This window comes from Schistosoma haematobium, chromosome 1 (genome assembly GCF_000699445.3).
Source record: "Schistosoma haematobium chromosome 1, whole genome shotgun sequence".
Classification (NCBI taxonomy): domain Eukaryota; kingdom Metazoa; phylum Platyhelminthes; class Trematoda; order Strigeidida; family Schistosomatidae; genus Schistosoma; species Schistosoma haematobium.
Genome location: NC_067196.1, coordinates 40,197,855 through 40,342,033, shown reverse-complemented (window position 1 = coordinate 40,342,033; position 144,179 = coordinate 40,197,855). Strand labels below are relative to the sequence as shown.

Here is a 144,179-nt window from a genome sequence, read left to right as displayed (position 1 = left end):
ATGTAAGTAGAAGCAATCAAGCGTTAACCTAATTGTGAATATTATATAACTTGTTTGTATTTAGCCATAAAAAGTTATATCCATTAGAGGTACCATTGTTTTGTACTGAAGTGACATAATTATTTAACGTATCAGAGAAAAATTATGTGAGTAACAATTGACGTTTAGTGTTGTCCAGCGGCTTTCTGAACGTCTGCAGTAATAGTGTATAACACCACATCAAGTAGGAACAAAATCTTCATGAGTAAAACGATCGGTGTTTCTTTTGAGCATGGTGACACAACCATGTTTTTTATTTGATACTGATTTGTGACGTGTCTGTTATAGGGTTCACAAATGAGTTATTATATACTCTTCACTCCGTCTCGGTAATACAGTTGTTGTGTTACTTAGGAAGTTATGAATGAATGTCACTACTTGTAAAAGACTTATAGGCACTTCATGGAAATCCCTTAGCGCATTATCAAATTCAATCCAGCTTCCGAATCTCTTGTTCAGCATAATACGTTGGAACGCGTCGCTTACTTCCACTGAAATTTCACTTGAGCATGAAGCACTAGAGACAACACGCAATAGTTATTAAAAAAAGGTTATTCCTTGAAAAAATTAACTGAAGGAAGAACAACAAATATTTAGGACTTACCCTTCAGTTGACATTTCGTCTTAACTCACAAAAACTATGCGTATCTATAACCTTTTACGTTATTTTATCTTTCTTACGTTGTTTTCCGGACCTTATCAACAAATTATATATAGCTGTTGACTTTCACTACAGCACTTAGGACCACAGATCAAGTTTTGAAGGAACAACAGAGCTAAAGTGTGCACTACAAAACAGAAAATACTCAATTAATGCTCTTAGCAGTTATTTAGTGTTTATTATGCATCAAAAGATGACTTATATATGGAAAAATTTAATACTCATAGGACCCAACACACACACGGCAATTGAAATACGGAATGCCCGCTTCCAGTCAGCGCGTTCAAGGCCGTTGAAACGAAACGGCGGACAGATTTGAAAGGGATTACCGTTTTTACCTGGCACGGACTGGCGGGTAAGCCAGGGATTTTCGCGCACACGTTACATATTGTCGTGGATTTTTGTGTCGTTATTTATCAGCTATTAACAGGCTTTTTTCCATCACACATCAATTTCTGTATTGCTAGTGCTTGTAACATAGTTTTTATTCCAATTTATTGGCAGTTTGACGTATTTCTTGCTCACCACGTAAGTAAATCTGAAGTTAGCTTAATATAGTTATTTGTAACAATACAAACTCAAGCAAGTAAAGTTCACCGTGTTTCTAGTCAAAAAATACATCACAGATTGAGTTTTCACGAAAATGAGCCGTAAAATCTTTTACATATGCTTCACCTCCTTGATTGCGGTGACGGTGAACATGGATGTCGGTAGTTGTTTATAAAATGTAAGTAGAAGCAATCAAGCGTTAACCTAATTGTGAATATTATATAACTTGTTTGTATTTAGCCATAAAAAGTTATATCCATTAGAGGTACCATTGTTTTGTACTGAAGTGACATAATTATTTAACGTATCAGAGAAAAATTATGTGAGTAACAATTGACGTTTAGTGTTGTCCAGCGGCTTTCTGAACGTCTGCAGTAATAGTGTATAACACCACATCAAGTAGGAACAAAATCTTCATGAGTAAAACGATCGGTGTTTCTTTTGAGCATGGTGACACAACCATGTTTTTTATTTGATACTGATTTGTGACGTGTCTGTTATAGGGTTCACAAATGAGTTATTATATACTCTTCACTCCGTCTCGGTAATACAGTTGTTGTGTTACTTAGGAAGTTATGAATGAATGTCACTACTTGTAAAAGACTTATAGGCACTTCATGGAAATCCCTTAGCGCATTATCAAATTCAATCCAGCTTCCGAATCTCTTGTTCAGCATAATACGTTGGAACGCGTCGCTTACTTCCACTGAAATTTCACTTGAGCATGAAGCACTAGAGACAACACGCAATAGTTATTAAAAAAAGGTTATTCCTTGAAAAAAATTAACTGAAGGAAGAACAACAAATATTTAGGACTTACCCTTCAGTTGACATTTCGTCTTAACTCACAAAAACTATGCGTATCTATAACCTTTTACGTTATTTTATCTTTCTTACGTTGTTTTCCGGACCTTATCAACAAATTATATATAGCTGTTGACTTTCACTACAGCACTTAGGACCACAGATCAAGTTTTGAAGGAACAACAGAGCTAAAGTGTGCACTACAAAACAGAAAATACTCAATTAATGCTCTTAGCAGTTATTTAGTGTTTATTATGCATCAAAAGATGACTTATATATGGAAAAATTTAATACTCATAGGACCCAACACACACACGGCAATTGAAATACGGAATGCCCGCTTCCAGTCAGCGCGTTCAAGGCCGTTGAAACGAAACGGCGGACAGATTTGAAAGGGATTACCGTTTTTACCTGGCACGGACTGGCGGGTAAGCCAGGGATTTTCGCGCACACGTTACATATTGTCGTGGATTTTTGTGTCGTTATTTATCAGCTATTAACAGGCTTTTTCCATCACACATCAATTTCTGTATTGCTAGTGCTTGTAACATAGTTTTTATTCCAATTTATTGGCAGTTTGACGTATTTCTTGCTCACCACGTAAGTAAATCTGAAGTTAGCTTAATATAGTTATTTGTAACAATACAAACTCAAGCAAGTAAAGTTCACCGTGTTTCTAGTCAAAAAATACATCACAGATTGAGTTTTCACGAAAATGAGCCGTAAAATCTTTTACATATGCTTCACCTCCTTGATTGCGGTGACGGTGAACATGGATGTCGGTAGTTGTTTATAAAATGTAAGTAGAAGCAATCAAGCGTTAACCTAATTGTGAATATTATATAACTTGTTTGTATTTAGCCATAAAAAGTTATATCCATTAGAGGTACCATTGTTTTGTACTGAAGTGACATAATTATTTAACGTATCAGAGAAAAATTATGTGAGTAACAATTGACGTTTAGTGTTGTCCAGCGGCTTTCTGAACGTCTGCAGTAATAGTGTATAACACCACATCAAGTAGGAACAAAATCTTCATGAGTAAAACGATCGGTGTTTCTTTTGAGCATGGTGACACAACCATGTTTTTTATTTGATACTGATTTGTGACGTGTCTGTTATAGGGTTCACAAATGAGTTATTATATACTCTTCACTCCGTCTCGGTAATACAGTTGTTGTGTTACTTAGGAAGTTATGAATGAATGTCACTACTTGTAAAAGACTTATAGGCACTTCATGGAAATCCCTTAGCGCATTATCAAATTCAATCCAGCTTCCGAATCTCTTGTTCAGCATAATACGTTGGAACGCGTCGCTTACTTCCACTGAAATTTCACTTGAGCATGAAGCACTAGAGACAACACGCAATAGTTATTAAAAAAAGGTTATTCCTTGAAAAAAATTAACTGAAGGAAGAACAACAAATATTTAGGACTTACCCTTCAGTTGACATTTCGTCTTAACTCACAAAAACTATGCGTATCTATAACCTTTTACGTTATTTTATCTTTCTTACGTTGTTTTCCGGACCTTATCAACAAATTATATATAGCTGTTGACTTTCACTACAGCACTTAGGACCACAGATCAAGTTTTGAAGGAACAACAGAGCTAAAGTGTGCACTACAAAACAGAAAATACTCAATTAATGCTCTTAGCAGTTATTTAGTGTTTATTATGCATCAAAAGATGACTTATATATGGAAAAATTTAATACTCATAGGACCCAACACACACACGGCAATTGAAATACGGAATGCCCGCTTCCAGTCAGCGCGTTCAAGGCCGTTGAAACGAAACGGCGGACAGATTTGAAAGGGATTACCGTTTTTACCTGGCACGGACTGGCGGGTAAGCCAGGGATTTTCGCGCACACGTTACATATTGTCGTGGATTTTTGTGTCGTTATTTATCAGCTATTAACAGGCTTTTTCCATCACACATCAATTTCTGTATTGCTAGTGCTTGTAACATAGTTTTTATTCCAATTTATTGGCAGTTTGACGTATTTCTTGCTCACCACGTAAGTAAATCTGAAGTTAGCTTAATATAGTTATTTGTAACAATACAAACTCAAGCAAGTAAAGTTCACCGTGTTTCTAGTCAAAAAATACATCACAGATTGAGTTTTCACGAAAATGAGCCGTAAAATCTTTTACATATGCTTCACCTCCTTGATTGCGGTGACGGTGAACATGGATGTCGGTAGTTGTTTATAAAATGTAAGTAGAAGCAATCAAGCGTTAACCTAATTGTGAATATTATATAACTTGTTTGTATTTAGCCATAAAAAGTTATATCCATTAGAGGTACCATTGTTTTGTACTGAAGTGACATAATTATTTAACGTATCAGAGAAAAATTATGTGAGTAACAATTGACGTTTAGTGTTGTCCAGCGGCTTTCTGAACGTCTGCAGTAATAGTGTATAACACCACATCAAGTAGGAACAAAATCTTCATGAGTAAAACGATCGGTGTTTCTTTTGAGCATGGTGACACAACCATGTTTTTTATTTGATACTGATTTGTGACGTGTCTGTTATAGGGTTCACAAATGAGTTATTATATACTCTTCACTCCGTCTCGGTAATACAGTTGTTGTGTTACTTAGGAAGTTATGAATGAATGTCACTACTTGTAAAAGACTTATAGGCACTTCATGGAAATCCCTTAGCGCATTATCAAATTCAATCCAGCTTCCGAATCTCTTGTTCAGCATAATACGTTGGAACGCGTCGCTTACTTCCACTGAAATTTCACTTGAGCATGAAGCACTAGAGACAACACGCAATAGTTATTAAAAAAGGTTATTCCTTGAAAAAATTAACTGAAGGAAGAACAACAAATATTTAGGACTTACCCTTCAGTTGACATTTCGTCTTAACTCACAAAAACTATGCGTATCTATAACCTTTTACGTTATTTTATCTTTCTTACGTTGTTTTCCGGACCTTATCAACAAATTATATATAGCTGTTGACTTTCACTACAGCACTTAGGACCACAGATCAAGTTTTGAAGGAACAACAGAGCTAAAGTGTGCACTACAAAACAGAAAATACTCAATTAATGCTCTTAGCAGTTATTTAGTGTTTATTATGCATCAAAAGATGACTTATATATGGAAAAATTTAATACTCATAGGACCCAACACACACACGGCAATTGAAATACGGAATGCCCGCTTCCAGTCAGCGCGTTCAAGGCCGTTGAAACGAAACGGCGGACAGATTTGAAAGGGATTACCGTTTTTACCTGGCACGGACTGGCGGGTAAGCCAGGGATTTTCGCGCACACGTTACATATTGTCGTGGATTTTTTGTGTCGTTATTTATCAGCTATTAACAGGCTTTTTTCCATCACACATCAATTTCTGTATTGCTAGTGCTTGTAACATAGTTTTTATTCCAATTTATTGGCAGTTTGACGTATTTCTTGCTCACCACGTAAGTAAATCTGAAGTTAGCTTAATATAGTTATTTGTAACAATACAAACTCAAGCAAGTAAAGTTCACCGTGTTTCTAGTCAAAAAATACATCACAGATTGAGTTTTCACGAAAATGAGCCGTAAAATCTTTTACATATGCTTCACCTCCTTGATTGCGGTGACGGTGAACATGGATGTCGGTAGTTGTTTATAAAATGTAAGTAGAAGCAATCAAGCGTTAACCTAATTGTGAATATTATATAACTTGTTTGTATTTAGCCATAAAAAGTTATATCCATTAGAGGTACCATTGTTTTGTACTGAAGTGACATAATTATTTAACGTATCAGAGAAAAATTATGTGAGTAACAATTGACGTTTAGTGTTGTCCAGCGGCTTTCTGAACGTCTGCAGTAATAGTGTATAACACCACATCAAGTAGGAACAAAATCTTCATGAGTAAAACGATCGGTGTTTCTTTTGAGCATGGTGACACAACCATGTTTTTTATTTGATACTGATTTGTGACGTGTCTGTTATAGGGTTCACAAATGAGTTATTATATACTCTTCACTCCGTCTCGGTAATACAGTTGTTGTGTTACTTAGGAAGTTATGAATGAATGTCACTACTTGTAAAAGACTTATAGGCACTTCATGGAAATCCCTTAGCGCATTATCAAATTCAATCCAGCTTCCGAATCTCTTGTTCAGCATAATACGTTGGAACGCGTCGCTTACTTCCACTGAAATTTCACTTGAGCATGAAGCACTAGAGACAACACGCAATAGTTATTAAAAAAGGTTATTCCTTGAAAAAATTAACTGAAGGAAGAACAACAAATATTTAGGACTTACCCTTCAGTTGACATTTCGTCTTAACTCACAAAAACTATGCGTATCTATAACCTTTTACGTTATTTTATCTTTCTTACGTTGTTTTCCGGACCTTATCAACAAATTATATATAGCTGTTGACTTTCACTACAGCACTTAGGACCACAGATCAAGTTTTGAAGGAACAACAGAGCTAAAGTGTGCACTACAAAACAGAAAATACTCAATTAATGCTCTTAGCAGTTATTTAGTGTTTATTATGCATCAAAAGATGACTTATATATGGAAAAATTTAATACTCATAGGACCCAACACACACACGGCAATTGAAATACGGAATGCCCGCTTCCAGTCAGCGCGTTCAAGGCCGTTGAAACGAAACGGCGGACAGATTTGAAAGGGATTACCGTTTTTACCTGGCACGGACTGGCGGGTAAGCCAGGGATTTTCGCGCACACGTTACATATTGTCGTGGATTTTTGTGTCGTTATTTATCAGCTATTAACAGGCTTTTTCCATCACACATCAATTTCTGTATTGCTAGTGCTTGTAACATAGTTTTTATTCCAATTTATTGGCAGTTTGACGTATTTCTTGCTCACCACGTAAGTAAATCTGAAGTTAGCTTAATATAGTTATTTGTAACAATACAAACTCAAGCAAGTAAAGTTCACCGTGTTTCTAGTCAAAAAATACATCACAGATTGAGTTTTCACGAAAATGAGCCGTAAAATCTTTTACATATGCTTCACCTCCTTGATTGCGGTGACGGTGAACATGGATGTCGGTAGTTGTTTATAAAATGTAAGTAGAAGCAATCAAGCGTTAACCTAATTGTGAATATTATATAACTTGTTTGTATTTAGCCATAAAAAGTTATATCCATTAGAGGTACCATTGTTTTGTACTGAAGTGACATAATTATTTAACGTATCAGAGAAAAATTATGTGAGTAACAATTGACGTTTAGTGTTGTCCAGCGGCTTTCTGAACGTCTGCAGTAATAGTGTATAACACCACATCAAGTAGGAACAAAATCTTCATGAGTAAAACGATCGGTGTTTCTTTTGAGCATGGTGACACAACCATGTTTTTTATTTGATACTGATTTGTGACGTGTCTGTTATAGGGTTCACAAATGAGTTATTATATACTCTTCACTCCGTCTCGGTAATACAGTTGTTGTGTTACTTAGGAAGTTATGAATGAATGTCACTACTTGTAAAAGACTTATAGGCACTTCATGGAAATCCCTTAGCGCATTATCAAATTCAATCCAGCTTCCGAATCTCTTGTTCAGCATAATACGTTGGAACGCGTCGCTTACTTCCACTGAAATTTCACTTGAGCATGAAGCACTAGAGACAACACGCAATAGTTATTAAAAAAGGTTATTCCTTGAAAAAATTAACTGAAGGAAGAACAACAAATATTTAGGACTTACCCTTCAGTTGACATTTCGTCTTAACTCACAAAAACTATGCGTATCTATAACCTTTTACGTTATTTTATCTTTCTTACGTTGTTTTCCGGACCTTATCAACAAATTATATATAGCTGTTGACTTTCACTACAGCACTTAGGACCACAGATCAAGTTTTGAAGGAACAACAGAGCTAAAGTGTGCACTACAAAACAGAAAATACTCAATTAATGCTCTTAGCAGTTATTTAGTGTTTATTATGCATCAAAAGATGACTTATATATGGAAAAATTTAATACTCATAGGACCCAACACACACACGGCAATTGAAATACGGAATGCCCGCTTCCAGTCAGCGCGTTCAAGGCCGTTGAAACGAAACGGCGGACAGATTTGAAAGGGATTACCGTTTTTACCTGGCACGGACTGGCGGGTAAGCCAGGGATTTTCGCGCACACGTTACATATTGTCGTGGATTTTTGTGTCGTTATTTATCAGCTATTAACAGGCTTTTTTCCATCACACATCAATTTCTGTATTGCTAGTGCTTGTAACATAGTTTTTATTCCAATTTATTGGCAGTTTGACGTATTTCTTGCTCACCACGTAAGTAAATCTGAAGTTAGCTTAATATAGTTATTTGTAACAATACAAACTCAAGCAAGTAAAGTTCACCGTGTTTCTAGTCAAAAAATACATCACAGATTGAGTTTTCACGAAAATGAGCCGTAAAATCTTTTACATATGCTTCACCTCCTTGATTGCGGTGACGGTGAACATGGATGTCGGTAGTTGTTTATAAAATGTAAGTAGAAGCAATCAAGCGTTAACCTAATTGTGAATATTATATAACTTGTTTGTATTTAGCCATAAAAAGTTATATCCATTAGAGGTACCATTGTTTTGTACTGAAGTGACATAATTATTTAACGTATCAGAGAAAAATTATGTGAGTAACAATTGACGTTTAGTGTTGTCCAGCGGCTTTCTGAACGTCTGCAGTAATAGTGTATAACACCACATCAAGTAGGAACAAAATCTTCATGAGTAAAACGATCGGTGTTTCTTTTGAGCATGGTGACACAACCATGTTTTTATTTGATACTGATTTGTGACGTGTCTGTTATAGGGTTCACAAATGAGTTATTATATACTCTTCACTCCGTCTCGGTAATACAGTTGTTGTGTTACTTAGGAAGTTATGAATGAATGTCACTACTTGTAAAAGACTTATAGGCACTTCATGGAAATCCCTTAGCGCATTATCAAATTCAATCCAGCTTCCGAATCTCTTGTTCAGCATAATACGTTGGAACGCGTCGCTTACTTCCACTGAAATTTCACTTGAGCATGAAGCACTAGAGACAACACGCAATAGTTATTAAAAAAGGTTATTCCTTGAAAAAATTAACTGAAGGAAGAACAACAAATATTTAGGACTTACCCTTCAGTTGACATTTCGTCTTAACTCACAAAAACTATGCGTATCTATAACCTTTTACGTTATTTTATCTTTCTTACGTTGTTTTCCGGACCTTATCAACAAATTATATATAGCTGTTGACTTTCACTACAGCACTTAGGACCACAGATCAAGTTTTGAAGGAACAACAGAGCTAAAGTGTGCACTACAAAACAGAAAATACTCAATTAATGCTCTTAGCAGTTATTTAGTGTTTATTATGCATCAAAAGATGACTTATATATGGAAAAATTTAATACTCATAGGACCCAACACACACACGGCAATTGAAATACGGAATGCCCGCTTCCAGTCAGCGCGTTCAAGGCCGTTGAAACGAAACGGCGGACAGATTTGAAAGGGATTACCGTTTTTACCTGGCACGGACTGGCGGGTAAGCCAGGGATTTTCGCGCACACGTTACATATTGTCGTGGATTTTTGTGTCGTTATTTATCAGCTATTAACAGGCTTTTTCCATCACACATCAATTTCTGTATTGCTAGTGCTTGTAACATAGTTTTTATTCCAATTTATTGGCAGTTTGACGTATTTCTTGCTCACCACGTAAGTAAATCTGAAGTTAGCTTAATATAGTTATTTGTAACAATACAAACTCAAGCAAGTAAAGTTCACCGTGTTTCTAGTCAAAAAATACATCACAGATTGAGTTTTCACGAAAATGAGCCGTAAAATCTTTTACATATGCTTCACCTCCTTGATTGCGGTGACGGTGAACATGGATGTCGGTAGTTGTTTATAAAATGTAAGTAGAAGCAATCAAGCGTTAACCTAATTGTGAATATTATATAACTTGTTTGTATTTAGCCATAAAAAGTTATATCCATTAGAGGTACCATTGTTTTGTACTGAAGTGACATAATTATTTAACGTATCAGAGAAAAATTATGTGAGTAACAATTGACGTTTAGTGTTGTCCAGCGGCTTTCTGAACGTCTGCAGTAATAGTGTATAACACCACATCAAGTAGGAACAAAATCTTCATGAGTAAAACGATCGGTGTTTCTTTTGAGCATGGTGACACAACCATGTTTTTTATTTGATACTGATTTGTGACGTGTCTGTTATAGGGTTCACAAATGAGTTATTATATACTCTTCACTCCGTCTCGGTAATACAGTTGTTGTGTTACTTAGGAAGTTATGAATGAATGTCACTACTTGTAAAAGACTTATAGGCACTTCATGGAAATCCCTTAGCGCATTATCAAATTCAATCCAGCTTCCGAATCTCTTGTTCAGCATAATACGTTGGAACGCGTCGCTTACTTCCACTGAAATTTCACTTGAGCATGAAGCACTAGAGACAACACGCAATAGTTATTAAAAAAGGTTATTCCTTGAAAAAATTAACTGAAGGAAGAACAACAAATATTTAGGACTTACCCTTCAGTTGACATTTCGTCTTAACTCACAAAAACTATGCGTATCTATAACCTTTTACGTTATTTTATCTTTCTTACGTTGTTTTCCGGACCTTATCAACAAATTATATATAGCTGTTGACTTTCACTACAGCACTTAGGACCACAGATCAAGTTTTGAAGGAACAACAGAGCTAAAGTGTGCACTACAAAACAGAAAATACTCAATTAATGCTCTTAGCAGTTATTTAGTGTTTATTATGCATCAAAAGATGACTTATATATGGAAAAATTTAATACTCATAGGACCCAACACACACGGCAATTGAAATACGGAATGCCCGCTTCCAGTCAGCGCGTTCAAGGCCGTTGAAACGAAACGGCGGACAGATTTGAAAGGGATTACCGTTTTTACCTGGCACGGACTGGCGGGTAAGCCAGGGATTTTCGCGCACACGTTACATATTGTCGTGGATTTTTGTGTCGTTATTTATCAGCTATTAACAGGCTTCTTTCCATCACACATCAATTTCTGTATTGCTAGTGCTTGTAACATAGTTTTTATTCCAATTTATTGGCAGTTTGACGTATTTCTTGCTCACCACGTAAGTAAATCTGAAGTTAGCTTAATATAGTTATTTGTAACAATACAAACTCAAGCAAGTAAAGTTCACCGTGTTTCTAGTCAAAAAATACATCACAGATTGAGTTTTCACGAAAATGAGCCGTAAAATCTTTTACATATGCTTCACCTCCTTGATTGCGGTGACGGTGAACATGGATGTCGGTAGTTGTTTATAAAATGTAAGTAGAAGCAATCAAGCGTTAACCTAATTGTGAATATTATATAACTTGTTTGTATTTAGCCATAAAAAGTTATATCCATTAGAGGTACCATTGTTTTGTACTGAAGTGACATAATTATTTAACGTATCAGAGAAAAATTATGTGAGTAACAATTGACGTTTAGTGTTGTCCAGCGGCTTTCTGAACGTCTGCAGTAATAGTGTATAACACCACATCAAGTAGGAACAAAATCTTCATGAGTAAAACGATCGGTGTTTCTTTTGAGCATGGTGACACAACCATGTTTTTATTTGATACTGATTTGTGACGTGTCTGTTATAGGGTTCACAAATGAGTTATTATATACTCTTCACTCCGTCTCGGTAATACAGTTGTTGTGTTACTTAGGAAGTTATGAATGAATGTCACTACTTGTAAAAGACTTATAGGCACTTCATGGAAATCCCTTAGCGCATTATCAAATTCAATCCAGCTTCCGAATCTCTTGTTCAGCATAATACGTTGGAACGCGTCGCTTACTTCCACTGAAATTTCACTTGAGCATGAAGCACTAGAGACAACACGCAATAGTTATTAAAAAAAGGTTATTCCTTGAAAAAAATTAACTGAAGGAAGAACAACAAATATTTAGGACTTACCCTTCAGTTGACATTTCGTCTTAACTCACAAAAACTATGCGTATCTATAACCTTTTACGTTATTTTATCTTTCTTACGTTGTTTTCCGGACCTTATCAACAAATTATATATAGCTGTTGACTTTCACTACAGCACTTAGGACCACAGATCAAGTTTTGAAGGAACAACAGAGCTAAAGTGTGCACTACAAAACAGAAAATACTCAATTAATGCTCTTAGCAGTTATTTAGTGTTTATTATGCATCAAAAGATGACTTATATATGGAAAAATTTAATACTCATAGGACCCAACACACACACGGCAATTGAAATACGGAATGCCCGCTTCCAGTCAGCGCGTTCAAGGCCGTTGAAACGAAACGGCGGACAGATTTGAAAGGGATTACCGTTTTTACCTGGCACGGACTGGCGGGTAAGCCAGGGATTTTCGCGCACACGTTACATATTGTCGTGGATTTTTGTGTCGTTATTTATCAGCTATTAACAGGCTTTTTCCATCACACATCAATTTCTGTATTGCTAGTGCTTGTAACATAGTTTTTATTCCAATTTATTGGCAGTTTGACGTATTTCTTGCTCACCACGTAAGTAAATCTGAAGTTAGCTTAATATAGTTATTTGTAACAATACAAACTCAAGCAAGTAAAGTTCACCGTGTTTCTAGTCAAAAAATACATCACAGATTGAGTTTTCACGAAAATGAGCCGTAAAATCTTTTACATATGCTTCACCTCCTTGATTGCGGTGACGGTGAACATGGATGTCGGTAGTTGTTTATAAAATGTAAGTAGAAGCAATCAAGCGTTAACCTAATTGTGAATATTATATAACTTGTTTGTATTTAGCCATAAAAAGTTATATCCATTAGAGGTACCATTGTTTTGTACTGAAGTGACATAATTATTTAACGTATCAGAGAAAAATTATGTGAGTAACAATTGACGTTTAGTGTTGTCCAGCGGCTTTCTGAACGTCTGCAGTAATAGTGTATAACACCACATCAAGTAGGAACAAAATCTTCATGAGTAAAACGATCGGTGTTTCTTTTGAGCATGGTGACACAACCATGTTTTTTATTTGATACTGATTTGTGACGTGTCTGTTATAGGGTTCACAAATGAGTTATTATATACTCTTCACTCCGTCTCGGTAATACAGTTGTTGTGTTACTTAGGAAGTTATGAATGAATGTCACTACTTGTAAAAGACTTATAGGCACTTCATGGAAATCCCTTAGCGCATTATCAAATTCAATCCAGCTTCCGAATCTCTTGTTCAGCATAATACGTTGGAACGCGTCGCTTACTTCCACTGAAATTTCACTTGAGCATGAAGCACTAGAGACAACACGCAATAGTTATTAAAAAAGGTTATTCCTTGAAAAAATTAACTGAAGGAAGAACAACAAATATTTAGGACTTACCCTTCAGTTGACATTTCGTCTTAACTCACAAAAACTATGCGTATCTATAACCTTTTACGTTATTTTATCTTTCTTACGTTGTTTTCCGGACCTTATCAACAAATTATATATAGCTGTTGACTTTCACTACAGCACTTAGGACCACAGATCAAGTTTTGAAGGAACAACAGAGCTAAAGTGTGCACTACAAAACAGAAAATACTCAATTAATGCTCTTAGCAGTTATTTAGTGTTTATTATGCATCAAAAGATGACTTATATATGGAAAAATTTAATACTCATAGGACCCAACACACACACGGCAATTGAAATACGGAATGCCCGCTTCCAGTCAGCGCGTTCAAGGCCGTTGAAACGAAACGGCGGACAGATTTGAAAGGGATTACCGTTTTTACCTGGCACGGACTGGCGGGTAAGCCAGGGATTTTCGCGCACACGTTACATATTGTCGTGGATTTTTGTGTCGTTATTTATCAGCTATTAACAGGCTTTTTCCATCACACATCAATTTCTGTATTGCTAGTGCTTGTAACATAGTTTTTATTCCAATTTATTGGCAGTTTGACGTATTTCTTGCTCACCACGTAAGTAAATCTGAAGTTAGCTTAATATAGTTATTTGTAACAATACAAACTCAAGCAAGTAAAGTTCACCGTGTTTCTAGTCAAAAAATACATCACAGATTGAGTTTTCACGAAAATGAGCCGTAAAATCTTTTACATATGCTTCACCTCCTTGATTGCGGTGACGGTGAACATGGATGTCGGTAGTTGTTTATAAAATGTAAGTAGAAGCAATCAAGCGTTAACCTAATTGTGAATATTATATAACTTGTTTGTATTTAGCCATAAAAAGTTATATCCATTAGAGGTACCATTGTTTTGTACTGAAGTGACATAATTATTTAACGTATCAGAGAAAAATTATGTGAGTAACAATTGACGTTTAGTGTTGTCCAGCGGCTTTCTGAACGTCTGCAGTAATAGTGTATAACACCACATCAAGTAGGAACAAAATCTTCATGAGTAAAACGATCGGTGTTTCTTTTGAGCATGGTGACACAACCATGTTTTTTATTTGATACTGATTTGTGACGTGTCTGTTATAGGGTTCACAAATGAGTTATTATATACTCTTCACTCCGTCTCGGTAATACAGTTGTTGTGTTACTTAGGAAGTTATGAATGAATGTCACTACTTGTAAAAGACTTATAGGCACTTCATGGAAATCCCTTAGCGCATTATCAAATTCAATCCAGCTTCCGAATCTCTTGTTCAGCATAATACGTTGGAACGCGTCGCTTACTTCCACTGAAATTTCACTTGAGCATGAAGCACTAGAGACAACACGCAATAGTTATTAAAAAAGGTTATTCCTTGAAAAAATTAACTGAAGGAAGAACAACAAATATTTAGGACTTACCCTTCAGTTGACATTTCGTCTTAACTCACAAAAACTATGCGTATCTATAACCTTTTACGTTATTTTATCTTTCTTACGTTGTTTTCCGGACCTTATCAACAAATTATATATAGCTGTTGACTTTCACTACAGCACTTAGGACCACAGATCAAGTTTTGAAGGAACAACAGAGCTAAAGTGTGCACTACAAAACAGAAAATACTCAATTAATGCTCTTAGCAGTTATTTAGTGTTTATTATGCATCAAAAGATGACTTATATATGGAAAAATTTAATACTCATAGGACCCAACACACACACGGCAATTGAAATACGGAATGCCCGCTTCCAGTCAGCGCGTTCAAGGCCGTTGAAACGAAACGGCGGACAGATTTGAAAGGGATTACCGTTTTTACCTGGCACGGACTGGCGGGTAAGCCAGGGATTTTCGCGCACACGTTACATATTGTCGTGGATTTTTGTGTCGTTATTTATCAGCTATTAACAGGCTTTTTCCATCACACATCAATTTCTGTATTGCTAGTGCTTGTAACATAGTTTTTATTCCAATTTATTGGCAGTTTGACGTATTTCTTGCTCACCACGTAAGTAAATCTGAAGTTAGCTTAATATAGTTATTTGTAACAATACAAACTCAAGCAAGTAAAGTTCACCGTGTTTCTAGTCAAAAAATACATCACAGATTGAGTTTTCACGAAAATGAGCCGTAAAATCTTTTACATATGCTTCACCTCCTTGATTGCGGTGACGGTGAACATGGATGTCGGTAGTTGTTTATAAAATGTAAGTAGAAGCAATCAAGCGTTAACCTAATTGTGAATATTATATAACTTGTTTGTATTTAGCCATAAAAAGTTATATCCATTAGAGGTACCATTGTTTTGTACTGAAGTGACATAATTATTTAACGTATCAGAGAAAAATTATGTGAGTAACAATTGACGTTTAGTGTTGTCCAGCGGCTTTCTGAACGTCTGCAGTAATAGTGTATAACACCACATCAAGTAGGAACAAAATCTTCATGAGTAAAACGATCGGTGTTTCTTTTGAGCATGGTGACACAACCATGTTTTTTATTTGATACTGATTTGTGACGTGTCTGTTATAGGGTTCACAAATGAGTTATTATATACTCTTCACTCCGTCTCGGTAATACAGTTGTTGTGTTACTTAGGAAGTTATGAATGAATGTCACTACTTGTAAAAGACTTATAGGCACTTCATGGAAATCCCTTAGCGCATTATCAAATTCAATCCAGCTTCCGAATCTCTTGTTCAGCATAATACGTTGGAACGCGTCGCTTACTTCCACTGAAATTTCACTTGAGCATGAAGCACTAGAGACAACACGCAATAGTTATTAAAAAAGGTTATTCCTTGAAAAAATTAACTGAAGGAAGAACAACAAATATTTAGGACTTACCCTTCAGTTGACATTTCGTCTTAACTCACAAAAACTATGCGTATCTATAACCTTTTACGTTATTTTATCTTTCTTACGTTGTTTTCCGGACCTTATCAACAAATTATATATAGCTGTTGACTTTCACTACAGCACTTAGGACCACAGATCAAGTTTTGAAGGAACAACAGAGCTAAAGTGTGCACTACAAAACAGAAAATACTCAATTAATGCTCTTAGCAGTTATTTAGTGTTTATTATGCATCAAAAGATGACTTATATATGGAAAAATTTAATACTCATAGGACCCAACACACACACGGCAATTGAAATACGGAATGCCCGCTTCCAGTCAGCGCGTTCAAGGCCGTTGAAACGAAACGGCGGACAGATTTGAAAGGGATTACCGTTTTTACCTGGCACGGACTGGCGGGTAAGCCAGGGATTTTCGCGCACACGTTACATATTGTCGTGGATTTTTGTGTCGTTATTTATCAGCTATTAACAGGCTTTTTCCATCACACATCAATTTCTGTATTGCTAGTGCTTGTAACATAGTTTTTATTCCAATTTATTGGCAGTTTGACGTATTTCTTGCTCACCACGTAAGTAAATCTGAAGTTAGCTTAATATAGTTATTTGTAACAATACAAACTCAAGCAAGTAAAGTTCACCGTGTTTCTAGTCAAAAAATACATCACAGATTGAGTTTTCACGAAAATGAGCCGTAAAATCTTTTACATATGCTTCACCTCCTTGATTGCGGTGACGGTGAACATGGATGTCGGTAGTTGTTTATAAAATGTAAGTAGAAGCAATCAAGCGTTAACCTAATTGTGAATATTATATAACTTGTTTGTATTTAGCCATAAAAAGTTATATCCATTAGAGGTACCATTGTTTTGTACTGAAGTGACATAATTATTTAACGTATCAGAGAAAAATTATGTGAGTAACAATTGACGTTTAGTGTTGTCCAGCGGCTTTCTGAACGTCTGCAGTAATAGTGTATAACACCACATCAAGTAGGAACAAAATCTTCATGAGTAAAACGATCGGTGTTTCTTTTGAGCATGGTGACACAACCATGTTTTTATTTGATACTGATTTGTGACGTGTCTGTTATAGGGTTCACAAATGAGTTATTATATACTCTTCACTCCGTCTCGGTAATACAGTTGTTGTGTTACTTAGGAAGTTATGAATGAATGTCACTACTTGTAAAAGACTTATAGGCACTTCATGGAAATCCCTTAGCGCATTATCAAATTCAATCCAGCTTCCGAATCTCTTGTTCAGCATAATACGTTGGAACGCGTCGCTTACTTCCACTGAAATTTCACTTGAGCATGAAGCACTAGAGACAACACGCAATAGTTATTAAAAAAAGGTTATTCCTTGAAAAAAATTAACTGAAGGAAGAACAACAAATATTTAGGACTTACCCTTCAGTTGACATTTCGTCTTAACTCACAAAAACTATGCGTATCTATAACCTTTTACGTTATTTTATCTTTCTTACGTTGTTTTCCGGACCTTATCAACAAATTATATATAGCTGTTGACTTTCACTACAGCACTTAGGACCACAGATCAAGTTTTGAAGGAACAACAGAGCTAAAGTGTGCACTACAAAACAGAAAATACTCAATTAATGCTCTTAGCAGTTATTTAGTGTTTATTATGCATCAAAAGATGACTTATATATGGAAAAATTTAATACTCATAGGACCCAACACACACACGGCAATTGAAATACGGAATGCCCGCTTCCAGTCAGCGCGTTCAAGGCCGTTGAAACGAAACGGCGGACAGATTTGAAAGGGATTACCGTTTTTACCTGGCACGGACTGGCGGGTAAGCCAGGGATTTTCGCGCACACGTTACATATTGTCGTGGATTTTTGTGTCGTTATTTATCAGCTATTAACAGGCTTTTTCCATCACACATCAATTTCTGTATTGCTAGTGCTTGTAACATAGTTTTTATTCCAATTTATTGGCAGTTTGACGTATTTCTTGCTCACCACGTAAGTAAATCTGAAGTTAGCTTAATATAGTTATTTGTAACAATACAAACTCAAGCAAGTAAAGTTCACCGTGTTTCTAGTCAAAAAATACATCACAGATTGAGTTTTCACGAAAATGAGCCGTAAAATCTTTTACATATGCTTCACCTCCTTGATTGCGGTGACGGTGAACATGGATGTCGGTAGTTGTTTATAAAATGTAAGTAGAAGCAATCAAGCGTTAACCTAATTGTGAATATTATATAACTTGTTTGTATTTAGCCATAAAAAGTTATATCCATTAGAGGTACCATTGTTTTGTACTGAAGTGACATAATTATTTAACGTATCAGAGAAAAATTATGTGAGTAACAATTGACGTTTAGTGTTGTCCAGCGGCTTTCTGAACGTCTGCAGTAATAGTGTATAACACCACATCAAGTAGGAACAAAATCTTCATGAGTAAAACGATCGGTGTTTCTTTTGAGCATGGTGACACAACCATGTTTTTTATTTGATACTGATTTGTGACGTGTCTGTTATAGGGTTCACAAATGAGTTATTATATACTCTTCACTCCGTCTCGGTAATACAGTTGTTGTGTTACTTAGGAAGTTATGAATGAATGTCACTACTTGTAAAAGACTTATAGGCACTTCATGGAAATCCCTTAGCGCATTATCAAATTCAATCCAGCTTCCGAATCTCTTGTTCAGCATAATACGTTGGAACGCGTCGCTTACTTCCACTGAAATTTCACTTGAGCATGAAGCACTAGAGACAACACGCAATAGTTATTAAAAAAAGGTTATTCCTTGAAAAAAATTAACTGAAGGAAGAACAACAAATATTTAGGACTTACCCTTCAGTTGACATTTCGTCTTAACTCACAAAAACTATGCGTATCTATAACCTTTTACGTTATTTTATCTTTCTTACGTTGTTTTCCGGACCTTATCAACAAATTATATATAGCTGTTGACTTTCACTACAGCACTTAGGACCACAGATCAAGTTTTGAAGGAACAACAGAGCTAAAGTGTGCACTACAAAACAGAAAATACTCAATTAATGCTCTTAGCAGTTATTTAGTGTTTATTATGCATCAAAAGATGACTTATATATGGAAAAATTTAATACTCATAGGACTCAACACACACACGGCAATTGAAATACGGAATGCCCGCTTCCAGTCAGCGCGTTCAAGGCCGTTGAAACGAAACGGCGGACAGATTTGAAAGGGATTACCGTTTTTACCTGGCACGGACTGGCGGGTAAGCCAGGGATTTTCGCGCACACGTTACATATTGTCGTGGATTTTTGTGTCGTTATTTATCAGCTATTAACAGGCTTTTTCCATCACACATCAATTTCTGTATTGCTAGTGCTTGTAACATAGTTTTTATTCCAATTTATTGGCAGTTTGACGTATTTCTTGCTCACCACGTAAGTAAATCTGAAGTTAGCTTAATATAGTTATTTGTAACAATACAAACTCAAGCAAGTAAAGTTCACCGTGTTTCTAGTCAAAAATACATCACAGATTGAGTTTTCACGAAAATGAGCCGTAAAATCTTTTACATATGCTTCACCTCCTTGATTGCGGTGACGGTGAACATGGATGTCGGTAGTTGTTTATAAAATGTAAGTAGAAGCAATCAAGCGTTAACCTAATTGTGAATATTATATAACTTGTTTGTATTTAGCCATAAAAAGTTATATCCATTAGAGGTACCATTGTTTTGTACTGAAGTGACATAATTATTTAACGTATCAGAGAAAAATTATGTGAGTAACAATTGACGTTTAGTGTTGTCCAGCGGCTTTCTGAACGTCTGCAGTAATAGTGTATAACACCACATCAAGTAGGAACAAAATCTTCATGAGTAAAACGATCGGTGTTTCTTTTGAGCATGGTGACACAACCATGTTTTTTATTTGATACTGATTTGTGACGTGTCTGTTATAGGGTTCACAAATGAGTTATTATATACTCTTCACTCCGTCTCGGTAATACAGTTGTTGTGTTACTTAGGAAGTTATGAATGAATGTCACTACTTGTAAAAGACTTATAGGCACTTCATGGAAATCCCTTAGCGCATTATCAAATTCAATCCAGCTTCCGAATCTCTTGTTCAGCATAATACGTTGGAACGCGTCGCTTACTTCCACTGAAATTTCACTTGAGCATGAAGCACTAGAGACAACACGCAATAGTTATTAAAAAAGGTTATTCCTTGAAAAAATTAACTGAAGGAAGAACAACAAATATTTAGGACTTACCCTTCAGTTGACATTTCGTCTTAACTCACAAAAACTATGCGTATCTATAACCTTTTACGTTATTTTATCTTTCTTACGTTGTTTTCCGGACCTTATCAACAAATTATATATAGCTGTTGACTTTCACTACAGCACTTAGGACCACAGATCAAGTTTTGAAGGAACAACAGAGCTAAAGTGTGCACTACAAAACAGAAAATACTCAATTAATGCTCTTAGCAGTTATTTAGTGTTTATTATGCATCAAAAGATGACTTATATATGGAAAAATTTAATACTCATAGGACCCAACACACACACGGCAATTGAAATACGGAATGCCCGCTTCCAGTCAGCGCGTTCAAGGCCGTTGAAACGAAACGGCGGACAGATTTGAAAGGGATTACCGTTTTTACCTGGCACGGACTGGCGGGTAAGCCAGGGATTTTCGCGCACACGTTACATATTGTCGTGGATTTTTTGTGTCGTTATTTATCAGCTATTAACAGGCTTTTTTCCATCACACATCAATTTCTGTATTGCTAGTGCTTGTAACATAGTTTTTATTCCAATTTATTGGCAGTTTGACGTATTTCTTGCTCACCACGTAAGTAAATCTGAAGTTAGCTTAATATAGTTATTTGTAACAATACAAACTCAAGCAAGTAAAGTTCACCGTGTTTCTAGTCAAAAAATACATCACAGATTGAGTTTTCACGAAAATGAGCCGTAAAATCTTTTACATATGCTTCACCTCCTTGATTGCGGTGACGGTGAACATGGATGTCGGTAGTTGTTTATAAAATGTAAGTAGAAGCAATCAAGCGTTAACCTAATTGTGAATATTATATAACTTGTTTGTATTTAGCCATAAAAAGTTATATCCATTAGAGGTACCATTGTTTTGTACTGAAGTGACATAATTATTTAACGTATCAGAGAAAAATTATGTGAGTAACAATTGACGTTTAGTGTTGTCCAGCGGCTTTCTGAACGTCTGCAGTAATAGTGTATAACACCACATCAAGTAGGAACAAAATCTTCATGAGTAAAACGATCGGTGTTTCTTTTGAGCATGGTGACACAACCATGTTTTTTATTTGATACTGATTTGTGACGTGTCTGTTATAGGGTTCACAAATGAGTTATTATATACTCTTCACTCCGTCTCGGTAATACAGTTGTTGTGTTACTTAGGAAGTTATGAATGAATGTCACTACTTGTAAAAGACTTATAGGCACTTCATGGAAATCCCTTAGCGCATTATCAAATTCAATCCAGCTTCCGAATCTCTTGTTCAGCATAATACGTTGGAACGCGTCGCTTACTTCCACTGAAATTTCACTTGAGCATGAAGCACTAGAGACAACACGCAATAGTTATTAAAAAAGGTTATTCCTTGAAAAAATTAACTGAAGGAAGAACAACAAATATTTAGGACTTACCCTTCAGTTGACATTTCGTCTTAACTCACAAAAACTATGCGTATCTATAACCTTTTACGTTATTTTATCTTTCTTACGTTGTTTTCCGGACCTTATCAACAAATTATATATAGCTGTTGACTTTCACTACAGCACTTAGGACCACAGATCAAGTTTTGAAGGAACAACAGAGCTAAAGTGTGCACTACAAAACAGAAAATACTCAATTAATGCTCTTAGCAGTTATTTAGTGTTTATTATGCATCAAAAGATGACTTATATATGGAAAAATTTAATACTCATAGGACCCAACACACACACGGCAATTGAAATACGGAATGCCCGCTTCCAGTCAGCGCGTTCAAGGCCGTTGAAACGAAACGGCGGACAGATTTGAAAGGGATTACCGTTTTTACCTGGCACGGACTGGCGGGTAAGCCAGGGATTTTCGCGCACACGTTACATATTGTCGTGGATTTTTGTGTCGTTATTTATCAGCTATTAACAGGCTTCTTTCCATCACACATCAATTTCTGTATTGCTAGTGCTTGTAACATAGTTTTTATTCCAATTTATTGGCAGTTTGACGTATTTCTTGCTCACCACGTAAGTAAATCTGAAGTTAGCTTAATATAGTTATTTGTAACAATACAAACTCAAGCAAGTAAAGTTCACCGTGTTTCTAGTCAAAAAATACATCACAGATTGAGTTTTCACGAAAATGAGCCGTAAAATCTTTCACATATGCTTCACCTCCTTGATTGCGGTGACGGTGAACATGGATGTCGGTAGTTGTTTATAAAATGTAAGTAGAAGCAATCAAGCGTTAACCTAATTGTGAATATTATATAACTTGTTTGTATTTAGCCATAAAAAGTTATATCCATTAGAGGTACCATTGTTTTGTACTGAAGTGACATAATTATTTAACGTATCAGAGAAAAATTATGTGAGTAACAATTGACGTTTAGTGTTGTCCAGCGGCTTTCTGAACGTCTGCAGTAATAGTGTATAACACCACATCAAGTAGGAACAAAATCTTCATGAGTAAAACGATCGGTGTTTCTTTTGAGCATGGTGACACAACCATGTTTTTTATTTGATACTGATTTGTGACGTGTCTGTTATAGGGTTCACAAATGAGTTATTATATACTCTTCACTCCGTCTCGGTAATACAGTTGTTGTGTTACTTAGGAAGTTATGAATGAATGTCACTACTTGTAAAAGACTTATAGGCACTTCATGGAAATCCCTTAGCGCATTATCAAATTCAATCCGGCTTCCGAATCTACGAATGCTCTTAGCAGTTATTTAGTGTTTATTATGCATCAAAAGATGACTTATATATGGAAAAATTTAATACTCATAGGACCCAACACACACACGGCAATTGAAATACGGAATGCCCGCTTCCAGTCAGCGCGTTCAAGGCCGTTGAAACGAAACGGCGGACAGATTTGAAAGTGATTACCGTTTATACCCTGCCTTTTTACCTTGCCCTCGCCGCTCATCTTTGCAATAAATCTGAAATCGCTTCGCTCTTAAGGTTTTTATTTCATAGATATTTATATAATTTGCTATTTTTTTCATTTTGCGCTTGTAAAAATTAGAAATGTATTTTTTGTCTCAACGTAATATGTGGTCATACATTGTATATCCTGTCTGGAAGCAATGTCAAAGCTGTTTGCATATTTCTCTTCCAACCATCCCGTTTTTAATTGGACGGTTTTTATGACATAGTTACAAATTTCTGAAACTTAACTTTCGAGTTCCCAAGCGATATTTGTGCTTTAGAGAACTTCTTGCGGGATGACGTTTGATATCCTGTCGTAGACGTTTAACTTCACACTAAAAGTGCGTAACGAATTCGCCATATATTGTCGTTCTTTGGAATTTTGTTTATGGTTTTTATTATTGTCGGTATACTTCCGTCCTTTATTTTACGGCGTTTTGGTCGGCTGTGTGGTTTCCACAATGCAGTATTTACTATTATTTCATTTTGTTCGCTCTTGTTTATATTCGCATAACCTTTTGAATGCAACAGATGCAAATGTGACTGCAACTAGTTGTATGTCTGATCCTGTCTAGGTCTGTCTTGTTGTCTATCTTTAGTCATCCCTTGTGCTTGCTAAGATTTTCCGTCTTTAGGTAAATAATAATCATTAATTCGTGTTCATCAAGGGAAACGTGTGAATTCTGTTGTGTTACCTTTCGTACTGCTTGTTACATCTAAAGGTCGATGTTTTCTGTTTAACCACATTCTAAACAGCTTCCATGAACAGTGAATAATAAACACACACCATGCTGTAACTCGTCTGATTATATTTGGTAATTTACATAAATATCTAAATAGTTTTATGTTTAAGTCATTAGGTTTAAACCCGTCCTTACGATAGTAGGTCGTTTGACCTGTGTTAATCCGTGGAAGCTGTTCTCCTGCATAGATCCAGCTTCCACATGGTGTTCTCTGATAGAGCTGGTACCTGGTTATTGAGATAGGGGGTTCCTGTTACTGACTATTCAATGAGATAAACGCAATCCGTTTCTGAATCTATTCGATGACGGCTTTTAAACCATATTGTGATGACTTCTGAGATGATTAGCCATAGGAAGAGCAAAACACTAGAATGTTAATATAAGCTCACTTCGCGTTTTACTGTCAGTATTGTTAGTGCGTCCATGACTTCTAGTACCTTGGTTACAAGTGTTTAGCTTCTAGCTTGTAAGAAATCGTGTGGAAGCCAACTCATAGTGTAACATCAGTTCATGTAGTCAGTGATTGTTGGTTTGAGCTATGTGGTTAGGTGCAAAATATTTAGTTGGGGTCCGTGTGGTGATCATGTTCATACACTCATACGTACCTTTTCATCCCTTCCGGAACAATATTCTCAGCATTCAGTTATTCTCATCACTACTAAGCATTCCAGTTATCTTGTTTCCTATTATGTCAATTTCATCTCGCCGTTCTGATGTGCGATGGGCATTTAAGCTAACTCACATTTGTACCAATCTCTCTGTGTCACTAAACCTTTTCTCAAATGTTTACGCTTTTTAGAGAAATTTAAAACTCATATTTCAAGGAAATGTTCATTAGAACCGCTATTATGTGATTTTACTAAAACAGCTCTCTGTAATGGATATGAAATGCTCTAGGTAGTACGCTCGATGCTGATTTATTGTTCCATAGACATGAACAAATGCTAAATATTATAAGTGGAGAAAACGTAAATATTGAAGAACTTAAAAGATTGTCTATTGACGGTTGTCCCGATTCTAATGGGATCCGTTCTAGAGTTTGGAAGGTAAGGTATTCCTCTACATTTTTCAGTTCCTTTTAAATTATCTTCCTTATAATGTCGAAAAACGGCAAGAACGGATCACTTTTAACAGAAGGCAATATGAAGGTTATGTAAAGGAATTTGTATTTGAGTCTTGTGTGGCAGATGCTATGCCTGCTGATCATGTAAGTATATTCATTTAGTATTATTGTTACTTCTCTAGCCACTGAATTTAGAACCAGATGGAAATTGGATCGCGTTTTTTCGCGATAATGAAATTTTACTCCAGATTAATAAAGACTGTCAGAGACTGTGTCCAGATTTTGATTTCTTTCGTCGTCCCACAGAGTATTCTTGTCTATCATTATTTGGAAAGGAAGTACCTGTTGGGGTGTTACGGAGAAGAGGGGAAACCTCTGCACTTCAGGTAAATAGTCCTAAAAATTCTCCTTGGTATTTTTTGAGCAAATGTTTTGCTTACAAATCTCATGCTTTGGGTTACCAACTTTGCATTATATTTCGCTGATTCTCGTTGGACATCTCAGAAACGGAGTATTATTTCGTGTAGGGATGCTAAGACGTGATTTATTTCAAGGGTTTCCCTGGAATCGTTTCCGTATAAGACAAAGTATAATTGCAACAACGCACATTTTAAGCACCAGCAATTTACTCAACGGCATATATCGTAAAAGAGGTTTTGTAGTGGTTATAATATTTTATTTTTTAATATTATAGCTGACTGACTAAATATTTTAATACAAAGACGCCAAGACAAGTTTTACAAATGTTCCATCTATATAGCTTTTGAATATCGGAAGGTGAAATTGTCTTCCTAAAATGTAGTTACACAGATTGGCTAGTTATTGAACAGTTAAAAGGGAGCTATTGAAGTGAAACTAACATTGAGAAGATTCATTGGCAAGTATATATCGCATTGTCAGTATAGGGTTATGGAGATTGTTAAGTTTCATTGAGATCATGAACCGATCAACGTTAGACACTTGTGCCAGTAGGCTAATTTTTTTCATAGCTTGATTGATTGAACGTTTCCTGTTAGTTACTAAACACCACTTTTTTGTTGTATTTTATTCAAAGATAGTTCATGTTACAGTTAACATCAGCTGAACAACCGTTATCAGAAGCCATTAAGTAACTGTCATTGTCACATTCTACCCTAATACAGAGTTATGATTGTTAAAACTACTAAAGATGGGCTATCTATAGTTTTTAGTAAATGCACGTTCTTAGTTTCAACCCAACTACAGTAATCAATGCATTAAAACTCAACTAGTTAGTAATCTAACTCAACTTCTTAGCTGCAGATATGAATGTTTGTCATCTGAGAATTCATTCAACAATTGAAAGGTCTTATACCTCTCAGTTTTTGATAGTTGGTTAATGTAGACTTCTGGTGAAAGATGTATTTTATAATTGTTTCTACGGATTGCTTTTGATTTAAGTATATGTTATTGTTATCATAACATGTTTTAAGTGTTCAATTTTACTTGTTTTCTTTCTAGTCCCGTTCATTGAATAAAAATCTTGCCGGTGTTACAAATATAATTCATCTACCTACCTACGCTCCTTTCCAACCAAGCCATCGATTATCTTCTGGTTTAGTAACACAATCACAAAGAAGTAAGATAAACCGTAAAAGCGATTGGAATTCGACCTCACCGCATCAGGAACCACATTGGGAAGTGATTGAAAGAATTCTATATGTATATTATAAAACTCATGTGTCTCAGGGTTATGTTCAAGGAATGAATGAAATTATTGCACCGATATACTATGTTTTCGCCACTGACCCCGATGAATCCTGGAGAAGCAAGTTTATTCTGTGTATTTATATATTTGCTGAAGATTTTTGTTGGAAGTTAGGGGCAGGAAACGTGGTAGCGAGGGCGAATCGGTTGATGATGTAGTAAATCTCCATCGACTAAAGTAGTCGAGGTGTCTGGTACGAATTACCAAGCATTGTCTACCTCGACGTGTGATGTTGAATGATATAGAATTAGGCTGTGACAAAGCTAAGTTTAGTCAGTCCAAAACTTCGTATCGATCGTTAAGTCATCAACAGTGAGACTGAATCATGTTTGTGGGTGCAAGATACCTGGTCGATGTCGATTAGATTATCGTGTCCAATCGTTGCAGATGTGATATAACATGGCTCAGAATGACTGTCATTTGTGCAGATGCATCCATTCTCTGTCTTCTCTCAGATTTTGAGTCTCTCAATTGACTACATTCTTTTGTTTCAGTAACCTATATTTTCTCCTCAAATCATATATTGTATGCCTAATATTTTGTTACTACTTCTGATAATGTTAGTATTTGTACTACTGTTGTGTTTGTCATAACAGTTTCATCTCCATGATGATGTGGTGCGTCAATTTCAGTCGATGTACATGTTGTCAACCTGTAAAGTCATTCAGATATCTTTTGTGTACTTATTTGTGGCAGTGGGTTTATTAATTATTTCGAGAGTAATCTTCATCAAAATATTAAAATAATATATTAGTGCATCTGGTCATTTTGCGTGTATTGGATTATCAGTCATATGAACAGTTGGAATATAATTTGTCTCAAGTCGTAAACACCCTAGTTATTGAAAAAAGATTTGTATAAAAAAGATCTCTAAATGTATTTAGGACCGAAATTTTTTTGATCTTTCAACTTGTCTTGTAACAAAGCAATGAAGACTTAATTATCTAAATCACACTTTTATTTTAGATTTAATTTATTCACTAGGAAGCTTTGGGGGATAATACCTTCTGCTCGTGATTAGTTTGTAGTCATCTGAGGAGTAAAGATACGTCTCTACTGACATTTTTGTAAATTATAAACTAGTCTGTCGAAAAATACATTGATAATTTATACTCCTGATTTTCGCAATTTCTATTCTTGATGTATCGAAATCCTGTTTAATTTTATTACCTCAACTCTTTTCACACAGAATATGCAGAAATGGATACATTTTATTGCTTCAATAACCTTATGACTGAAATTCATCCTAATTTTCTACGAAAGTTAGATGGTAGTCGTGAAGCTGGTCTAGGTGAGCATTTACGGTTTTCGATTCATTTCTCCTTCATAAAAGCACCCGATTCAATGCGTTTTTTATTTAAAAAGAATAACTGGTATTTTAGCCAATATTTCCTCTCATCATACATTAATAATATAATCTTATAGGTCAGTCACATATCTGCACTGAATAAATATGTACTGTATGAAATTACATGGGGTTTAGTCACTGTATATCAAAATAATTAGTTACGTAGTTTACCTCAAAAGAGTAGGTCAGATGAAATAGATAACCATTAAACTAATTTAACACAAAATCTCTATATCATTTTATATACCATTTAGTTGAGTTACACATTTATCATACACGTAGTAAACTACCAATATGTTACTCGAGTTATTCTCGGTTCATGAGTATGTTACAGCTAAAATCATATCAGAATTATGATAGCTTTTTACTTCGAAGAAAATTCTGTAAGAGTAATGCCCCTTATTAAGTTAAAACACTGGTTTATTGGAAAACACATGTCGAGTAAGATGGTTGGTTGAAGTTTCGCTATTTACCCATGTCTATTAATGCTTTGTTGTAGGATAACTGATAATACACAAGGTAATACCCGTTGCATTTAGTTATCGGTTCAAATAACAACGCTGTACAGTGACATGTGAAAAAGGATTCGACATGATTATTAACAAAGGAGTATTATATCGAAATGAGTAGAAAACCAGGTAAAGTACGTGAAAAGAATCGGTATGTATGGTATTTTCAGTCTTAATTTTCAAGATTTAGCCACAGATCAAAAGAAGGTTGCGTCTACTTTATTGCTGATAGTTTTTAATTACATTCCACTTGATACCAACTGTAGATTTCATCACAGATCTTTATGCATGCCTCATTACAACAGATAGAAGTTATGTGATGGTTGTAATGAATTGTTGATACCAAACGATACCTTATACAACAGTAATGCGTATCTAACGATAATAACAAAAACAACGTATTGTCAGATAGGTTATGTAGTAATTTATCGGATTTTTACATATTATTTCATTATGTTTTCTATTCCTCAGTATGGGTGGTAATAATATATTGTTACTTTTTAAATTCTAAAACTTAATTTGTTTTGTTGTTTACTTGCTCAATTTTTATCAGGTGGGCAAATGAAAATTTTATCGGACTTATTATCTAAATTCGACAATAATCTATGTAAACACTTTAAAAAAATAGAACTTGTTCCGGAACATTTTGCATTTCGTTGGTTAAGCTTGTTGCTGGCACGAGAATTCATGCTTCCAGGTTTGTAATTCTGTTGTGTTATTGTTAGTAATATCGTCAATTTTCTTATACAAAGCACTTGAAACTCATGAGTTCGACGTCTTATAAAGTTTTATAAATAGCTTCACCCACTTAAAGGATTTTAGGTTCGCCGAAGATTGACACTGTGATGAAAGTATATTCAATTAAGGCATTAAATATCTTATATTCACAACTGCTAATGATATAACGGAGAGGGTTATATTGCTATAGTTGGAACGCATTTGTGCCTGTTAAATACATGAATAGATAGAAAATATGATTGTTAACACCCAGAACCCTAAATCTCAATAAACCACATAATATCTGAAAACAAAAACCTGACCGTTGACTGCAAAGAATTGATATTCAGGTAAAATATCCTACTTTCTACATATTTCCAAGGAATATAAAATTACAATGAATAAGCTGAGATGATAGTTGTTTGTATGCTTATGGAGATCTGATGTGAGAAAATTCACTGATTATATATCACCCCCAATTAGGTACTTTTGATGAAATCAGATAATTTAATAGATGATATGAATCAAACATGTCACATCATACATAAAATGAAGGTAAGTAAAAAAAACATTTGTGTTATTATGTTAACCAAACTGATTGTTTACCGTATTTTCAGATAAACCAACTGACTAGAACAAGTGAAAGTAATCGTTGTTCTCCACAAAAATAAGAGATGGATTAAATGAAGGAAAATGTAAGAGGGAGTTTTGGTTTACTTGTTAATTATTAGTCAACATGGGACAGCTGATTGTATACCATCTCTCCACATAATATTGTTTGGATTTACTCATCTATGTAGGGCTTCAGCTGTTAATCTTATTTTGTATGAAGTAAATCTTCTTGGAGGAATCTTGTGTCATTGGGATAAATCGTATGCCCAGAGTCTATTGAATGTAATGCTATCGCTGAATTGTTTTCTAGTTTTCTCATGTCTTCTTAGGATTCGGGAATGTGCTTCAGAGAAATTTTATGTTCCTTCACTCTCACATTAAGCTGCCGTTATTTCTCACCTACATGTATATCACATTCACTACCTTAGATCTTATATACACAGTTTTTATCGTTCCTCCTTTGGTGTTGATTTTTTGGTTCTTATTAATTCAGAGTTTAGAGTATTGGTTGTTCGGAAAAATACCCTTATATTATGATGATTTAGAATCCTTCTGAAATTCCTTTGGTACATGAGATCACTACTACGTTAACACATCCTTTTGGTTTGTCTTTTGTCTTTTAGATTTTCTTCCTCACTTATTCTTTTTATAAAGTCTCTAGGATAATTATTCAATATCAAAGTGAATATAACTAAATTCATTTCAGTTCAATCGTTAAGATTTTCATAAATATGACTTTTCTCTCTTAATGTCTTATATTACATTAAATCATTGCTCAACTACTGTGAAACCACCCGTTCAAATTTAGACGAACATTTTTATAGATCAAAGTAACTGTTTTGTTTTTTAAATATACAGTCGTTTCTTTCTCGTGTGGTCAGAATAATATTGATTACATTGTTATATTACGAACCCAGCTAAAAGTTACAAAATTTTCAATCTTGTTTACTTATTGTCGTTTGAGTTTCTATCTAATTATAATTAATTTAGATTTTCTTTAAAACTAGTAAGCAAATGTCTGATACATTCAACAAATATGTTATGTATATTGTTTAACACCCTTATGTGTATATTGTTAACTGTACTTCCAGTTGAATATTATTTACATTATTTAACATTTTTCATGTATATTTTGCTTTCAAACATAACTGTTAAAATACTTTACAAGTTAGTGTCCATTTTAAGTAAGGAACTTTACTTGCTCCTTTTTAATTCTTATTACATTGGAGTAGTGTACTGTATACGGATATGCGATTGATAATCTAAACAACATTGGAAAATGTGATGTAAATTACAACCACTAAAAAAAAATCAATTTATTAACCCGTTCAGTGCACTCAATTAAATGGATATAAACAAAACAGAACTACTGTTCAAAAAATTATTATTTTTGTAGTAAAAATGGTTAATACAATGGTTAATAATACAATAGTTAATACAATTAAACATAATTAAAATGTATTGAAAAGCCTAGAAAATTGTAAGGTATCTAAGTTTTGTCTGGATTATTTACCAGATAATAAAATTGAAATCTTACTGTTACATCGAATTTTTATTTTAACCAGAGACATCACTTTTAATTTCAATCAATGAAAATTTTAAAAAGAAATGTCTTGTACAATTTACAAACCAATAAGTTGTTTATTCAAAGGTGTGTTACCGTTACATTTAGTTTATACTGGCATGAAAAAAAATAAGAGAATTTAGAACTACATTCTTAGAAATTATATTATTGTACATATTTAAGCGAAACTTATTATGTAAACTCTTCATCTCTTATAATGGTGCAACTGTATTTATGAGAATATTTTCATCTCACTAATTTATACTGTGTGCATTTTCATCATTAAAAGAAATGACACAGAAATCGACCATAACTACGTAATTTAATGATTTGTTGTTTGTGTTGTTAACTTTTGATTTATTTTATGCTCGAGAAAATTCAATCGTATACAAAGTATTGATCAGAAATGAATGAATGAATGAATGAATGAATGGAATTGTTTAAACTAATGTTCATTCATTTTCAGTTTTGTTATATTCATATATAAAACTGAAACTCATATTTGAACGTATATATACCATTTAAAGAAAAAGGCGAATTACTTTTTATTAAATAGTATATTATGTTAACACGTTTTATATCGTCAACTCTCTCGAATACTAGTGAAACTGTTAAAAAGAAGGTGAACAACACTTAATTACATTTTTAAGTTCAGTTTCTAGCGTATTTCAACTGGGAGGTTGGAGTTGGTTAACACGAATACCATTTTGCATGTATTTAAACCATAAGTTCGTTATTCATTATATTTTGCTCATAAGTGAAGATACAAGTTATTAGATGTAAGTGTAGATAACCTAACTGAAGATATTTTATTCCCATGTTCATCCACTAACTGAAATGATAGTTCACATTCATACATCTTTTATATAGAATAAATGAAGTGTGGCCACTATTAGAATCTGGGACTCATGTTCTGTCGTATTTGAGACACGTCGTCTGGATATACATGCATCCCAGAGTTGATTTCCATTCCTGGACTCGAACCCAATACTGTTGGCTCCAGTCTCCAACGCGTTACCCACTTGATTATTGAGTCTAGAGAGCTGTTCGCTTGCGTACCTGGTTTCACTCCTAGTCACATTTCATCTACTCTACATAAACGTCATAAAAACTACATCGAGGTAATCCGTCCACGATGCACATATGTCAATCAAGACTGATCGAAATTTCAGTCAGTATCGAGATGATCCAAGCCAGTACAAATTATGAGTCAGTTGAAGCTAGACCACCATTGAAAACCTGGAAGCACTGGACGGCCGTTTCGTCCTGGTACGAGACTCCTCAGCAGTGCGCGTCCACGATCCCGCACCACGCGGGGCTCGAACCCAGGACTTACTGGCTTCGCGCGCGAGCACTTAACGATTAGGCCACTGAGCCGGTATCCAGTGGTGTTAATGTCTAACTTCAACCAATCCACGAAGTTGCGCCACCATATACCATTGTCTTCAGTGAGCTGATATCTCACAACAGACCTGGTTGTACTCCACTGGTAACGGCTTCCCACTAGAACTCCAGGAGTATCTCTTGAAGTCAGTCACTAGTGAGCAGATGATTATTATCAGAAGGGGTTTGTGGAGATTTTTAGAAGGAGTCCCCTACTAGGACGAAACGGCCGTCCAGTGCTTCCAGGTTTTCAATGGTGGTCTAGCTTCAACTGACTCATGATTTCAATCTGTGAAAATTTCTAAAAATCTCCACAAACCCCTTCTGACAGTACAAATTAATTTAAAATTCACGCATCTTCTTGATATCTGATACAAATAAATAATGTTTTTTGAAGTGATGTTTTGTTTTAGTGTTTTCTATCTAGCACATTCTGATCACCCTACTTATTGTTCATAATTAACACCAATTTTGGTCTTTTCATAGATATGAAATTGGTTTCAATTACATTTCAGTATTCTACTCGTATTTATCTATTGTGTTACAGATGTACTCCTATTATGGGATACACTTTTCTCAGATCCACACAGGTTCAACTTACTTCCATATGTTTGCTGTTCAATGTTAATGTAAGCTATTTCTATCTATAATTTTGTTGAGTTATTTTTCACTTTAGTAAATAATGTTCATTTCAAATTGTTAATAGTATTTGGTTGACAAATATATCTTCAATTTGACCTATTTACTTAGAATTTAGTTTATTCAGATTACAATCTAATAGAATTGTATTAAACTTCATAGTAATGCATACCTCATTAATATACGTAGAGTAATAGATCTTTGTTAACCAAAATATTTAGTTCATTGTATGAACTTCTTACTAGTTACAGTTCATATAAAAATTGTTCTGAGTCATTTCAGTGGCTGTTGTTGACTAATTCTAAAAATTATCTAGAAAAATTGCATTTTAGTAATTTACTATCTTACATAATTTATATTTGTTGATTAATCCGTTTTAATAGTATTTTATTCTTTTCAACCAACAATTACTTGATAAAGCAGTTGGTCAACGTTATTGTGATATATTTGTTTCCTTGAAGTTAAACCGTTTTGTTCAGATATTTTGAGTATATTATTCAGAATTTTTTAGTTTATGTTATATATCTTTGGAATATGACGGTTTATCAAACATGAAACTTCATCTTTTAATTGACATTGTGTCTATACAACTGAGTAAATATAAAATTTCATAGGATTTTAATGGACTGATGGGTGGAGGCTTTGATGACAACATAATTAGTTTACACACTTATAAAGATTAAATAGTTTTTACTGCATTAATCAGACATTAACTATTAACCAATGTTATGTTTTACGGTGCCCAGAGTACTAAGAATTAGATAACATGGCATATGTTTCTATTTATTTCTTCAGGAAGTTAGTAGCAACATCAATAGATCAGTTACATAGACGACTCCAGTACTAGGCGATGCTTCCTTGAATCCTCGGATCAACCGTTAATTATTTAAAGGGTAGACAAAAGTTTTGGTGATGATTATTAAAACGTAGACTAAAGCTTACCACCAATAGCTTCCAATAACACAACATTAAATATTCTGTCAGTAAATACGCTATCGATTGTCAACTAAGAATCGATACGTTTATCAATAAATGAGTGATTTCATGTTTTATTAATTAATTAAAAGTGAACATTTAATTACCAAACTGGTTAGCTTGAGTATAACTTTGTTTTCCCGTGCTTACTACTCTCAAGGGGTCGATTCATATGTATTATCATCTTTAAATGATTTAGTTTCACAATCTAATTGTTCTATAGTTTTAACGAGTTTTCTTATTTCTTCTTCCAAATCGACGGCTTCTTGTTTGTTTGTTACGTCAGATATTGCAGATTTCTATAACAATTACCTTCATTAGAGCTTCATTGGTTTTCATCTCATTTAAAAATGCTTCTGGTCACTATTATTCCCATTTGTACTTTTAAAAAAAAATTACATTTAAATCATTTTTGATATGAACTTATTTTTTTGATTATAGTCAAATCATTAATCAGATACAAATTCATATAAATGACTTCAATTTATACCGTAAGTATGAAAGGTAGTAATACTATCCGACTGACCGTGCTGAAGCAGATATATTAGGGTTTGAATCTGAGTCCTACTGGTTAAAAGTCGAATGCTGTTACCACTAAGCCACAGCTTCATAACAATTCAACCCTTTGTATAAATTTGATGTTAACGCTAATTCACATCACGGTTAAGTTGTTATTTTTATTTCTTTATAAAATGAAATGAATATCTTTAAGTTAAAGCAATGTAAAATAAATAGTGATCAGTGTACTGATAGAGTCAAAATTAATGGTTATATGAGGACAAAATAATGAAATGGTTGATTTTTCTTAGAAACTTTAGTATCCATCTCGTAGATTTTCAATTTTCTCTACGTTGTTATTTATAATTATTGTTTTTATTGTTTTCATTTCGCCAATTTTTTCTTTTGATTACAAGTGGTATTCGTGATCAACTATTGAAAGCAGATTTTCCTACGGCTGTTCAACTTGTTCAAGTAAATAATTTTTATAATAAATAAAAATTGATTCTTCACATGAATTTTTCTATGATGATTTTCTTGTAGGATTAAAATAAAAGGAGAAATTAACTTTATATGCGTATGTTGTATAGTTTAACAATACTGACTATATATATATAGTTTACTTGTGAATTACTTCTCTGTGCTAGAAAACAACTTTATTTCAGATATCTTGAAAGTGTTTTTGATATTAATAAGTAGCATAATTTAATAAGCGGTTTTTTTTTATTCGATTTAACAAAATCGTAATATCAGAATGGGTTTTGTGGAGATTTTTAGAAATTTCACTGGTTGAAATCACTAGTCAATTGAAGCGGGATCGTGGATGCGCACTGCTGAGGAGTCCCATACCAGGACGAAACGGCCGTCCAGCGCTTCCAGGTTTTCCATGGTGGTCTAGCTTCAATTAACTCATGATTTCAAGCAGTTAAAAACGTAATAGTAAATAAATGTATGATTAGAGAACTTGAAAAATTACTTGTTAAATTAGTTACTTGATAACTGGAGTAATAAACGAATTTATGAGTCTTTTTAGTTAACTAAAACTTTGTATTTTAGGTTCTCAGATGCTATTATCGACTGATAATTAACAAGCTGTTCAAACTTATAAACTTATGTGTTTTAACTGTTTATTAGTTGTGTAATTAATTATCGTAATATCAAATGTTAAATGGTAACCTATAAGGCTACGACAAAGTAGCTGTCCATTACTTCCTGGTTTTCATTAGTTGTGTAATTAAGATCAGTATGAAATTCGAAAACTCTATAAACTCTGTATGGTAAGTGATGCTTATTTAAAAAAATCAAGAATAATTTATCTAAAAACGTTGGAAGTCTTTTTTTAAATTGTTAGCTGGTTTTAAACATCAGTTATCGTTTAGTTATCTAAGTTATCCAAGAAAGTGAATTGTTACTGTTAGAATAACATTTCTGAAGGGATAATTGATTATCAGATTAGTTCGAACTGTTCATTAAATTGCCTATGTTGTTCTTTCAACTCACGTATGGTATTGTTCAAAAACTTTGCTTTGTTCATCATTTGTTAAAGGAATCTAAATCATTTTTCCAGGTTTAAAGTAACTCACTCTAGTTATATTTCTCATCATCTAATGTCTGTTTCTATTTCAATTAATATCAGGATTTAACTAGAGTTAGAATGGAAGATCAGTATTTTTTAAAAGTTAATTAGTTGCTGAGGCACTATCTCAAAATCTTAGGTTCAGTACCTAATGAAGTTGTTGATTCGCACGAGAGATAAATAGTCGTATACTATGACCAAATAGCTGTCCGGTAATGTTTTCTGGTTTACAATTCTGATCTAACTGAAGTTAGTAGATTGTCCTTACTCATTCATTACCATATGAATTAAGTATGCATTTATCCGTCTTTTGAAGCTTTTTCACTTATTTCAGAGGACATTTTCAATAGTTAAACTATTGGGTTTTCAGTTTTTCGGCTGTTAAATTAGGCCAATAATTATTGAATTATATGTGTTTAAAAAGAATGATAAACTATTATTGAACATATATAACCTAAATGTTAATTCATATTTAAGTTTACTTTGAGAGTATTTTAAACGAAAAATCATTTAAATATTTTCATTTAATGCTTTTTTTTGTATCATTTACACTAAGAATTATCCATCAAATGTCGATGTAATGCATATTCTTTTGAAAGCCAGAACGTTTTATACAGATCACCGGATTTAAATCCTTCTCTTTCTAACTGTCAAATGATTTTTGTTATTACCACCTATTCTGAACAAGGAATAAAAGTGTAAATGTGCATTTTTTAAAAAAAATGTGTGTACATGTGCGCATATGTTCATACCTACCTATTCACGAGTTTTCCCCCTCTCTCTCTCTCCCGTTTATTAATTTCAAATATTTCTTTATTCCTAATAAACATCAGTTATTTGGTGATTTATTACATAACAACTTTTCGATAATTTTTATAATGAAAATTACTGTTATTGTTATAATTTATTTCATATCAAATTTGTAATATGATTTATAATTAAATGACTTACATTTTTTTTGTCTCTTTCCTCCCCTTCATATTATTTCTTAATAAAGTGTTAATATGATTGATTTGTATTAATGACTTTCTTGTATTCTATTCGGTTACTGTATCTTCATGATAATGTACTCATGATTTTTTCTCTGTATTTCTATCTGATTATTAAACTTTAGATGATTGTTTGAATATTGCGACAGATTGTTCAAGACAGTTATTATTTTTCTTTCTGATTTTCTATTTTCACAATGAATATTGTTATTATTTTTTGATTTGAAAACAATGAATTAAATCCTCATTTTGTAACAATATTGTTTAAATATATATGTGTGGTTTCAAAGAGAATGATTTATATTATATATTTATGCGAAGTGTTTATTTGTTTTATCAAATATTATTTGTACACTTAGCCCCCAAATGCCCTGGTACGGCTGAGAGTGGGGAGAGTTCACTCTCCCTCTGGAAATGCTCTCACATGGCCACACGTATATAGCATCTTCCAGGGAAATCCTACTCACTGCCTTCTCGTGGCGGGGGTGTTGTTTACGGAATTGAGAAGACGAAAAGCGAATGTCCGGCGCTTTGACCGGGTTCGTGGACGCGGAGGATCTACCTAGGGGAGTTGGAAAACCCTGATCCCAAATTAATGGTGCACATGGGCCCCAGTATCCTAAGGGAGAGAATGGCGTATGAACCAATTATTGGTTACCGGCTACCATGGGATTGCATCTCCTTAAGTTGCTCCACTGCCTTGTAGATTAGACCTTTAGGTCAAAGGCTCCGGTGTGGCCCCTAAAGAGAATAATCTGCTTTAGTTTGGGCACCCGAGCAGTAACACAGCCCTCATACAAATAAAGTGATTTGTGTGGCGCATGTGTATTCGGTGCCCCTTTGTACCAATATCTATGTGTTCAGTTAAGATACTCTTTGAACTTTAATTAAACACTGTGAATAAGGAATGATTTAGTGATTGAATCATTAAACATTCGACTATTGAATCTTAGTCGAAATACTTTTATCCGAATAGCTGCGTAGTTTCATTAACACTAAAATGGAAAAGTTTGACTGAAAATCGAGTACACTTATACTCGGAAATTAATTTCAATTGTTTTCTCTAGCTGTCAATTTGGACATGGTACTGGGAATCAAAGGGTTACAAGTTTTTATTAATTTTAAGTACTGTTAAATATTTCACATAGTATAAATATTGAGGTTTTCAAATGTTCCTCATTAATTAAACTTTAGTCTTGGAATATTCCACTATTCTACTCTAGGAATGCAATGTAGTAAATCTTCTGTAAAGTTTTCTCCTACTTTAAGTAGTATGAAAAGTACTGCAAAATTTATGTGCTGCATCTATGGCTTGCATCCAACGAAGAGCCATGAATCTAGGACTCAGTACGATACCCAGAATTTACAATGCTTTTTGACCACCTTCTATTCATCTGAAATAGGAAACCAATGAATCTTCATCATATACACTGATTTACAGTTTCCTGACTATGAAATAAAAATTTACTCTTGATCAGCATAGGGCTGATTGAGCGAATATTTACTTATATTCTCTACTCAAACCTTTCCATCTTAAGATATTTGTTTGACGTGACCTTGAAACTCAGTCGTCACACATTTCCACAGTTTTTAGTATACGTGTTGTACCAGCTACATTCTTTACTAACTGTATAGGGTGGTTGACTAAATTGATTTACTATCAATTCAGTCAAATCTCATAACGTTAGTCATTTATCTAACGTTATTAAACGAAATTGTCCATTCTATTACGCTGGTCGTTAAATTTAGAAACTCTAAATTGTTACCATCACAGCGTGGTTTTTATCACTGTGAACGTTATTTAATGTTGTTTATCAGACTGTCATTTTAAAGTAATCAATGTATAACGAAGTTGTTAGTAGACCAACGAACATGTTCAAGTGGAATACAAGCCAACTTTGGATTTCGTGTGCAGTAAGAAAATATTTTAATCCCACTTGTTACGCTGACTTTGAAACTTGGTTTGTATTTGTTTAGTCAAGATATCACTTGGGATATTTGATATTGCAGATCACACTACATCATGTAAATTGTTAGGGGAGTTATTCAGTTTACAACTTCGGTTTAAAGTTCTGATAGTTAATTTATACAATTTTTTGTTAAATTGTAGTTAGAGCAAAACGTTTCTAACGAATACCGATAATTGTTTACAACTGGTTATTTTTATGGAATTGAGTAAATCAAGAAATGCGAGATAAAACTATATTTTGTTTCAGTCATCTTTCGTGCTTCACTCATAAGTATAATCTGTAGTAGCGATGTCTCGTAGTTTGAATGAAGGTTTATGAAAAGTCAAATATGAAAATAATGCACTTTTTACAACGTATCGCCGGTATAGTCGAAAACTAATAATCACAGGGTGGAAATATGAAACTTAGGACACTTATTGAGAGGTTGGATGTATCGAGCCTCATTCATTTCCCCCTTAGTCTTTTCTGTCATTCGGTCTGAAGAATAATTATCAATCCAGTGTACTATTTTTATATTCTTCGGGAGTAAATTATATTTTACAACGGACCACTCGACAGGAATTTCCTCACCTGAGTACTTGTGTTTGAGAGAGGGATTATTTGTCATCGTAATCGGTTACGTCGTTATGTTCGCTTAAGTTGTATGCAATTACATTCGTTATAGCTATTGCTGTAGAAATAAAATTCTTTCATAAAAGGTCAATTTATAATTAGGGGATTACCTCATGAAATTGGGGAACGTAGACAATACAGTTTCGTGAAAATACAAGTATAATTCAGTCCAATCAAAATTTGGGTTGCATTTGATTAATGTGCAAGGAAAATCCTTATTCATCCCGAAAATATTAAATATTAGTTAAGTGGTTGATGACGTCACAGTTTAATATCCTGTTTCTGTCTTTCTAAATTATTCAGTATAAAAAGCAGGTAATATATTTAACTGTCTCTTGTGTATCGTGGAATATTACTTGTGATAAATTCACGATATTTACTTATAGGAATGGGAACTTTCATTGGTTGAGATATTCGGGACAAGTGGTTAGCTTGAGAACTAGTTTGAAGAATAGTAAACATGTTCATACTATATCTTTGCATTTTTATATAATTTTACTTACTACTGATGTAAAGGATTTAAGGAGCCACAGATCTCTTAATCTTAGTGTAAGTTTAGAGAATTTGCAGACTATGGTTCCAAATAAGTTATATTCGCACAGCAACTTTAATTCATTTTCTCCATGTAACCCCCCCCCCATTCATCATATCCTGTACCTTTCACTACCCTTCTTATCAATTTCTTTTGAATTATCATTTCTGTTCTCTACTAATTTTTGTAATATTCTCACTGCTATTCCTTTGTTTTTCTTTTTGTTAACTTTCTCTAGTTGTGAAATATGATAGTGATAGCATACAGTGAGGTATATTTGTACGAGCAAAATTTTTATTCACAATTTAAGGTGTATCAGTTTGAAAATTAATCAATAAATTACGTAAGGACATCTGTTAGACTTTATTCTTGCTCTAGTTTTGTTTAAATATTTTAAAGGTCTAATAAAAGTAAAACACTTTCATGGGTGTGGTACATTAAATGGGTCTATGTTATAAGGTCATTAGAGTAAAAAGAATTACAAAGGGAAATAATGTTATAGGTTTTGGAACTTCGAATTAGATATTTCTTTGATAATATCTTGATATATTGCCTAGTGATAGAATTCTTTCAGTTTCAGTAAGGATGAACTAAAATTAACTGGAGCATACTTAGTCGGATTATGTAAATAGAATATGAATTGTACCAGAAATAATTTATTCACACAGTAATCAAAACTTTAAACAGATAACTTAATTCCATGTGTATAGATTAACAGCTTTCTGTGACTGGAAATTAATTAGGAATGGCCGAAATGATTCTATCAGCTAGTCACAACTCAGGAATTTTCATGACGTTCCTAAATTTATGGCTAACATTAAACCGATTGTGAATATTATTGTACCCATTAATTTAAATTTTGATGGTATGACCATAAATATTAGGGAAACATTGATTAATTTAATGTTATTGAAATATGTGCTCAATTTGTCCATAGACATACTTTTTCTCCATTAAAATTATTATTTAATTGGTTGTAAATAATTTCCATGTGAGATCTGATTAGTTGAATTCCATGGGAATCAGTCACATTTGATTGGATGTTGATTTATATGAAATTTATGATTTGAAAATTTTCTGTGACTTGATGGCAAATCTAAGGGAATTACGTCTGTTACCGTTCACAGAGGAGCATAGACCGCCCACCAGCATTCTCCATCCAACTCTATTCTGGGCAATCTTTTCCAGTTGCTATTCATCCTTTTCATGTCTGCTTCCTGGAATATTATAGTCTAACTATGTACTTCATTTAGCCGCTTTGACATAGTATTTTCATTCATCATTTATTTCTACAAACGTTAACGTTTAACTACTAAGATTCCTTACGGATTAAAATTCAAAAAGTTAATATTAGTAGAGTTATAAAGTCATTTGGGCTATATTTATAGACCGTTCTCTTCCTTCCTATGAAGGTTGTAGTTAGTAAGTTCACAATTAACTTTATTTACTCTAATGTTAAGTAAAGTATGTCAATGACACTGTAAACATTAAATAAAAATATCTAACTCATTAGGAGATATTTATGGGCGCATACAGTGTTATCGTCATGAATGTACAAACGAATGGGAAGTTTTATGCGTATTTTCAAGAATACAATAGCTATCTTCATGTCCATCAATAATTTGGCGGCAGAACCTTCTGTTTAAACCACTGTATGAAATTTTTAAATAAATCTTTCAAGTGTTTCGAACGAAATCAGTGCTAAACGTCCACGAACCTAACTGGAAAAAGATGATAACTTCAAAGCCGTTACTATTTTGTACATTTTATCATAATATGTATTGTTTATTAACATTGAACTTAGATTGTACATCATCCAAATGACATTAAAAAACCATTCATTAAATTTCATATTGGAAGTTAAGTGTAATGTTAAAAAATCTCATGGTAATGTACCCTTTATAGATCATTGTAACACCCATTTTTCCGTAGCAATAATGATAACTATCAGTTAAATAGTACGTAAGCATAATTTTGTGTTAAATTCTAATCTTAAAACTACTGAGTAATGTAAACAAATTTAATTGTTTAATATGAATATCAAATTCCGAATGAACAGCTAGTTATTTAACATTAACCAGTGACCTGAATTTTCAAGAGTAAACTTGGATTTAGGAGGATATAAACATTTCACCGAAAATTATCTTTTCCAGTAAGAAATAATAAATTAAGCAATGAATGCGAGTGGAAAACATCTGTAATAATATAGAATTAGTGTCTATGTCTCCTTTTAAAAAAATCAGTTCTATGGTATTAAATATAACTAGAACCGACGTGTAATGCTTAAATATTCTATCCTTTATTACTACATAATTCAGTATACAGTATTTTTAAGCGAAATGGAATATTTGTAGTCAACGTTTTGTTATAGTCTAATAACAGCTAATGTACTAGATCATAACACGGAAATAATGGTAAATCAGATATAACTTAGTTTAAATCATTCTCGTTTATTAATAACTGTAATAATAATAATAACAATAATAATATGAATTCTTGTTATCACCTACCAACTAAACAACCGCACATGGATTAATATTGTGTTAAATTGTCTATGAAGATCGTAAAATACACCTTATTGAAACATTGCGATACACATTTGTTAATTCTTAAAGGTATAAACCATTTGGTTCCTTTTATTATTCCTTGACGACTTATTAAACGGGTTTACTAAATCTCCAACAATCTAATTTCTTTTTAACTACTGCGGACTGTACGCCACCTTTACTCTATTTGCACAAAGAACACAGTAAATTAAATACGGAAGGTGAATAATATATTTTTGCAATAACAGATATTACAATAGGAAATATTTAATCTGATGCGATTAGTAAAGATGTCTGAAAATCAGGATTCGATTGACCCGCATGCATCTCTGAAAAATATTCGGTACACTGACTTCACATAAATTACATAAAAAACGAATAGTTAGCACTGATATAGAAATCTACCGTTCTAGATTCATAAGATATTTTGATATTGTTCTGCTGATGGACGCAAGTATCTTCCCCTAAATTGTTATTCATTTCGCTTTGTTCTTAAGAATTTCTTAAATTAATGTCCTCGAGTCACAATTCTGGCAAAGCTCCTTCTAACTGTTGCTCGTTTGAAGAAATTTTGGAACTGACTTATCACTGCGGAAGAGGACTGAGGGATTCGAACCCCGGTTCCGTTGGCTTCCGCATCAATGAACTATTTTGATAAGTCAATACATTGCATTCGTCATTGTGGTGCATGTTTCCACAAATTATAGTCTGGTGTTCATCTTTCTTTTTGGAAAGTATAAACGCTGGATAATTGCATTTTGATGAAGAACCGGGTCAATCAGCCTTATAAATTGCTTACACTTACCTCTTTCTTTAGGGATGATTGGGATTTCTCCTGGCATCATTACTACCAATTCTACAGCACACAAGCTTAAAGCACGGTTTCCGATTCCGATGGAACTGGGAATCTCGTATGACAAAATGTTACCTGCTTGAATTCGTTTACTGTATTCTTGAATGCTTCAACAGAAGGAAACGGCTCTAGAAACATCATGCCCGGAAATAAACTGCCTGTGAATATAACCACGTTCAAACTAGAATCTGAAGTATATATAGCGAGCTCACTGTTATCAAAATGCTTGTCATCTCAGCACTTTTTATTTTCTATATAATTAAGTGGTAAACCAATAATAACCAGTAAGATACTCTTTGAAACTATCAATACTATTGTACGACAGGTTTGGGGAATGCAAGCGGAAAGATAGGAAAAAATTCCCTACTGCATAGGTGGGTGAGAATACATAATTTAAATCAAAGTCGGTCTAATGTTATTTTATATTCATTGGATATAATTTGAACATCTAATTCACATTTTATTTCCAATGCTAAATAAACACATGATATCACATTACCGAAAATTGACTTCGATGGCTTTTTATTATTCGACATTAAGTTTTTGTGATTAAAGAAATTCGGGACATTTATTACTTGGGATGTTATTCATGTGGCTTTTTGTTTTTTTTGGGTACTTTGACATTTACTGTTATGAACCCATAACTCTATATATCAGCTGATTTGCTATCGCTTACTGTAGATATATTGTTATCCTGGTGTCTGTCATTGTAGGAAACACACTGAGTATTGGTTTAAACTGACACTAAACAACGTAGACACACATGAGTTAGATTACTCTTTAATTTCAGTATATCTTTTATTCTTATCATGTTACAACACTTTTGAATAATAAGAACAATATTTCTTCAATCGATGATTGTAAGTATTTGTTCATAAAATTGATTTTCTCTTTGAAATAATTCACGGTAATAATCAATGTATTGATAGTGCATATTTCGACCTACCTGTAATAATGGTACTTTCTGTTTATCTATAAAAATAATCTATATCAACAGATTGATGTAAGAAGTAGGCTTGTACAACTTTCATGCACATGTAATTTCAGTAATAATTTATGACCATCATAATACATTAACATACATTGTAGTAAGTAGAAATATCGCTAACAGGAAGCATGATAAACTATGAGATTGTCTGGTATTTGTAACTATATTTCTAGCAACATTTTGCAGTCATATACGTTGATCTATGAATACGTTGCAGGTTTATTTTCCTAAATTTATCATTTATTCCATCCACCTATAAGATGTATCTTACTCCAGTAAACATGTAAATTAATATTTATTCTGTTGTCATTATATCGTGTTATAAGTTGTAAAATACAAATATCTTGACAGAAATACTGTCTTAACTTTTAATGTTACATCGAATAACAAAAGAAACCTAACACAACATTGAACAATAAATAAAGAGAACTCTACTAAGAAAGTTTTCTTATCGATGATATCGTTTACTGAAGTTGTACAATCCAATTTATAGTGATTTAACAGATACAAGAGGGTATTAAGAAAATAGACTGTAACGGAATATTAATATGTTCAGAATTCTAAAGTATCACAAGACGTTTTTAAGAAAAGATGGATAGTGGCTAGCAGTGGAATCCAAAATGCACGTTTCGTCCTATATATGCCTACATGAAACTGATCAATTGCAGTCCTCAATAACAATTGGAAGATACAAATAAAACAATACCAAGTGAATATCACAAGAAGGTTACTTAACTACTTAAAAGTTAACAAAATGTTCTAAGATGAAAGCAGAAGTAGAAGAGACAATTATATGCTTGAAGAATATGAATAAGGCGAGGAAGGAGTAAAAAAACATATCAAGGTAATAATGGTATTAAGTACAGAGCATATGCGGTTCATGATTGTGTTACTTATGGAATAAGTGTGTAGCATTTACTTGGAAATTACTGAAACCAAGAAACCTTCAGTAAGTATTGAAGTAACTTATAGTATCAATCCCTGCAATCTGAGTGTTTTATCTACCTTAATAAATTGACAAATTGTCTTCGTGAATAATATTTTGTATTTTTGGTTATTCACCAATCAAAGACAAATAAAAAATGTCTTTTAATTTTCATAAATGAGCGAGTAGGCTGTCAAACAGTTCGATCTGTGTTTTTATGCAGCTATGAATATTACTTTCAAAAATATAATATAACTACACTACTAAGATTTGATCATAGGTATATTTGAGTTATTTCTCATATATTTTGGATTATTAAGTAAGAAAAAATGATATACGATCTCGGAGTAATGTGTAATGTGAGCATATAAATAGTTGTAAATTTGTATGTTTCTAGGCTATTAGAATATGTATTACACATGTATGACCATAGTTTTAATAAGCTGTTTAGAAGGTAAAATAAAGCAGATTGTAATTTCAACAGTTGAGATCATGAGTCAATTGGAGCTAGACCACCATGGAAAACCTGGTAGTACTGGACGGCCATTTCGTCCTATTGTGAGACTCCTCAGCAGTGCTGAGGATCTCAACTGTTGAAATTACTACAATCCCCACAAAACCCCTTCTGATACTAAAGCAGATTGTATAAAGTAAAGACAAGATATTTCACTTATTTTTTCAAGTAATATTCTATTTATGACACGATAGACTTATTTATTACAATCTATGGTTTCTGTAATCTAGCAGATTTTAGATTTATTACTTTGTTTAAGAAAGTTAAACAAATAGACATTTCACATTAAAGATCTTGCTCTTTGTCCGCGTAAATCTTAATTGTGATAAATAATAATAATAATACGTATTATACTTCTATCATTACGCAAATTTTTGAAATGTTCTTAATCTAATTATTTGTGCATAGATTTCAAACTGTTACAAATCGTTTTGTGAGAAAAGATGGATAGTGGTTAGCAATGGAATCCAGGAAGAAACGCGCGTTCTAAATTCCATTAATAGCCACTATCCATCTTTGCTTAAAATGCTTGTGAATTAAGGTTATATCGAGGTAATCCGCACAGGAAGCACATATGCAAACATGAGACTGATCAATTGCAGTCCTAAATAACAATGGGAAGATACAAGTAAAACAACACCAAGTGAATGTTGTAAATTTTTTTTTATTTTCTTTTTCTGTATTCATAAATATCAAATTAATTCTCACATATTCGTTTACTTGTGTATGTGATTTTGTAAATTTGAAGAAAATATAGATTATAACACAACCATTTCACAAATGAATTTCGTGATGGAATATAACTTTACATGTTTCTCGAAGCTAGCATTGTATTAGTAATAAGACTAAGAATGAATTAAATTAGTTTCCTTTAGAATCAATTCACAAAGCCGTAAGAACGAATAACCAGTTAGTTGTATACACCATAGAATCTGGAACAAATATACATCAACTGAAATTGACGCACCACATCATCATGGAGATGAAACTGTTATGACAAACACAACAGTAGTACAAATACTAACATTATCAGAAGTAGTAACAAAATATTAGACATACAATATATGATTTGAGGAGAAAATATAGGTTACTGAAACAAAAGAATGTAGTCAATTGAGAGACTCAAAATCTGAGAGAAGACAGAGAATGGATGCATCTGCACAAATGACAGTCATTCTGAGCCATGTTATATCACATCTGCAACGATTGGACACGATAATCTAATCGACATCGACCAGGTATCTTACACCCACAAACATGATTCAGTCTCACTGTTGATGACTTAACGATCGATACGAAGTTTTGGACTGACTAAACTTAGCTTTGTCACAGCCTAATTCTATATCATTCAACATCACACGTCGAGGTAGACAATGCTTGGTAATTCGTACCAGACACCTCGACTACTTTAGTCGATGGAGATTTACTACATCATCAACCGATTCGCCCTCGCTACCACGTTTCCTGCCCCTAACTTCCAACAAAAATCTTCAGCAAATATATAAATACACAGAATAAACTTGCTTCTCCAGGATTCATCGGGGTCAGTGGCGAAAACATAGTATATCGGTGCAATAATTTCATTCCTTATCAAAATATCTAGTAGTTTGACATTTTGAAGAGTCGAGATTCTCCATGAACCTCAATTATTGATTCATCTGAATTTCAGTCAGTGAGAGGATATTTAGAGAACAAAAAGCAACGGGGTATATTTTTATCTCTCTGTGTTTTTACTGCCCAGTTTATTCGGACAGTGCACGAGCGACTATGTACCAAAGTCCCGTTCATTAATGCCTGTTCCACTACCAAATCTATCATTATATTAACACCAGCGAGGCTGAGAAAAGAATCAATCAAGGTTTTACATACACAGAATGCAGATAATGCTTATTCTCTATATTGAAGGAGGTCAACTGAATGACCAAACGTCGATACTGGTTACATGTTTTGAAGACACAATGTATATTGAAATCTCAAAATCTTAGAGTCATAGTTAATGAACCTATTATTCTATTCGACATCATGTTTGAAAATTGAAAGCTCCAACATATTGTCTAAGGCACAGTTCCAGAAGATCAGGTATAAAATTTCCTGAACTCAAATGGCTAGCATTGGTGATGGGTAGTGATAAATGCAGAGAAGGGTGAATAGTTGGGAACGGTTAATGTGATAGTGAATGAGAGATATTCGAGTGCCGTTAGAGTGTGATCAATGAATATAAACGATTATTTGGGACAGATTGCAGTACGACCTGATTCCTCGAGGTTATAGGTTTATTATCTCGATACTTTCAAAGAAACTTTCTAAGCTGTTCCTTGCGTTGCGAAAAGACGATAGATGTTGGTTATCGGAGGGAAACCTATGGCTGCGATCATATAGCCGCCAGTCGAACATCTGCCTGGGAACTAAAGTTGTTAGCTTTAGTCATACCATTATCCTATCGACCTGCTCCATATGGTAGGACCTAAAGTAACAAGTGTTCCAGCCAATATAGATCGACCGGGTCACTACAACTAACAAACCCGAGTACTATGTCACGATAGCGGTTGTATTCAATTTTCTGATTGTATACCGTTGGATGTGCAATGTCGTCCAATCAGAAATAGTTTTATTTCGTGCAATTTTATCTATCCTACCCTAATTTTTACTTTCTAATAAATTTCAACGTTTCGATTCATAGCGGACAAAAGCTCAGTAATCAACTTTAGTATTATTTTATGCTTCAGCGAATAGTTCATTCATACTAGCAATTCATTGATCACTGAATGAACGAGTAAATGTCTAAAATGACTGTATATTCTTGTCAGTAATTAATACTATTTTTGAGTTAGTTTGAACTACGAAGAAGTAACGAAACAGTACATTTCGATTTCTTTTTAATAATTGCCTAAGATTTCGATAATGCAATGAGAAGACGAAGTTTATCAGAATTATGTGATATATTTGCGCAATACATTTCGAACAATCTGATCACACAAATAATTGTTAAGAACATTTTAATATGAAAATTAAAAGGTTAACTAGACAGGTTAAAGGTAAGCCATAACTAAGAAAAAAATAGTAATAAAGTACACCAAAACAAATGTGATTGCCACTCTGGATAATAAACCAGTACTTCCAGGGTAGGTGAAGTGTAAAGCCAAATTGTTTTTAAACACATAAAGGGGGTTTCAATTTCCGTATAGCCAAGGCTTCAATAAACCTTAGTATACGTCCTCTAAGGCTTTTGTCCAACACAACAAATGCTGATTTGATATCAACCTTATGACCCGTCTCAATCAAATGTTTCGCAATGGATGATGATGTCTGTCTATCCTGTGATCTTATTTCACCATTGGAATTCATCTGATTCTGCAACCATTTTGGTATATGTTCACCCACCCTTAATTGCAAATCACGATTTCTCCTCCCTATGTACGTGTTTCCACACATACACGTAAATTTATAGACACAATGAGATGTGATATAATCGCTTTTGTGCTGTTTGGGCTTTTGGTGAAACATAGACCTTGTCTTTTCAATAATGACAAGTTGGGCTGCATAAAATGTCCGGTTGGTAGCTAATTTAAGTCTCCGTTTCAACATGAGACCATTTGTGTCGCCTCTAAATGGTAACGTAATGTAAACTCGCGTCATAGGTCTAGTCGTTATTGCAACCCTTCCAGCGGTTTGTGAACTTCAAAGAAAAACCATTATTCATTAACGTATCAGTCAAGAGCTTCGTCTCTACTTCATTAGTATCACTAGTACAAATACGATTGATTCTATTGAATAAGCTTTTTATTAAACCACGTTTGTAATGAATAGGGCAGTGACTATGAAAATTAGGATATTGCCCTGTCCATGTTGGCTTTCTATATATAGAACGTCTGACGGAGCCATCATCTCTTCTACTAATCAGGTTGTCTAGAAAAGGAAGTTGGTTGTTCTTCTCTTCTTCACATGTAAGAGAAATGTGCTTTTGACTTCTATTGAATTCTTCTAACAATCGGTTTATGTCTTCACCTTTATCCTCTGTTATATCATCGATATATCGCTTATGCAGAGCCATCTTTCGAATTGGGTCTTCAACTAAATTTTCAACATATCCCATGAACACATCAGCCAGAAATGGTCCTAAAGGGTTAGCCATAGCTACACCATCTATTTGTCGGAAGTGCTCACCTTCAAAAGTGAATTTTACATTATCTGTACACAACAATAATGAATCTTTGAGAGTGTTGACAGGAAATTGCAGTGGAAGGTTATTCAAAGAGATATAATCACACAAAATATCAATAGTTTTCCTGAGAGGTACATTTGTAATTAAAGTGTTCACATTAATGGAGCACATCGTCTTTGTCTTTATATTTATGTCCTTTAAGTATTTAATTAATTCAAATGAATCAGTCAAGGAATACTTATAATATTGATTTCGGATAGGGTTTAGTACTTTTGTAAACCATTTTGCAAGGTTGTGTGTAAGTGCCTAAGATGTCAATTTGTCATAAAAACTACAAACTTCCACAAACTACTTATTTTAATTTTCAGTGACAAGGTCTAGTTAATTAAGTTGATTACAATGAACAGAAACGGTTGTTAAACTACTGAGAAACACATTTTAATAGGTTATTCACTTTATGATAAATAATTAAAATAAAACCGATTTTATTTGACTTTATTATATATATATATATATGATGCAAAAAATGTTCTTCATTGAACAGTCAGCGTCGGTTTAGTGAATAGTATCAAAGTTCTATTGATAATATGCTTAGAAACCGTTCAATAAGTGTAATTTTTTATATGTATTAGATTTAATCATAAATTTGTAAGTAGTTTGACGAACATTATCAATGATAATACTTGATAAAATTTTCAAAACTAAGTAATATATATATATATATATATAGAGAGAGAGAGAGAACTTATTTATTTTAGAAATAATATAAATAATCTACAGTAATATATGCGTACATGGACGGCAGAAACAAAAATGTAATTACAATACTTTCTTATATTTCAAATATGGTGTAAAGTTGTTAAACAGTAAATATCCATATATGTAAATATACATATGGGTAATTAATAAGTTTATGACAATTAATATTAAATGTGGTAGGTAAAAATATAACTAACACTATAAAATTACACCAAAATTACATTGGGATATGGAGTAAAAATACAAAATGAGAAAATGAATAATTCAGATTTATATGCCGCTGATTTTGATTTCTGTTTGCATTCATAAACTTTACTAATAAACTCATATATGTATAATTTAAAAGGTGTAACAACACGTTTAAATGTTAAATCATTTCATCCTGAAATATTTATTGATCATTTGGTCTTCCAAGAAATATAATGAAAGAGTTTCAACGAAAGAAAGAAAGAAAAAAACCAAGTATCAGAAGGTGTATGTTTAAAGTGTAGAAATTCAAAGAAAAAATTAAATGGTTTATCTTATTGAGATGATGGATTCAAAATAGTAAGTACATGAATCCAAAAGAAAAATAAAACGATTGATATTTTAAAAGTTAGTTGAAAAGAAGGCAAGGAAATGGCACTGCATGCAGAGAAATATATTTAAATCAGACTAAATGTATGTACAAATATGTTATGTACAGAATTTATGATGCTTAATTCTATTTCTAAAAGAAATACTCAGTTAAATTCACATGAATGAGATGTTGGAAAGTAAGAAATTCATATGACTATGCTCTTAAAACACCAATGAACTTGTATGCGAATAGTTAACATTAATATTGTTCTCAACAACATGAGCATAATTTTTCGGAATCAATCCTTAGAATAATTATAAAGTCGAAATAGAAATATTTGTTTGTTTATTTTATTGTGAAAATCAAAAGAAGTGATACGGTTTTAGTGCTGATTTGTTTCGACCAGTATATCTGTCTATATATAGGCTTATTTACTTTCAAAAGAAGAATAAACAAGTGTTTTCCTTCAACTCAATTTAATTGTTTTACACAAACATTGTTCTTTAACAAGGTCATGTTTCCACTTATTATGATGAGTTTATGCAACGTGGATAATATTTTATCTCCCTGCAATTAGAAACGATTAAAAATGTTGATGCCTAGTATTGGTGAATTTAAGTCACAATGTAAATTGAAGTAATAGATAAATTTATATATGAATGAATGAACGAATGTATAAAAGAACGGATAAAGAAATCAATATACAAGTAGTAACAATATCCATCATTATTCTGAAAATGTACATACGAATGAGAATATATAACAATGAGAATGATTATAGATGTGGATATATGTTTCTCATTGTATTACCTTATAATTACTGATCAAGAAAAGTATTTAGGAAAACTATAAAATCTAATTTATGAGCGATTTCAGTTTATATATATATATATATAAATATCATAATGTATTGGTATATGTAGTAAAGATATTGGGTTGTGCACAATAAAAAAAGGTGCAAAGTAATATCTATGAAAATAAAATACATTAAGACTCTGTTATCAATAATTAGTGTACAAGCACAGATCAATATACAGATTACACTCATTTACTCTTATATCATAAACAATAAATATATGAGTACTACAACATATCATTAGGATTTACTTTTCTCTAATTAGTGTCAAAAAAAAGACAATTTAATTGATGAGAATAAACTTATAAATCATAAAATAAAGAGAAAACAAGTTTAACGGTTTATTCAGTTAGTAAATCTATTTTGTGTTTTTAGGTTTTAAATGAAAATGGCTGTATGATTGCAAGAAAGAAAGAGATACAGGCAAGGGGAAAATAACAAAGTACAACTATTTATATACCTAAAACTATTCAATGAAGTATGATTATTAATAATAAAACAATAAAATATCAATATGTGTCAATATTGTCATGATTAATGTCACCGTTAATAACTTTCTATTGAACAATTTTAACAAAGAAATAAATCACAACAACAACAACAACATTGACATCTGTAATACATTTAAAGAATTGTGTTTGTATGCATAAGTATTTATTAATTTTAATAAATCACTTATATGAATCTTGTATAAGTCAGTAATGTTGTTAATGGAATAATAAATGTTGGTTTCTCTCATTTTTTTTTATTATTTATAATTAGATAAATGTTATATTGATGATTCTATATTTGTATAGTTTTGTTTTACTTTATATTGTATAAAAGTATATACTTTGTGTAATGTTGTTATTGTAAACAATTTTCCTATTTCTTTTCTGATTTCTTCGTTTATCTATTTGTGTTTTTTTTTTCTCTTCTCCTTTTAATAATTAAAAACCTTCAATAATACAATAATTTTCTAAACCAGCTAAGAGAATATAAACAAACCATAAGAAAAATAAAAATAAAGCTGAAATATATTTTGCAACTTTTGGACCACCCAATTCACCACCAATAGATTTTTTACGTCTAAACATAATCAAAATAATTGCTATCACAGCAAATATACAAAATGTAGTAACGGAGAAACCTAATGATCCTGGTTGAACTAAAAATTGTGTTCCTTTAATTGCATGATATATAGCAGCTATACTCCAGCCTAAACCAATGCCTAAGAATACATTAACAGCATTGCTACCAGTTACATTGCCTATAGATGAATCAGCGTATTGATCACCGATAGCAGCAACTTTACTTGCAAATGTATCTAAAAACATTTGGATGTGTAGAAAATTAAATAGATTAGATTACTAAACTGTTAAATAAATTTTAACAAAAATATAAGCACTATATAACAACGATTGTAACATATTACAGTAATGTGGGTAACCCGTAGCTAAATAGTTTTTCGTTTAGTCAAAAATTTACTTTAGATGGTTGACGAACATTGAGTAACGTTATGCATTCATAGAGTTGACTAACTGACTATATGGTGAAATTGAATTAGTCATAGACAGCCTTGTTATATTAGTCACATTGTATGGGTTGGTCTGTGGGAAATGTATAAATAAGAAAATTATTTCAGTTTAAGATTCTACCATATATTCGTTTATTCATTTTATCACCTTTGTACTGAATAGACAGAAATATTTACTCTAAACGCCGATTAGTCCCATTCAACAGATCCTCAACATTTGCCAGTGGCACCATCTTGAATCAAACCAGCACGTATAAGCACTTAGCAAATGGATAAATCAAACTGTGATGTTTACTTTAACAAGAAAAGTTTATGACATTCTTAACAATTTTCAACTAAAGATCATAATAGGTCGAAGTATAGTTTACTTCAAACGTTCGTTAGACTTCTTGTAGTAGAAAAATATACATGAAAAGTAATAATATTGTACCGGAAAAAGAAAGTAACTCCATTTCAAATCACAACCATTAGTGAACAGAAGTAGATATAAATAAGATAGAGACGAGAAGAAACGTATGAAAGAGTTATTCAATTATTTTCACGGCTATCATACAGTGTTTGTTTTTTTCATAAAGAAAGCCATTCGCAAAGTTTTTCTTAAAATAAGGTCTTGTAGTTGTAATTAAAAGTATATATTTCTAAGTAAACTCTGAACAATTGTTTAAATTTGGTTATAATGCTTTAAGGAACAACCCCAGCTTGTTGCAGTCTATGTAACATTTTAGTGAAAAGAGACTTTTTACATGCCAGTGATAATAAAATACCCACAATCATAATAAGTGGCCCAATGATGTCCCATTACTGTTGCATAAACTGTCGCTCATAGTTGTTATATCGTTATCCAATAATTTATTTCTTTAAATCTTTATAAAAAATAGGTCTTTAAAATTAACTTTTCTGATAGTAATTTAACTGAAAGATTTTGACAGGAGTAAACCGATTATTGAGGTGGTACTCATAATTGCAAAATGATCATTCTGTAAATGACTTTTTATTTCCCTAATCTGTTTAGAATGGTTAATTGGCTTCGTTTTTACCCTATAATATACCAACATATGTGTATAAACTTTAATTGGAATACACCTCTACTCTTGTTATTCAATGAAATTAGAGATTCTTCCCACTGCATGTAATTGTTATAGTGAAACAATGCTTAACAACGCACTCATCGGGACAATACGTCTGAGTGCCAATTATTTTGCAGATCTTCACAGACTGTTTATTCTTTATAGAATTTAAAATACTTGTTTGACATTTAATCAAAAAGGTAAAAATCATTTAGAAACTGCAAACGTTTTATCTAGGATAAAGAAAAAAAACATTATTAGACATTATACAACGTTCTGTACTGAATTAATCTAATTGTACTATAACATTACCTGGTAAACTGGTGCCAAGTGCTACAAACGTTATTGCAGTAACAGCATCAGTCAATCCTATCGAACAACCGAATGACGAAGCTACATCTCCTATAACTGCGGTCAAAACACCAATAACCAGTATACATACAGTGAAACAAAACCAACCTCCGCCATAGTCTAATAATAAAATTAGCAAAGAAACAAATTATTGTTATTGTATAACTAAACAACACTTAATGTGTATAGAAAACGTATTTTATATATATAATCATTCACATTAGAGCCATATGGCCTAATAGAAATAAAATAGTTCCTGCAGCAACGTTTTGGAGCTTTGATGACTATTTTTTAGTAAAACCAATAATTGTCATCAAACGACTCTTGTTCACAGGACAGACGAGACAAAAACTATCATGAATTGTCTGGCATTTCTTGAATAAACATCATAATATGCTTATAGAATGTAGTATTTAGTAAATATTTCATAGCATGAATGCTTTAAGGATCGTTAGTGATGACTGTCTAAATGAGAACAAATATATCTTTGTCGTTATACAATAATTCCAAAAAAGTCATAAGATATAAACTAGCACTTCAGATAAAGTTGAATAATTTGAAGAATGAAACAGGACACAAGACCGTTTAAAAATGATGATAAAATAAGATATTAGCATTTTAAAAACTCTCAACGTTAATATGTACAAATTTTACTCGCAGTATTAAATTAGTTTGTATTGATAATTATATTGAGATAAGCTAATTACGTTGGATGCTCAAACGAATTTAGATGGTTTGAAAAAAGCTTTCAAATTCCGGAAATTATGTAACGGAGATCTATAAAATTCCTTAATTTACTTAACAAACATTTGATATTCATGAATTTCATTGAATACATCATCAACTGTTTTTTACGTGTCATTGAAGTGAATTTACCAACCCATCAACCTTATCCGTTGAATAAAGTATGACTATATTTATTAATAAAAGATTCATGAAAAGAATACAATACCATTATGAAATACATATAATTGTTAGCTAAATCTTTATAAAATGATTTCATTAAGTCATAATTTTATGTTCGACCAATTAAAAGAAGTTCAACTCATTTTCCCTATGATTTACTTTCATTGTGTCAATTATTGTTTATATTATTTTTTTATTCTATATTCTATATAGTACTCGATAATGCTGGTATACATTAGTGTATTAGTAATGTTAATTTTATAAAAAAGACACACATTTATATGTAAATCAATTAAATGACGCCAAAATGTCATTTAATTATAAAAAAACAATTGAATAAATAAATTCATTAATTAATTTAACTAGAATATTGGATAGCCCGCATAAATTTCTAACAAACAAATACGTGCCAAATCATATATAGTTCCTTATGAAAAATTAGTGATTAAATAATTGTATTTGCATTGTCATTCAAGTACAATAAGATATCATAACAAAAATTAAAGCTTTTTTTATTTAATAAATTCACTTGATATTATTTACTTGAATCTTTCCATTGATGTTTATGACTGCAATTGATCAGTCTCTTATTGAAATATGTGCATATTGTGCGTATTGCCTCGATATAGCCTTAATTCATAAGCAATATAAACAAAGATGGATAATCCGATGATGTTTGAAGTCAATGGTACTAGGTTCAAGTCATAGAGTGAACATCAACTATAAGATGCAAGTACATGTAGCTGACGAATCCTAAATGGGACGAAATGCGGGTCCTAGTTTTCACTGCTAGGCACTATCCATCTTTGCATATACTGACTGTATCAGGGGGGTTTTCTGGAGGTTGTAGTAATTTCAATGTTGAGATCATGAGTCAATTGAATCTAGACCATCATGGAAAACCTGAAAGCACTGGACGGCCGTTTCGTCGTATTGTGGGACTTCTCAGCAGTACGCACCCATGACCCCTCAACTGTTGAAGTTACTAAAATCTCCACAAAACCTCCTTCTGATATTAATCAACATATGCTCACTAGTGACTAGCCTCAAGAGGTATATCCCGGAGTTCTAGTAAGAAGTAGTGACCAGTGTATTTCAACCGGGTCAGTTGTGAGATAGTAACTCACTGATGACAATGGTGGATCTGCCACTCAGTTTTGTGGATTAGTTGAAGTAGACATTGAAATCGTTGAATGCCGACTCAGTGGTCTAGTTGGTTAAGCGCCTGACGTGAAACTGATAGGTCCCGCATTCGAATCCCGAGAGGCGGGGGTGTGGATGAGCACTGCTGAGGAGTTCCACAATACGACGAAACGGCCGTCCAGTGCTTTCAGGTTTACCATGGTGGTCTAACTTCAATTGGCTCACAAACTCAACGGTTTATATATTGACTGTCATTAAGATTTACTTTAAAGATTTTTCAGGTTAATATTTTATTGACAATTGAACATTCCTCATTTTAATGATAAGAAATTTAAGCTATTTTATATTGATATCTGTGTATCACATGTTAAATGATCGGTTTTTAATTACGGTAATTAAAATACATCAATACAAGAAATATATTACTATAGATTTTGATCAAAAGTCTCTTCTTTATTCCGAAATATCTACCAAGTATTTATAAGCTGTTTAGTTACCTTTTAATACTCTTCTATTTGTCTTATATAATCAACTATTCATCTGATATTATCTTTGTGACCTTAAGTATAGTGATCAATTGAGTTTAAATTAGTATTCATTATTAAAGAAATGGATTTTATTAAAGATTAATCGATAGTGTTCTCAAATGAAATGTAATCATATTAATGACAATGAATAATGTAAGTGATCTTATCTGACTATCAAATTTGTGTCAGCTAATTGTGCTTAAAATTAATTATATTTTGTTTAAGTAATAAAGAAATGATAATAGAATAGTTGATTGAAATTTAATTGCATTATGTACTATGAAATGAGGTTTAATAATAATGACAGAATGTTATTTGATGAAAATAACTAGAAATACGAATGATATTACCAAGGTGTATTTGTTTTTCTTTAAATGTCTCTTATTAAATTTCATTATTTAACATTTTAGAATAACAGTTAAAAAGAATGATTCATGTAATCAAACTATTTCGTAAAGAATGAATTTATAATAGATCTCGTCAACTGAATCAAAAACGAACACTAGAACTTTAAAGTTTATATTTCATAATGATTTGAGAGATTTAATATTCCCTCTATGATTACCATTTGAATATTTATTGTTCTAAAACTTAGATACATTTATGTCCATAATTGATTCACCACTTAATACCAGATTTTAGAAGAGATTATCTAGACACATAAAATAAACGCTTATTACATTCAAGCTTTTTTTATGATTCTTTAAATAATATCGATAAGTGTAAATTATTTTCATCATAAACATGTTGGATATTCAATGAATGGTAAGGGATAATCTTAAACCTATCTCTCATATATTTATTTTGAGTTCAATTCATTCAGCTGTAAAGGAATATAGTTGAAAGTTGATTATCGAAGCAATATTAACATTGACTAGAATATATATATATAATTCATTAAGATAGGAATGTTATAAAATGTATCTGAACCAAGAATTCATTTCTGTTTATGATCGTAAATATTTTACAATGATAAAAATTAATTCATTTGTTGTGTACAGATTTGGAAAAATAAAAAGATTGTCTGATTACGTAAATGGTGATTACATAGTTTTTATATTAATAATCTGAAATGTTACACAATTATGTTTAAGTAATTTATTGTATTTGCATACGTTTTGATACAGTAGTTATGTAATAAGATATTCAACTTTATATAAACCAATGAAATGTTCGACTAGTTTTATATATTCTCAATATAAATTAATTAAACAAAAAAGAATAAAAAAACATAATTTTATCCACAAACTGGGTTTTATAGTTAAAAGAGACAAAAGGCTAATAATTTTAGTCTACATAAACAATCCTTTCATAATCTAACTAATGTACAATTGAACTCATGTTTATTACATAATGGAATTAAATACTACAAATCGTCAGTTAAATATAGGTGATGTATAAATTTAACTTTATTTCAGAAAATCTCTTAAATACGTAGTTAAATTATAAGGTCTGTGTTTCACAAATAACTGGGTTGGTATTGAGTTTGATTAATTAACCTGTGAACTGATTGAAAACATACATATTTTAAGACTAGTATGCAAATCCGGTTCATAAGTTATGAAATAACTGGTTGAATATAAAAACTACTTTGTTTATATGTAAAGGTATTTTAGAAATAACGAAATAAATATATTTCATAGTAGAGGAATCAAGTCACTGGATTGATTTTTGTATATCTTCAACCGTTTAATTATCTACAAAAACCGTCAACTAATAGTTCATTTATAAGTTAATTTCCTGTAGAGTTATTCAAAGGTTTAACTGAACAAGGAAAAATGTGAGTGAAATTTTTCACAAATGTTTCTGGTTTATTATTTTATTCACTGAAAACGGTAAGTGTAAATAAAATACCCAGATTGTTTTACATTCTATGTAAAAGGATCAAATGCCTCAACATAGTATTAAACAAACATTGAGCGAGTTAAAAGTACTCCACAAATCGAAAAAATAATTAAGCAAGACGGTATGAATCTGTTACATGTTTGGTCTGATATTATCCTGATTTCAGCTTGTTAATCTATTAATTGAATAAATAAACACCATGTTCAACTTGTAAACTGTTTTCATTACGTTTACGCGTTTTATATAAATAAATTTATTACACACTAAGGCTTTATTAATTTTTAAGAACCTGAATTAAAGATGTGTTTGCAGTGGTAAGATTTCAGTTACAATGTTTTTCATAAGAAAAGTTGGATTTAATTTCACCTTAGATTACACTCAGAGGTAGATTATTCAGTGAAAATCCCAGTATTTCTTCTTTTCTCGCTTCCTAGCACATACTAGTAATTTTTCATTTATTTTGCATTATTAAATGTTGAACAATAAATTATTCCATATATTTGTAATAAGGAAAGACCAGTAATTAAGAGTTGGATAATCTACGCATGGATTTTTTTTTGTAATTTAACAATCAAAGATACCGTGTGCTAGCGCTATATAAAACATTCAATAAGAGACTAATTACGTGCTTCCATTAATAATTAATATACTCATTAAGGGTAATTATAAATTATAATGTGATTCCGTTTTAACTAAGTGAATAATTCCACTGCAAAGTGTAATAACATGCATTAATATTTCATTTTTCTGACTGTAATTACAAAATGTAATATATAGTATCTACCTGTTGGTGGAACAAATGCAAAGAGGACTTTCCAGAAAACGGTCAAAAAATGCATCACATAATCCATGCATGTTGGTAATTTTTCTCCTTCATCGTCGTCAACATCGCCTCCTTTTTTTCAAAAATTTGATATTTAAAACAAAAGAGAAATCAAAATATCATAGTTATATAGAAGAATAAAAATGTCAAGACTCATAAACAATAATGTACAATGTTTGATTTCTTGCATTTACTGTAAAACGTCTATACGATTAATGTGCTTATACATAAGAAAAAAGCTCATCGGCAAATTATTTAATAAAAGTGGCATTCAGTAGCCTCAAGAAGACATTTGTGACTAACCGCGAATCAATCTTATATAATTAGTGACAGAGACTATTTTATCTATCTGAATTAAGGTTGAACAAACTATGAAAACTATGGTATTTTATCTTTTAACAAACCAAATGTTTCGAATTCAAATTAGTGTAAAATAACAGAGATATAGAAATAGAAATAGAATAAATAGAATAAGAAAAAAAACGATGAAGCAAAGATTTGTTTACAAATATTCATTCTCTGTATTCTACTGTTTTCCTGGAAAAAAACATTATCGTTGCTTATATAGTTCAAGCAATTAAACGGATCAAGTTAATAACGAAAGAGTGGATGGAATCTTCAAATTAAACTGATTGGATAAATTTAAAAGATGACAGTCAAATTAATAGGCAATTGGAACATTGAAAAAGTTATAAAACTCAGCGTTTCATAAATGCAAGCTGAAGTTATTTCTGTTTTTATCTTTATTATTGGCGTATATGTTTTCGAAAGTAGAAGTAAATAAATCTGTTACCTTTTGTTTATAATTTATGAGTTACAAATGTTGTGTGCAGTCTGAAAATTTAGCTGGAATCTAACTGTTTAGAAATAAACGTTTTTTACTAGTAAACTTAGATACGTCAGTGTTAAGCCTACATAAGTTGCTATTATCGCAAACGCTTCATATGAGAAACATTATTATATTATGTGGTAGAGCTTCGACATGAAACAATTCAAATTTCAAAAAGCTGATCCACGGAAGTTTATGAACGCAGTGGATCGGTTTTTCAGAACTGACCAGAATAAGATATAAGCTTACAACTACTATTCTCAGTTGTTCTATATAGGAAATGCGGTACGACAGTTTAACTAAATTCATTTTACTTCTGTAATTGAACTGTCAATATTATTACCGATATAGCTGTTAAACAATCCAACAATGTAGTTAAATGCGGCTAAATACAATTTCATTATGCTTTGTTATGTATACTCCAGAAAAGAGCTTTTATATGTCAGTAAGAAGTGATATGCTTTCAAAGTTACCTAAAATTGTCTTGTGAGACTGAATGAAGCTTAAGTACAGCTTGTTTGAATAACTCTTGATTAGTGAATCTATTGAGTCATTTTGATCTCACCTGGTCGATGGTTGTTCTGAGGGAGAAAAATGACAAGAATGACTATATGTAATGATTGGTGTCTACATGATATATTTCTACATTCGCTGAGATTACTGAATTTCTTCTGATTGTATTCAAATCGAGTAAAAATATCGTCAAAAACTTTGAAGCTTAAGTTTATTTCAAGCATAACCTAGTTTCAGAGTTATTTATTATTGTACTAAAAGTTGTTTATTAGAAAAATATTAACGTATATTATAGTAAAACTAAGGATAAGTGAAATAAAAGAAATCGAGTTGAGTAAAGGATTATGTTAACTATAACATTTCTACTTATGAAATACAACGAAACATAGCTTTTTAGTATTGTTCATTCCAACAAGCTTTTAATTTATAGTCAGTGACGTTTGGCACTGAACAAATTTATTATCATAAAGGATCACAGAGAAAACAGCTTGCTAGTGGATGTAATCTGACACTATTCAAAATCTGGGTTAGGAACCTAAACTAATAATTTTCGAACTCTTATAATTTATGATTAGGCAGAAACAGTATTTAGCGTGGTTTTGTGGCATCCTTTCGTTACGCCTCCTTTTTTGGTCGAACTATAAAATTTTTTAACATTCATTTTAAGACATATGATTCATGAAATTCAATAGTTATTTATCAGTTGCCGATTCGATAGTTGTTATCATTTTTTTATTAAAGGTATTTCCAAAATAGATATTCAAAATGAAAATATTTGAAAAGCAAACGGAATATAAAATAACGTACCAGCACTGACAGTTATCGCCTCAACGAACTGTTCTTTCCAAGATGATGTACCAACCACTAAGGCCAGTGTCCCTTGTTTCACTAACCTGTCAACGGTTTTCTGAAAAAGATAGAAAAACCGATTCATGACTATAGCTTGTATGAAAACAGTAATACCCTTTTAATTAATGTTACTAAAAATTATTGGGGATATGTGGAAACGTATGTGGAGTTAACCGAGTTGATATTCTTTTATGGAAAGTTCATCTGAATAGCACTCATAATACTGCTGATTTCGTATTTTAGGTTGAAAAACATTTCTTGTCAGATAAGCTAACCAGTATCTTATTTTGCAAATAACTCAAATACTAAGTCATATGTTGCTTTATGAATGTCTAAAATGTTAAACAAAAAGATGTTTAATAATAACGAAAGATGTATATCTGTCAAATGTATCTCAGAATAATTTTCAAAACTAAAGTAATATCTATTCGGTTAACTATTTAAGTAAAATATTTAGTATTCCTAAAAAAGCGCGATTGAGATATAACTCAGTTTTGTAAAGGTGAGTAATAAATTCAGTGTCATGATTAACGCAGTTCATTTCCTGATTATAGACTTATGTATGAACATTGAAGATAAAATGTCAACATAAGGACAATTGATATTATCAAGATGTTTACTGAAAGTAGGTTAAGCATAGTTTGAGCATTCTACATAATTATCAAAATCTGTGTTCATCAACAACAGTCTGATAGCTTATTGATATTTAGTTGAAAACAAGGTAAACAAAGCTTAATTTGGTGAGAAAATCACATCATCACTAAAATACATAATGGTTGTATAATTTCAAGCTTAGTCAATTATTTTTTTCTGTTATCTCTAACTTATTATTAGCAGTTGTTAATTTTATTGAATGATATTATTTATTTTAAAGGATAGAAATAAAGTACATGGGATTAATACTAGGCAGTAGTAAATATCTGTAAAAGGAATATACTTCATCACTGCTTTATTCAATTATCAGTTTCATCTGATGTTTCTGATTTCAATTTAAAAAAAAAGAAATAAATTTATAAGTTGTACAATAAAAAGTACTTTATAAAAAACATAACAAGCTTAAATTGTTGTAGCTGTCTATTTTTCTAAATGAAATCTAAGATGATAATAATCATACTACTGAATAAACATAATTTATGAATTTAAGTATGGAAAAAAATACTGTCAACTTTAAGTATAGAATAAATAAGAAGAAAACCATGTAATCAGAACCTTTTTTATGAATTGATACAAGAAATTTACTTTTGTTTGTTCCATTGGTAAATTAGTTTTTTTTTAAAGAGAAGTAATGTGAACTTCATATCGATGACTATTATTTATTTTTATTCATATGATAAGTCATCATTTCATTGGTAGGCAACCATCATGTTTCAGGCGTTGTTGCCTTAAACAGATGAACTAAAAACTTAAAATTTACTTACAACACTAGCTAAGTGAACGTCGATAAGGTCGTTAACACTTGTTTTTTTCGTGCTCGAAGTTTCTTAAAAGTACACATCTAAGTGTTTCAGAATAGATCAAGACAGCTATTTTAAGTTTTCCCATTTTCGGTTAAACTAACATATCACTAAGATGAAATTCGTCATAAGGTCATTAAATATTAACAGTGTGGTAGGTTTCTCAAAGTGCTGGTGTAATATTTTAACCAGTGAGATTAACATAACTGTAAATAAACCAGTAGGTCAATAGTAACGTTGACTGAGATTAACTTTATATGACACCGTCATTAAGACCGAAATAATTGGATATTTAGCTCTGGCTTCGGAGTTAGCTAGATGCTGGTGAAATATGAACTATGCCCTTAAATATAAATTAATTTTGCTGATTTATTCATATGTTCCAAACACTGACGATGAAATATAAAATGTTATCTATCGATGTCATTATATTACTAGTCATTTAAAATAATGATATAACAGCTAAGTGAGTTTATGACCATGTTGATTGTGTAAATAATACCACCTGTAAAAAAAGTGACTCCGTGATCAAGAAATAAAAAAGAAACGGAATAAATTTACAAATAACAGTTTGATTAATTATAGTACAATGTTCTCATCATTTTTTTGAAACAGACATTAAATAAAACCCAGCAAATTCTTAGGCAGTATCCTCCTCCGTCAGAAATAAATATTAGAAAGAGCAAGAAACAAAGCAAACAAACTAATGTTTTCTTTGGTTTCCCTGTTTTTTCTCTCTTTTATTTACTTATCTATTTGATATAATGTTGGTACTAAGACGAATAAAAATGAAATAAATAATTTGAGGTAAATTGTGAGTGGACGAAACAAATCTTGTACTAATTATCTACCGATTTTACTCATATATCAATTTTGTAAATAAGAAAAACAAACTAATAACACGAAATATTTAGTTTAAGCTTGATATGAACAAGTAACTGGAAGATATTTAGGATCGCGTTCATATAGTACATAATATGAAGATATTCTCAGAACAAATTTAGGTCATAGTTGTACTAGTACGATCTTATAATCGATATTTTTCACACACAGTATTAGTTCATAATATTTGTACAACTACTAAATAAATAATAAACGATAAGCATATCAGTCTTAATGTAGATGACAACTTTTCAACAAAAAAAGAACAAAATTCGTAAATAACAAGAATCAGGCAAAATAGAAGAATTTGTTTATTTAACCTACATCTTTTCGTTTTTTTTAGTTAAGATGTCTATCATTTATTTTATTATATTAACCCTAAATATTAAACATTATAGAATGGATAATAAATGTTAACATTACTTAACTTATTGTTCATAATGATACATCGAAATGGAACATTTTTATTATGCATAGCAAATGATTATGAAAATCAGTTATCTTTGTAATATACAATATAAAATCTTCTTGTAAATCCATGGAATTGTCAAATAGTGAAAAGAAGTTAATATGAATTCTGTGATTATGATGACATCATTCTATGTTGATTTACGTACACTGATATTTTTATTTCGCAATGAATTTATCTAGCATTATATTGGAACGATTCTCCATTTCATAATGGTGTCATATTTAAACTAGAATATGAGTTTGACTAATCAAAGCATTAAACTCTTAGAAAACTTTATACTACTCTATATGGTAACATTTTAAATTCGATAATGAATCACAGAATACAATCCGGAAGATCCTATTTCATGGTTAAATAAATACCAATGGATGATATGCATTCAATTATAAGTAGTCATATTTGATGACTTATATTATTATCCTATTAAATAAACATCATCTTTTCATAAAATATATGAAAATATTTTGTTGTATTTACACAAAACATAATACAGTACGGTGTACATATTTTTAACTGTCAATGAATACACTAAAATGATTTTTCTTACAAAGTAAATTCTGTAGGTTAAGAATGAAATACATAATAGAAATAATAGAATAATACTGATACATGATTGACATATGTTTATCATAGTATACTATTTGATTTGATTGACATTAAAAGTACATTTAACTACAACAATATTAATTTTAATTAAAAAAACACTTTTGTCTTGTTTTTTGTTCAACTTCTTATTGAATAACAGCGATATGACTTTCTCAGAAAAATAAGTATTATAATAACTAGAAAAATTCATTATAGATTACTTTAAAAAAAAGTGTATTACATTATGGGATTGTGAAGATTGTTAAGTATTTTGATTAAGATTATGAAACGTTTGATGTTAGACCATCATTGAAAACCTGGAAATACTCAACAGTCATTCAGTGCTATATAAAATATTTTCAACAGATTACATAACTGTAGTTGATATGAACTAATACATGAACAAATATGATCGAAAATTAAGATGTATAATGCAAAAGGGGAATGATTTTTTATTAGACGTCTATACGTCTTATTTTATTCTGATTGCTTAATGTAAGTAGGTCAATGTACAATCATGCAGTTACAGCGTACCGAAACTTGATACAGAAAGTATTTGAAATTGATGGAAATAATTTGTCTTATCTTTGAAACTAAGTTGTCTAAATAATAAAGTGAAATGTTTGCTAAAGTTAATATGGTAAATTTACAGAATATTAATCACTAAATTTATTTATTATGTTGTTATCCTATCAGGAACGGGATACGGCTGTTGTTCCACAATTTAATCTGAATAAAAGAATTTATACTTGCAAAAGAATTCTGTAATATATTCTAATAAATAAATATAGTGTTCAGTTTCAAGAATATAGGAATAATTATTGAAAACTTCATTTTTGTTACACCTAGTTGATTGGTTTGCTTAGAATTATTATTAAAATACTACTTTACTAAGTTGTTACAAGTTGAAAATTCAAATCATTTCATCAATCCATATTCATTACCGGATGACTTGTACACCACAAGAATGAACATTTTACTATTGCGTGAGAACTTACTACGCCTATGTCAAGCACTGTTTATCGCTGTAATTCAGAGTGTACAATTAAATAAATTACAAGTATAATTAAATTGCCATTCAGGGTCTCAATACTGACAACTACTTCAAACAACCAGTAACCGACCACATGCTACGAAAAACATTATTCGCAGATAACGCTTGATCAGTTTGGCTTTATAAGTGTAAGTTACAAAAAGAAAGTAGCATCTGTCTTTCAGACAGCATAAATCTTAACTTGGTATTTAAGTAGATAACGATGGGAAGTTAGAATTGTTGATTTAGCAATGATGGTATGAAGAAAATTAAATTATACAACATCGATTTGTTTTATATTTAAAAAAAAGTCTCCTTAAACTCCCTATTGGTTTCTAAAGAACCCATTTATTGTTCTTAACATCATTTGCTCTATACGTAATTGAATTAGTTGCATAATGACAGAGCGAAAAGATCTTTGATTAATTGTGAAATATAGTTCCAAAAGTATAAATAATAATACTTTTTCATCAGTAACTAGTACAAACGTTTGTAATTAATACTACCGTTTTATGTTTGAATAATAGTTGTCTGACAAAAAAAATTGTATATTGACTGAAAAAGTTTATTACTTATTCAAAAATCTGAAAGGAAAGATTTTAAACACTTTTATTCTGTAATTTAACAATTTTCTTTAAAAAGTTTGTGTATATGTAGTAAAATGAATAATGATATGCGAATATATTTAAGCGATAGTTGTGAAACATTTAAGATAGAGGTTTGAGTTTTTCTTTTAGAAATAATTTAATCTAAATTATTTTACATTCAAATATCAGACTAATGGAATACTGGTGTTAATAAGGTCATATTGACTCGGACAAAAATTTATTTACTCTCCCACTACATATTCTGTTAACTAACTAACTAGCTAACTAACTATACACTACTGAAGAGTCCTGCAATAGGACGAAACGGCCGTCCAGTGCTTCCAGGTTTTCCATGGTAGTCTAGCTTCAATTGACTCATGATCTCAACCTTTAAAAAATAACCAACTACTAATAAATATATGTGATTTCATTCCTTTGAAATAGTACGGAACGTTAAGTAATTGTTTTAAGTAGTCATTTATTACTGTCATGAGAAAAGAAACTGTAGACCAATTACATTACATTTTCAAAAATAATTACATATATCAGAAAATTTTTATATTATACTCAATATATTTAACTAGTTAATGAAAGAGTTGACTAACTAATATAGATTAGGAAAAGTTGTCTAATCTAATCAAAGGATTTTTACAGTTATTTATTCTTGCTTTCAACACTCAGCATCCAGTTTTCATTCATGAAATATTCAGTTGTAATTGAAGTTAAATTATTTTTGAAATAACTTGACAACGGGAAATATTGTCAATAAATATCAGCTTTTTACTAAAAGTCAAGGCATAAATTTTGATTTTAATTTCGTAAATGATATTTCTCTGAAAATGGTGATCTAGTAAGTTAATACCAAGTGTCTGAAATGTTGATTATCTCGTAATATTTCATTGAGAAAATAGGAAAAACTTCATTGGTGCAAGATTTACATCTTCCACTTGAAAAATATACCATCGGCTATAAGTCATTTATTTCTAGTTAAAGTTAAAACTTTAGTAAGATAAAAATGCACTTGACTAAAGTATATCAAATAATGGTTTATGAAGTTTTTCTTTTCAAGTTACCGAAGAATCATGAAACCGACATGATATTACGTCAACTTTCTAAGCATCATGGCATTGCTGAACTTGACAAGTGTTAGTGTATACTATTCATTATGAAAAACAACATTTCCAGTTACAATGGAATATTTATCAGATTAAGCTTAGTACCATACCGGTTAGGAGTGGAAATACGGACACTTGATGATATTCACACGAAGACGTGAATGTAGTATCCTTCGACTCAAATGTTAAACATATTATTTTCATAGCCCAGGTAGTCAAGGGCTTGTGACATTGGGTAAATTTTAATTCGATTATAAAGGTTATTCTAATCTTGAAGTTGTTAGTGTTAAGGAATGATTGGTTTCCTTTAGCATATGTGATCCTGCCCTTCTTGTCTCGATGTTATCGTTAATCCACAAATATTATAAATAGAGTTGAAGCAGGGGTTACTGTGTTCGAGTCCAGGTATGAATATTAAAACTGAGGTACAGCTTTATCCACCTGGCGAGTCCTGAATACACCGAAGTATGAAATGTGTATTTTCACGCTAGCCAATGTTACAATCTACTCCAAATGCCCGTAGCTTGATCGTGATTTACAGTCAATCCACAAAGGATGCACATATGCTAAAAGAGAATGATCAATCCCAGTACTCAACATTGAGGAGTTGAAGATTCAAACAACTCTTACAAATGAGCAAGATATGTTATTCTATGAAAACGTTTAATTAATAAGTGAAACAGAAGTAGCTTACTTCTTGCTAAAAATTAATTGCAATGAGTTTAAGCAAAAAACGTAGGCAAATAAATGAATTTTTATTGGATCATTAACATTTACCTTCAACTTTATAAAAGCGAATTTATTATAAAAAGGTGAAAGATATAAGGGTTTTATTGATTGTCCCGTAAAATCGAACTGCAACTACAGTAATCACAAAAATATTGATATTGAAAAAGATGTTTAACTAACCTTGAATTCTGTACTCTCTGTAATTGTAATCTTAATTCTTGTTGGTTGACCTAATCGCGGTTGGCCAGTTTCTACGAAACCAAGTGATTTACGTGGATTGAAATTTACATCTTTAGCACTAGGCGTTTGTGAATTACGCTTTTTCGTTGAACTAGTACGACTTACTAAACTATCTGACCGTTGAGTAATGCGTGCAAATAAATGACTTGGAACTGGAATAAGGGGAAAAGAAAAATTTCAGAATATTATTGGTGCTAATTTGAAAAAGGACAAATCAATGTTTTTTTGATAAAATCCTTAATATGTAGGGGTTTGATTGTTATCTAAAGTTTAGTAGATGCTTGAAATACTCTCGTAATAGGATAATGTAAGTAGTACCTAGAGGAAACAAAATGAATAGGAAATATCTTGGTATTTTTGTTTTTTATACAAAAACAGAAACAGATTTATTATGATTTTTTAAATTAAGTTCTGTCAAACTACTAACATAAATGAACTTGTATGTTAAGTTACATATATGCATGTCAATACATGAAAAATAAGCATTCTTTAACAAGAAAAGAATATGGACATAAATGTGTGATTCAGAAAATTGTGTATTACTAAATAACGAAGTATTTATTTTAAAAGTGCTTTACTGCAATATAGAGTAATATGTTTACGGTTGACAGATCCAAAAGATTCTTTAATACGGAAAGACTTTTTCTGTAGAAAAATTAGAAAAGTTTCACTGACTACAATAGAGTAACAGGTTTGGTTAAAGATTGTTCCGAGCAACAAGTAAAATAAACAAATATTGTTCATAAGCTAGAATGTTACATAATCAGTGCCTTTAGCGAATTATTAAAAGTAGAATGGTGATATAGTCTAAAAGGACAAGGTTATTTCATGATTCGAGTTGCTGTATCTTAAAGAACATAAAACTCTGACTACTGGCAAGTGGTTTCACTAAACCGACATTGAAAATTGGCAAAATAACTTATGATTTATGGACAAATCGCAATCACTGGTAGACACATCAATTATATCTGTAATACGCATCAATATTATCACACATCGATAATGAAGCTGTTAAATGTGTGCAGATAATATGCATTACCATAGTTAAAATGAAGGCTTAGAATGAAATAAAAATGTGACGATTTTTTGTTACATAAAATAAACATCAAAGAGAAGAATAAGAAACATTACTGGCAAGCGTTATTACAGTGCTAATAAAAAGAACAAGTTGTAAATAGTTTATAACAGCACAATGACAAACGGTGTACATCAGAAATCGTATTATAGCACACCAAATAAATAGTATATATATATATATATATATATATATATATATATATTATTCATAAGAATATCTTCATGCTTCTATTCACTCAAGCTGAAGTAGAGTTAGTATAATATTTTTAGTCATTTACTGTAGGATAAAGTTTAATTTTGCCCATTGTGATTCTTGAATACGTAGACTCCATCAGTTATTTACTTAGTTACTATATTATCTGATATGGTCCATTGAGTAGTGAAGAATCTCATCAGACTTATTTCATAAATCTCTGGTAGAAATAGGTTAACAATCAAGACCTGTGCAAATATAAACAGATTACTACTTAATAATTCATTAGGATTTAGAATTTCTGAGACCTATATCCGACGGCGGTCTATGCTCCTCCACGAGGGGCAACGGGTGCAAGTAAGTAAACTATATTCACTTAAGGATAGAAAGATAACACAATACGTTTTATGACAGTTCCATAGCATTTTATTGATGCATAATGTAGTTACTTCTCTTTGCATTGAATCAATAAGTAAACTTTGTGGTTATCTTAAGTGTTAAGATATCTGGAAATGTACTACGTAAGCGATTACAATTTACTTAAATTATCGAGGCAACGCCATGCAATTTATATGGTACATAGAGAACACATATTTGAGTCACTTCATCCATCCTATGTTTAACTGGTAATAGATTACTAAAAGATAATTGTGATTTGTTTCATTTTTGTAACGTGTAGATAAAAAAAGGATTTTATTAGGATAAAATTCTAGAAAAAAAACATGGTAATTAAAATAACAATGAACCAACATAATTTCATACAACTTGAAGCTTTAAATAACTATATCAGTCAGCTAAACTATTTCAAACAAAAATTGTAAAATGTAACGTTGTTTTTAAACGAACAATTTTCTAGAAAATGTAACAAACCCAATGATATATGCTTTAGAAATTCGATGTATAAATAGAATAAATCTATAGTTATATTTTAAGATATTTGTCAAACAAATAAAATGTTCTTTATAAATATTCAGTTTTTCACATGTAATGATAAGTGAAGAGAAGAAAACACTTTGAATTATAACCTAATTGTCAATGAAAATAAAGCAATTACATGCACCAATTAATATTGTAATATTTTAAAAATATCAAAGAACATCGGATTCAAATCTAATACATATATATATGATCATTTATAAGTATATCAGTAAAGGAAATAAATACAAATATGACTTCCTTTTTCACTAAAATGTATCTATATGTGCGTGTACAATTTACAAAAATAATGTTGATAGTGCAAAAAGAAAACAATATCAGATGAAGATTACTATTGAGTAAGTAAAACTAATTTTCCATAGTTAATTCACAAAACATGCGATAACACAGCAAAACACGGGTGATGACAACAGAAACACACATTAAGAATAAGTGATTCTTCTGAGTAAAGTTAAACATGCAAATTAATAAATATTATCGACAAAAAAATATAGTTATAACTGCAAAGATTAACTCAGTGTGTGTGCGTGTATATATAACTGCAAGTGTTTGTGCATATCTAGGAAAATCAAACATAATTTAACAAATAAAAGAAGAAAGTGATTGCTAACATACAAATAGGTGTTTGTACAATATTAGGTGTATTTTTATTTAATGAGGAAAAAAATCTAAAAAGATGACTAGTTAAAAAAACAAGTGCTTTATTCAATCTGTGCATAAGTATTGTGTAATTATAACTTCAAAAAGAAAATGTACAGTAAGAAAATACACAACTACTAGTGAAAAAGTATGAATATTTCAAATCTAAGCTTACTTGTTTCCCATTCATTTATAGCTACGTGTTGAAGTTTTGAAGAGAAAATATCAATATTATGTTAGATGAAACAAAAATGAGATATAACGTTGTTGATGTTACAAAACTGTGATGACTTCAGCTTGAAATGTGTATTACACATTACACACAATCAAATAGTTAGTTCATTTCTTTTCAACAATGGAGTTAAGAATTCATCTAATCTTATAATATTTTACTCATTAGAAATATTTAACAATAAAAGAAGAGCTAATATTTAAAACTAAATAGTTTCGTTAAATTCAAAAGTATTTATCTTAAATTTACTTAAGAAAATACGAATATGAAAGTTAAGCGAAAATTGGTTATGTAATTTCACACTAATTTTGTTTGTTATACACTTTGAGAATCACAACGAACCAATACAATAAAACAGTCTCAAAAAATTTGGTATTAATTAAAATATACGTGCAAAAATTTAAAAAATATACCATTTGCTTTAGTGGGAACATTTTAATAAATACTTAATTATAAGCAAAAATGAATAGTGGCTTGCGGTGGAGTCTCCGAGTCAATACTGGATTCCACTGTTAGCTATTATTAATCTTTGCTTATAAAAGCTTGTGAATTAAGGCAATATCGAGGCAATGCGAACAGTATGTACATATGCCAATAACAAACTGATCAAGTGCAGTCTTAAATCTCAATGGGAAGATTCAAGCAAAACAATACCAAGTGAAATACTTAGTTACTTCCAAAAATAAATATAATTAACTTTAAAGGTGAAGTAAAATTGAGATAATATTTTATTTTAAATGATCTAATCTGAAATAAGTAAATAGATAGGTTTATCAGAATTTAACCAAAATATCGATAATTTGTATCACTAACTAATAATGAGTATATAGTCTTAGCACAGTTGCATAGTATAATGTGTGGGTATTCAAAGCTTTTAAATGAATCTTTAGAAACAGTTATAGAGCACGAGAACTAATGATATTGAAAGTCATTTAAAAACTTCAATCAGGTCAAAGCATCATATGATTATCAATTGGTGTTATAAATAAAAATTGATTTACTATGTGATGCATGTGATTATCTAATGAGAAAGTTTAATTTAAACGGAGATAAACGTACGTCATTCTTTAACTTTCAGTGCTTCTCCAGTTGGTTTCATTTTCTTTTCAATACAATACATTATTTAAAATGTTTGACGATAAGTGTTATGTTCACATATCGATCAAGTGGTTCATAATCAACTGTTTAACAGTTTGAGCCCTTATGTTCTGACAAATAGTTATGGGGAAATAAAACTGATTTTTCTTATTGTTTAACTTTATCATGAACATATTCGAGATATTGTTTGAAAGAATACTGCAATAAAGAAAATAGTACCTACTCGCTATTGCATTTAAGCTTTATAAGTGATAAATTGTTGCGATTTTGCTGTGTAAATTACGTTTAAGTTAGTTGGGATGCATATATTTTAGCATACATTTCTCGGTATTTTAGAAGCTTCAATGGCGTTTAAATAAATTGTCACTAAATATATCAACAGCGCATACATTTCATACTCTCAAGGATGAAACATAGAATAAGCTTCTTTCCCTGCCTAATGAGACCGAGCTATAAAAATTCGCATGATACAAGTTAGCTTTTTACATACTAGTCTTTTGGTAGAGCAGTTATTTTAGATAGTGTTTCTACACACAGTAATTGAGGTTGTTGTTTTTAATGCAATCACACAAGTAGTATATTGTTTCATTGGGAATAATATGTGCCAGGAGTAAAATAACACTCAACGATAATATTCCTTTCCTATTTACATTTGTCTCCATAGGTGAATCAAACCAAAAAGTGTAGGGCGCTGTATCTACTGTTGTGATTTATTGTAAATTTTCAACTGAACTTTATGGTGATGTATTCACATCGAGTGTGATCGCAGAATAAAGTCCCACTTATATGACTTTGAAAGGTCACATAATTATGAGTCACTGAAACAGCATAGTTTTATATATCCAAAGAGGTTGCAAATAAAGGCCAACTCATGCGTTTAGTTAAAACATCTCATTTCGAAAAAGTAAAAGAGGTTTCCAGAAGTACATAAATAACTCTGACTAGGCTAATTAAACAACATTTTCAAAGAGATGAAATGATCATTTTAGTTTTATAAGAACAGCATTTGTTAAAAGAATAATATTTAAAGAAGACTAAGAGAAATTATTGATTTTTATAGGAGAGTATTCAAATACATTCGTAGCACCAATTTTGTTTAAATACCCATGTTTAATAATCACAGGACATCCTACAGATATTTCGTACAGTAGCGTATATATGTAGAAAAATCGACAACGATCAATAAATACTCCAAAATGGTATGTAACAGTTTCTACCTATTACGTCATTCGCATTGTTGCTAATCAGTGATAACATTTGCTAATCTAGTGTTTTTTGTGATTCGTCTCTTAGGAATACATAATATTTTGTTCACTTATAGTGATGTCAGTCTCTACGGTAGATTTAATTTTGACTCTTGACTGTATTCTCCGTATCAAATCACTTCCTGTGTAAAATAAAATGTTAAATTTTTCATATTTTTCCAAGGTTAAATAAAAGTCAGGTGAACTAAGTAAGTGATAGAATGATAATATTATTTAAAACATCTTAACATGAGAGTAAGTTTCATTTTAGTTTCGCACAAAAACCCGGTAATAAAACCTTTTAATAAATTATGTTTCACAATCAGAATCATCATAGAAGTGTGGAAGTTTAGAGTAAATTTGAAATATTTATTAGATCTTTAAGAAACGCTGGGAAGCTATTAGTAAGAAACCATAAGCTTAGTTAGTCCTCAGAATGACAATATTTATGAATATTCAATAGTCCTACTAGCTGGAACAATCACGTATTTTTCAAAGATTCAGTTTTCATTAGATTTATATTTACAGTGATGGATAAGATTGTAGAGTTCATGAGGCTAACCGGTAAGATGGAAGAAAGCGAAGCGTGAATGAACTTATTAAATATTGAGTGAGTTAGTTGCTTAATCAATTATACCTTAAGATAGCATAAGATATTATTACCAACTGAAATAATCGGTGATATTCAAAATAATCTAGTTATTCATGATGATGTTGTTTAGGGGGAGATTGAAGTGATATATTTTCTTCTATGTAATCTTCCGGAAAATAGTAAAATAAAATAAACCATATAAATGATTGATATATGTTCACCAACAATAATTGTCTGTTCCAAGATAACGTCTACATTTTTTGGGCATTCATGTTTTAATAACCAGTACTTATAATGAAGGAGAATTACAGGAAGTGTACGGAATAAATATTAAAATCCAGCGGAAACGTGATACGTTTATGTTTTTGTCAGTTCACGAATGAACAGTTTATGTATGTCGTACGATGAGATTACGAAAGATTTGGACATGATACAACCTGATAAATGAAATAAAAACATTCAAAACCCATCATTTTTTATATTCATGGGTGTAGTACTAAGGCAGATTGACTTATGGAAAAGTACCGAACAAGATTAGTAGGGAAATAAATCGTACGTTGAAATCTGAAAAAATTTTTTCCTAAGTAGGAAATACTGAATCACTGGTTACCATAATATGGTTGCTAATAACAACAAAAGTCCAATAACTTCTTGTATTTTAGTTACATTATGAACTGTCATTTATTTTCGAGAAAAGCCCTAGTAAGTGAAAGGAAATTCAGGAATCCCAAGTCAGATTTCCAGTACTATAGAAGGCAATCGAAATTAAATAATTAAAATTAACATTCAAATCAATGTACGATGTAAGAAAGTTTGAGAGGCAATAAACATTCCATAGAATGATTTTGTAAGGAGAACTTTTCTGCGAATGAAATTTCCAGAAACTCTATTTCCTATGTATGTAGGTATGGAAATAAGTATAAATCCCTTGGTATTAGAAAAACAACTCTTTAGATTGAAGAAGCTTTGTATGTTTTGTAATCTGTGCTATTTGAAGAAAGACGTCCAAAATTTTGTTTTCATTATGAAAAAGTTCAGTCAGTGGATAACGTAAGACAACTTGCGTTTCATATGACAAACCATGAGAACAAAACAAAATAAATGTTTGAAGGAAATAAGTTCAATAGCACAATTTTATAACTTAGACTGTAAGTAACCCTATGCGATTTGATTTTAATTTCACTTGGTTTCGATCAATTGGTTGATGAAAATTATTATACTTTCAATTAATTTATCACCAAGCAAAAGTCTAATAGTAAATATAATCATTTACGGAAAGATGGCCCTATTTTTTATAAGAATCATATTATTGTGTAACAGTAACACTATCATATCTTGATCATCTTAAATTCTAGATTACCATTTGAACAATACAAAAGGTTACTCGTTATTTATATCTCATGGTATCAGCTGGTGGCATGGACGTGAACACAAAAGATGCAAGTAACCAATCAGTGAAACATTAGGCATGTTATAGAATTACTAAGGTAAAACAAAGATATTTTTACCTCAACAATTCAATACTCAACTAAATAATAGATAGCTCAGTCAAATTTTGAAAGGATAATTTACTATGGTGATAAAGCATTTAATCTAAACTAATTCCGTTTATAAGCTATGTGACACTGACCTAAAAGCAATGGTTAAAATGGCTGACATAATTCAAGATAAACTGAATTTAAAAACACTATAATTTTGCATTCCTATTTGGATAACTGGTCTATCGTTGGACGTTTATAAAGTAGGAAACGTCATTCATTAACTAGTTAGATTTTGTTCTATCGTTGATCAAGGTGTATGGTAAATTATCTTCCTATTAGCTGGATGAAACAACCGAATTCATGACTAGCTTTTATACATATGTACTGCATGAGTATAATACTTAGAAATTCTTTGGATAGAAAAATTTTGTTATACAAATAACATGTGATTCTTACGTAACTTAAAATGTATTCTGTGTAGTTTGTTTTGTATAAACTTTCTGAACGTGAGCAGGTGCTTCTTCATTTTTTTAAAATTTCCGTTTTATTTTTTAACTCTACTTTTTAAACTACGTTTCTCGTTGCTGTCAAAGTAAATTTGGGAGAGAAATTACTTTGAATATTGCTGTCTCTGTTAAAGATTGAACGAATAATTCTTTTGAAAATTAGTACAATTAAGAAATGGTAAAGGAATTAAGAATGTCGTGTTGACAGAAGATAGTTGTTCACTTAGTAGACTTCATGTTTTCTGACAGTTTCGAGGAGACATCCAATTTGTTGAGTGCTGTAACTAATGATTACGTGAAATGACATTATCTAGCCATCCGTTCAGTTAAAGGGCAAAACAAGTAAATAATTTATAGTCCATTCAGTCTAATCTTGAAATAAACGTGACTTCCCTAAAGCACTGCCATAGAACTAAATTGCGAAAAATTATGGCGAATAACACATCACGGAAGTATTTATGAGTAAATACAACAATAATCTTGTTAAACGACGTTTCAATTATAAGTAAACATTTTATTACCGAATTTCAAAAATGAGATTCGAGCGATAAATGAATCATACAACCGCAAGAAAAGCTTACCGCCATACTGCTTGCCATAAAGCCTTCCTCTGGTTAAATGATTCACATAATCTTTACTATTAAATCCGCATTAACGATGATGAGATCAAGCAATCTCACTGCTTTATCTGATTAATAGAAAAATGTGGTGGTATGCCTTGATTTCGCCTTGACTTTTACTAGAAGCCTAAGACTCATCCTTTTCGATGCGATATTCAGAGACTTCAGCTAATAATATCATATCAAAACTAGCCTCAATATCAAGAAAATCTGTGACGCTTATTTTCACAATAATTCGATTATAATTGAATAAACTGACAATAATTGCTTGTTAAACAAGGATTACAAGCGTTTTCGAATGTATGTAACAAGTAGTAAGAATCTGAAACCAAACCGATGATTTCTCCAAAATTCGAATTCTGAAAATCATACTCTTGACAGTGCAAAGTGAATCTTTATAACTATCCAATCAGAGTTTTCTCTAACACGAAATAATAAAGATGATTTTGAGATTGTTATATATTTCATTTGTTATCCAATGACTGAAACTAATTAAAACTACCTCATTCATTATTCAAGATAATTAGTCTACTCAAAATTATATTGGTAAACTGTCTTTTAAAATTTTCTATTTTGTAATCCACTAATCATAAACAGGTTTTTTTCTATTTATTTTTCTTGATGGAAAACTTTTGAAACAAAATTATTAAAAAAATATAAGATATCTGAAAAAGTACAAATCTAATCCGAATAACTGGAAGGCAGATAATCTGTCAATATAGTTTAAGATCAATGATAAATTTTGGAAAATAGCAAAGTTTAATATACTGATTCAAGTAACATAACAAAATTGTTAAACTTTTTCAATCGTTAGACTTTAAGAGCAGAAATGAGTGGAACTGATAAAATAAAGGAAGATAAGCAACGGAGTTAAGAAAAGAAAGATGCTTCTTTAGGGGACACTATTCTATTAAAACTATTTTTGATCAGATTGTTTAGTTGAGTTGCGTCATTTGTGTTATTTGTCCCATGGTAGGAAATATTAACCACTTTTTTAATTAATAAAACTAATGCATACAAGTAGAATGGTTCTTTGTTACATTATATGTTAGTTATTATCATTACCATCTTTAGTTTCCATCATCATTTTATAAATGGAACTTACATGTTAGGTTTAATAATTCAATTTGCCTTGTTTAAAAACTGCATAAATGAAGATTAGTAATGATGAAAGTTCTCATTACGTTTTCAAACATCTAACTATCCACACATCAATAAACCGTTAGATATTGTGTACAATGATTGAAATGGTGTTTTCAAAATATCAGTCATACTTTTTTTTAAATTAACCACTAGGAAAAGGATATAATTTTATCGGTACATATACATCTGTTGATAAGTGTATTTACAAACAGATTACTATGAAAGATATGACCATGTATTTTGTATTGATTACTATGAAGCAATCCAATATCTGATAATAAAGTTTAATTTAAATATGTACGCATTCAAATAAAATGAAGTGCGATTTGTTTTGTTTTTAACAATAAGTTAGTAAAAACTATTGAGTGGTTAAATAAAATAGTGCGCGAAAAAAAACTAAAAGCCAAATGCACTCATGTTAGATGAAACAAATTGAATGTGATTATAAAGACACAAAACTAAATACACAAGATAAATTATCGTTTTAATTTAGTCACTTCACCAAAATTTTTGTTAGATCATTGTGATATAAAGGATTATTTTTAAGGAATATGATTAGTTTTTTTTATTAGTAACTAATTTATAGATAAAAAGGCATAGTAAGTATAAAGAAAAAAAGCGGTAATTACTTAGCGCTTAACCTAATCAGCACTGTTGTAAACGCCCAATGTTTTAACTACTAACCTTTGATTCTTTCACGAGCTCGACGGAATTTATCCATGGATCGTACAACTGCTATTTCTAAATTTAAGTATAAATTATATTATTATAATCGTTTAAAATTATATTTATAAGTCAATAAATGGAATGCGTTCATTATTATTTCGTTTGATATGAAAGCGATTAGTTTCTGAAAGTTTTTGTAACGGATTTCATAGTACTTTATGTGACATAACTGTTGTTAAATTGAATGAATTTAATGTGAAATTCTAAAGATGTTTGTTAGTTTATCATAAGTAGACAGAGAAAGTTGTATCACCATAACTAATGTTTTTCTTTTAACAATCACTGGTCTATGAATATTTAGCAGAAAATGAAAGGTTTGCATAATAAATGTTTAATGATTATAGATGTATTTAAATTGTGAGAAATTTTCACTTCACCATTTAAATACCGATAACAGTTCCATTTTTTTTATGTAGCAAACTACTTTAATTATATTGCTGAGTGCATTTTTTTTTTCAATCACGGATTTAAGCCCTGTAAATAGGATTGCAAAACAAAATTATAATGACTTGTGTTTTATTTTTAAAGCTAATTTATTATTGATGATTAAATGACTTGTCAAAGATGAATGAGATAAAATCGATAAAAGTCGCCATCTATTTTCCAAAACTATAATGTGAAAAAACAATTATTCTCATAATCCTCAAGTGGAAAATATATAATTTTCATTGATCTACTCAAAAGATCATAGATTGAAGCAACTAATGAATATACCACCTTGTTTTGAAGAAAAGTGGATGTCAATTCGATAAAATTGTCACATGATAGCAGAAACGTTATAGGTTGAAAATGGTATCAAAACGTATAACACGGTTGTTTTTTTTAATTGACATATATAAAAAGTGGAAAATGAATAAAAAGTCTAGTAAAGACTGGTAGTTTTGAAGAAGATCTTAGGAGTTCATACTGATTACAGTAAAATATCATTATCTGATTACAAGTAAGAAAAGGTTTGGTACAAGTTTTTTTTATTTAAAAAGTGATTAAAATGCAAAACTTTATTTAATATTGTTTACATTTTCTACAAGAATAGCTTGAACTTCTAAATAGTTACATAAACCAAAATTTCATTTTAATGGGTTTTATCAAAAAAATGTTTGGATTAAGTAAAACCAGATAAGAAATTTCATGGTCATCGTAGAAATGTAATAATCTTCATCATAATTTAACAATTCAATTTGATTAATTAAGATCAATACATATTTAACGTAGTTATGAATATGGTTTCAAGTTAAGTATTGTATATACTAAAATTTTCACAGTAGTACAGGATCTTTCTTTTATTAAGTAATGTGCTTACTCTCGAGTGGAATCCTGTCTTTTGGCGAAATTCCCCCATTTTCGAAAATGTGGTTACTCAAAGATTATATATTTTGTGATACTCTATAAATATTTAACAAGCCCATGAAGATGTGATTACTCTGAGTTTAAAACGAGTGTCATACGAACGTACTCATGAATAACAAATATATATAAATATAGCATTATGTATCATAATATTAATCATCCAATAGTACGGAAAACATTTCGAGAAGGGGTTTATTTTAAAGACAGTAAAAACAGCATAAAAATTACACTCAACATGTGTGTTCCTGAAATATATATTAAGGATTCTTAAACAACTAGCCGTCTATAACTTCATTTATTTACATGAAATGTGATGTAAAAGCAGTCTTTTCAATGTAATAATTGTATTAGTATCAATTGGTATTGATATAGATACACATGAGAATTAAAACCAGTGGAGGTAATCGATTATTAACAAATATGTCATTAAATGAGATAAAGATATCATAAAGAAACTTGTTTCCCATGTACTAGATTACGTACTTGATTTCTTATAGAATTAATCATATGAGGTTTAATGTTACCTGGGTGTTGATGATATGAATTCACAGATCTTACACAAGTCGTACAAAGTAAAAGCTCTGTAGATAACAAGATTATGTTTTTATGTTCACGAATAGATTTTTTCCCGTAATTTTCATGAGCTTACTGTCATTTTGATATTTTACAAGTAGTAAACGCAGACGTGAGATGAAAATATGCTTTTTGAAGTAAGTATCCTTTTGTATAAAGATATCGAGGACAATGTCATGTTTGTAGGTTATTCCGTGTTGTACTGGTGAGTACAATAATTTATTACATGTAAATACATCAACTGTCTTATACAAATACTTTAAATGGATCTCAATTTCTATTAATACTTCGTTTTGTTTCATTCAAACTAAACGTTCTATAAAAATGATTGAGTGGGTTTATCTCAGTCTCTATTTGAAATATGTGCATTCTATGAAGATTATCACAATTCCAGAATCAAGTCACAAGCATTACGAGCAGAGATGGAATGTGATTAGAGACTAATCAATCATAATTCCTAACGTCAGTGGAATGATTCAAATAACTGACACAAACAAATTAAACTTATGTTGTTGTTAATTTAGAACGTTCGAGGTGATAGTTCGAATGTTAATCTACGTCATGTTCTGGCTTCAGCTAGATGAGCATTGAAGACCAGAATGTGCTACCGGATAGCTGTTTTATCACAATATACATCTAGCTAAGAGGCCCAGAATAAGGTGAAACGCGTGTCCTGGATTCTACTGCTAATCACCATTTATCTCTGCATATAATCCTTATGAAGTGAAGGAATATCACACCAAACCGTACAGAATTTAAATGTGCCAAAAAGTGACAGGCCAATTTCAGTCCTAAAGATCAAAAGGAAGATTCGAATAATCGATACAAATGGTTCGTTCAAAATAAACACCACTCAAATACGTTTAAACTTGTCTTAATTCAGCGATGGCATTTCATCGTATACATCGAAAAAGAATTCATTCATGAATGTCACACTAAGCTGACAAACTCCAATAGCGCAATAAATTGTTTTATGGTTTCACACTAGATACCATTTAGTTATTCAACCAATAGTACATTTTCATATTTCTTCAATATTTACTGCTTTTTTTACTAATCTCCATTAATCTGGTATAACGTGGGCACATTAGTTTGAAATGGTTAATACTATTGTTTCTCAATTGTAAGCATTTACATAGAAAACACGAAATGAAAGAGCTCATATTATCTCGTTAGTTTTGCCTGATTAAACCAAATATGATTAAGCAATATTGATGACAATTATTTAAACACTTATTTAAATTAAAGAATTACAAAATAATTAAATAGTGATTCTTGGTATACCATTTACATAAATATTCAAACGTTACAATAAATGATTAATGCTGAGATAACATTGAATTCAATTTTTCATCAGTCTGTTGATTACCCGGAAACGGAAGTGAATTTCTGTTTAATTTTTGTAAAGAACTCTGTTAAAAAACGCAAACGAATGTACATTTGTTGATTTTGTTATTTGTGAATGAGTCATTAAAAAGTTAATAGACAAGAAAAAAACAAGAACAAAACAGAATATAATACAATCAGAAAAAGTGATTCTCTTGAGTTGGAAAGATCTTTGAAACAAATATATTTTGATTTATAAATGTTTATAGTTATAGGTATCATTGAAACCTCTTATGTCATTTCTAAACGAATTCTACATGAACTGCTAACTAAGCACTAAAGTTAAAATATATTCAGTAGTATTCGTTAGTTAATTAAAAACCATGATTACTGATGTTTAAATCTCACTTTCACCGTTATCACTGGCAAACAGGTTTGAAGTTCTTTTTAAAGTTAGCAATTGAATTGTTAACTGTAAAATAGAATTTCGGCCAACTACTGTTCAATAAAAATCTATTTTAAAGAAATTGGAAAACTAACACTAGTATTGACAACACGAACATGAAATAGTAATACTTAAATAATTGAAAAATCAAGTTTGAAAATGTTCTTTAACATCACAATAAGAAGGAATATCAAGTTGTAATACCAGACATTTTTCAATTGATTCCATTATCATTATATGTCAATTATAGAACTTTCAAGAGAAGTTCAAACATGATCTATTTGCAAAGGAAACCTAGAATTTTAAAACCTATCGATAAGCAAATATGTCAGTTTTCAATATTCGACATCACAACTTAACATTTTGATATTTGAAGGTTAATGAAATCTTTATGTTATTTTAATCCATTAAATAAAGTATAAAGTGAAAACAATCTGTTTAACATACTGGTTATGATTTAATAAACCTCACAAAATTTCAGTAACTGAGTAATTTAATAAAAAGTTAGTAAACATACAATCTTACCATCTTTGTCAATAAGAACTGGTTCACCAAGTTGTATATAGAAATATTCTGATTTCTCATAATTATTATCATCCATTACTCGAATACGAATGATACCCCTATTTTAAAAAAAAATTCAAAGGAAATTACCGATAGAATATATTTCGAAAATCTCATTTAAATATTTAATAAATGTGCTACATATGACTTTAAAGCAAATATTTTTGTTTGTTTAATCTCAATTAATTACCAAAATTTTAATTTAATGTTGATTTGCTCATTGACAATCAACGTCTTTTATCGAACGGCATAACCATTTTCATCTTATTACAAAAAGTATGGTTGTTTATATAATTTTCAAAGCATTTCAATTCTTATACTATGAATCGACAACAATATTTCCCTGGTCATGAATCAAAAATAAATTTTTAAATAACCGGTATCTAACCAATAATCATAAGATCATAAACACGAAACTACTTGAAAAAAAAGTTATTTTCTCCCTATGAATCGCATAATTGGTAAACATAGTTTCAATCTTTGAACGTTAGTGTGATAATACCATATTAACTGATAGATTAAAGCGTTTCATCATGAAAGCGTCATGATACACAAAATATTCATCTCACTATGTCAATATTTTGATTTGTATAGAAAAACTAAACACTAAAAAAGTTATTTAAATGATTGACATCAGTTGCGAAAAATTTATTCATACCACAAATAGTAAAAGATACGTACAAATTATCGAAATAGTTTATGATCTACAACTTCATTTTCATTGTTTCTTGAATTATTTCAATGAATTGAGTTAATTAATAAACGATTACGGTACTATAGTGTACGATAAATATAGAATGTGTGCTAACATTTCATCATATGATATAATTTAATTGTCAAAGACAAGTTCCATAAAGTGGGACAATAACTTCAATGCAAATGTGTGTCATGTGTCAAAAAGGCATATTGATTTTGAATGTAATAAGATAATTGCAAACGTTTATAATACTGTTAATGCACGAAACAATGTGCAACGAAAGGCTAATTTGTAAGCTAATCATTAAAAGATAAATAATATTGATAATATTTTAGTTAAGCCATTTTAAGGGTATAGAAATTTGTTTGATTAGAAAATCGCAAGCGCTAATGTGTTTAACATTCGTATATTTACTCGCAAACCATTTCACTCCATAATCTTTATTTTATACGAATCACATGAACTCAGTGAAGTAATTCTTACCAAATATAACAGTTAGTTTATGTATCAAAAATTGTTAATAAATCCCATTACTCTAATATATCTCATATTTTAAGAGAAAATTACATAAAGTATGTTAAGCCTTTTACGAAAACGAAAATTAAATTCTATTATTTCTGTAAGTAATTCGTATGGTAATTTAAGTGAACGAGTAAACTTTTCGTCTGAAAAATTGAATTTTCATTATTGGGTGTCGTAAATGTCGTAGGTTTTATCGTATTGCTAACTTTTTAACGGTTTATAAACAATGAAAAAAATTAGACTATGCTATAGAACGATTTAAATACCAGACTGCATAATGCAAATAATTATGAAAGTTTATGTATCTGCTGTAGGATGTACAAATTACAAAGGAAGTCGAATATTGATGATCCGATATTGGATTATTATGTCAATAAAGTACGATGAATAAAGTGCTTTTTATCACAACAATCTAAAATTTCAGAGAAATTAAATACGACGATATCAAGAAAAATTACGAGACATCATGTGAATACCGTAAATTTTTAAAGACATGTAGGTTAAGGGTACGGTAAAGATGAGGATATGACAGTTTGATTTAGTATAAAACATTCTTGATTTATCTCATGATTACCAAGAGCTTCAGCTGTTTAAAGACGTTGGATAGGAAGTCACCTTCTTAGATATGGGTTTATTTTACGAGCAATCTTAAAACCAACACGTGGGTTTGTCATGTGACTCATAACCTCTTTCCTCATGCCGTTGTCGAGTCATACTGGAATATGCACCCTCGTCCGTTTTGGAAGCATGCTTTGATTATGTCCTTCAACGGCAAGTGAGATAGCTGACGCATATGGAAACGACCAGAGCTTATCCTTCACAGATACAGAAAACAGATACATAGTCGTAAAGCCAGATTATGAAGTTTTGGAAAATATAGTTCTGTACTGATTTTTTGGTTTTAACTTCATTCTTTCCCTCATTATATTTCAGCTAGAAACATTTAAGAAATCAATCAAAATTTGTATTTTGTTGAGAAAATTAGTTTATTAAAAATAACTAATTAGACATTTTCTCATCAAAACCGTCAAAAAGATTGAATGAAAGCATTATTTTATTGAAAATATATCAGACAAAACTATAAAATATTAACTGGCGACCAGGTATATCAAGATGCTTCAAGAACAACTTATAGAAAATTTTTAAAAAATATTTTTTGAAAAATAAGCGAAAATTTAAAACAATGAAAACATTTTTCTGTTTTCAATGTCTCAAGTAGTACTTTAAGAGACATTTCAATTGGTATACACTTTTGATATGTAAATCTGCTTATTAACTTGTTGATAAATGTCTGAATTTTCATTTTTAATGAATGTTAAAAAGGGATATCACTTTGTTTACTATGTAAATGCATATATATATATATATATATATAATGTCGTCTTTGTTTTAAAACTCTCCAAAATGTACTATCGTTTTAAGTGAACCGGTTTTGTGTCTATCTGTCCATTAAGGTACTTAAATTGTTTATACAACCTATCAAAGTTAAAAAAATAATCTACACACTTGGGATTGAATTTGATACATTAAAAATATTAGGGACCTTATTGATTAAAGTTGAACAGGTATTAAAGCCAATCAAATGAAACATTTGTTTATTTTCTTAAATAAACATTTCGATGTTTACTACTGATCGTTTAATGTGTTCTTTTTCTGATGGAAAATTATAATCGAGAAAACAATAAAATGTATTCATAAAACCAAGATAGATATTATAAATAATAATCTATTTGTTTGGTTCCGTAATCTTACATTATAGAGCACCTACGTTCAGTAACTGAAAAGTTTAACGGTTAGGATAAATGATAAGTACATTACAAGAAACAAATAGAATAAACAACAATGAGAGATAATAATCCGCCTAAAATAGAACAACAACCTTCTTTCACATTGTTATCAGATTGATATTACACTAAAATGTTAAAATTAATGAGACACCATAGTAAATGTTATTCGACAAAATGTAACCATAAATGTACATTTTTATTGAATTTATTCTCATGGTACTTTACAATTTTCTATCGCTATGTAGACAATCAAATTGCAACTAATTTATTATGTTTTCATACCAGATTTCGAAAACCACAATGATCATTTTGGTTGTTTTATTATTCAATGTACCTGTCTTGGCATTATTGAATAGGTTAGATCATTTTATTAGAGCGAACAATTGTTTATGAGAATAGAGCGAAATCTAATAAATTCATTATGTTTATCGTTGCTATGGGAAGGTAGCGCACGTGAGTTTGTGAATATACAATGGGTTGTTTGTACTGATTTTAAGTGGTTAAGTGGAAATTACTTAGTAAATCAAATTATAGCCACACAAATCTCAAAATAATTAGATATCAGGAAGCAAAGTTATAATAGCACGCACGAACAAAACTATATCTAAACAACATTAAAAGCATAAGTGATGATTGAATGAGAATATTTATAGGTCAAATGAATTAACAGTGGACAAATATGACCTAATATGATCTGTAACATTATTTGTTTAGCCTTTTTTTGAAATATATCATCTATTAATGACCACAGTTTACTTACTTTATCAAACATAATGAAAACGAATGTGTATTGAATTACAACAGATGATACAAGCAAGAAAATAATATATTAACTCATAGAAATAGTTTATACGTTTTGTTAATATGATTCAACGATCAGTAATTCCTCAGCTCAAATGTAGGCCAAACATCTGCCAACAAACTTCAATAACTAAATAAACACATCCATTTAGTTCAGCTTTAAATATTTGTAGGAGAAATAATTATATTTTAAGGTTACCTATAAAGAAGGTTAATCTTACAATGAAAGCAATCGGATCTGTAAAAATAGTATCCGATCATATCGATCTGTTAACAATATTATATAAACCGAAATAATTCGGCATAATGATATGAAAATATCACACTTGCTAGGAATTCTGAAGCCTAAGTAAATCGTCGTCACCTATCGCTAATCAGTCTTCATCAAGAAAAATTTGCCCATCCACCTTTTTCAAATTTTTAAATGTTTATCAGCAGTTACCTATCCGTAGTGAAAATTACATTAAGATAAATAAATATTCAAAATAAATGAATATCAAATGAGGATGAAATTCATTGAAATCCTATTTTTCACTTAAGATATTTAATGTCATTACTGAAAAATACAGATTACATTGTTTACTAGTTTGTTTTTATTTCATAACTTTAAATTCAGTCACATGTTTGTAGTATTCAACTGGCATCAAATGGTTAAACTGTTTATATTACTCAAATTAAAACACTAGAAAATGTGAGCAATAAGTACAAATTACTAATTTCCCTTAAAAAATCAACCCAGAAACTGAATACCAGTTGCTTATTTAAAAACGACACAAAGATTAATAGTACGACAGAATTCAACTGAACTGATGGATTAGGTTAACTTCCTGTTTTGAGATAAATTCAAAATGGAACAGAATAAGTATCAATATGTTTACATGATCAATATTGCCTAAAATTTAACAATTTATAACGTCATGATATTGTAGTTCATATCTATGTACTTCGAACAGTTTCCAAGTATTATATATATATGAATAAGTATATACTAACGTTTAGGGGGGAAATTCGTTGAGATTGAAAAAATAAACTATCTAGTTTATTAAACAAAAAAAAGTAGATCAAGTTTAAATGAACGTGACTTTTTAAACAAAATGATTTAACAGTTACTGAAAAAGTTTAATTAATGAAATTATTCCACATCAAATTAGTCATTATGATGCACTAATCTCATCAAATAAAACAGTATTTGTATTGTTATAAAATATTCATTGAATAAATTTCTAGTTCATAATTAAACATTAAAAGTTCGTGGCGAAAAATATTAAATATTCATTTATATTAATTATCTTAGTGAATTATTTTACATTATTTGTTGACATAGTTTTAACTTAAGAAGGGGAATATAATTATGTTATTATTATTATTATTAAAAGAAATATGTTTATGTTATACACGTAATCTTCAATATAATGATGTTAAAAAAGAGAGGAATAAGGCAGTGAAATCTATATAAGTATAACGGAAATTAAAATCAGTAAGATGTCAAAGGTGCACAGATACATGCTCGATTACTTTATGAAACCAAGACACGAAATAGTATTTTTTTTAACATTAGTAGTACAAAATTAATACTAACTGTCAAGTTACAATTTAGTGTTTAATGGTTCATATGTCATGAAGAACATTATTACAAATTTACTATTAATTGAAGTTATTATGTTAAATCTGATCCGTTCAATTATATTGTAGAGATTTTTTTAAAAGCGAGCATATAAATGTTCATCGACAACAATATGACAAAACAATCCACAATACGAAAATGCTGAATCTCACTAGTACTACAATTCATGTAGTCCAAGTGAAGATTTTTATTTTAAATGTATCTCTTTACATTCATTGCATAAACAAAGGACTTTGCCTCCGAATGAGTTGTCATATTAGTTCCTAACTTATTTCAATTATGAAAATATTGTTATCATGTTTATACATTGGATCTGTGATAATTTGTGTAAGTCTTTTACAATCTCCTGAGAATTCTTTTAAATAATTTTAACCTTTAAAAATCCATGTGGTAGTTGGACTAACACGTTTTCATGATTGATAATATTTAAAAATGAAAAATATTTGAGCGAACAATTGTTTTCAATAACTTCATCATCAGGCTCTACAGTTATAAGTCCATAATTATAATATTTTACAAAGACTTAATTTATGTATCCAGAAGAAATATATCCAGCCTCTATGTTTACCGTGGCCTACCACTGGATCACCGAATACCTAGACTGAATATTATAAACCTCTTACCCCCTTCCTTTATTTCATTTATTTACCTTATTTACTTTATTATCATTAATTTTGATTATCTCTATCTTAATCTTCACATTCATCATTCCTAATTCGTTGATCGTAGTTACCTTGATAACACCCCCCTTTTTACATATTATATTAACACAACAATCTTATTATTATTATTATCTCAATTCACAAGATTAAATTCTCCTACTATGCATTTTATTCACACAATTTTTTTTTGCATTTTCATACTATTATACTTATGGTGACTGAACACTTTACTCCAAATCATCCTGACCTTTATTGAATGACCTTTCTAATTAGTCAAATAATACAATTTTGAAGTATATATATATATATATCGTAACAGATGCAAACGTTTACCATTTTTAACACGTAACATTGTCGAATTCATTAATACATGCCTTAGTTTTGGCCTTTGTAAAATATTATAATTATGGACTTAAAACTGTAGAGCCTAACGATGAAGTTATTGAAAAGAATTGTTCGCTCAAATATTCTTCATTTTTGAATAATAATATTTAGTCAATATTCCTAATATAAATATGCTATTATTTGATCTCCACTGAACTTCCCAACACTCAAGCTTCAAAAATGTTCTATTTATTATTATCAGTAATTTTCTTTCAAAAGAAATTAACAAAAAAAACTGATCTTTTGTTTGGGTCAACTAAATCACTGACAAAATTAGCATATCACTCATAAATTCACTTTCATGTACACATAAAAAATAAAGGAGAAACAAAAGATGAAATGTACAGTTTTTCTGACACGTAATAAATTAGATCATTACACAATGAGATACATAATAAGTTTTATAGCAATTTAAATATGAAGTTTTAGGACATACAAAGTAATAGATGATGGAAATGACCTTGGAATACTCAGTTTACATTAAGGAATGAATAAATGTGCAGAAAAATAAATAAACACAAATATTTGTCATGCTGCTTTTCAATTTTTTGTCAACATGCAATAACAAAACTATGAAATATCATATGTAAAAATAAAAAGTAATGCCTGTTTCTCTCTTCTTACGAAAGTATTTTATTTTATGCAGTAAACAATTGTGTGATTTATTGTTAAAATATGCAAAACAATACATTTGTTATACTCCAAACAACTATTCTTCTGTTCAATGACATAACGTGAAGAGAGGAGTACTAACTATTAACAGATAAAGTTATCCATCTATAATCAAATGAATAGATTTGTACAACACAAAATTCATCAAACGTATCTATTAATCCGTATTAGTTTTCTTTATCGATGGATAGACTGATAACTGAACCAACTTTCTATCAAATCATACAAGCGTATTTCATTTATAGATGATTTCAATTTAATGTGACCATCAAACATTTTCTGGTAAATTTGTGAAATGTGAATTAGTAAAATGAAAATATTTTAAAACTAATAGTAACATATAAATTCTTTTTCTTCTTACAGATTTATATTTGAGTAAACCTAAGAGAACTTGGGTTCTACTGGTCAATCTAAATAATCAAAAACACGATTTGATAGGTACATTTTTTTTATCAAAATTGAACTGATATTAAAGAAGATATTTGCAAATATATTCAATTTACTTTATTCTTTTGCTACTATATAAGTGGAATCAAAGAACGTTAATCATAAGAAAGTTAGTGTTATTTCAACACGACTTATATTGTTGAGGTATCAATGTGACGAAATAAGGAAGAGGAATGGAGTCAGAGTATTGTGTTCTGTCTCACTTATTTATATACTTCTGTGAAATTAGCTTCACATGTTATCGTTCCATCGATTTAAAACTTAAAGCATATAAATAACTTTTATGTTGAAATTTTCTCAAATCTGTGTATAGGTTTATATATTTTTGTATACTTGTATTCTGAAATCAAAAAAATTATTGTGTTGGGGAGTTCCATAGTAGGACAAACGGCCGTTCAGTGCTTCCAGGTTTTCCATAGTGGTCTAGCTTCAATTGACTCATGATCTCAATTATTAAAAATTACTATAATATCCACAAAAAAACCTTTGGTATTTTATAACTAACAACTAAACGTCTCTTAATGAACATATAGTAATTAATGAGAAATTATATCATAATGAAAACAAATGGTTAGTTGATATGAATGACGTATTAAATGATAATAGTTTACTTTCTAACTCAACTCACATCACATTTGACGTATAATAATGATTTTCACAGAAAATCGGAGTTTCTGTCTATATATATATAATTTGCGCCTATAGAATAAAATAACGTATTTTGTGAACCTATTGTAAGTTTATTATTCTTGCTTATACCACACATTGGCTGCCACAATCTGTTTTTACGTTGAAGGCATGCAAATTATCTGTAACAGGGATTAAACACTTGAAATTCTTATGATGTGAATGCCGCTTGTATTTATAGTAATGTGTGATTATAGTAAATGTTTTTGGGGAATATCAATCAGCCTTTTATTATTCAGTAGGAAACCTATAGCATATTAAAAAAAAACATCTTCATTAACCAGAATAATTATAAATCATGAAAATCTAATAAACTGTATTTTCATCATTAAATTGATGTAATGATTAGTGAATATATCAATTGAAATTACTGGTGAATTTTGGTAATTTTTCCAAATCATGAACTAAATGAATAGGTAATCTAGCTGAAATTACTTGACGTAAGGATATGAAAATCAGTCGAAATATGGATTATTGTTAATATATTTTAATACTCAGAATTCCGAGGTCTATTCTTTCAATTATTGACAAAAACGCAGTAAGCGATTTGAGATTTAGAAAACTGCTACAGTTGAAGTACAATGTTAATCATAGAAAACGTAGAATAGTTAGAATCATCTTTTAATTGAAGTTACTTTTATTCTTCATGTTTGAAATCAGGATATTTAGTTTCATATATCTTCTTATGAGACTAAAAGGGTTTTTCTGGTATACGATCATTAAAAACTTTGTTATGAAATTTATATTCATTTTCTGTGAAATATTTAAGAACAAAGTCACAGAATGTCAGGCGATCGAAAAAATTCATTTAGCAGTTTAAAAATCCTCATGGAGTATTAAAAAACAGTGGATATTTGAGTGAACAATTATTTTCAATAACTTCATCATCGGACTCTATTGTTGTTAGTTCGTAATTATCGTGACATTATACATAGGTAAAGATAAGGCATACATTAATGAATTTGACAACATTATATGCTAAAAATGGTGAATGTTTGCATCTATTACGACGTGAATACTTCAAATTTGTGTTATTTGTAATTCGGGGAGGATATTTTATGAAGGTCAATGTCGAGTTATAATTAATCGTGATACAACAAATAATGTGAATAAAACGTACGGTAGGAGAATTTCGCCTCGTAAGTTGTGGTAGTGATAATGGTATTAATAATGATGAACATGACGGTAATAATAGTGACATTGGGTGAATATAATATGTAATAAGTGAGGTGCTATCAAGGTAACTATGATAAAGATGAAGTCATGTAAATTAAGAAAGATGAATCTGTAGATTAAGAAAAAAATAAATACAAAAGGGATTGAAGGGGGGAGATTTATAATATCCAGTCTACGTATCTGGTGATCCAATTGTGGACAAAGGTAAAAATACAGGCTGGATAAATCTCTTCTGGATACGTAAGTTAAGTTTTCTGTAGTCTGTAGTGGCTCTGCTTCGTTGGTCGATCACCTCGTTAACTGTTAATATATAAATCTCAACGATGATTAAAATCAAAATGGGACGAGAAACGGCAACTACAATATATTAGCAGACAGAGCAGATCACATACATAGGGGGGCGGATGAATTATCGAGTTATATTTAAGCAATCAACATTTTAGCTAGAGTTTGTCATGTGATCTAGTGATCATAACGGTACAAAGAAATATGCGAATTGTCTCTGTTCCGATAATATTGTCTGCTAAGCAAGTTAGTAAAAGGGCTTAACAAAAATTAAGCATTATCGAAATTGGTTGTAGGATTGTTGCTATGATTCCATTCAGATAGGTTCAGCCATATGGAGGGGCCGTAATCTAGCTCCGTGAACTAATTTGTTTCGAATTCGGTATAAACAAGAGAAAGTTTTATCTATTTTGATATGATGTTCACTATCTATCAAATGAGAAAGAATGGTAATGTTAACAAATCTAGTGACTCTTTTTCTCAACGAATGTGGTACATGTTCAGAAGCATCTAAGGATAAACCCTTCTGAGTACAGTCTATAAAACTAGCTTCACAGGAACAGTTGAGATGGCATACAGGCTTGAAAATGCCCGTTATGGTTAACCTATCCTTCGTTTGTTCTGTACGTACTGGTTTGGTTGAGAAGACTACATGTGAGTTAGTGGATTGAAGTGTCCTTTCGACAGATATTTTGGGTTGACGCATTACAATGTCACCCGCTATATACGCTTTTAAATCGAGTTTTAGATAATGGGTTTTCTTGCTGATCATGCCAGAGTTTGTTTTATATTTACCTCCTGATAGTAATTTTCTGAAGAAATTATCTGAATAGCCGTTATTTCGTAATGTGTTATTCGTTTTATTTTTTTGCTACACTGTCCTCAGTATATAATAATTCGATGCTGCGGCTGAGACACTTCACTTTGACTCATTCTGACCTTAGTTAAATATCCTCGATTTACAAATAACACAAATTTCAACTATCTACGTCATAACAGATGCAAACGTTCATCATTTTTAACATATAACGTCGTCAAATTCATCAATGTATGCCTTATCTTTACCTATGTAAAATGTGACGACAATTACGGACTTACAACAATTGAAAATAATTGTTCGCTCAAAAACATGCTACTATCCACAATCATTTATAAGAATGATAATAAAAGATTATCTTAAAATTGTTCTATTGAAGACTACGAATAAATTCTTATTACGGCTGGTAACTTTCATAATCTGTTTACATTTATTTACATATTTTAGCTATTGAAAATGTAGACAATTGATATGAAAAAAGCACTTCAGATATTTTTAGTTTTCAATCCTCAAGTTTCATCATGTTTGGGCTAAAGCTTCACTTACTTTTCATTCAGACGTTATGTAACCTTATCCAAAACGTGATGAATTAACGACCTCAGAACTAGTAGAGTATACTAAAATGAGTTTTCGCTTTATGTTAAAGGACTCATATCTCAGTATTTAATCAATTATAACTCACAGTGTATTTTTGTTTAACGATTTTATCTTCATTCGTTTTTAAGAATCAAGTAATAAACAATAATTTAAAGAAAAGTAACAATTTGATCAGTATTTTATGTATAATGTAATACGATTATTTTACACGGAATAATATTTAAAGCCATAGAAACATATATATATATATATATATATATATATATATATATATATATATATGTACAGATTTTTCCCGAATTCCAATTGTTGAAATCATGAGGCAATTGAAGCTAGACCACCTTGGAAAACCTTCAAGTACTGGACGGCCTTTTCGACCTATTGTGGGACTCCTAAACAGTGCGCATCCACAATCCTCCCTCGCAGTATTCGAATCCAGGACCTATCAGTTTCGCGCGCGACCACTTAACCGCTAGACCACTGAGCCGGCATCCAACGGTGTTATTGTCTAACTTCAACTAATCCACGAAATTAAGCGACACATTGACCATTATCATCAGTGAGTTACTATTTCACAACTGACCCGGTTGAACTCCATTGGTCACTGGTTCTCACTAGAACTCCATGATATACATCTTAAAGCCAGTCACTAGTGAGCATATGTTGATTAATATCAGAAGGGGGTTTTGTAAAGATTTTAGTAATTTCAATTGTTGGGATCAAGAGTCAATTGAAGCTAGATCACCACGGAAAACCTTCAAACACTGGACGGCCGTTTCGTCCTAGTATGGGACTTCTCAGCGGTGTGCATCCACGATCTCGCTCACCGTGATATTCGAACCCAGGACCTACCAGTCTCGCGCAGAGTGCCTAACCATTAGACTATTGAGCCGGCATCCAACGGTGTTAATGTCTAACTTCAAACAATCGTGAATTGGTTGAAATAATTGTTTTTAAACCACTAAAATCATGCAAAGTTTACCGTCTGCAATAGAATGGCTCTAAAGGGAGACAATTATCTGTATTCTACATAAAACAGTGAGGGAAACCACAGAACAAACAACACAGTGTCAAATGTAGGACATTTAAAATGAATAATCAGTCAGTGTATTTCGATTAACAATAGCTACACAAACGATGTAGAATGAAACATGTGATATTCAAGAAATCAATGTTTGATAAAAAATAAAACATTATACATGACCTTATGTAAATCAATGAAACCATTGTTTTCAACATACGAACTAAAAGTTACTGTTCATACAATTATCAGAAAGTTTTCAGTGACAACTGAAGCAAGTAGGATGCTATATTATCTGATAACAATATAGGTCAATTTTTAGAATTGATTTTTATCTTGAAAAACTACAGTCGGAAATGAACGATTACTATGTGAAAATGATAATTATTTGAACAAAATAATAGACAATCTTATTACGACAACAAACAGTGTAGAAGCTTATCACTGGATTTAGAAATTGATTTATACGAGACTGTTGTTTATCAATCTGAAAGTTTCATTGTACTATTATTTGCCCATGAGCACTTATAACTTGCAATTTTGTCACGTACCTAAAGTGTGTTGCACTAAAAATCACTGCATAATTTCAAAGTGAAACATGATGTATGCTTCTGCCACAAACACTTTCAAAACCTATGAACAAAAGGTAACCACTGGACTTAAAACTAGGCAACTCATTACAATCAGCTGACATTGATACCTCAAATCAACAATAATAGTTGGAAATATCTTCTCAACCTTCTGCTGCCAGGTATTCCACTTTCGATTGGTGTTACATACTGCTTATATCTGTCAACATATGTAACACACATCAAAAATGGTCTATCTAAAAACTATTATTATTATTATTGATAAGTTTCGATACTAACGATGTTCAAGTATTGAATTAAATATCCATTTTAAGTTTCTTCAATACATAATATTTGATACGTTATCTATTATCTCAAGTGAACAACATGACAGCATGATTAACTAATAGCTACAAAAGAATGTGAATTTGGTAAATTTATTTAAAATACCCGCTGTTAACTATAACATGTAAAGAAACCTATTTTATCAAATCAACGAATATAATCAACTATTTCTTTTTCAAGCTATGGTACAAATATGCAAACATTACGTTTATTCTTCAGAAACAGAAGTAAACTGTTGATTCACTCTGATTCCTGAAAATAATTGTTGACAAGTCTTGGTTAACCAGATAAATCCCACTACGAAACATTTATTGTACATTATGAATCGATATAAATGTTACTGTAATTATTATTCATTCTACTATAGTTTCGCACTTCACCCATCTTTACGAAAACCTGAAAACGTTTTTTTTCAATTGACAACAAATGATTTAATACCCGTGTACACAATTCTTGAATCGACAAAAAGATCTGAATCGACAGGAAATATAGTGAGGTGGTAAAACATGATGTAACAGTGTTTACAACACAAATTCAGTGTATACCTCCTTCGATCCGGTTACAAGCATGTTTTCTTGCCGGTAGCAAAGCTGTGAATAGTAAACTAATGTGAACAAGTTTCAGGAAAATATGCGCTAAAGCTTGTACAGTGTTTACATTTATTTTGACAACGATCTAATAATTAGTACCAGTTTTAAAGTTAGTGAAATTACTACGATATATAAAAGAATCAGTTAAAGAATATCTATTTAGTATTCAAATGTTTTGCTTAAACATCATAGCGATATAATATGGTTAAAAACGTATAAGTAGTTCTAGATTTACAAAAAGAAAATAATCGAATAAAATCTACCTCATCCTAAAGTTTGAAGATAATCTTATTAGAGGACTAATGTCTTTATGACGAATTTGATAACAGTGTTCTTGTGTCACGACTTCATAACAAATAATCAAACACGTTTCATAAAAATATTCTTATTTAGACACATTTACTAAACCTTATAAAATGTGTTGTGAGATGCAATGGGTACTACTAAACTTAATGAACTGTTTCCAACTAATTCTTCTATAAACTCTGGTTTCAAGATCAGGAATATGTTTATTAACTATGGCTGACATTAATGTATAAATATTTGAAGTATCTGTAAATCAGAATAGATAGAAATAATTAAACTCTACTCTATTTTTGCCAACTAAATACGATTTACATTCCAACATTTTTTTGTAATTATATATTCTTCACAGGAAAACTAATTAGCTGAATAAACAGTTTGCATTCATAATAAAGTAGAATAACAGTTACCGATAAAAATCCTTAAAAAATATTAACTTCATTCGACAATTATTACGAAAGTTCTCCTAAAGAATTACTCAAAAATAAACTGAATGGAATTCAATCTACATTGTCTATTAGGTTTATTTACGGATACCTTGAAACATTAATAAGTTAAGAAATTAGTAATAAACATGAAGTAGTATAGATTTCATATCCTAAATTTATCGTCAAATAATGAGTAATTCCAACCTTATCTTAAAATACAATCTACAGTGATTAAGTAAAAACAAAAACGTATATAATACTAATACACAGTTACCAAAACAAAATATTTCTATGTCATGAAACTGCGTCAATCGATTTTATATTTTTCTTAAATCTATAAACAATCAGTGTAATCTAATAATTCCAATAATTAATTTGTATTTCATTTATAATTTTTACAAAATCAAACAAATCAGTGAACAAACTAGGAAAGAATATTACAGTGTAATAATTGTCAAAGGTGCGCGTATGTATATGTGTATACTACAGAGTGTACATAAGACATACTACTCGAAATTATAGAATTAACTTTATCATGTAATTCCTCATTAGACAGAAAGAGAGAAGACAAAGTATACAACACTACTATGGTCAAATTATTATTATAAAACAATATTATTATATGAACTAATTGAAATAATATTCTAGTTATCAATAAAAACTATTTAAACATAAATAAGACCAATGGAATCTTACACAAATCAGTGAAAAATTAGATTACAATAACTAATATTAAATATTATTAATTTTCCAATATATCAATATTAATCGTACAGTCGATCGGTAGAATAATGAAAGCAAAATAATTGAATATATATATTAATCAGTAGTTTATAATAAAGTCGGTAGTCACTATAAAATAAATCAATACTGTGTAAAAAGTGTTATTATTTATCGTGATCATCTATTGTTAAATATTGTTTGAAGTGATTTCTGGACAAGTGTAGACGATTTAAATAAAACGCACAGCATGCTTCCTATGAAATATGTTTTGTGATTCAGTTGAATAAGAATTCTATTAATTAAATAAATGGGTATAAATAAGTTGGTAACACTAGCTATTCAGAAAAAAAGTGAACTTTTTAAAAGTGAGTTTAAAATTGTCAACAAGTTATCCATGAGTTTTTTTTATTTCAAGATCATAGCGATTCTAAAACTTAACATAATAATCAGATAATCAGATTTTATGTTAGCTTAATAGCATCGTTTCATTAAAGTGAATTGATTAAAGTTTTACGCTGTTTAGGATTTATCAGAAAAGTGTATATAGAATCATGAAGGAACTGATATTTTCAGTCCGGCTTGATAAAGAAAGACACCATGTCTGAGAATTCCAGATCAACTGACCTCTCGTAAGACAGAGATGTTTTTATTAGCTAATCACATGGAACTAGTCAGCATCATATTGTCTGAAATCGGTCAAATTCTACCGACCATGGGTTGAGATGGTAAAATGAATGATTCACGATATGATGACTTGAAACTTGAACAAATAACCAAGGAGAAAATTAATCATTACTCAAATATAGTATTGCTAGATGATTGCTTAGCATGCATGGCTAACTACTAAGTAATTAGGTTCATGTTCCTTCAGATCTAATTGTATGATTAATTGAATTGCTAAACAAAGTATAACTGTGTAGTACACAAATTTAATACTCAAAAGGAAGAGGATATTGAACTACAAATAGTCACTATTTATTAATCATGTTAAACGACAATTGGACTCATTACTTATAATAGACGATTAACATTTGGTAATCATTATCGCTACCTAATAATTGGCATCTACAATTAAGATACATATTAAAAGTATCAGTTACGATATTATTAAACCGGAAACCCGTAACACTGTTAAAAATGTATATTGAGATAAACAACTACTGACGATCTGGACAACTTTTGAGATATTACTACACTATACTATTTTATATATCGTCTATGGATATATAGAGATTGTAATCAAATATTTTCTAAACGTAGCCATAGATTGATAATACTTATATTTATCAACAATAATGTCAAAAGACTGAAATTCCTAAGAGAAATAACTTATTGATTTGAAAATAAAAACAATTGAAAGTTCAGATTTAGTTTTATGTAATTTAAACAGTTAATTAATGTCCGTTCATTTTATTGCTAGTTAATTTCCATATGTCTTATTTGAAGTTCAACAATTCCGTTCCTTCTAATAAATAATAGAGCTCTTACTATTGATAATGAATTTCTTTTTGATTAGTACATAAAATTATGTAACAATAAACCATATTCATTTTCAGGTCAATTCATTATAAATCCATTTGTTGGTTTGTATGATTTACTGAATTGAACATAATTAACCGTTTGTTTTTTGGATAGTTTTTGTTATGTAGAGTTGAACACAGTGTGCCCTACACTTCCAGAGAGATAGGAACACAGTCACTTGGCTATCCAGCTATCAGTGTTAACGCTGACAAACTTCTTAGGCAGTAGTGGTCTTGGAATAGAGTCAAAGACAGAAGTATAATATAGAAGTAAGCATCGAACATACTTTTTACCCTTTTCCAAACTGAACAATATATTATGATGTAGAACAACAGCAGCATCTACGGTACTTCTTTTACATCTGTAAGCAAACTGATGTGGATCAATATGCTTAGTTTTGGAACATAAGTCAATTAAAACTTAAAAAATTGTCTCACTGGCACAATACATTTCTAACCAGAATTTAAGACAACAAGTGACAAGCTAAACAATGTTTTTCACTAAGTCATTTATGAATTAACCACAGTTTTCCGAACAAAACAAATCTTTCAGATCTTGAGTATTTTCCTGTATTTAACTGACGTGAGGTTGTACTTCCCAAGCATGCCATATACTATAGGTAGAGCAAGAATAGCACGATGATCAGAACTAGATAATAGAGCATGTTTACAAGTCACGTATATTCCCGCATCATACACGAAAATAGCCTAAATATACAACCGTACGAGTGGAGAAATCGACTACATTTTGGTGACCAAGTGATGAAAGAAAACTACAATCGCATGAATTAAAGTCGCCACATGTAATTGAAAGTAAACCCCTGAAGGCAGTATCAGCACATTTAGTGAATTCATTGAAGAAAACAGAGAGTGCAGTCCGAAGTCACTTAAATGTTGGTAACGTAGATATAATTGCACTTGTTCACGTATTTTGAACAGCATCTTCAAGTTAAAAAGTCGATAAAGTCTTTCGAAAACCCTAAACATGCAAAAGCAGATCGAAAGCACTTCACATATACAAATGTGTCTACAATACCGCCACAATCTTTTCCGATCGCCTGATCGATCCTGACGATACGTATTGAAACCTTGTAATGCCAATAAACAATCATGTAAATCACTTAACGACGATTCTTGAATTCTGCTTACACCTTAGTTACGATACATGTTTATACTTGATAGGAATTGAAGAAAGTCCACTTTGCCTATTGGGGGAAGCCAGCAGATCAGAAATCAACATCTGTATAATGATTTTATGCATATTGCCAGACACCACGATGTCTCTCATTGTTCTCTTTTGTACTTAGTAAAGCGATATATCTTAAACGTTTCATATATGCAACTGAATGGGTTATGAGATTAATAGACAAAATAATGTGTCGAAACAAACAAAAAATATAACTTGTTGAAATATCTAGATGGTAAGAGCAGATAGCTCAGATATTCAAGCAGGACACTAGTTTTGAGCCCTTTGGTTTTGGTGTTGCTCATAAACCAATGCAACTAGTACATTCCACTCCGTACGAACCAAAAGATAAGTCCATTATCATTAACAAAGTGAATCGTTCCAAATAAAATAAAGATAAAAGTAAGCAACGTGGACTGCTTCTTCACTTACAATGATACGAGTGAAACGCATTAGTAAAATGACACGATATGTCAGAAATAAGATTCGGAAGATAGTGTAGTCTGTAACTCTAGTCAAATAGAATTTCTTATTGTTTTTAAATAGACTGATGTTATTATTATATTCTAAGTCAAGATTCTGTATGATAACAAGTAGTTTAATAGGTGATCAACTTCTAGGAATATTTTACCTATATAAAGTATCTATATGTTCTTAAAGTAATACATCATCACTTCTTTCATATGCAACTCACAATTTTCACTGTATAGCACTATAATGTAGAAGACTATTGATTAGTTGTGGATTTATGGTTTTCTGACCATAAAGGTCCTTTAATACAATACACCTTAAATTTAAAAAAAGAAATGATCAATACTGACTGGAGAGAGGAGCATCTTAAAAAATGGACGAAATAGAAACTAAAAAATAAGGTCAATAAACTCATGATACAATCTAAAATACAAGCTAAGGTTAAATGTAAATTGAATAGGTATAATTTGATCAATTAACTAAGTTTCTTCTTGAATTCATTTACACTCAGTATACAGACATTCAAAACTTAACCAAATATCTACATACAATAGGTATATATATAAACATTTTCCTCCAAATTATAAAATCCATTGTGTCTATCATTAAAACAAAAAATAAACTCCAATTTTTTTATTAAAAAAAATATATAAAGTTCATGTTTTATTTTTCTCATTGAAGAAAAATAGTGCGATTGATCATATTGTTGTTTAAAAGAAGAAAAAAAACAGGTCAGGTGTAAATTACGGTAAAATATAAAATATCACCATAAAAAGTAAATTAACTAAAGAATGAAATTTTACCGGAAAAAGAAAAAGGACTCCTATTTGATCAAGTGCATTTTGAAGACTCTATCTACTACAATATAGATATTTAAGAGATAACAGAACATACCTTCTATAGATATTTATATTAAAATAATAAACATATTACTTTTATATGTTTATCAAGTATTTAATATTGACATCGAAAGAATGAAGGAAAATCTTATTAAAGTAAACTTACAATAAATTGTACGCTAACTTGTGAACTGTTGAAATTTTGGTATAACATTTTTTAAACACAATAAGAAACTGATAACTACTGAACAACATTTGATATGTTAGAAATAAAAATAATATATCTATTGCAATTCACGTTGTCATATTTAGTTATACAGTCAGTTAGTCAGTAACAACGTAGAGTATCGTACGTACATACATCAGTTCGAGTTGCTATATGACATTACCACAGAGAAGCAGTTGTCGATTCAAATACCGTAGTAGTAGAGGCAGTAAAAGTATAAGCAGTGATCGTAAAAATTAGGATTTGAAGATGTTACTCAAGGAGTATAATACAGCGAAATAAGGGACATAAAGAGTTCAGAAAACTAGAATTTGGGAGAACACAAAAAGTGGATGCACCCGTTCCATGGCAAACGATTTTGAACCATGTCATCCAAGGTCTCTAACCATCGGTTGCTTTCGTCTCGCGGATCCCAACCAGTTAAACTGCACCTACCAAAATGGCTCAGTCCACTTGTCAATGACTTCATGGATTTCTGCCATGTCTTGGTTTTGCCGCCCCTAGCTTTCTTCCGACCTACTCCTACACCATAAAACATCGCACGTCGGGGCAGTCAGTGGTTGGGCATACGTAACACATGTCCCAGTCATCTCAACCGATGAAGTTTCACTACGTCATCAATTGATTTGCCATCCTTACCTAGTACCCGTTTCCTAACAACTACATTAGTTACTCGATAGTCCCAGGATATACGAACGATGCCTCGAAGACACCTATGATCAAATACTAGTAACCTACCAATGTCCTTTACTCTTACCGGCCATGTTTTACTGCCATAAAGAAGGACAGAACGAACTGCTGCGCAGTAAACCCGTCCTTTGGTTGGTATACGGATATCTCGCCTACGCCATAAGTGACACAATTTGGTAAAAGCTAGTCGAGTCTTCTTTATCTGTGCTGAGATTTCGTTACACACTAGATCACAAGGGCTGATGAGACTCCCACGCTCAACTACTTCACTCCCTATTATTAGTTTGGGTGTCGCAGCAACCCAATCATGAAGCAACGTTTTGCATTTTGAGGGTGAGAATCGCATCCTGCACATGCTTGCACTGTTGCTCAGAGTGGTCAGAAGACTCTGCATTTTGTCAGCGTTTTCACCAAATAGAACTATATCATCAACATATTCTAAGTCAACAAATGAATCTTCCGGTAAAAGTTCAACCCTCGAAAATTGAGATGAGGAATGTGTTATAGTTATACATCTGTGGTTAATAAAAAAGTAGATGAATATGTGTCAAATGAATAGCTAAACTAACTGTATTATATCCAGAGGTTTAATTTACAATAGCTCAAGAACATAGTTTCTTTCGGTCAAACAAACCAATGTGCAAGATAATAATACAAACCATTCAATAATATATATCAAAAACTCACCAAAACAAAATTTCAAAAGACATTTTTCGTTTAACCATAACAAGATCGGTAGTACTGACCAGTAAGTTACAGACTTTATGACATTTATAAAATTTAACCTCATCACTTAAGCATTTAAACAAAAGTATAGATATTGTATGAAAAAACAATGATTCACCTAATAATTATGTGATAATGCTCCAAATGCAATTGTATTTCTAAAAAGGTGAACATTAAAAAGTAAATTATTTTAAATTATTTAAACATCATTTTTCAAGTAAACTTGGTTAAAACGTCAATAAATTGGTTTATAAATTATATAATTAGCAAAAATTAACTATTGACAAAAGTTAATTACCTTGTGGAGAAATTAATTTTTCATACAATGGAATAACAAGAAAATCTACAAAGGATTATTGAATATTATCTATAAATGATTTGTCAGACTTTCATTCTAAACATCTAAAAATTAACTAAATGGATAAACTATTTTAAACATAGAGTTTTAAAATAAACAAATAGATTTTATTATACGCAAAGATAAATTGTGAGCTAGCAGTGGGATCTACGATGCGTGTTTCGTCCTATTTCGGACTCGTCAGTTGGATGTGCCTGCATCTTAGAGTTAATGTTCACTCTGGGACTCGAACTTACCTTCTGAGCCCATATGGCAACTTGCTTGTGTAATTTTTATTATTCGCTGATAAAAAAAAAGAAGTTCAGACCACCATTTTTATATAAATTGAGGTAACGTTAGTAATCTGCAAATTTTTTTTATGATTGATCAGAAGAAATAATCCATATTTTACACTAAGACATACATTGTAGTTTGTAAGTGATTAATTTCTCAGCAAATTATCAAAAAAATATTAATCTCACAAAAATTATATAAATAAACACATGTGTAGTAAGTAAAAAAGGAATATAACTTTTATTTTAAGTTATATAAGCAAAACATGACTTATTTTTTTGACAATAAAATATATTTAAAGCATATGCTATGACTTCGAATTAAAATAATTACTGTATTTAAACAACATAATCAAATATCATTTTGTTATTTCAGATTGAATGTACTATTCAACTATTATAGTATGCATGATAAGACTACAAATAACTTGAAGACTAAAAGCTGGGAAGCTATAAATAAAAAAGCTTTTTCTATGAATTTTTAACAAATACTAGATATGAATTCATTATCAGCCTCTAAATTATCGTCATTGCAATTTCCGAATGTTTAATTAAATAATGATTATTTGTTTTTCAGATTAAAAAGAAAAACGTTTTATAAGATTAGATTGTTTATAAAGTAGATTTTTTAAGGTGGGGATGAAACACACGTATATTTTGAATGACTTTTGTCAGATAAACTTCAGAAAATCAATCAAGATATTCATTTGTTAACAATTTACGATACATTATTGAGCTATTTGAAGACTGTTTCCGAGTAGTGTTTTAGTAAAGGAATGCCTACTGGTCAATTTTTGTTACAAACTGATTTATTTTAAATAACTAGAAAAATAACAGTTAAAAATTGAGTAATTTTCATTATATATTATAAATGTTTTTGATAAGTGAAAGAAATGAGTTTATGGTTTCTGAAAGGAAGTGAAAGAAAACTTTGGTTTGTTTTGGTATTTAGAAACACTTATATTGAATAACGTAAAAACATAAATCATGATCATACTCAAAGTTCCCATTGTTATTGGTTAGAATGAGAATAAGAGATCCTAAATTCACTCCCTTATTGGATCGTTGATTCGCATTACTGAGCAGCACTCTTCAATTTTTATTTACCATTTAATAAAGATATACGTAAAAGTATGTAAGCCGCGTTTTATCTAAAGGCTAATAATAGTAACAAACTGCCTGGACCTGAGTCAATAAGTAGGGGGCTTCAATTTGCCATCTATAAGTTGAAAACTAAGCACTTTAAATCCAAATTTTGATAATTTGAAAAAACTTATGTTTAACAAAAAAAATGAACTGAACTGAAGTACAAGTCACTTAAGCTTATTGTTTTTCACATTTAGAGATTTCCTGTTTTTGTCTCTACAATTTTTTAAACTCTGTTTCGTAGTTTGTAAGTATTTGGAAATAATTTATTGTCATTATATTTGAAATAGTAATAAATGACTTATAAAGAATATTTTGCACTAACCACCCACTAGACAATAAATCAACATCGTACTGTCTAGCAGTCGACGAATATCAAGTAGTATATTGTAGTGTGTGTTTTTTAGCTTTTGCTTCATTCATCACTAGAATTCATTTAGAGTCCGACATTGGATATCAATTAGGAACACAAAAATACAGTGAACACTGTGATTTATGTCTTACATCAATGACACTATTCTAACATAAACTACACACAATTTAGCCCATTTAGAAGCGATAAAGTCGCAAAATGTTTATAACTACCTCTACTTTTACAATTGTTCAAAGGATACGGAAAAAAAACAGTTGTTCTATTCGAAAGACATTTATTTTTACTCTGATTCAAATTATAATTACTTTTCTTCTCAATATAAAGCTTTAGAGTTCAAATCCTAAACAACCTTCTTCAAATTATTAGGACTCGTATATAAAAGTATCCTTCAATGCTGAATTTGAGGGGTTATATATTATTATTAATTTATATTATATAACCAAAATCTTTGTATACATCAATTATTATGCTCCAGAAAATCTAAGTGGATTATACAAAACGCGAGAGTACAATTAATAATAGCGAAAATTTCAATTGCTTATATACATATATATGTAATCAACCAAACATATAACACAAATTAATTACTACAATGTAAAACTCACTCTCTACAACATACACATACATATGCACCATAGTTTTAAACGAATAACAAAACAATTAAAAACAACTAAACAATTTATATTGAACTCAGTTAAAATAAATTGAAATCAACTTTTCATTTCTATTTAAATACCTTTTCTTCACAGAAAATAAACGTTTCCATTCCGTTTTATTAATTACGAAAAACACAATAACAACAACAACAAAAATGAAAACTTCCAATCATCATAAACTTAATTCTTTTTTTTATTACATTTTTTTCTCTCTTTATTGTTTATTTACTCTTACAAACGAAACAAAAACGGATCATTTATAAACAATTGAAAAGTGAATTCTTATTCATAAATATATTAACTTTATTATTATTTTTTTTTCGCGTCCTTCAAATCCTGCATATTTCTTTACTTCTTTTGTTATTTTCAATAAGACAATGTAGAAAGAAAATTCCGTAAAGAAATATTCAATATTGAAAGGAATTTTTTAAAAAAAAACGAGCTTTTGTGTACACTTGTATTCATAATTCCATATATATATATGCATACGTAGATGTAATTTACATATTGAGCAAATCAATAGAAGTATAGGAGATTATTGATCGTCTAAGTCATTTCGTGTTTCTTCTATATTATCATGGAAGTAAACTAAGTGTATCAGTAGAAGATTTAAAGTGTAAATATTGAGATGAAATGTGTCTTAAGTTGTAAGTGCTGAGGGTTTTCATTAAATCCCTCGAATGGTTTGATGTTCTGTCTGCGTACTATTGTAACATCATATCTAAAATTTATGCTCATAAAAAAATTGGTCTACAATCAAAATTATATATAACCTTGTGATTATTTTAGGTACATAAACAAACATTTGGATGTCTTGTGTTCTCCTATCATTTTTATGCAGATTGTTCAATAACTTGTGGTTACAGGACAACTTAGAACTCATTGTACATCAATGGGTGATATATAATTTTTTTATCAAATTTTGTTAGAATCAGTTTTATCAGATGGACTGGTTAAATTCATACTGTTGAAAGTTTTACTGGTTCGATATAAACGTTTTCTCTGCGTTGTAGACTATATATATATACTATGTTATTTTAACGACCATTCAGTGCCCAAACAAAGGACATGAAACTTAACAGTCAGTATGAGTGTAATTTCTAACAGATAAAGTAATGTTGAACACGCAATGAGGTATGAACAGGGACTTGAAAATGTAGGTGCTATAGATGAATTTAAGAAAATATAACGTTTGATCTTAAATTTATGACTTTTATTTTTTATAATTATTTCAATGAACCACATATCAAAACACAAAATGTCCAAGCTAATTAAAAAATAAAAAGTCATTTGAATATTGGAAAGAGTTAATCGGTATTAATACGGTTCAAAATCTCTCAATCATGGAAACTGTCCAGTGCTTGTTGAACATACTGAAAAATAAATAGGTCATGACGACACTAATTTTCCTTTTTTTTAGAGAAGACTGCCAAACTCGTCCTTATTACTTTAAGTCATTTAAGCTATTTCAGACGAAGTATACTTGTTACTTTCCGTCGAAAAATCTCCATAAATTACAACTATGCACCTGCTTCATGGTTCATAACAGGAGATAAAGGTGAATTATGGAGCTTTCTTTATGTTTCACGGGCCTGTCAGACAATTTATAGTTCTAATAGAGAATATATACCTGAATTGTTTATTAGTGATATTTGGAATACTTTAGTGATGGTGAACTATGAGCAAGAATTTAGGATGGGAAAATAACTAATAATAACCAAACAATACACATCCATACTATTGTTCAGTTTTTTAGTGTTCTGACGTGACATCACAAAGTCTATATTAGTACTCTTAGTTTATGGACGAAATTGATGTGTCACTCTACCTTTCCTTTAATGAGGCCATATAACTATGAAAACAACTTTCAAAACAAGTTTAATAAATAACAAATAAAATTAGTGATTAATGATGAAATAATTAGACATGCAGTACAATTATTATATTAAACACTTTTATATAAACTTGTTTGAGAACTATGTAGAACGGGATGATATCCGTACTAAAACCAATTGCCATCACAATAACTTATGCACTAGTACAGATTTTTTCAATGGAGACGAAAGGAATGATGTGTCTAGGGACAACACAAAACGATTGTCTGATGGATACTGACAAACGAAATATGCATTTGGCAGACAGAATCAGATAAGCATAAGAAACAAAGCAATAAGATTGTGTGGTTTACATCGTAGACTAACTGTAGCTAGACAAACTGATATAAATGCGAATGAAAAGGTTTACCCATTTAACACGATTTGCAACCATAATACGATAATAAGGTGTAGGTAAAATATAACATGATCATCCAACTAGATAGGCAATTGACTAACTAGGCATCCATCTGTGGTTTTATATTCCGTCAACATTTCAGTCATCAAAATTAGTTTTCCTTTAATTTTAAGAAACTATTTACAAAGTCGAGTAAAAAGTTATCCAACATTTCTCTCTGTCTAATATTTTTGTGATGTGTAAACCAATTTTTACTTATATATATATATATATATATATATATAAAATAAAAATTTTAAATAATATGACCTTAGTTTCGATAATCTTTCATTTGTCTTTCAAATTACCAGAGACCATTTTCATGAAAGCTAATAAACCCTTATGATTAATAAGTTTTTCAATACATTTTGATTGCCATAAATTATATATCCAAATGAGAAACCTCGATATTAATGTAGTTTTATTATGTTGGACTAGTTAAAACAATATGTTTTTTCACCACGTATTTTTCATCACATTCAACGTCTAACTAGAGGGAACGCAATCAGAATATGTATGTTTGCATATGTGAATACAAATTAAATGTCGTTTCAAGGTTAATACCTTCTTTTCCAGTTTTACGTCTATCAATAAATCTTAAGTCCTAATGAATAAGTCTTAATCTGTGAACTGAGATATGTTGTATTTATAATTCATGATATAGATAACCATAATTTCCTAGTGTACTGATGTTATTGTGTCTTATTAAGGTTTACTTCCAGAAAAATTAGTTGATCATCAAATTAGGCTAATTCGTTTCTGATGGTAGTCATGGTTTACTTACAGCTTTGAAATCAAAAAAAGTTTGTGTATATCGACAACCTATTAATCTAATCCGATTATATTTCATGCTTTATTGAATAATTTAGTTTCCATCTTAGTCACAGTAGCATTATACATAAAAAAACAACTATTAAGCTTAATTGCAAAATTAATTATATAAAAAGGTTAATACCATTGATGTCAAAAATCTAAATAGAAATAATGAAAATAATCCCATCTCCACCTCTTTAATAAATCAATATCAACCAAAATTAATCTGCGTAAACCATATGAACTCTATTTTCCATCGGTTAATACAAATAAAATAAACTAACAAATTCAGATTAGTTTAGATATAATATATTGGAAATATAATACGTCAACTACATAAAGAAAATACATAGGAACTAAAAGAAACTAATGTTTTTAGACATTATATATATATATATATATATATATATATATATATATATAAACAATGTCTCCCATGATTTATATGGGATTATTTTCTAAACATATTCAATATATTTATATATAGATCCTGAATTATTTGGATAATAATTATAGTCCCAATAATTAGTTCATGCAGAATTTAAAGAAATATGATCTTGGAGTGTTTGTACGCTGAACGTAATATTAATTTGATTGCTTATCATTTATAAACAATTTTTATTTATTAACAGCTGTGTACGAAAGATACTCAATGTCCACTGACTGTATGCTATCAGCAACAACCTATTGTGGGAGAGAACAAATCAACCTCGAGCTGAAGAAGAAATTAGGAAAAGACGTTGGAGATTGATAAGACATACACTACAGAAATCATCAACCTGCATCACGAGGCAAGCTCTAACTTGGTTTACTGAAGGGAAACGGAAAAGAGGGAGATCAAAGAACACACCAAGTCGATAATTGGAAGCAGATATTAAAAGGATCAATAGCAACTTGAAAGGATTACCCAGGACATAGTTGGATGGAGAATGCTGGTTTGTGGACTATGCTCCCCCACGAAAGGTAACAGGCGTAAGTAAGTAAGTTATGATGTATATTATTCAAACTAAATAGATGATTAAACATCTACAGATTAATCATCTGGGACTAACATATTTCTAATTATTGTATTATTATTCAGTTCAGGAAAATCATCAGATTGTTTTACGCATCATGTAACTATGTGAATTTGTTATGGAAGGGCAGAATCTTAAATAAAAGCCAGTTATTACAATTTTAATATGAAAAAATATGATTGATTTAGTCAAAGATATCATGAACAAAATGAAATCAATGAAAGTTTTGATTAAGGATTAGAGTAATGTGAGTACATATTTTGTCAAAAGTTCCAATAAAAAGTTAATAAATTATTTTTAAATCTGCAAAAACATTATTTGTCAAACTTTTGAACTACTTTTTTGGAAATAAAGATTAAGTTTGAAAAACGTATTTTTTATCTAAAAAGTGAATATTTACGATCAGGAATATTACATTAAGTATATTTATTCAAATAGATGTCCACTATGAAATATGTATTCCTGTATGGTCGAGGGGTTTACATAAAAAATTTAACACAACCTCTTATCGAGTTGAAAAAATACTTTATATATTTACAACAGATGTTTTACTGGTAAAGTGATTATTTACATATATACATGTGTGCAAAATAGTACACATATAAATGCACCTACTTACTTACATCAATGTGCACATTTTATGATGTATTGTAGTAAAAACGATAAATTACACTTATCGGTCTCTTATCGGCTCTTTTTCAAAACACATTAATTATGCACAGGTGAACATAGATTATTTTTACTTTTATGATCACAAAATAATTTTTAAATACTAAAAATTATTAATTTCTGTTAAAACGATTTTGTAGTTATTAATATCTACACCTTAAACATTTACTGTACCTGGATATGTTGAACAGTTTACAGCAAAGTACAACGTAACGTATATCATCGAAAATTAAAACGGCATTGACAAGAACTTGTCCTACGGCTAAACTGATTGTTCTATCCAAAACAACATGTTCTTTGACACAATCAAAGGTTGATAGGTATCCCTTTAATGTTACCATCAACTGTGTATACAAATTTACACGTATCTTCCAAAGCAGTTACATTGGTAGAACAGAAAAGAAAGCCTACGTCTGATTCAAAGAACATATTCCGAAAAGTTTAAGATGAAATGGATTAAAAACATTCAGCAGTGCCATCGCAAGACATCTCTTTGACACTGGACATGAAGACGATACACTGAAGTCCTTCAAAGTGATTAACAAACAATCAAACTTCATCCTCTTGAAATTTGCCGAAGCGATAGCAATCAAACGTCTAAAACCGAACCTATGTATACAGAAAGAGACGGTAATAAATCTTTCTTTGCCCTGGTAACATTAAACCTCCCTTTTTTATTTATTACGTCATTCATTATTTCATCATTTTTCTTTAATTCATAACTGGCTGGTTTCGATTCACACCTTTCTTTATTACCACTAGTCAGTTGCTTAACTACACAATCATCTAAAGTTTGTTAACTCCATGAGTTCTAATCACTATTTCAGTGTTCTGGAACCTTCCCTCACAAACTGTATTTATCTGAAACAGATTTTTGTGACCTCATTAAGTCAATTGAAATCTTCGCTACATCATGATACATATTTAATTACCCACGTATGTATAAGTATGTCAATATCTGTAATAACGTTGATTTTTAAATATTTTAGTTTATAAGCAGCTGATGAGAACCTAACAAAATAAAATGAATTCATGTTTTCTGCACCAATCTTCGTTCTTGCTCTCTTTAACATACATTTTTATAAATTGCTAAATAGAGTACAGATTCCATAAACAAAAGAAACATTGTGTATACTCCAATTTCATCACAAAATTTATCCTTTAATTTCTATATTCAATCTAATTCATATTTAATTAGAAGAATCTAACTACAATAATATATAGAGATGGACACTTGTTGTAAATGTAAGTGTCCTTAACTGTGAGGGGGTGAATTAGATGAATAAAGTACAATTTAACACTACAAAAAATAAAATAACGTCTTAAAATTTAATGATTGAAAATGAAACGATATAATAAACAAATAGGTAGTCGATCATCTATAGTACGTTTTTCTTTACAAAGTTGTCCTTAAAATGAAAAAAATCAGATAATTAAATAGTTTCTAAGATTAGAGAGTGTTGAAATAAGAAGAAAGCAAGTAGATTTTTCTCCAATATTTCAAGCACTTTTATACAAAACAATATATATATATATATATATATATATATCTTCAATATTCTTTTAAATGATTATCCAAAGAATAGGTTATTTGGATAGACAGATTACATTTGTATGTAAGTAGAATCATAACAAATACGCCTAGATTTATAAAATCTAATGAATCATTAAACTTGATAAGTTTTCAAAAACTCGTTGCCGTGGTTACGTATATTTTAATTTAATATTTTATTGTAAATAAAACAATTTAATTAATCGTACAATACTTTTATAATCAAATAATAAAAACTAGAGAAAAATTAAAAATCAAGATGTTTGTATGCATGTACTTCAGTTTATAGGTTGTGCTCATTCAAATCTATTTATATGTTTATGCATTTATATAATTAATTTATTGTTTCATTGTTTCAACTTAACCATAAAATAGTAATATAAAATGTCCTTAATTCTATGAATGATAATTTTCAATGGTAAAAATTAAGAAAACTAAGAATTATTGGACAGTACCAACTACTAATTTAAGCATTACTGTTTATTGTTATTATTGTTTATAATTGATCAAATCAAAACTTTAAGGAAATAAGAATTAATGGACAATGTAGAGTAAGTAAAGCAAGTGAATACAGAGAGAAATATTTTCAAAATAGAAGACTTTATGAGAAAAAGCAAGTAAAAACAATTGATTGATCAGTACGTCAAGTTGTTTTATTTTGTAAGGAAGGATAATTATCTAGGCAATCTGAAAAGAAGCCTAGATAGTACTTGAATGTCTCTCTGGGCATAGGTATACATATATATATAATTATTAATTATGCAAACAAACCATTAAAATCTGTATAGTTTTATTTTTAAGACGGGAATAATTAGAGAGCCAATTTAAAAAATCTGGGTTTAGTTTGGAAAACAGTGAATAGACCAAAGAAAATATTTCTCTTTTACTTAGCTACTAATAAGACATAATGTTCATTTGAAAAAAAATTAATTTAAGCTAATAATTCAATAGAGACACGTTTGATTTCAAGTCTCTGCATACGTTCATTATGTATGGCTATAGACATGGGAAAGAATTTTTATGAAGTCGAATTCTGTAACATTGACATCACTAATACTAGAGCCAGTTAATAATTATATAATTCTTATCATTTTTTTATCCTTATGCCTGAATTTCATTTATTATCTTTCTGTTTTTACATAACAATTTGTAATAGCATTGTGTAACACATAACCAGTTCCTTAGTATTCATTTAATAATTACCATCCTGAAATATTTTTTATTCGATTAAAGGTATGATAGATATCTTTTTCGAAAATACCTGAACGAGAATTTTCCAGATTATTTCTGTAAATTTTAATAAAAGGTATCAATTGATAGTTTCAGTTTCTATAAAATGAATATTGGAATAAACGTTTTTGGATTCATAAATAATTTTACAAAATTCAGATTATATTGTATTTTGTAAAGTTTTCTATATTAAAATTTGGTAAGTTTAGTGAAAATTAATGTTAATTTTACAGTTTTATTTTTCTGTATTAACTCAGTATTTTATTGATCAACACACATTTATACTATCATACAAGGCAGTTCTAGTGTATAGAGTTGAAACATGGAGAAATACTACAACCATGATCAAGAAGGTACAAGTATTTATAAATAGTTGTCTACGCAAGATACACAACATCCATTGGCTGGAAGTGGAAAAGAGGAAGGCCGAAGAACACATTACGTCGGGAAAAAGAAACATATGAAAACGATGAATAACAACTGGAAAAAGCTGGAAAGGATTGACCAGGACAGGGTTGGATGAAGAATGCTGGTGAGCGGCCTATGCTCCTTCACGAGGAGTAACAGGCGTAAGGAAGGAAGTAAGCCTATCATATCTAGACTTTGTTGATGATTACTTATTTAGAAAAATACAATATTATCTTACTTATTATGAACTTTCGATATTATATAAAAACATGGGATTTGTAAAAGAAATAAAAATAAGTTTTTATCACGAACATAATTTAACTGTAGAACCAGTTGAAACTACTGACCTATCGGAATAAATACAGCGAAGTTAAATTTATCAAAGTAGTGTTGTAGAGATCCCAAAACAATTTGAGAATGATTTTCATCATGATTTGCAATTCGATGAAATAGTATTAAAAATGAAAATAAATGTATCAAACTGCTTATTGTTTTCAACCTGTGTAGTTTTCAGAAAATCTCATGTGTGTATCTTACCAACTGGGATGCCTCAAAAGCATAGTCGGAATAAGCTGATGTGGGTTCACAGGTTGACATTATGAAAAGGACGTGAACTATTAAACGTATCATGCGTTCAATGATCTCTAACTTACAGTAGTTTATCAGTTGACATAAAATCTTGATGAAAATCAATTAGAAATTGACTGTATTAATATTAATGAGTTAGCTGTCAATTTACGGGTTATGATCAATAGACTTTGATTGTAGTTTGAAAAGATTATTCTAGACATAATCCATGTTTATTTTGTTGAGTAATTTGTGATTGTAAGTTCGCTATCATTAAAATTATGTTCTAACAATATATTTACATTCAAAGTTCAAATAAATAATGTGTCATAAGAAGTATCCGTACTGGAGAAGCCAGTATTATCAATCAGTACCAAGATTACACTGTTATGCAGATTCCGTTATACTACTCTGTATGTTTTTTAACCAGATATTGTCACCGTATGATGAGGAAATAGATTTTTGAAGAAAAAAACTAAGTGTATAAATAGTTTTAAAACTGAAATTCTTTTTAAGCATTGACAACCGTTGGCAAATAAAATTTACACACAACAAATAACAAACGTCAGCTTTTTTCATTTATCTAACTAAATAAAATCCACCTGAACATTTATTAGTTGACTGTGTCAACAATAATTAAATGGAAACAAAGATTTAAAATGATTTCAATAATACTCTAACTATTTAGCAAAAACGTATTTTTTGCACTCAATTCTAAATAATATTATAAAATCGTCGGAAAGTTGTCACGTTTTCATATTCTCGAAAACAGTTACCCATTTATGATAACTTATTGGTAATCAATATATACTAGTATATGATACAAAAAGAAAGCGTAATCTATCTCAGTATATAATATCTTTTCCAAAAACTTGTTACATTTAGATTCTACATTCAACTGTTCTATAAACTAACTGACATTTGAGTTCCATTTAATGATTTTTCGTTCAGTTACAAATTGAACAATATAATTTGTCGTACTGTATCATTATAAGTTGTTAACAATTAGCCAATCACACCAATAAAAAAGTGATTATATACCTCTTAATTATAGTTATTCATTAAATCTAAAAAGTCTAGAAATAAATATTCATCCTATTCTTTAAAAAGAAAGAAAACCTATTTATTCTACGTCAAAATAAAGAATAAAAAAGAAACGATTTATTCATTCACCACTTACTCAACACAAATGATCCACATTCACTTACTGCTGTTACTATTATTATTACATAATCTAATGAGTTAACAAACTAAACATCAATTCTATATTACTTATTCCTTTCCTCAGCTTTTGTTATTTTCTATTTATATTTGTTAAAAAGAAAAAAGAATCATTATTGTAAAGTATTAAACTATTTTTCTTACAAAAAGATGATGATTATCAATAAATAGAAAAATGAAATTGGATTTATTTTTTTTGTATATTCAATTCCAGCTAAAATAATTACATAGTTCTCATTTAGATATTTATGTGTAATACTACATATAATAAACATAGATACATAAACACATCATTGAACCCATATGAGTAGGCATACGTTTGCACATTATGGATATACAATCTTATTTCATTTATTTAGTTTATAGGCAATCTTTTAACTTTGTAAAAAGAAAAATAGCTACAATAAAAAAGAAAGAAAAGAATAAAAATCAGCAAAGCATTATCACTTTTTTTTGTCATGATTCTTCAAAAATTGTAGTAGTTATGCAACTTTTTTCTGAAGCAGGAAAAAAAACATAAATGATGTTATGCTTTCAAAAGTTTTTTTCTCTCTCTCTCTCTCTTGTAAAAATCAATATAAATCAAACTTGTCTGAAAACAACGAATTCATCATAAATTTCAATCATACAACTAGAAAAATAAGATAATAATGATAAAATTTTGGAGAAGGAATGCTTTAAAAGTTTGTTGTATCATGAAATGTCGAATGTTTTCCTTAAACTTTTATATCTCAAGTGGTAGACAAAATTTTTAGTGGCTCTTTATCTGACTCTAATTGGATCATATGAATGATTGTTATCAAACTATACTTGCCGGATACCCTCGTATATAATCATCGACTTAAATCGCGTTAGTGAATAACGGAATAAACTAAGTTAAATAGGAGAATGAATTTTGAATACGTATGTTTCGTACACTCATTGATCCAGGCAAGCAATCAGGTGAATGAAGCAAAAGAAGCAAAGCGAAATGAAACGATGCATAGTGGAGAAGGCCAGCGAACCTACTCCTCTATGCACCACTTCGTTTCTCAGATTGTCCGTTTGAATCGGTGAGTGTACGAAATATACGTATTAGAAATTCATTCTCCTATTTGATTTATTTTATTTCTTTATCCACTAATGCGATTTAAGTTGATGATTATATACAAGGATTGATAACATGTCTATTTTGATAACGATCGTTCATCCTATCTAATTGAAGTCAGATAAACGGCAACTAAATTGATGAGCCTGTCGATAATATTATCGTCCGATCTAAATGGAGTCAAATATAGGGTGACTAGAAGTTATATGCAATAAGTTGTTATAAAATAACCAAATCAAACATAGATTTAATATTTTCAAAATAATTTTCTGAGTACTCGATCTTACGCTTCTGGGTACAACTTACTGAGAATTGTGTGTATTGCTGAATAGTCTCTAATCAGGATTATTCAACTATGCAATACTTCCTATATTTTTTATGTTTTGAAATTTCTGTCAGACCATTGAAAAACCAATCTTCCCATTAAAAAAGAGTAAATTGGTAGATAGCAAAATAAATATGTCTTGTTGATTTAATTAACAACCTAAATGAAATTGTCTGATTTGAATATAAGAACAACAGATGAATAAGCAAAATTCCATACCGACAGAACGACGAGGAACTCTAAGTTCTGAGTTTGATCTATTTGCCACTAACAGCGAAACAATTTCTCAGTGCCTACCACATTTTCGTAAATTTTCAGATATTAAAAATATCTCTAATACTATTTTGTTAATACTTTATCGCAGTCAAGAGTTCATTCTGAACAAATATATTTATAGCATATATTCATAAATGACTATCAAATGAAAATAATCTCAAATAATCAAGCTTTTGTTATGAAATAGAAACAGTTTTAAGAAATTTGAACTTCAACCACCATTAGCAAATGTTTCTGTGAATAAATTCAATTTCTTCGCAGAATACACAGAACAAAACTAATGAATCAACAGTTCATTACTAAATTTTTAGTCAAAAATGTAAAACAAAGGAATACCATAAGAATTTAGTAAGATTATTCCAATGAAATCACATCATAGAATGTTCACTTTAAAAAAAATCTTGACATAAGATTAATCTAGAAAACATACTGCAATAAAAAAATCAAACATCTTCTGATTTATTTGTTGGGAATCTATTGTTAGTATACACATAAGTAAATAGTCAATATTAGTCGTTTATAAACATTACGTTTACTTTATAAGTACCACACAAAAACAAAAGAGACAACTATTTATCAATCATCTTTTCAAAACAAACAAATCTTTTTTTTCACTCTTACAGTGATTTGAAGATGGCTGCAAATACATCGACACTTAGGCATGTACATATAATGAGTGATATACCATAATTAATGTATTTAAACACCACATAGTTCAACAATGATGACACAGAGATGAAGATAACGGGGAAGTAAAAACAGCGGTTTAATGGTAAAAGATAACATAATTCTAAGAAAAATTAACATTCATTAAAATCAAAGTACTGATACACGAAGACAAGTTTTTCAAATGATAAATTGTCAATTGTATATAAAAAAGGAGAGAAAAGATTTACTTATTTACAAGTAGAAAAACAAACAGAAGACACGTAATTTGTGGCTAGCTTGTATTTCATATCAGATGAAAAAAATTACCTATGGCTAATATTTACGTATACCCAAACTATGTATACATAATGAAGCACACATTTCTATACTTATGTACTCGAAGATTACAGTACATGATTTTATTCCATTTGTTTACATGTAATTTGTTAGTTAGTTAAGCGAATACTTTTCCTCATTATTTATTCTTTTTGTTAATGTATGATCCGAGTTTTCTGACAATCTGTAAATCGTAAAACATTTTCTTTTTTTAAAAATAAATAGGAAACAAGATAGAAAACAAAATACTTTGTATCTAGTAATTCTTATATGTAACACCGATTCTCTACACTTATAACTTTCTGTGAAATAATAATTCATGATGATTGTGTATTTTTTGAATAAAATAACTGTAAGCAAAAAAACACGGCAATGGTAATTCGCAAAAACAGTCCCAGAATTAACAGAATTAACAATATATATATAAAGATAGGATCTTAATTTATAGATTATCAAAAAATGCAATTTCGGTTGGTATCTTTTCCATGTTCAACAAGGTGATAGAAAAAACTCCCAGTTTTAGAACATAAAATGTAAATTGTGCTCTTAAATGCAACCGAAAGAAAGAACAAGATTATTTGATAGTATTTATTTAGTTTGTGATGTGGGGTTAAAACGTAGTTCATTAAGTTACTCTAGTAGTAAATATTTCCTATTCAGTTGTTTGTTTTAATATTTACTCTTTACAGGCTAAAATATTTAAGCCCACTCATCATCTTATAGTAGGCATACATATTAGCTAATAAGAATATTTAAACAACATTCAGTTGCCCCTGTGATATCGCAAACCAAAATAAATTAGAGCTCTTACTTAAAACATTTGGACCAACGTGACACTAATTCATTGTATTTTAAAGTGTATCTGACAACTTCGTGAAAAATTGGGACGTAATTAAGTACACAATATGAAAAAACGTAACGAGAGTCAGAAACTAATTTGAATATGTTGGTTGAAGATGAAATATTGACCATCAGCGGTGAGATAGTATTACACATAGTTAAAATTAAGACTTCCTTAGGATATTATTACTGAAATAAAAAAATAGGAATATTATAAGTGGTAGTTAGAGTTCACCAAACATTTCATAACAGCAGTCAAAACTCTAAAATCTCTTTAACCAGCTAACACATCTATCAGTACTTTATACAATGAAAGTGGAATTCTTGAAAATTCGAAAAAAAACATTAGTGTCAGTCGGTATTACGCAGTCTATTCCAAGAGTTTGAAATTATCATTAATACAATGCTTTATCTTACAGCTATGCGACGTTAGCATACACGACCAGTTTTTCTTCTACTGATGAATAAATCACTTAATTGGAAGGGATAATAATTCGGAAATTTAAAGATGATGAAACCTTAATAATATTGACAATTCAACAAACTGAGCAACTGACTAATAAGTTTCATCACAGATAGCATCAACTGAAGAACTATTGAAAACAAGATATCACTAAAGTTCTGCTTTGCCATTTATTTGGAATAATTACCAAATCTCTTTCATGGTCTAACATCAGATCGAACTCTGAATACTGATATCTCACTGCAAGTAAATTAAATGATTCAAATTAAATTCAAATCTAGCAGTCCACATCTTGAGATCAAGTCATCCAAACTTATCAATGACCTCTGTTTTATAGATAAACTTCATCAATTTCCAAAATCAATCAATTTTTACAAGAAATGCTAACTGAACCTCATTTTTATTAGTGATACTTTTGTCAATATATTGATCATTCTCATTATGAAACAAATAAAATTAGATAAATAATACTACAGACCTAAATTATCTTATTTACAACAATGATTGTAAGTTCAAGGCTTGATACACTTATATATTCATTCGTTAAAACCGTTACCTTTTTTGTTATTGTCTTTACCGCTATAACTGAAAACACAAAGCTAAGATAGGTCTGACACACATTTGTTATTATTTTCCTACCTTCTCTTTATTTATTTGTTATATGTTTTACTCAATTCAATCAACTTATTTCAATTATCTCACTCAAATATACATATGTATAAGCATAAGTAGCTTTTCGTTCCTATCGAACAATGTACACAATAAAACAGTAAACGGAAAAATGCAAAGTTGGAAAAAATAATGTGATGTATACAATGTATAGTATTGAAACAAATAACCTAAACATTACCATGACAACGTTTCATTCGAACATCATTACAAGTTTGTTTTCGAGTATTTTTATGCATGTGTTAAGTATATTACGATCAAGGCCATTAAATAGTATATTGTTAGGACAAGAGTGTGAACTTATCCTTCTCGAAACACACTCATATACATATTTATATATTAAATATGAGGAAAAACAAAAGTAAACGGTATACAGAAAACTATAGGCTAGTTGAAGAAGAGAATAATCAACATCAACAATGAAGTGTTTTAGATCTATTTATTTTATTTCTTGACAATTTATAAATCTGACTGAACATACTGTTTTATTGTTGTACTTAACTCTCACTTTACGGTACCAGAGAAGTTTTATTTATTTATTTGAACACATAAATATTGGTACAAGAATGCGCCAAATATATATGCGCCACACAGAGGAGTTTTAGTAAATTTAGATATTATCTTAATTGGCAACGTGTTACATTCCGACTGTTAATGATTACCAAAGGTAAGAAAAAATGGACTGATTTTAGAAGTGATACGTTAAGAGTTCTTCTTGTTAAAAGACATATAGTTATGGAACAAATCAATCATGGCTGAAAGAAAGTTTAGCAGTAATAATTACAACTACTGACTCTGAATCCTGTGAATGTTAGACTTTGCTCAAGATTGCCTCAAGCCGATAAGATCTTATAGAAGGAAGAACTATATGAAGAATCGTATATGTTGCACATATTCCAGAATCAATTATGCCACATGACTTCTGTAATTTTAGATACTCTAATCCAAAATCAAAGTCTTCTATAATTTCCTGAATTTGAAAACCAGCAAAATATTAATTCACAATACGAATATTTGCCCGTTTAACGGCTTAAACATCAGTCATGAATAAATGCTATGATGAAAAATGTAAATGTAAATAATATAATACTACCATTATTATAACGTAGAAGAACTCCAAGTTTATTCTTATGCATTTTGTTGTAAAGTTCTTAATCACATGGCATCTTAACTACATTCAGCGAAATCATATTTTTTCAATGATTCCCCAAATCATATTATCTAATGGTGAACAGTAACTGAAGAGTAGTCAACTTTCACGAATCTATCAAATTTAAACATTCTACGTTCCTTTCATTCGATAGATTACCCTATAACAAAAAACTTCAGACAGAAAAATAACATTATCGCTAAAGTTTACTTTTGTTAAAAAGAACATTTGTCTTTGGTTTAATAATTTGTGTTTACTTTTCCTACTGATACAGTATGTTTTCCTTAATCAAACTTTTTAAAATGAACTCATCTTTCAGTTTAGTGAACTATCTTTTAAGTGGAACAAAAGACTCTTTCTAAACATGTTCATATTAATTAAAATCTTGATATATTTTTAAAGAGGTTAAGCTGAAAACTTCTGAACTGAAGTAATTCATATTTTCATGACTACTTGAAGCAAATGTGGGAAAAGAAAAAAATCTATATCAGTTAATTAGTCATAAAATTTGATTTGGTAGATTATATCTAACACCGTTAGTTGCTAAGAGATGAAAATGAAAAGTTGGATAGTAACAGACGCAAGAATTATCATAGTCTAAGTGATATTAAGAATACAGATCAACAAAATATAGTTCAAAATCAAGTCAGAAGACCTCAGAGTATTCAAAATGAAGGGATAAAATTTAAAAGATCGTAAAGAATGACTGCACATTTCCCACCATAGCCAACATTCTATATCCAGCTAGTGTCTAATCACCTGACTCTTGTAATTTAAATAATGAGTAACATAAAATTCGAAGATGTCGCAGCACTTACTTTGAAGGGATAGATATTTAGTTGCATTTTTCGTTAAAACATTAACAGTTATTTGAATAAAGAAAAACCCAAACTGTTGATATTTTACCTATTGTTCAGTTTCGCCATAAACGGAATAACTGAATCTGGGTTTTTTTTCCCTGCAAATGGATTTCTGTTATGTTTTCCGCACAAACATTTTTTTCGCAGAATTCGTACCCCGTATTAATAATTTCAAATAGTTACTGGCTAATACCCAAGTGATTTGTTTAATACTACTTACTTTGTTATAAATTACGACAAGAAAATTTATCTTTTCATCAAATAATAATGTCTGACTAGTGAATAATGTATGGGACATTAAAATAACTGCTTAATATATTCAAAACTTTTCACCGTGTATAAATATTCTTAAAAGGATACAAGAGACAACAGGGGAAGTCGATACAATAAATGAAAATAAGTAACCAAAAAGTGATGACTTCACTATTTCCACAACTCTTTATCTTTTGTATATAAATGGTTTAAACGATTAATGCTTAGATTAGTATGTTTTCAGATAAAAATCTTTTGGAAAAATATGCATACATCAGACAACTGATTATAAATAAAATTTTGAGTTTATATAATATACAATTAAAAAAATGTGAACTTGAACACTTCAATTATGTAGTAATAATATTTGTAAAACTCAACTCGATTATTTCTTATTTCATTTGATGAATATAGGAATCATCATAAATCCCCTAACATTATATTAATGGATCTGATTGTTAAGTCTCAAGGAACAATTAAAGGAAAGTATGGATGTTGGTGAACTAATTTTTTTATATTCATATATTATAGGTGTAATTTCCGTTTTACCATTACTAAATGCATTTTATTTTATTAGTAGCCGACAATAATTCCGTTATATTAAAAAAGACTGATCAATTAGTTCACTAAGCTATTCATTAAAATCTCATTTCGATTACTAACGTTTGAATAGTTATGTCAAACCACTAGTTTTCATACATACAGTATCTTCACTTGAATTCATTTGATATACAATAATAGTCTTATTTTGTTTAAAATTATCCACGTTTGCCCAGTTCTCTTTTAAAAATAACTACGAAATAAGCAGCAGATTTCTTTTGGTTGTTTGATAAAAATCAATAATCTGTCCACTTTTCACTGTCTATCATTATAAACTTGATATACTACAGAACAACTACTTGAAAATCGTTTACACACTGAGACACGATTTTTGTTCAAGGTCACCAAAATTTATCTAGTCAAAATGTATAACAAATGTCAGAGAAATTACTTTAAATTAGGTTTCTTGTTTTTCATTTTGCCACATTTTAAATATAAGAAAATCATAAGAATTTTGTTGAAAGCTAGTGCAACAAACTTTAAAAGTTTGACATTTTTGTTTATAGCGATCAATATCCATAACTTATATTTATACTTTTCAGCCCTATCACTGTGATAAACACCAGTATTTAAGAGTCCATATCACCAATCACTTTTATGCTGTCAATTAAAACGTATCCATAAGTAAAGAAAAATTATCTTATGTGAAAAGGTAAATATCTCATAACAACTTTCAGATTGTTATAGATTTTGTTTGGCTCCATTTTCAGTTGAAAATACGAATTATTCTTCAAAATGGTGTTTAACATTTTCAAGTAAAATAATTCTTATAAAAAAATTAGACAAATAGTTTGTTATCAGAAAAGTTGCATTAAATCAAATATAAAAACTAAGCAAACGACTATACTAGTAAAAATTACTTTCATTTTGTTAAACTCATAATGTTTTGTAATTGTAAAAGATGAATTTTGAAGTACAGAACAGACAAGAAGATTCCGTCATGTGTACCAGTATTTTGCGCATATATTTTTAAGCCGCTTTATCTTCAATGAATTTCATCAGTGATTCAAACGTATTTTTATTTATTTAATCTCTAAAGTTATTCATGAACAAATATCTAAAAACCATTATTTTGTCAAAAAAAATTAATTTCTTCAATAATATACTTTATTACTTATGGTAATTAATTATTTGAATTGTTCTAGGTATACCAAACATCCTCTCAGAAAATAATTAAGACTGTATGAAAAAATATGTTTGACAATCGGAATTATAAAATTTTTAACTACAAGAGTGATTCTTTATAAATTGAATTAGATTAATTCGGTGGTGATGATAAGTCACTTTCTGTCAAGTGGTTGACCCGATCAGTTTGCAAGTGTACATATATTGTTATGTAAATCCAGACTAGCAACCACGTACACGTACGTTTATTGGGCTTTGAGTTCTGTAGTGGTTGTTCCTATGTCGAGCCCACATAGCTTATTCTAGTTTCTGTACAAGCTAATTTATCCATTATTATCAAGCTAGATTTTGACGTTGTTAATTATTCCCTTATCAACCTTGACTGTTTTTATTTAAACTTATGTGTGTACATTTCTTATTTTACTCGTCACATGTTTGTAACCTATTTTTATCTGACTATAAATATCGATTAACGCTTAGTTAAATTAAGTTGCTCACTCGCCTTTTCCGTTGCGCGTCATTTTGTTTTGCATCGCTTTCCGACCAACGACTGTATGAAATATACGTATTCAAACTTCATTCTCATACATGACTTATTTAATTCCACCATCTTATTTAATTCCGTTATACACTAACACGATTTAAGTTGATGATTATATACGAGGATTGACAACATGTATATTTTGATAACAGTCATTCGCACGATCTACCTGGAGTTAGATATTTGAGGGCTACTAAAGTCTTACGCTCTGTGTTGATAATATGATTTTCGGCAGTGAATCATACTAGACAAAGTGAGATTTAAACCTATGACCTTCTGATTAAATATTAACTATGTAAATGAAGTAGTCATAATTCTACTAACTTACCACTGTAGCTAACAAACAAAGTGAATTCATTACATGATTTAAGTTTTCTATCCAGTTTAACTATAATCCTAATAATATAACATATGGTTCCCCTTCCATAAAACATTTATATAGGTTGCATATTCTATTTCAATCACTGAAAAAACGTTTTTTTAGCAAGAAGATCATAATATATACTCATTGTATACACCGATTTAGATAATATAAATTTGTATCACGATTTTACTAAAGTATTTCATAATTAACTACGCATCTAGCACCATTAAAACTAAAGAGATAAAGTCAGCGTATATCAAGTGTGTCATGAAATCACGTTGCTGCACTCTTAAAACAAATTCAAACAATGTACACGAAAAACGATTTTCCTCAAACCAAATTTTTTGATTTGTTTATTTTGTTATAGAAAAATATTATTTGACCATTCCAGTTCAGTGGTTAAAAATCAGTGTTAACCGTATGATATGAAAGTCATGAGTTCAGTCTCATGTTGGGTTATGGGTGTTGACAGCTGGCAAGCCCTATACCGATAAAGAAGAATTGTGTGCTATCTCCTAGTTTTTAGTGGTTTTCAGACTAATGTCAAATTGTGATTCAAAACAGCTTGAAACATTAATCATAATTAATCGTATGCTATTCAACTCCTTAAATTGATTACTCTTTCTTAATTCTTTAGGACATGATTAACAACTTGATAAAAACCTATTTGTTTTCCCGTATTTGCCTTTGTGTTCACTTGATATGACAATGATTTTTTAATGTATATACATTAGCTTATGATTGGTAAGGTCTAATTGAAGAGGATATTTTTGATTCAGAAGATTCCGGTTGGCTATTACTGAAAAGTTGAATAAAAATTATATTAACTATAACCGGTATATGTTGTTTTTGTAGACGAAATCAATTAATTGCTTTTTGCAGCACAAAATATCCCGAAAATAATCTATGAAAACACTTAAAATGAATCTAGTGAGCTACTTTAAGATAGTAATTATGACTGAACTCAGTAAACTAAATTGTGTAAGCCCAACGAAATCCCTATTTAAGGCTATATTAATAAAATGTCAAACATTTATTGATTACTTTCATTTGGCGTTGGATTAACACAGTGACAAAGCCATTAGGTAGTTGGATTAAATCCACTCTAATTACTATGGTTAAGACAATCAGTTGGTATTATTAATCCTTTTACCAATTTGGCTCAAAATCAACTTCATAAATCTTAACATTCTAAATGAGTTGCATCAAGTAATGAAAGAAAACTTAGTCTAGTAGTAATTATTAAGGGAGTTATATTTAAAAACAATTCTTTTCTTGCTTATTTGTGTAATATCATGTCAGTAAAAGATCATTTATAGCCTTGATTATCGTCCTTAGATCACCTTTTATAATTTGGTAAATCATACATCTATGGCTTATTTTTTCGAAAATTGACCGTTTTAAATCCCTAATTTACCCAGTGGCCTGGTTTTAATCGGTATATTCAAGGATTAGTTTGATGACCAAATAATTAGTTTAACCACTTCAGTCAGTTTTGTTCAAGTGTCCAGTCATAAAAAAGTATAACGAATGATTTGTTTATTTATTAGCTCCCTTTTAGTTCAGTAAACTAATGTTTACAATTTCAGAATATTATATTGAAAATATGATTAAAGAAGGTCTAAGGAATATTAATAAGCAAGCAATCTAGTTTAGTATCAGTGTATGAATTGCAGTTATTTCACATTTTACTGAAAATGACCATCTGAAATTGAAATGGGATTCAAATATAGCTAAGTACTTTATTAAATGAACTTTACTGTCTACAGTTATCGTCAATAAAGAGCGTAATAATTATCAGTTAAGAATTTCAAATCTGTTTGACGAAAACCTACAATAACTGTAACTGACATCCAACACTAAAATGTCGTTGTAAACATTGTTTTTAAAAACAGATAACTAATTACGAAAGCGAACGTACACTCCTGAAGAAAATTTAGCGATCTGTGGTTTTAAATATGACCGGAAACAGCTAGTAGGAGAATATATCTTGCTGATAAAATCTAATAATGATAGGCTTTCGGTACTCCGTCCAATTTGCATCTATATACATGACACCATATTATGCGCCCACAAAATACCCTGGTACGGTCGAAGGTGGGGTGAGTTCACTCTCCCTCTTAAAGTTCTTTCACATTGCCACGCGTATACAACCACTCACACGGAAGTCCTACTCACTGCCTTCTCATGGCATCACTGGTGTTTACGAAATTCAGAGGGCGAAAAGCGAATGTCAAGCACTTTATCTGGGTTGGAGGATATAGAGGATCTATTTATAGGAGTTGGAAAACCCTGATTCCAAACCAATGGTGCACATGAGCTCCAGGATCCTAAGAGAACAAACGGCATATTGTTGGTCACCGGCTACCATGAAAACTCATCTCCTAATATTGCCCCACTGCCTTGTGAATTAGACCTCTGGGTCAAAGGCTCGAGGAGTGTCTCCCAAAAAAAATCACCAACTTCGGTTTGGGCAACCGTGCAGTATCACAGCCGTCGCACAAATCAAATGACGATGCGTGGCGCATATATATTTGGTTCCTCCTTGTATCAATGTCTATGTGTGTAAACAAATATTTAATTAAATGATATCAGATTTTGCACATAAGATCTGTTTCGCTTAATTAATTTCCGATTTTGGAGTACTTGACAGATTTATATTGATCAATACCACCCTAGATACCATTTGATCATTAGTTCGTTTAAGTCTTTCTAATTTTAATCAATTCACGATATTGTGCGACCATCTCTGATTGTCCTCGGTGGGTAACTGCCAGTGGAGTTCAGCCATGTCGAGTGTGAGGCTGCTACCCACTGAAGACAATAGAAGATGGTCGTGTAGTATCGTGGATTGATCGGAGTTATACATTAACACCATTAGATACCGGCTCAGTGGTCTGGAGGTTGGGATTCCGTGCGCGAGGCCTAATGTCCTGAGTTCAGATCTCACGTGCGGAATCGTGGATGGGCACTGCTGAGTTGTCTCATTCTAGGGGGGAAACGGCCGTCCAGTGCTTCCAGGTTTTCAATAGTGGTCTAACACTGATCGATTCATAATTTCTTGTAAACAAACTACTCGTACTTTATGCTTTCCAATCAAAACTCCCATCAGAGGTGTATACTTTTGTACTCTAAAACTAATTTGATCTGCGATAAGTTTGCTTGCAAGAAATAGAGTAAATAATGTTAACTCCGTATACAACAGTGACTGAGCTTAAATGTTTTGAACGACTAGATTCTACTTAATGAATATTTACGCGTTAACATCATGACCGGAATGCCTGGATTCTATTTGGAACAAAAATTCAAGCTACTACTTACCAAGAAGCTGCACAGTGATCGAATGATTGCAATAAGTTAATGTTTGTTGAATCACTATACTTCATCTATCACTATCAAAAACATTAAGCAATATAAGAAAATCAGAACGATTTAAATTTATTTCGTTGGTTCTCCTTATCAGTCGTTTTGATTCAACTTTTACTTTGCCTATAATATGAAATTTTCCATGACCTTGACTTTTTGACTCATTGAAGTCAGCGTCATTTTATTTTACGTGCTTCACTTATCAGTCTCCCTATTGTTTGAGTTAATAATGAATACTGTTCATGATTAATATTATCATCTTGTAGAAGAGGTATTACTGAATCAGACGCTTTGTTTTATGCTTATTTTTGCGTGATGTCCATCTTCGATGAGTTTTATGAGGTACATGTGCATTTCATTATTACTGAGTCTTAGTTAAATTTATCTGATCCTCAACAAAATAGTATATAACAATGACATTAATATAAACAAAAATATTCAGAACAATTACTAACTAATGGTTATTTATAGATTATTTATGTTCTTTCTAGATAATAATTCACATTTAAGACGAAAAAACTTGATGTTGCATCTGCAGAATGTGCACATATGCATACTGTCATACGCATATCATTATATATATATATATATATTACAAAGGCCAACTAGTTCCTATAATCACGATTTTGATCATTGAAAGATTCTTAGATAAGTTGCACCTGCCTTTCAAGGTATTTATGCAAAGAACTAAATGAAAAGTGTATGAAATGTTTTCTAGCTCATTCCAACCACAAAATTTGTGCATCTAAATATTATAACTTTACACAAAGAATAAGATTAGATTCACAAGAAAAAATACAGATAATTATAATCATCAAAATGTCATTCTATTTGATTTCCTTATCAGGAATACTACACATTCAACTTGTAGCAATAAATTAGGTGAAAATAATACTATCTGTGCCCAATATTAATTTAACATTAATTTTTCCAGTCTTAATATGACTAGAGTTCGTTGCACCACAGTTCATTGATTACTAACATGAATATATCGGCATGTCGTCGAATGCTGACTTGCATTCCCAAATGAGTCTATATTAATGAGAAACAGATTTCATGCAATCGCTTAGACGGAACCTAAATAATCCATAATGAGAATTGAAATCCTTCAGTTACAATGAAAATGCATTAGGAACTAGAATCGAATGATAAAATTTAATGTAAAACAAAATGCTCTTTTTCTTAAAACAATAAATTTGTTATTACAATCTTTTGAAATACTTTTTGGTTATTTTTCCGTCCCACAGAATCAAGTAAAAACATGTCTAGTGAATGAATGTACAAAATCTATATTAAGTCATCATCGGATGATGATAGTAAAACGTTTTTTATATTTTGATCATAAATATATATCTGACATATACATAGCTTGCAGAAAATACAATCATATTATCTGATTTTGTAACATTCCTTTCCAGAACATTTGGTTTGTTAACTGATGTTTTGTATTCAACCGACGGAGCATTTTGAAAAGAATGTAATATACTGAAATAATTATTACGCTCCATAAAAAATTTTCCCTACAATATTTCTCCGTTTTGTAAAGCAAAACAAGTTGACACTTGTAAAGGACGTAATCAACATTATTAGATTTCAACAAATATGAAGACTGGATTGTCTAGAATACTCAGTAATTCAAATCATTTCGTTGAAATAAATTTAAAAAAAGCAACGGCTTCAATAATTGGTTTGCTTAGTTCCTGTAAAATATGAAACAATGTGATCTTTGGAATCAGTCATGAGTGTGTAAGTCTGTCAATACTTGAAAAAATTGCGTCCGTGTATTTGTACTCAGTCGCAAGTTTAGTGATTTATTCATACAGGTGAGACTAATTTCTGAAAGACTTTTGAGCGATACTTAATTGACCTTCAGAATGTCGGTCAATTTACTAGGGTTATATGAGAGTTATGAATTAGTGTAAGGAATAAGAATTAGGATTTACAACTGGACGTTAGAGTTGGAAATTAGAAATACAGTTTTCATTACGAAATAAGATCAGCTATAATACCACAAACGCTGTTTAACCATATGGATGAATGAATTTCGTATGAAAATCCGGGACCTGCTCTCTTAAATTCGATTCGTTCGACCGTAAATTATAGTCTTATATGCAGTACATATCAACTAACAGAATTTACATAGTAATAACTTGGTACCGAGAATTTCGATTTATCAAACTGTAGTCTATAAGCGCAAGAGAAGGGAAATTAAAATGATCAAATTCAAACAAATAAATTAGATAGTGAGAAAATTAATTATTGAACTAAAGTATCGATAAATGACGTGGCTGTTTTCAATCTAAACACAATGATATAATCAAGTGTAGGGTTTTAGACCATTCATCGACCCAACTTCATTGTGTAACATTTACGTATATATTAACCGACTGAACAAAATGAGGTAAACTTGACAAGGTATGAACCTGTGAAATAACGAATGAAATAAAAATTCGAAAACGTTTGAACCAACTCTCCACGAATGACATGGCCAGTAAATGCTTTATTCATTCGTCAAAATCTAAATACTTGGACTGCTAGTACTTCTTTTGTTAGGTTAGCCTATGTAATAATTTTGAATTATATTCGTTATGAACACTGTCAAAATCGATCGTTATTATTTGGTCTTTGATTGCATCATAAAACTTTATATTTATACTTAATCCTTTAAACGACTAACAATGTTAACCCATTAAGTTGTAATTATTAACAGAAGATAGGAAATATGAGACTGGATCTCAATTGTGCTTGAATTTTTGGTATCAGATTCGCCTTACATTACTCTCTTTTTCTCTCTCTGCATATATATATATATATATAATTTTCCAAACCAAATCATTATCTTGTGGTCATAGTATTTTAAAAGGAAGCTAAGAATCACGTCAGTGGAATCCCATAGAAACCAGAAAATATTTTCGTTAAAAGTACTTCAAACAGTTCTTAATGTGCTATAAAATATACGCAACTTGTGTAGAATTTTTATTACCATCAGTAGCATTATTTCATAATAAAATACTGAGAAAAATCATACTATAGTTTTGTTGTTTAGTGTATAAGATATGAACGGCAATACTTAACAACTTCACTAGTAGCATGACAGACTAGCGATAAGTTTTGTGTTTGCCATTTCTTGATTCCATGCACACAAAATTCATCGAAATTCAACAGAAACCATTTCTAGAGAAACGTTTTTGCAATGTTACAACAGTTCATCATTCATTTCAGCGACTTTTCGCATTTCGTATTGAACTAATCATGTGAATCACTTGAATTTATTTTATTTAAATAATCGGCTGACATATTTTTTATCATAAAAGAATACCATATGGTTTTACTTTTGGTTAACAGCTCAAAACGTTTAGATGCATGAACCTCTGTCAGTGTAAGAACAACACACATTATCTAGATTTTTATTTTCACTCTACCTTATGAGTTTTTATAGGAAATTTGCACTAATGAAAACATGGCTTGTCTTAAAAACTTGCGCGTGTTGTGTAAGGTACTTAAAGGATTCACGAAAATCCTCTACATTATGATTGATTTTCTTATAGAATTATTTAGACTATATTGTCTCTGATGAACATTCTTTGCTTTGTACTTTATTTATCTAGTCTTAAGTGAAAAATATGAGTGTTACCCAGTAACCGCTCTCGTTTTTTGATGTAATTTCAGTACGTCAAAACAAACTTTAACGCTTTCAAATGTTATTTCGTCGATAAAATACGTATTTGTCAAGATAACTAATGAATTGTAACCAATTTTATGGTCAAAAAATGAAGTTCATCTGAACCAAACAATTATATAACAGCAGAAGAGTATGGTTAAATAAATATCATCAATAATGTAAGTTCAATGTACATGTTAGCATGAATAACTCATTTTACTGTGTATTCCCTTTCAGAGGTATAGTATTTGAAAAAAACCTGAAACTCAAGTGTTCTCGAACTGTTAACGACTGTTTCAAACTGATTAAACAAGTATTCATCACATACATCATGCTATCTGTTATGAAGTTTAAGCCTTCAACATTCACTAGAATTGAAGCAACTGAAAATGTTTAGTTACTTTCCATTATATTATATTTTAATAAAACACGTTTTTAAATCTAAGTAGTACCTGTTAATAAACTATTTTCGCTATTTTGGTAAGGAAAAATGCCTTACTGTAAATCTCATTCGTCGAACATACAAACAAAAACTCAAAGTAACCAAATTTTTGCAAGTTTACTACAATGTTTATGATTAATTATTCTTGTAGCTGATTTTATCGGGATGTAAGGTAAATAAAATATTTACACATACGTTTTAACTAAAAGGGTTAACTTTGTTAGAGGTAACTATGAGCTAAGAAGCACTACGAAAATATGTGGTAGATTATAAAAAATGGTAACGTCAACGAAGAAAACTTTTTAGTACTTACTCTGTCTGATCGTTTTGAAATTCTATATATCCGACAGTATCTTCGAAATCCTTTCCGCCTCCCTTAGCGGTACCTTCGACGGTCTGGTATGGCAATCGAACGATACCTCGGCAACCTATAGATATGAATAGAAGCACTTAGTAAGTTGATCTTGAAGTTAGAATATTTCGGATTTATTACTGATTATTGAAAACTGTTGGGATTGTTTTTATTTTTCGCTGCAGTTTCATCCCACAAGTTTGAAACCTATCTCGAACCACTGTATAAAAATTCACATGTAAGCATCCTTGTGGCTTGACAAAATCAATGTTATTCGTCGCTTAAAATAAACGCAAAATGATAAGTTTCGTTATGCTTGAGGTGAATCGTTTTAACAACTACTGGTTGACTTTATTTTTGATAGGGGCAAACGAACGTATTTACACAGCAGTCTACAAGATTTGTAGCATGAAAGAAATGCTAAATTCCTTTGATCATTAAACCACAACAATCAGGTTCCAGTTTGTTCACAGCATAAAATGTTTATAGAATTCTGCAAATACTAGCAGAAACATCTAGCTAAGCTAAACCTTCCCCTAAAACATCAGTGTATTTCTGGAAGTCTTTAGCTATTTGTTAACTAAAAATTGCACTTGTACATGCTAAGTAAATAAATCTCAAGTACAGTGCAAATTGATCTTCCATAAACCTGTTTAAATCTAAAGGAACATGAAATCTTGAACTTAGATGATTGCAGCAAAATTGATTATTTAGTCTAAGGATATAAAATAACATTTGCGAGCCGATCTTCATAATTCTTATCATTAAATCCCTCTTTTGTAAAAATAAATGTTTTAAATCCGACATCTGTCCCAGGTTATAATACGCTATAAAAAACTAGCACTGACATTTAAAATTTTTCTAACAAATAATCGTCCATCAGCAAACAACAATCAGAGTTAAAATAATAATGTAAGAGATGTTTTGATTTTTACTGTTATCATAAGATGTTATCTAACTGAACTCAATATTTGGTGTCGTAACCCAAATTATTTCTTTAAGCATAGCTCGCTTTCTACGAACTTTATGTGTTGTAAGTAATCATTTTAAAATTCTGAACTCGTCAAGCAAAAATAAGTTCAATCTAAGATATCACAACAAAATATTTCTTACACTGTTTTATATTGATTAGGAGGCCTAAAAATGTATGATATAAATAAGTGTTCATTATACTCTGAAATAAAAATAAAACGTACCAGAGACACGCTGTACTTTGATCTCAGCGTATTCACAAGACTCACTAACGGTAAGATCAGCCACATCAAACTGAAAAACTCCAGAATGATCATCATCCAGAACCATAATAGTAGCAACCATGGGGTCAACCAGAACCGGCTCGATTTTGGTAGACGAATGTTTCACTTCGAGATTTCTCAAATGGACAGTAAAATGTTCGTCTTCCTCAAAAATATCGTCATCAATAATAGAAATCATGATTTGTTTGTGTGTTTCGCCAGCCGAAAACAACAGTAGACCTTTAACTGGTTCATAATCTTCTCCAGCAACTGCAGTTCCATCCAGAGTGAAGTACTCAACAGAGACGACGGCGTGCATATCTCCACCAACACGAGTAACTGTCACAGGAAACGTTCCAACATTTTCCATTACGGTGTAGTGACCAGGATTAAAAAAGAACCTCTGAACGTGTGGAGGATATGTTTCTGTTGTTAGTCGGTTATCATCAAAAGACATTCGACGTTCAACTTTAGCTTTTTTGATGACATTTCCACTCCCTGTAAGTTGGCGTGTTGCCTGCATTCTGTAGTAAGCTCTGGACTTGGGACCCTTATTAAGCACTTCCATTTGCGCTAGTTCTTCCAATTCTTTCATTCCGATATTCGGATTTCGTTTCCTAATTTCTTTAATAGCTTCCACATAATCCATACGATGGCGATCGAATTCCGATTCCTCAACTAATAAGTCCCCATCAGCAGGAGCATATGTCACTTCTTCAGTGTGGTTGGTCAATTCTAAATCACCGTTTGCAGCTTTCATTAGGGCAGTTGCACGATATTTCTTCTTAAGAAACTTTTTAAAGAAAATTTTTGTATCGGCTAAGTATGCACAAATCACAATAACGGGAAAAAAGATAAACGTAAGCAGTGCCTCCCAAACTTCCACTACTCCAGGCGTAAAAACGGCTATAATGAGATACATCCAAAGATAAGCGAACAGACTCCACGACGATGTGATGAAAAAGACACTTAAATGTTTAATTCGACGTACCTGTCCATCAGGAACGACAACTATGCATACGCCGATTATGACAAACAAATTAAAGGCTGCAGAACCGACAATAGTGCCAGGACCCAAATCCCCAGCTTCAAAATTCTTCCCAATTATTTCAATAACAGATAATAAAATTTCGGGAGCAGAAGACCCCAAAGCCATCAAAGTTAGATTTGAAACAGTCTCGTTCCATATGCGGACGGATATCGTTTGAGTTTCCCCATTCTTCTTTCTCAAAGTCACTTCCTTTTCTTGCGAAGTGATCACTTCGATTGCAGCCATGAAACGATCGGCAATTATAGACACACCCAAAAATAAATACATAAGTGCTGAAAAGTAAACGATGGCCCTAGCAGCCTTGTCGCCGGCAGTTATGCCTGTGGATGGTCTCCACATAGGTACAATAATCCCATCATAGCAGAATGTTCTTTGACTAGATGGACAAGTTCCGTTTACCAATTTTTCAGCAGTCAAAGGCTTCGAAATTATTGAAAATACTATGAAGAAAAGAATGTATTTAAACATGGTGTTTTGAACAGACAATAGTTCCGTAAAGAGTAATTATCAGTAACGGCGATGAAGCATAAACCTTGAGTAGGACCTAATGCCAAGTTTGTCCTTGTTTTTAAAAAGTAGCACGAATAAGTACAACTATACTGAGTAATTATAACAAATCGTCTCAACTTATCAATCTACGTTAGACACAGCTTGATAATAATAATAATATATGGAGAAGATATAAACCAATTAAACGCTTCAATTTGCTTCGTATTCGTCAATTTAGAGCTTGATGGTGTAACGGCTACGTAGTGGTAAATAATTCTCTAAGGTAAAATACTTGAAAACGTACTTGAAAACTCAACGTCTATAATGTTCTGTTGAATAAGAAACTGTTTTCTCCTTCAAAACTGACTATTTAGTATATTCGCCTTGATAAGATGAAGCGTTTTGGGACCTTGGTATTCTTATGAGTCACCTACAATGCACATCCATTTTGATGAAGACTTTATAAGTTAGGATGAAGAGATAAAGCTTATGATTTGTTGGCAATGAACATCCACAACCTGCTCATAGTTACACAATCATGTATGTTCTAAATATCAAAAAGATAATCCTCACTTTATTTACCAAGTCGACAAACACTATATATTCACGGATGAGCTCCAACGGATAAGAGAATATAGATGGATGGCATGACAAACATTGTCGTCAAATCCCAGAACATTTTATTTGAGCTAACCGTGACAACCCATAATGATGTCATGTTGAGGTTTTTGACAGTCTCACCTATCTGACTCAGCTTCGTTGTGCATGGTTCACAACCGCTAATGTTTGACGGAAAGTAGAAAAGTATGACTAACGACATTTTATATTAGTATTATCATTGCAGAAACTGTAATGGCGTACATAGGTATAGAATTACTTTTTACTTCTGTGTAACACTACCATATAACCTGAAATTATCTCCTAGTATACAAGTTGTTGCTTACAGAATAAATCTTTTTCCTTTCATATATTTCAGTGAATGACCGGAGCAAACTAAAAGTGACATACGATATCCCCTCAGTATCGATGAATAATTGTCAGTTTGATTTGCTGATCTCCGAATCACCTGACTGCGGTTATATTGGTTCCAGCTCCTGTGTCTACCATGGGGTCAGAACCTCATATTATATCCACAACGTCGAAGAGCAGATTGATCACTGATACTGATTTTACGTTATTTTCACGTAGATAAAACCTTGAATAATTTGCCAATAACGCACCTGATAATTCTTCTGCTTTGTTCAATGTGGCGCCTACAAAACTGTTTCCCATGGAGACAAATCAGCAAGTTAGTAACTAGGTCAGTGTGTTGGTATTGTGTTATGAGTTCACAGTTTAATCCGTCTAAAATCGGAACCTCATGCAAATTATGACCTTGGAAGACACATTTAGTCCAAACTTTTCATTTGCACATTGGAGTGGTAGTGTTGCTAAGTATTTATGTACTATCTGATGAATTTGTGGTTGTTATAGAGTAATGATTAAAAGGGACTATGTCCTAGGCAAATGTGTACGTTTGATAGGTTTCCCTGGCGTGCCAAGAATCTCCGTGGGCGTGCACAGAACACGTGAAGTCAGAAAGAGAAACAAAGAAGCAGCAAGGCACTTGAGTACAAACAACAATGCCTAAACGTCTATTGTGGAACAGACAAAGGTATGTTAAATCGTAAGATAAAACTCAGACTAACTGCCCTCCATTGTATGATTTTGGCTAAAACCTTTAGATGAAAGAATACAGAAAACAAGAACGATGAGTTGTGACGTTTAACAAAGTGAAAGGGGTTCAAACAAAGAAGACAAAGTTGAAGTTTGATTCAGCAAAGACGTTCATTATAATCAAGATTGGATTAAGAGAGTAAAGTATTTAGAAACGCTAACAACTTTAGCCTTTTTTCCAATGAATCTAATTATTATTCTCTTTTCATCAAATGCTGACTGATAGGTCATAACCTGAAAGCTATGGCTTAAACAACGCCTTAGTAGAACAGCGAAGTCAGCATAAGACTGGAACCATGAGTTTAAGTAACGAGAATGGGCGTATAACCTCAGTATACAGGCTGTATTCTCCATCCTCGATCAAAAGGAGCGTTCTGCTTCATCATCAATCCTTACTAGTAAGTAACTCTATCTTCTTTTGTGATGTTAGGCTATATTAAGGTGACTGGTAAATAAAATAGTATTCCGTATCCTCTTGAAAACTATTTTCACAAAAACCACGTGAGAGCTGATCAGATAGTTATAAATTATGGACAATGGGTTAGACAACGTTGCAATACAAACAATATACGAACATTTACAAAAATACAACAGAAGACAAATGTCCATCACGTTAGGCGGAAAGGTGTAAGAACGTAATGGTCATAAATATGGTAATGGGTAACGAGATGAAATTAACAGTTATTCAGTAAACCTTATGCAGAAACAGTAAATTGATGAGAAAATATTCAAAAAGCAACCCAAAATAAGTTGGTGTTGTTTTGTGCGATTTCAACTGGGTGATGATCTACAAGCTGTATATATCCAAGATCACAAGTAATGTGGCAGCAAATTGTGAGGCCCACTCAATAACTTGCTAAAGTCATGATGAACGTTTCTTGAGACCGACTATATCTGAGCAGTATTGGTAGGTTCTGTGAGTTATCGCTCTCCTTCAAATGGAAATTAAAGTAGGACATGTCTCTCCATAAAAGAATCCAACACAACTTCAAAGAAAATGAGTATGCAAAACGAAACTTAGAGCCATACGTAGTTCATATGTATGGGGAGTGCAGTGTCGGTTACTATATCAAACCCATACAGCTTATTCCAGCTTCTAAATAGGAGGATTTATTCATTCTTCTTCAGTCAGGTTTTGACCTTGTTAATTATTCACTTATCAACGTTGATTTCTGATATGGGCATGTATGTGTAAGGCTTATTCTACTCATCATATGTCTGTAGTTTATTTTTGTGTGTTATAACTTGTCATTTGAACGTTACTTGTAATATCTGGTCGTCGCTGATTGGTATGTCGGAGACGCTTATCACTTATACTCGGAACGAGGGACCTCCGCATTTCCCACGACACGAGATTAAGAACACAAAGATTAGTATATATGAATATTTATTAACCCCGAAACACGACGAAGACAGTCAGAAATATATTTGTTTATATATTGATTGTACACACAATATGACTAATAATTAGGATGAAATCACGTTTATGAAAAATACTTAGGGTTATAACATGGTTCATGTCAGATGATTACAAGAATATCGTATATTATACAGAATAAAATGTCACACAAGAAAACAAAACAAATACTACATTGAGTAATCATCACAGTGAATCGGAACGGAAGTAATGTTGAAAAGAACTCAATTAGTAAATCAATCTAAAATTGACTTTTCCTTCCATTATATTAGTGTGATTGTAAATATCGATTAATGTTTGGATAAATCGGGTTGGCTCACACGCCTTCTTCACTGCGCACTATCTTGCTTCGCTCTCCTTACTTTGCTTTCTTCGCTTCGTTTCTTTTGATTGCCTGTTCAGACCTGTGAGAGTACAAAATATATGTATCCAAAAATCAAAACGCGACTCAAGAAAAATTAATAAATTGGACCGTCCAGAAGGTAGAATAAGTTATATGGGCTTAACTTAGTGGCCGACACTACTGGGGCTTATGATAGTGAGTAAGATGCAGAATTGTTCGCACGTGCTCAGACCAGTGAGAACGAAGGTTTCATTAAAACGTTCTACAGACGTACGAAGTTCGTCTTTCTAAAGGAAGTCTATTCCACATTAGTGCACACTTCATGACGGGGATGTCTTTCTAAGTTTCGTTTGGTATTTTTCGATCGTAGATGCTACCTGTGGATTGTCGTATATATACAGGCCCTGAGTAGGAGCATATAATAAGTAGAATAGGTAAGTTTTTCCAGAAGCTTGCACTTGAAAATCGAACTGCACCTAATCTACTCATTCACCTAATTCTGTGGAAATTATGAGAAGCTTCGTGAAAATTTAGAGGGGTTCTTGAAGCCAACCAAAGTGTAAAAACCTTTTGTAAATACACAGATCAATGGATATTTGGTGAAATGTAATGTCCAATGGTAGTAAAAAATTATTTTGGGTGAGACTCAGCAAAGTATTTCTCTGCTATTTGTTATATTGTTCGTTTTTTCTATTCAGAATTAAAACAGTTTGTTTTTTTTGCTTTTATGCGACTACAGTTAACTACGTTAACTACATTAGATGGTTTGTAGTTTTTCGGATATTGCCTCTACCATGTCTAGTAAATTGGGGTGACTAATTCATGACACAACTGTGAGAGTACCTTGCTGTAGTTCGGTAATATTTTTGACATTGTTGTAAGCAAATTAGAAGTGTTATTTTTTCTTGCTAATTTGCATTCATAGTATTGATCGATCATCAGCTACTTGGTCTGCAGATAAATACCTCGAAGTGAAGTTATCTTAAGAATGCTCACAGTCGACTGACCCACGTGGGCCATAGAAGAAAGGACCGACCTTAAGGCGATTTGTCAGGAATGAGGACACAGGGGAAAAGGTTCCTTCTGTGTCCCTCACCTCTGGTAGCAGAAGTTAGGAAAAGCCTGAAAAATTCAGTCATAAGGATTTGTCCGTTTCTGGCAAAAAATGCAACATGACCACCCCAGTCACTGACAATCATTCACGATCCCACAGTGTATGTAACGCAACCATGATTGCTACTCTACTAAAAACTGATGAAAGAACATAAATTAGAGGTAGGAAACGATCCGATATCATGAAAAGCCGATTTCCTTAACTCGAAGGTTGATCAAAGTGGTACGTCAGTCATCTCGCATAAAGTCAAAAACAGCAAGAGCTCGGAGCCTAGAACTTACTTTAAACATGACTATAGGTTGATAAAAGGTCTACTTAACAAGCTGGCGCATTATAACATCTCTTGGATCACTTCGTTTAAAGTTTATGGAGTAGGTGGCTAAAATTTACAAGCCCTAAATATCTATGATTCGGCCCTACCTAAGCTGAGAGGACTATGTATAGAAACATTTGTTAAAGTGTTTGTCGAATACTTAAAGCGCTCATAATCGTGTATTGACCAAATGACCAAGAGGATTATCTCGTCACAGGATTTTGTAGATCAGTAGCACTACGTCATTTATGGATGTCAAGTACGAACAGACCAGGTATTCTCAAGTTAATTTAGTGATATATGAAAATGCCACAAGTATTTGGAGTTTGACAACACCTTAACCAGTGACACCAATAATTGAAACGTGCCCAACCTGTGGAATCAGAAGTGAAGAGGTTCGAAGATATGTTTGACAGATTATTAATATATCAAGGAGTTGAGCACAGCGTTGCCACCCATGATCTGATGCGGTTGCAAG

At 31.0% G+C, this 144,179-nt stretch overlaps 2 protein-coding genes across 4 annotated transcripts; one reads left to right on the top strand and one right to left on the bottom strand.

Moving 5' to 3' along the window:
• The first annotated feature begins 23,139 nt into the window (after positions 1 to 23,139).
• MS3_00009802 (uncharacterized protein) lies at positions 23,140 to 38,157 on the top strand. Of its 2 annotated transcripts, XM_051218199.1 has the most exons (10): positions 23,140 to 25,133; positions 25,168 to 25,282; positions 25,309 to 25,443; positions 25,482 to 25,685; positions 26,779 to 26,896; positions 28,215 to 28,316; positions 29,436 to 29,579; positions 33,706 to 33,787; positions 35,687 to 35,744; positions 37,403 to 38,157. In XM_051218199.1, the coding sequence occupies exons 1-10, from the start codon at positions 25,114 to 25,116 to the stop codon at positions 37,475 to 37,477; spliced, it is 1,053 nt and encodes a 350-aa protein (XP_051074040.1). In that variant the 5' UTR covers positions 23,140 to 25,113; the 3' UTR covers positions 37,478 to 38,157. The 2 variants fall into 2 exon arrangements, with proteins under 2 accessions (XP_051074040.1, XP_051074041.1); XM_051218200.1 differs by having other exon boundaries at positions 23,527 to 25,133; positions 25,168 to 25,443; positions 26,779 to 28,316; positions 37,403 to 38,124.
• Positions 38,158 to 51,412: 13,255 nt separating this feature from the next.
• Positions 51,413 to 138,898, bottom strand: SLC8A3_1 (Sodium/calcium exchanger 3; the record flags this gene model as incomplete). 2 transcript variants are annotated; one of them, XM_051218198.1, is made up of 10 exons in its annotated part: positions 51,413 to 54,417; positions 56,007 to 56,165; positions 61,251 to 61,361; positions 63,439 to 63,538; positions 70,518 to 70,729; positions 73,598 to 73,618; positions 81,023 to 81,079; positions 85,281 to 85,378; positions 135,985 to 136,099; positions 137,220 to 138,898. In XM_051218198.1, 10 exons carry the CDS (start codon positions 138,775 to 138,777, stop codon positions 54,041 to 54,043), a joined length of 2,808 nt encoding a protein of 935 aa, XP_051074039.1. In that variant the 3' UTR covers positions 51,413 to 54,040. The 2 variants fall into 2 exon arrangements, with proteins under 2 accessions (XP_051074039.1, XP_035588892.2); XM_035732089.2 differs by lacking the exons at positions 73,598 to 73,618; positions 81,023 to 81,079 and having other exon boundaries at positions 137,220 to 138,576.
• Between the last annotated feature and the right edge of the window lie 5,281 nt (positions 138,899 to 144,179).

What these genes read in the sequence shown, in the direction of transcription:
- MS3_00009802 (XM_051218199.1), top strand. Translation starts at nt 25,114, where the DNA reads ATGGATATGAAATGCTCTAG. An exon ending in GGGAAACCTCTGCACTTCAG is followed by an intron (nt 25,686 to 26,778) that starts GTAAATAGTCCT and finishes TTTTCTTTCTAG; the next exon opens with TCCCGTTCATTGAATAAAAA. An exon ending in GTTTGCTGTTCAATGTTAAT is followed by an intron (nt 33,788 to 35,686) that starts GTAAGCTATTTC and finishes TTTGATTACAAG; the next exon opens with TGGTATTCGTGATCAACTAT.